Source organism: Microcebus murinus, chromosome 1 (assembly GCF_040939455.1).
Source record: "Microcebus murinus isolate Inina chromosome 1, M.murinus_Inina_mat1.0, whole genome shotgun sequence".
NCBI classification, from domain to species: Eukaryota; Metazoa; Chordata; class Mammalia; order Primates; family Cheirogaleidae; genus Microcebus; species Microcebus murinus.
In genome coordinates, this window is record NC_134104.1 from 121,612,429 (window position 1) to 121,756,607 (window position 144,179).

Below are 144,179 nucleotides of genomic sequence, written 5' to 3' on the forward strand. Positions count from 1 at the left end.
AGTGCCATAGTTCAGAAGTTCAAATGGGTCTCACTGAACTGAAAGCAAGGTGTTGGCAAGACTGCATTGCTTTTTGGAGGCACTCAGGGGGATCTGTTTTCTTGCCGTTTCCATCTTCCAGAGGCCACCTGCATTCCTTGGTTCATGGCCCCCTGCCATCTTCAGAGCCAGCAATTACATCATTCCAACCTCTGCTTTCATTGGCAATCTCCTTATCTGACTCAGGCTCTTCTTCTGCCTTCCTCTGTCACATGTAAGAGGCCTCCTGATTATACTGGCCTTGCCCAGATAATCCACGATACTCTCCCTATTTTAAAGTCAGTTGGTTAGAGACCTTAATGCCTTTTTGCCATGTAACATAACATATTCACAGTTTCTGGAGATTTGGATATGAACACTTTTATGGGGGGCATTATTCAGTTTACTACAGAGTTCAAAGGCCAATGTGGCTGGTGGTAGCTTGGGCTGGAATAGTCTCCTTTTTCTATAGCCAAAGGCCATGCTGGGCCCTAAGCCTGACTCAAACAGGGTGCTGAGGGGCTAAGGAAAACCTTCCTCCAAGTTTAGCATTGTATAACCCTTTTCTAATTTTAGCTCTGCTCTAGTCCTTGACTTTAACCTCCCTATTAGGTGATTAGAGTGATTTTCAGAAGAAACAGCAATGAGCAGAAACCTTCATCCCCAATGGAGAGACATTTGCTTTCCATGGCCTCTTCCATCCTCTCCTGGCAAACTCTTGGCTCACAAACACTGAGCCACTCAGATTTTGGTGGACATCTTGGCATTTGAGTGTCTCTCCCACCCCCAGGTTAATGCCAGAATAACCTTGACTCCTTCTCATTGACTCAGGGAGGAGAGGAAGCACCATTTCCATGGAGCTCTGATTTGTAGATGAGGAAATACAGGATGGTCACCTATTTTGATTTCAGAGCAACCATAACTGCAGATCCCCATACTTATGTGGTATGGTGAGATAGTCTCTAAAGATAGTTGTTACTAATTCCTTATCTCCCCGAATGTATCTGCCGCTCCTTAAATCAATATGTGGAATCTAATTCCTCTCCCTGGGCTGGCCTTAGTGACTTGCTTGATCAATAGAACATGGTGGAAGTGAGATTCTGGGTCTTTTAAGGCTAAGTCACAGGTTTTTGCACAGTCCTCTTGAGCATTTATTCTAGAATCCAGCCATACTCTGTGAGAAGCCCAAGCCACATGAGGAGGCCAACCATAGCCACTCTGGTTGTTAGGACCAGATAAACTCTCAGCCAATAGCAACATTCCCTGCTAGCCACATGAGCAAGCCATCTTGAACATCTGTCCAGTCAAGTCTTCAGTTGTAGTAATCTACTTGCAACAGCATGCAAGGCCCTAAGTGAAAACCACCCAGCTGAGCCCAGCCATCTCCCAGAACTGTAGCAATATAAATAATTTGTTGCTTTAAGCCATTACATTTTAGGGTAGATTTGTTACAAAGTAATAGATAACCCATACCCTTAGGAAACAAAGAACAAAGTCTAGGTAGTGTGCTAAATGCTGAGGAGGCTAACAAAATGTGCCAAATATTGGTAGAGAAGACATTAATGTGTTATCAATAAGTAATAAAGACTACGTGCTATAGGATTCTGGAGGATGGAGATATTTCTGGAGAGTTGGTCAAGGAAAGCTTCTCTGGAAAAAGTGAGATTTCATCTGAGCCTTGAAAGCTGGGTAGGCCATAATAGAAAATAGGGATGAGACAGCTTATATTTGAAAGAAGTAACATGGGTAAAAATGGTAAGCTGAAAGAATGATGGGTAGATAAGAAATGTGAGTAGAGTTAGTTGAAAACACTCATCTTTCAAGATTCAGCTTGATTGCCCTCTACCACACAACCTCCTATTCTTTCTTCCATCTTCCTACCTCCTTCCCTATCTGAACTGATTTTTCCACTTTTATTGTAGCACCAGGAATACTTTGGAATGCCATTTTTTTTTGAGACAGAGTCTCACTCTGTTGCCTGGATTAGAGTACCGTGGTGTCAGCCTAGCTCACAGCAACCTCAAACTCCTGAGCTTAAGCGATCCTTCTACCTCGGCCTCCCGAGTAGCTGGGACTACAGGCATGTGCCACCATATCTGGCTAATTTTTTTCTCTATATATTTTTAGTTGCCCAGCTAATTTATTTCTATTGTTTTTTAAGTAGAGACAAGGTCTCACTCTTGCTCAGGCTGGTCTCAAACTCCTGAGCTCAAACGATCCTCCCACCTCAGCCTCTCAGAGTGCTAGGATTATAGGCGTGAGCTACTACACCCCACCCAGAATACCATTTTTTAATTAATATTCTTGTTATGGTTAGGGTAAAGGTAAGTATCCACAGCTAAGAGTTCCCAAAATACAATTAGTCAGATTATGCAGGTGTTTGTTTTCCTTTCCCAGTTCTGAGGTGAGACCTGCTCTTGTGGTAATTCAGGGACCCAGGTCCTTCTAAGTTATTGCTCTGCTATGCCTGCAGGCAAACTCCTCAGCTGCTTGGTAGAAACTGGTCACCCCCAGACCTGGGTTCCAGCCAGTTTGGAAGTGGGAAAAGAGATGGAAGAGGCAGGCCTGATGCCCCAGACCCGGAAGTGGCCACATCACTTCCTTCACCTGTTTTTGTCAAGAACTTGGTCATGTGGCCGCACTAAGCCCAAGGGAGCCTGGGGAATAGTCCGGCGAGGCAGCCAAACAGAACAGTAATTCCATTACTAAGGAAGAAGGGGATTTGGACTGCAGTGACAGTCTGTGCCACAAGTTCTCATCTTTTCCTCAGTCTAGGAGCTCCTGCAGGGCATGAAGCACATTTCCTTCATCTCTGGCCGCCAGCACTGAGCCTGCTTTCTGACTCAGAGTAATGCTCAATCAGAACTGCTGTGTGAACGAGGCTGCAGCAGGGGTCTAGGCTGGATGTGATAAAGGTGAAAGTCAGTGTGGGGACCTGAGAAAGAAAAGAGAGAAGACAGATGTGGAAGGACTTAACAGGGAAATGCACAGGGCTTGATGAATCTTGCCAGAGCAGAAAGCTTTTAATGTTATGATCTTTTGTGATCTACGTTGACAGCTCTTTGGCACAAGTTTAAAGAACTTGAGCTGAATATCTAACTTAATAGAAATTTATTGAACACATTCCAAAGTTAAGAAATTCCTCAACTGTTTCAAAATCTCTTAGGAGAAAGCACATCTCAAGCTTGAAGGCTTTCAGGGTTCTGGTTCAGTACTTGCTCCTGCCACTGTCAACAGGTTCGAGCACCTACCTGTACATCGAGGCTTTCACCTGGCTGCCATTCTGCACCATCAGCCATACCTTCCTGGCTCCAGCAGCACCTTTCCGGAGTGCTAACAAACCCTCCAGAAGGTGCATGTGTGCACACATTCACTAATGTCCAGAAACTTGCTGCTTTCTAGAAAACCAGGTTTTATGGCTAAGCATGGTTTGGACATATCATTCTTCCAAGTCAGCACAGGTTTTGGAATCAATACAGACTGCATCAGCTATTTACCAGCAATTGGTCAAGTTACTTCACCTGTTAACTCCTATCTGACTTGTTAACATGTTTAAATTTCAGCTCCTTTGCCTATAAAATGGGGACAGTATGTGGGCCACATCACTGGGTGTACAAGAAATAAATGAGGTTGTGGGTATAAAGCACTTGGCCCTTAGTAAATAACAATTAACAATAAATAATAGCACTTAAACTATTATGACAACTGGGTTTTGTAGGCCTTTGTGGCCTCTCAAATCAAGGAATATTAACAAGTATAACATTAGTAATAGCCAGTTATGGCCATTTACAAAACTCAAGTGTGCAAAAATGAAGTCTTAGTAATTTCTTGAACTGGTCTTAATTTCTTACCCTGTGACTCTAACCCCTGGAAGATAACCTGAATCTGGTGCATGCAGTCCTACCCCTTAACTGCTCAGCCAAACTCAGGGTGACTATCAAATTGGAGCTCAGAGCTCCATCTGCATTTCTTCTGTGCTCCCTGCTCTGGTGTAATCTGAGAGCTTTGCTCTTTAGCAAAGTCACCTCCAGGAGGGAGAAGTGGGTCCCTTTTTCAGGCTCCTATGCTTCAGGAACCTATGTCATAGTCAGCTGCTGATGTCCTGTGGTCTATGGTGCTTTCTCAGATATGACAGCTGTGGCACTCTGGTCAGTGGCATATTCCTTTCCATCCTACAGAGCCCAATCTTGTCCTTCCCTCACTTTTAGCGGTAAGGCCTGTCCCTCCCCTACTTTTGGGAGTAGGTGTCTCTCCCCCAATCCAGGCCATCCTGGGTCTCACTACGAGCTAACTTGTGGCTCACCACGAGTTCACAGAAGTCCTCTGAAGCACACATAAGACCTGCTCGTGTCCCAGTGCACCATGCTGCTATTTCTCTTGCTTCATCTTATCAGAGGGTGCAGGACCCACATGAGCAACTGCAGCTTGGGAAACGGAGCCCAAAAGTCTTCCTCTCTCTTAGATACTCTTCCTCTCCCCTGGGGAAATTTTCCGTTTTTTCCTTCCCTTTCTCCTCACATCAGCACTCATGTTGAGAGAGAGAGGTGTTCCACCACTTATCACTCCATTCTTCCATAACTCTGTCTCCTCTGCTCCCTCCTCCCTGGCACAAAGCTCTTTTTATGTAGGAGGAAAGATGTGTGTGCGCTACACACACACACACACACACACACACACACACACACACACACACACGTGCACTTGAAAACCAGTTCTCCAAGTTTGTGCATACTTTCCAGGCTGTTTTGTCTCCCATCCCCCAGAGAACAGAACTTCTTTGAAATCATTAGCTAAGGAGTCTGCCATTCTTGTTATTAACAGATCATTTGTGGTAGCTGAACGGGGTGAACATACTCTTGGATGTCTCAGCTTTTAGACTGCCACAAATTAATACTTTGTGTCGTACCTGTCTTATAAGTGCTCACTGATTCAATGTAGTTGGAAAGGGGTCCTCAACCCGTTCCGTGCATGGAGTGGGAAGAGCCTCCTTTGTTATGCCCCACTATATCCCATTCCAATCTTTTCGTTTACTTTTTATTTTATCAAAGTTATACACACACATAGTTAGGAAGTCAAATGATTCTCTAAAATGTTAGGAAAGCAGCAGTCTTCTGGTCTCCTCTCCTGTCTGTCCCCTTCTCTCACTCTCACTTTATTCCTTTAGCTGGTTCTTTTGATCTTTTCCTGAAGAATGGGATTATATTACTACTTGATTTTTCAGTTTTAGGCATCATCTACTCGTTTTCAGTATAGACATTCCACATCTTTTTAGATTTGCTTTGTAAATACCCATGGCCTATAGCTCTAAGCGTCTCTTCTCACAACTTTGCTACCTAGTGATGAACATTACACCAAATGCTGCCAAATGTTCAAATGTTTATTAGCCAAGAGGCACAAAAAGAGTCATCGAGACTTCACCTGTTAACTCCTATCTGACTTGTTAACGTATTTAAATTTCAGCTCCTTTGCCTATAAAATGGGGACAGTATGTGGGCCACATCACTGGGTGTACAAGAAATAAATGAGGTTGTGGGTATAAAGCACTTGGCCCTTAGTAAATAACAATTAACAATTGTTAATTAACAATTAACAATTCTTGCAATCTGGGGGTTGTCCTCACATTCTGTCCATGGGCATGTCCTTCAGCCCAAGACCTCTGTTTTATCTTTTCCAGATCATAAACTTATTATTTTGTGCTCAGATTGAGAACGGGACCTGGGGATCTATATGCTTCTCAAGGAGACACCCAATCAGTTCTATTCTTAGCCCCTCCTGGATTTTACCTTTCAGAGATACCTGGTTCTTGTAACTTCAGACTTGGATTTTAGCTAAGCCAATTGCCAATGTGCACCTGCTTTCAGTTTCCAAAATATATTCATAGTTACTATTGTCTTTATTACTATTTTCCTTTGTCATTTGGGCTTATGCTCTCCATAAAAATCCCTTTCCTACCATTTTAGTAGAGTTTGGGGAGATTGCAGAGATAAAAACTGTGTTTAATCTGTCCCATTTAAACAAAAATGTCTCAATCTATTTTAGCTCCTTCTGGTTTCAATCAGGAATTATCCAGGTGAGATGCCATGATGTATCACTTTAAAAATCCTCTATAACCTTGTTTCTTTTTTCTTCTCCTGCTCTGGATCTGCCTGAAATATGAGTTATTTCACAGTCCATCTTCTTTCCTTTTGCAAACAGACTGCTCAACATACAGATTGGTGTTAACTTCAGAGACTTCAGTTATCAGTTTCAGCTTCACTCCCAAAAATGCCCAGAACTTTAGACTTCTGGTCTTTAAGATCATCTTCCATCCACCTCACCAGCAATTGTGTACATTGAACCCTGTTCTCACTTCCCCAACACTACCCTACCTGTCTGTGCTTTCATCCAGAAATGACCTTCCTTCATATTTCAGAGAAAATAGAAACAACCACATGTGGATCTCTTTAACTTCCTTCTCCATCTTCCTTGCCCCATGAAGGTGTCTACATCTGAGATTTGTTCTGTAAAAATTTGGATTCAGTGAAAAGGCCACATTCAAGGATCCGGAAGGCCACATGTGGTCCCCAGGCTGTAGATTGCCTGCCCATGCAGGCTCTGAACCCATCCTGACCTTCCTCTCATCAAACTTGGGGCCCAGCATGTAATAGGCTCTGTTTCTGAAGCTGCCAGAGGTGTCCCTCCCACATGCAGACCACACTATGGCTTTAGTCTCAGCCCTTCTTGCCTCTTTGGGACATTGCCCCATCAACTATCTCCTCTTATTCTTATATTCTTGTATTATATTCTCATATTCTATAAGAGAGCTCTTAGCTTTGCCCTCCCCACTTTGGCCCATTCCTTTCAGCTTAGAGACAACTTAGATTTTTCCATCTTAAAAGAATTCCTCTAGATTCCTATCAAGATACTGCTCTGTGTCTCCTTATTCTTATACTAGGCTTCTTGAAAATATCTTCCATGTTCACTGTCTCCACTTCTTTGCCTCCCCTTTCTGCTGTGGCCTTTGCAGTCAGCTTTCTGCCTGCCCTGGAGACTCCTCCATTGGTGGTACCTCTTTTGTCAAAAGATGCACTAAGCGTGCCTTGGTTCCTGGCTGACCTCCTCACTGCATTTAACACAACTGGCCACTGCCTCCCTGACACACTTTTTCAATCTATCATCAAGCCTATTGATCCCATTCCATAAATATCCCTCTGATCAGGCCTCCCATTTCTATCTTCACTGCCATGCGCTGTCCAGTCTCAATCTTCTGTCATCCAGTCTATTGGGAAAGTCACACTGCCTGATTTCCCATCCTCTGGTCTTACCATTTCCTCTCCAGAAACGGCCTCTAAATCGTCACCAAAATGATCCCTCTCACATGCTTGTCTGACTGGGTCACATCTCTCCTAGGCGTGTTTCGGGAGTAATGGTAATTGTAGCAGAGAGAGGGCAAGCCAATATTTAAAATCATAACAGACTACAGCTGCATCTTCCCCGAAGGCATGCATTCCTCCTGAGCACAAGCTCTTTGTTTGGCAAAACACCTGGGTGAACAGAAGGTGAACAGTTGGGAATTTAAAACAAAGACATAGCTAAACTACCCTGCAGAGGAAATAAACCAGGCATGTAGGGAGGGAAGAGAACTGAGGAAAGCCTTAGGAGGGATGGCACCTCAGCATCTCAAGGGGGGCTGGAGGGGATTAGGCCATGGGGGGATGTCATGTAAAGATCAGGGGTGTCTAATATGTCCTGTCAAGATTTGGACCATTCTGTGTGGTTCTATAAGCCTCTCCTCCTGCACTCAACCCCACTGCCTTTTACCCTATATCTCTAATAAGGTTTGCTCCATAAACACTGCCCTGCATGATCTCATAAGTGGAGGAAGGAGCTGTGTTCCGTGGGGTCTGCTAGGAACAGAGAGCTGAGGGCAGAGGTGGGAGGGCACACCTGAGACTCTGGGAATTCCAAGTAGGATGAAATTGGAGCATGCAGACCCTAGGAACACATGGGCTTGGGGGCTAGTGTTGGTGGTGAACCTGATATAACCAATAGTGGGAGTTCAAACTAAATATGTTTAAATTTCACAGTGTCATCAGCATCTTCTGTGTGGTGTCATCACAGTGGCAATAACATCTGGGCTATATTTCCTATGGGCCAGGCAACGGGTTGGGTATTTTGCAGGCACAATCTCTTATCATCCTCTCCTAAGATCAGCTGCAGAGTTGACATTATTAACTCCACTTGCCTGGGGTCGCAGAGTTGGAGGGAAGGAGGAAGCAGGGATCTGAGCCCAGATCTGTCTTACATCACTGCTATTCAGTGCTCTCTCCTTACTCTTGGATAAACTTTGAGCTCCTCCCACAGGCCCCAATTTTCTAACTGTGATCAACAAAAAGTCAGATTCAGACACAGGTCTGAATAAAAACATCAAGTCTACTCACTCATTTTGAAAATTGGAAAAAGTTGCTCCAAGGAAGCACAATGACCCCATCAAGGGGGCCAAGTGGACCAGGACAAAGTTCCTTTCATTGCAAATCTAGTGCTCCTTCCACCGCGCAAGTTTCCCAAACTGGGTCTCCAGGACTGGTGATGACAATAGGTGTGCCACGAGAAAGCTGTCCTGCAGTTAAATAAGCATGGACACTATTGAGTTAAATAAAGTTTAACAGGACTTCTCATAATCTTCAATATACTGATGTGCATTTGATTTTCCAAAAGCAGGCACTGATATGCTGTTTCCCAAACTTATTGGGCAAAGAGTTTGGTGGGATGATTAGCCTCTTACCAAGCTGGTGTATCATGGGACAAAGTTTGGGAACTCTAGTTGACTGTGCAGAAAAATGCTTATGATGAGGAGATACAGGCATTGCATTAAGCAAGGGCTTCAGGTAATACAAACTGACCACACATAAAGACAATAATCATTTTCTGCAGGAAGGATGAGGAACTCCTGGAGTTCTGCAGGGGCTCATGTGTTTCCTGATAGAATTGAGTGGAGACAGACTCTAGGCAGAAGGGATATTCTGAGTATAGGAAGGAACTCCACAGAGCAGGCTTTGGGGGAAAAGACAGGATCTAGCTGAAGGAACCTGAGAATGAGGCCAGATCTAAAAGAAAACATACTAAATAGGTAAAGACTGCTCCATGGTACTGAAAGCATGAGGATGATATATACCTTTATTTTTCTCAACTAAATAAAATCTGGCTCTGAGACCCACTCACTATGGTCGGCAAGAAGCCATACCAGTCATTTTCTGAGACTCTTTCCCCTTCCTTGAGGTCATACCAGAACCCAGAGCTTGTCTAGTCCAGAACAACCGGGGAAGATGTGACTTTGGTCATGGTAGACCCCCAGGAAGGTCACCAGTGGAACTTCTGCTGGGCAGATGTGAACTCCACTGCCGTTCCAGGCCCTCCCAGAGGTTTCATCACAGACAGGGCTTAGCTGCAGGAGCCCTGTGGCAACCAGGGCCACTACTCAGCATCCGCAGACATCAGCCTCCTTACAGTACCTGAGATACTCCTCTCCCTGGCCTCAATGAGGTTCTCTTGGCAGCTGCATACATCCCTCCTTCCCTGGAAGCACTAACTTTAGGCCTCACCCTCACTCCCTATTCGTCCAATACTCCTTATTCATCCAATTTAGCTCTTTTAACCAAGCTCCTGAGAGCACAAGTCTGTTAAAACTCTTCCGGGGGGAGGGGGTGGGTTCAGGGAGCCAGGTTGACTTTATACATTTAAGGATAGCATGACCTAAATATCCTCTCGAATATGGAGGAAAAAATACTTTTTTCTTGGGCTGATGAAGCCACACCAGGCACCCCTAACAGCATCATTTAAAAAAAAAAGATGTTTCTCAAGAATGCATCATGTCACAAGTATACAAGGGATGCTGTTATATTTGCTATGATTATATTGGCAATAAAAGATAGGAAAATGTGAGAGACAAATTTGGTAAAACAATTAAGTCAGGGAAGGGAAATCTGCTCCACTGAGATCCTAGTCCTCAGGGAGCTTCCCTCCAGGTGGGTTGGGAAAACCTTGGAGTGACTATGACACCTGAATGACACCCTTACGATCACTGTTATGGCACAGGTGTCTGAGAAGTGTTGTGTAGCGGAGCACTGGAGTCAACATGTTGTGAACTTGCTTGACATTGACAACAACAAATAACATGAATAACTATATAACAGTGAAAAGGGGAAGAATAGGAAGGCTAGCTGTGATGGTTAAGTTTGTGTGCCAATTTGGCTAGGCTAAGATACCCAGCTGTTTGGTCAAACACCAGTCTCCATGTTGCTGTGAAAGTATTTGTAAGATGTGATTAACATTAAATCTGTAAACTTAGAGTAAAGCAAATTACCTTCCATAATGTAGGTGGGCTCATCCAATCAGGTGAAGGCCTTAACAGCAAAGACAGGGGTTTCCAGAAAAAAAAATGCAATTCTGACTCAAAACTACAACATGAAAACCCTGCCTGAATTTCTAGACTACAGATTTTAGACTCAAGACTGCAACATGAACTTTTCCCAGAATTTTCAGCCCTCCATTCTGCCCTACAAATCTCAGACTTTCCAGTCACCACAATTGTATGAGCTAATTCCTTAAAATCAATACCTATCTCCTACTGAATCCGTTCTAAGGGAGAACCCTGACTAATACAAAGGCTTATGCTATTTTGAATGTGATAGTGTCTACCAGTGATTAAGAATTAGAGAGATGACAGGAGTTTGAGGCTGTAGTGAGCTATGATTGTACCACTGCACTCCACCATGGGTGACAGAACCTCAGCAACATAGCGAGACCCCCTGTCTTTACAAAAAATAGAAAAAAAAAGTAGTCAGGCATGGTGGCTCATGCCCGTAGTCCTAGCTACTCAGGAGGCTGAGGCAGGAGGATCACTTGAGCTCAGGATTTTGAGGTTGCTGTGAGCTAAGGTGATGACACTGCACTCTAGCTTGGGCAAAAGAAGGAGATCTTGTCTAAAAAAAAAAAAAAAAAAAGAAAGAGGCCAGGCACGGTGGCTCATGCCTGTAATCCTAGCTCTCTGGGAGGCCAAGGCAGGCGGATTACTCACAGTCAGGAGTTCGAAACCAGCCTGAGCAAGAGTGAGACCCTGTCTCTACTATAAATAGAAATAAATTAATTGACCAACTAATTTATATAGAAAAAAAAGTAGCCGGGGATGGTGGCGTATCCCTGTAGTCCCAGCTACTCAGGTGGCTGAGGCAGTAGGATTGCTTGAGCCCAGGAGATTGAGGTTGCTGTGAGCTAGGCTGACACCACGGCACTCACTCTAGCCTGGGCAACAAAGTGAGACTATGTCTCCAAAAAATAAAAGAATTAGAGAAATAATGGAACCAGGTAGAAAACTAGGTGCACAGATCTACTATCCCCCCCCAACCCCAAATCCCATAAAGTGGGCAATATTTGAAAAAAAGGGGAGAAAGGAGAAAAGGCAAAGGAGGAGGAGGTAAATTTCATCCTATAACACAGTTCTTTGACTATGATGAGAACTGTAAAGATTTTCCATTGGTCTTTTGCTTTTTGACTTTGTTTACGGTAGTTTGTCATACAAAAGTATTTTGTTTCTTATAAATGAATTAGAAAAATTGAGACCTCCCCTAAAAGACAGAAAGCAAATGGTGTCAAATTAACAGAGAAACAAGATCAGAGAAAAACCACAGCCTAAAATACTCCCAGGGAAGTCCTGCTTTGGAGCTGGAAGTGGTTCTGGAACAGCTCCAAATTCAGAGTCAATGGACCCAAAGAATGGGAGGGTAGCCTGGGGCAACCACCAGGATATTTAATTTGGAGCGACAGGGCTGGTGAAACCCTTTTCCCTGCTCCTCTTGTGCTGAGCAGGGGATAGCAGTGGTGTTGACCCCAGGATAAGGCACTGACTGGGCACTGTGGCCAGAGAGTGTTGTCCTGGCAGCAAGTAACCCCCAGGACAGACAGAAATGGCAAAAAATAGCCAGCAGAGGCTCCCACACTCACCAGAAGCACACTCTCATCACAGAACCTGCATCCTCCAAGATCGACATGGGTTCACAATAACAGCAGGAAATCAACAGCCAAGACATATAGGAGGAAAACCAATATCCTGAAGGACATTGGCAGCAGGATAACCATAGAAACTGATGTCTGAGGAAAGAGGTGAGCAAAGAGAAAAGTTTAAATACCTATGATCAATTGCTCCAGAATGGTTGAGAACATGGGCTCAGGAATCAAACTGCCTGGAATCCATTTCTAGCTGTATTATGTTCTACATGTATGGATGGCACTGGCAAATTACCTAATTTGTGCCTCAGTTTCCTAATCTGTAAAATGAGGATTTAAATCCTATCAACCTCATGGGATTACTTTGAGAATCAAGTGAGATAACCATGTAAAAACACTTAGCTCAGTAACAAGCCAATAATAAGTGTTTGATAAATGTTAGATACAGTATTATTATAATTTTTTAAAAGCCAGAACTGGCTGCAGTGAAGAAGTAAAAATTTGAGAATATACACATCAGAATAAAAGTTTTGGCAAATTTGTAAATGAAAAAGATGAACAGAACAATATAATAGACACACATTAAAAAATGACTTAGTGGCCAGGCACGGTAGCTCATGCCTGTAATCCTAGCACTCTGGGAGGCCGAAGCGGGTGGATTGCTCGAGGTCAGGAGTTCGAAACCAGCCTGAGCAAGAGTGAGACTCCTGTCTCTACTATAAATAGAAATAAATTAATTGGCCAACTAATATATATAGAAAAAATATTAGCCGGGCATGGTGGCGCATGCCTGTAGTCCCAGCTACTTGGGAGGCTGAGGCAGGAGGATTGCTTGAGCCCAGGAGTTTGAGGTTGCTGTGAGCTAGGCTGACGCCATGGCACTCACTCTAGCCTGGGCAACAAAGTGAGACTCTGTCTCAAACAAACAAAAAAACCCACAATGACTTAGTAACTGAGATTGTGACCAGTGTGCTTAGGAGGCGGGGGATGGTGTGTCAGGGCCCCGGCTTTCTAATGCCCCCCTTTTTCTTTCCTTTCTCCTTCAGGGAGGCAGAGCTTTTGACTGGCATGCTTGGGAGTGAAGGCGGGGGTACAGATTGGTGTGTCTGGGGCTGAGTTTCACTGGGCAGGGCCAGGAGTTTGCTCACCTATGGAAGGATTGAGCAAATAAGCAGATTCATCAAGGGTAATAGGGGCCAGGTTTCTTACTGTCAGAGAGGGAAGTTACAAACAGGAAGTAAGTAGGGAGTGGTGGGGGACTAGAATCAAAAGCAGTGACATAAACTCTTGGGTGTTATAGATTTATGTACATATGTGTAAATACATACACAGACATGTATATACGTAAGATACATTTGTTTGTTTGCTCTTTCTCCTGAAAGGGTATACAACCAATTATAGCCCAGTGACAATGAGCACACCTAGTTCCCAAATCTTGGTTTCTAAATACCATTCTCTATGAAACAGAACTGGGGTTCCTGGCTGGCCGAGGTGGCTCACGCCTGTAATCCTAGCACTCTGGGAGGCCGAGGTGGGCGGATTGCTTGGGGTCAGGAATTCAAAACCAGCCTGAGCAAGGGCGAGACCCCGTCCTAATATAAATAGAAAGAAATTAATTGGCCAACTAATATATATAGAAAAAATTAGCCAGGCATGGTGGTGCATGCCTGTAGTCCCAGCTACTCGGGAGGCTGAGGCAGGAGGATCACTTGAGCCCAGGATTTTGAGGTTGCTGTGAGCTAGGCTGACGCCATGGCACTCACTCTAGCCTGGGCAACAAAGGGAGACTTTGTCTCAAAAAAAAAAAAAAAAAAAAGAAAAGAAAAAAAAAAGAACTGAGGTTCCTAAGAAAAAATGATTCCAGGACTGAGGCAGAAAAGTACAAGAGAAGATGAGACTATTTTATTGCTTCAAAAAGTAAGAAAATGCTCAATGAGTGCTGGAGACATATCAAAAGGACACAGGGACCAGCTGGAGGGGCTCCCACTGGCCACGTCTGGGGCAGTTTGAGCATGAAAATATGTAATGATAGTAATGGATTATAATCCATTAAATAAAGTAAGAATTCATGAATCCAGACAGATAAGTAAATACATAAATAGGAGAAAGGTCTCCCTTATGGTTAAATGCCCACTAACTGTGGAAGGAACAACAAAGTTAGAAAATTATCAGTGTGTGAGCAAACTAGTGACTAAAGATTTCATGAGGAACAGGAGATTTACATAATCCTAAAGTAACCTCCGCCCAAAGTAACCTCCCTTTGTATTCTTTATCAATACAAAGGGAAAATAGTAACTTTACATTGAGGAAATGTATCAGAGACCTTAACCCTGAACAAGTGATTAAAGTTATTGTCACAGCGATGGGCCAAACTGACAACCTGTGACTCCTGATATGATGCACTGAGAATATATCATTTCCATAATATTTCTGCTAAAAATGCTTAACCCGAATCTAATCACCAGGAAACGCAGGCAACACCAACTGAGCAACATTCTACAAAATAACTGTTCAAGGTCAAGAAGTTTAGGCAAAAGATCCTGCCTTCTGACAGGCCAGACTAAATACATTGAATTAGTTAGGTTAAGACGAAGCCATTGTAACAAAGAAACCTCAAATGGCTTTAGTAAATTAGAACTTTCTCTCTCACATAATAGCCTGGCCCTTTTCGGCTGATGAGAGGAAGCAGAAGTTGCATACATCTCTTTTACTCATATTCCACTGGCAAGAACTTAGTGAACTACCAGGAAACTGGAAAATTTGCACAGCAAAAATTCTATGGGTATGGACAAAGGGAAGAATGGATTTTAGGATACAACTTGTATCCACCACATACACAATCCACTCTTTAGATTCTTAGGCTCCCTCAGCCCAAGAAAGTCTCTCCACTTAGGCCCTAGACTGTCACCCCATGTTGATCCCCATCCAGGGGCCTGGTGGCCACTCACCTCCATCTTTTGTGAGTTACTCACTTCCCTCCAACTTAGCAAAGATCCCTGGCTCCCCTTAGGATGATGAGCAGGCTTCTCCAGGCTTTCAGACCAAGACATGGAATAGGAATGTTTCTCATGCTTCAAATGCCAATATAAAATTTACTTTGATGATAGACTTATCATTTTTGCAGAATTTCTTTTTCCCCTTGGGCTGACTGAAATTTTGCATATTTGAACCAAACAAATCTACTTTGAGGTCTGTGGTTAAGAGAAAAAAATTGTTTGCAATAGATGAAGATCACCTACGATACTGTGGCTTCTCATAGGATCACCTACCTATTTTAGTTTCAGTTACTGTACCTTGTGTAATCTGTCAATTGTTTAAAGTACTATGAAAAATGTAATTTTCTTTCTTTCATTTTTTTTAGAGACAGAGTCTCATTGTGTTGCCCAGGCTGAAGAGCACCGGTGTGATCGCAGCTCACTACAACTTCAAACTCCTGGGCTCAAACAATCCTGCCTCAGCCTCCTGAGTAGCTAGAACTGCAGGTGTGTGCCACCATGCCTGGCTAATTTTTCTTTTCTTTTCTTTTTTTTTTTTGGTAGAGTTAGGGTCTTGCTATGTTGCCCAGGCTGGTCTCAAACTCCTGGCCTTGAGCAATTCTCCCACCTTGACCTCCCAAAGTTCTGGTATTATAGGCATGAGCCACCACATCTGGCTGAAAAAATGTAATTTTTAAAATGAAATACTGAACAATCTGGAACTAATATCTAGATGAGCACTGCCCAATAGAAATATAATGTAACCCACATATACAATTTTCTAGTAGCTAAGTCAAAAAAGGATCAAAAGAAATGGGTGAAATAAATTTTAATAATATATTTTAACACAGTATACCTAAAATATTGTCACTTTAACATTCAATGAATATAAAAAATATTAATGAGATATTTTACCTTCTTTTTTTTCATACCAAGTTTTCCATATGTGGTGTGTATTTTATACTTATAGAACATCATTTCTACCAGCCACATTTCGAGTATGATAGCCACATGTGGCCAGCGTCTGCTCTGCTGGCCAGTGTAGTTCTAGGTGATCTCCATGTGGAAGGTGTGTGAGGGAGGAGGGAAGCAGGTTGAGGTTCTTGCTTTGTTTAAACTTAGATACAACTACTGAGTGGAATTTTCAATAAATACAATAAATAGTATTTAGGACAAAATGGTTTACCATATGGAAAACATAAAACTGTGTCATGTGCCATACATAAACATAAATTCCAGATGGATTAAGGAGCTGTTTTTTTTTTTTTAAAAGAGAAAAGTACAAAATACAAAAATTACTAATTGTACAGTCCTTCTTAAGCCAAGACATAAAATGTAGAAACCATAAAGGATAAGATTGTCAGATTTATCCAAAATAGATGTCCAAAATTTAAATTAAAAAAAGAATATCATAAGCAAAGTTAAATGGCAAGAGACACAGTAAAAAGAAGACACCTACAAATCATTAGGAAGACAAACAATCCAACTAAAAATAGGCAGAAAATTTGGACAGATATTTCAAAAAGTAAATTGAGGCTGGATGTGTGGCTCATGTCTGAAGTCCCAGCACTTTGGGAGACTGAGGCAGGAGGATCACTTGAGGCTAGAAATTTGAGACCAGCCTGGACAACATATCAAGACCTTGTCTCTGCAAAAAAATAAGATAAATTAGCCAGGCATGGTGGTGTATACCTATAGTCCCAGCTACTTGGGAGGCTGAGGTGAGAGATCACTTGAGCCTGGGAGTGCCAGGCTACAGTGAGTTATGATTGTGCCACTGAACTCCAGCCAGATCTGTCGCTTAAAAAAAAGCAAAAAAGTTAATTGAATAGGTAAAAATATATAAGAGGGCAACACAGATTAAACATCAATGAGCAACTTTTCTATCCCTAGACTATCAGAAGCAAAATGGAAAGCACTGATACAGTATCGTGTCTGTCTCATTTGTACCACTGGTGGCAAAATATATTGGTAAAGTCTTTTGGAAGACAACTCAACAGAATCTATCAAAATTAAACCATGACTCCATTTGACTCAGAGATTCCATATCAGAGAATCTACCCTTTTAAATATCTACATATGTACACAAAGACGTATGTACAAGGTGTTAGGTCTGTTACCAGAACTGGTGAAATCCATGAGTCCATCCCAACAAAACGAATGCCATGGAGGTGCCTGTGTGGCCTTGTCCAAGATCTCGACTTATTTTGATCAGTCAAATAATAAATTGTATAGACCATTACTTTTTGCATGATTTCATTTCTGTAAGAATGAAAAAAACACATACACATAGTTTTGTGTGTGTTTAAATACATATATATATAAGTAAATGCCTAGAAAAAGGGCCACAAGAACATACACCAAACTGGGTGGTGCAGGAAGAGAGATGAGTGTGTGTGTGGAGGGAATTGTTTATATTTTACTTCATATACTTTCATGCCACATGACTCTTTTACAATGCAAATGCGTTAATATATTACTTGTGGAAAGAGAAGTTTATGGACAGCAGCATTTCCAACTGATCCTTGTAATTGGAAGGAGCCTATTTCAGAACTTAGAGCCACCCCTTGCAACCCTTCCCCCAGCTAAGTGGGTGTAGTCAGGTCCAGGCTGGGGAGTTGTCCCCTGGCACCTATCCTTGTGGGCACCAGCCAGTAGATACTTTCAGCAGGCGCCAGAGTCCACATATGAAACACCTGTTACCTCTGAGTGGCCTCGTCTCCACACCCATGGCATCTCAAGCCCGAGGCTGGCCTTTCTTAGGAACAGTGAGACAACAAGCCCTGCTCATGGTATTTTCCCGGCCTTCTGAAATATGTCTCCTGAAGGAGGAGAATAAGGTCAACCACCATGACAAACAAAACCAAGAGCGGGGCCAGTGTGTGGAGTGTGGTGATGCCTGTGGCCTTCATTTTCCTTGGGGCGAGGAAACCTCAGGAGGCTGAGGTCAGGGCTTCCCAATATTTCCAAGCTGAGGCTTATTGGGAAATTTCAAAAGTTGCCACCCACACCTTGGCAGCGGAGGGAAAGGAAACCTCCCCTTCAGGGCTGAGTTGGGAATTGTGTGGGACCAAGAGTCCCGCAGAGACAGGAGAGAGATACAGGGAATCTGTTCCTTCTCTGAGGGTTTAATGGGTAAAGTGTTGGGAAGTTTGTAATTTTAACCTTACTCAGAAGTAAACATTCAAGTATAGATTTGAAGGAGGTAAGAGATGAAGTCGTGTAGATGTCAGAGGGAAGAACATTCCAGGCACAGGGGGCAGCAGTGCAAAGGCCCTGATGTACAATTGTGTCTGGTGTGTCGGAAGAACAGCAAGGAAGCCACTGTGGCTGGCGCTATGGGGGAGAGTATTGGAGAGAGGAGAAGGAGATAAAGTCAGAAGGAAGGGGGAAGGTGAAGAGTGAGAACTGTCTTGACACCTCCTAAGAACTTTGCCTTTTATTCTAGATAAATTGGGGAGCCACTGGTGGTCTGAAAGCCAGAGTGTGGCCTGGTCAGGTTGATGTTTAACCAGATGGCTCTGGCTGCTGTGTTGGGAACAGTAGGAAGGAGTAAGGGAGAAAGGAGGCAACTATGACAGACCAAAGGAGAGACGGTAGAGCTGAGATCTCCTTAACTGAGCGGCCAGAGTCAGAATCACGTGGAGGGCTTGGGAAGGCACACATTGCCAGTCCTCACCCTGGATTTGCCATCTCTGTTGGCCTGGGGTGGAGCCTGGGAATTTGCATTTCTACTAGTTTCCAGGTGATGATGATACTGCTGGTCTGGGAACCACACTTTGAGAACCATTAACTTCTTCACAGCATTGATGAAAATGTGAATAAACACTTGTTTATCAAAGTCCTCAAGGAAGCACTCTGCTCACCCCTGTGTTCCCAGTGCCTAGTGTGATGCATGGCACCTATGTTTATTGGGCTCAGGCTCTAGGCCAGGCACGGTGCTAATGAATGAAGTTCTTGAGGATTCCTAGTTTGAACTGTTTGGAGGTAACTGATGATGAAACTTAGTCAGGAAGTGGTCATTAAAGGGAAGGGTTCCTTATAATAACAATAACAATAGGTGTGACATGCACCAAGTGTCAGCCTAGGTGTTTTACTTATATCTTCTCCAATTAAATCCTGTAAAAGCCCTGGGAGTCAGGCATTCTCACCCCAGTTTTATGAGCGAGGAAACCAAGGCTTGAAGAGTTTCAGTTTCCCAAGACCACAGGATTAATAAATACCAGAACCCAGCCAGGCCTGACTGACAGCCCTGTGGTGTTTACATCACAGACTGCCTCAAGAAGTCACTGAGAAGAGGGGACCTAGAAGAACTAAAGAAGCTCTAGAAGATAGGATCTTCCTTACTTGGGGACTGTGAACCTTTTTTAAAAGCAATGCAGGAAATATGGCATCTTTCTTTTAAAAGATAAAATGCCTCCTGTCTGAACTGAGATCCCTGCTCAGGCAGCATGTTTTCACCCCCAAGCCCATCCTGACAGAGTCTTCGACTCCTACAAGGTAGCAGTGGATACCCCCAAAGAGGTATTTTTGCTGACTTTTGTGGTTTTTATCTTGTCTGATGGAATACTTTTCCTTAGCTCTTACCCTCTTCCCAGCCTCTTCCCTAGGATAATGGGTGTAATATTCTGAGCTGAGGGGCTGAAGCTTGACAAATCTAGGGTACCTTATCTCTAAACCAAATTCATCACTCTTGCTAGAAAAGGAGAAAATCAAGTTCAGGACTTCCCTTCCTCATCAATCTCTTTTTCTCCCTTCCCTTCCCAGAGGATAAAAATAGCCACCTCCTGGGGCCTCACTGCAGCTGGAGCAACTGTGCCCCAAAGCTGGGCCTAGCCCAGAGCAGCTGCTCCCCCAGGTGTGGGGCCTGGTGGGAAGCTTGGGGTCAGGACCAGGACCTGTCCGCTGGGACAAAGTGACCTCAGGCTGAGGAGGGACCCTTGGGAGCCTCATCCAGAGATGGGGCGGGTTCCTGGAACAAGTTTGACGGTGATGGTGGGCGGCTCACGAGAATATACCATGGGCTCTTCTCCCCATAAAATAGACCAGGTATATCCGCGGTTCTTAACCTTTTGCCGGTGGGGGACAGGGACTCCTTACGACGAATGATAAAACGTAACGTACATAAGCACTTCACATACAACGATGTGCACAGACGCAAATGCACACCGAGGGACACACAACTTTTGCACACAATTTCATGTTACCGGGAGACTGTCAAAGCCTGGCATGGGTCACAGATTAACAACCCCAGACGCGGGCATATTATAGTGGTGTGGAATGATTATAAAAAATAAAAACAGTAATGGGTAAAAGTAAGGTTACTAAAGTTTGCTAAGCTCTTTCCAGCAAATGTATATAATACAAATCCATGAAAATAGACACGGAAACGTTAAAGTTGATCTCCGATGGTGGGATGAAGGGTGATTTCTGCTTATCTGCATTTTCTCACTAAACAAAAATCATGTTTCTCTTTTGCAACCAGAGCAGCGGCATGCAGGCATTTCCGTGGACCTGGAGCGCCCACTTGGCCGCAGGCGCGGCCGGGCCTGGCTGCCTGGACGCTCCGTCGGGGGAGGAGGGTCACAGACAACAGACGAGCAAACTTAAGACGCGGTGACAATGTGGGGCGGGGACAGGCTGTTTTAGAGAGGGTGACCGGAGCGCCCCCGGTCCCGACCCAGGTACTTCACAATCTAGGCACTAACCCGCCCGGAACGGGCGGTGCGTGCGAGCTCCCGGGGCGGCGGCGGCGCGCACGGGCGCGCGCCCGCGGGCAGCCTCCTTCAGTGGACGATGCCGCCGAGGAGGCGCTGGCGGCGGAGGCGCGCTCTGGCGGTCTGAAGCGGCGGCTGGCTGCCACGGGCTGGCGGCGCGATGACCTGGGCGGCCGCCCCCGGCTCGGGGCTGTGAGGGGCTCGGGGCCGGGGGTGGGCGGCGGCGCGGCGGGCAGCAGACGCTCCTCCTCGGCGGCGGCGGCGGTGGCCATGCGCGGCGCGGCGCGGCTGCGGCGGCCGGGCCGGGGCCGCCTCCCGGGGGCCCGCGGCCTGAGGGCGCCGCCGCCGCCGCCGCTGCTGCTTCTGCTCGCGCTGCTGCCGCTGCTGCCCGCGCCTGGCGCTGCCGCCGCCCCGGCCCCGCGGCCCGCAGAGCCGCCGCCTGCGGCCGCGGGGCCCAGCGTGAGCCTCTACCTGAGCGAGGACGAGGTGCGCCGGCTGATCGGTGAGCCGGGCCGCCTGGGCCGGGCGGGCGGGCGGGTCGCCGGCGGGGGCTGCTTCCGGCCGCGGACCTCGGCGAGTCCCCTCCCCGCCCCCAGCGCTCGCCATCCCTTTCCAGCACCCGGGTGCGCCTCGTGGCCCCGGCCTCTGCCTGCCGTGCTGGCCGGGAGGTGTGGTCCCTGCCCGGCCTCCGCCCCGGTCAGCCTCCGGGGCTCCCCCCTTCGCCCTGGCTGCCCCGCCGCACCGGGGACCCCTCCGCCGCCGCGGTAGACGCGGATCCACCCCTTCCATCTTCTTTACTGCTTCTTCAGACCTCCTCCCTGTTCCTTAGCGTCTAGCGCCCATGCAGTTTTTCTTCCCTGCCACACAAAGTTTCTTTGACCTTTCCTAAGCGTGTTACTCTAGGGTCCCGGATTTTGGATGCCTCCACATTCTCGTTTTAGACCAAACCTGCAACCCTTTGGCTGTGGTTTTGATGCTGCAGTGTAGAGGCCACGCTACTGTGCTCATAGTTCCTGGTTATACGTTTACAAAAAAGTGAGGGAGAAGTTATAAGGGTACCAAATGTTCGAGGCAGCCTCCAAATCTTGGGACCTTATAAGCATGTTTTAAAATAGTGAATGAATCGCTAGGTAGCAGACCTTTTTTTAGTTTTAGTACTTTTTTGGTTCTTGCTTTGGACGTTTTGGAGTATACAGTGATCCTGTACTTCTGGGCTACTCTCCTACTTTGAATACCTTGAAGGGAAAGGAGAACTTGGCTTTGGTTCAGCTGGTGGTTTTATTTACCTTTTTAGCTTTGTCGTTCGGGGAATTAATTTCAAAAATTGATGGAGTTCTTGTGTTGGGACTTTGTGGATTCCAGAAGTGTGACCCCATAGAGGAAAGTCTTACAGGAATGGCCCCCAAAGGGAAGACTTTGGTAGTTGTGGATACCTGGATATTTGCTTTTTTGCGGGTATTATGGCAGTCCCTTTATTTCGTCTGAGGGTATGATGCTTCTGAGTGTTTGAGGGGGAAAATTATTCTGTATTGCATGCATTATCTGCCAATTTTATCCTATTTTTTCAAGTTGTAGGTCTTTCTTGATATTTCTTAAGATGGATTTCAGTGTAGAAATGGATTTACTTTTAGCAGTCTCTTTAGATTGTTTCATGTATGGATTTGTAGTCTTTACCCAAAGAATGCTATGTTTTTGTAATGTGGTGCCATTTAATCCTTAGTCCAGCTGAATTAGCTGAACCTGCAGTTTAGCTGAATTCAAACTGTAAGTTGGGTTAGTACTTGGAACATAAGACTAAAGCTTAGAAAAAGTCATACTTATAAGACAATTGGTACCACATTAATTTAGAAAATATTAATGTATTATGCATGGTTTTGTAATGGTTTTTGACTAAAAGCACTTGTGTAACTTGTGACTTTGTTTACATTTGTTTCTTCTCCTTCGTTCCCACCCAGGGGTTGACAACCGGGGCTGTCATTAATTGTCTGCCATATACCTGCTTCTACATGCTTTATCTACATTATTTCTTCTGCTTTTCTTGTGATACAGTGAGATAGGTGTTATTCCCATTGTAGAGATGAGGAAAGTGAGGCTTTAAGTAACTTGCTCAGGGTAACACAGTTCATAATTTTATTTTTTTAGATGAAACATGATGTTGACACAGGCTGCAAATTTTTATTGAATGAAATGAAGATATTATATATGTAGAAGTTTGATTATGGCATGGTGGAAAAGAAATCATTACTAACTAATACTTGAAATGATGTATTTGTTGTTTTATTCAATGGTAGACTGGAAATTAATTTTCTAGCAATATTTGTGGCAGAGGAAGCTCCTGAGTGGTGAGCATCTAGTTTATGCCCCCAAATGAGCTATTTCAGGGAGGGTAGGAAGCATTTCCTCAGTGAACTCTGTTGTCCACTTGTGGGATGAGAGGGATCTCTAAGCGTATTTTCTCTAGTGCAAATAGGGTTGACCTGTTAGGGAGGATCTCTAGACACCCTGTCCTGCTAGATTCAGGTCCTTTCTTTTTTTTATTATTTCAGAGTATTACAGGGTCAGATCCTTTCTTTCCGTACATTCCCATCTCCTTCATACATTCTTCCTTTAAAGTTATTCCTTGGCTTCCCTTAGGGTAGGGAAGAGCAAGCGAGTAGGTCTGAGATATATACTAGGCATCCTAAGTTCTTATAATGCAGATTCCATAGAAACTGTTAGGGTGTTTAAGACTACTTGAAATAGTACTTTTGTATAATACCATATTTTGGAATTACAGTGGGCATGGGAAACTATCATTATATAGTATTTCTAAGAAATTATAAGTAAGAAATTTATAAATGAAATTGATAGTGACAACTTTATAAATTGAACTAATTGCCCTTGATATGAAAATAAGTTGTTTTTAATCCAGTTAATATATGTACATAGTTTTTTAAAAGCCCAGTAACACTAAAAGGCTTTTAACAAAAACAGCAGTCTCCTGCCTTTGGTGTTTTTTTGGCCCTACTTTCCATGGGTAGCTAGTATCTCTATTAATTTTTCCGTTTTGTTTTTGTTTTTGTTTTTTTGTTTTTTTCCTCTTTCAGAACTGGTACCAATTTTTTTTAATCCTTGTTTTTTACTTTCATAATTCTAAATCAGTGTAGAACAAATATTTGACTTCCTAGTATCATAACTCAGTTCTTACTCCCCTAAACCCTCCAATATAGTTATATGACATTTTTGTGGTAAAATTAGTGGTTACTATTTATATTGTTATGTACATATATATTGCTAAATGATTACCTACTATTATGTTTTTTCCTATATGTTTTTATTTCTCCTAGAGCAAATAATTGCATCTTAAACTTTTTGGTTTGCTTTCTATGGCTGTGTTCTCTTAAATACTCCAAGAAATGTTAAATGCTTTTTGATTTCCCCCCCCCAGGTAACACATCAGATCACCTATCAATTCCACGTGGTTTTCTCTTAGAGGATCCTCACTCTGCAACATCTCATCCTCTTGCTCCAATCTGGACAAGTGGATTGCTTTTTCTGGGACTTTACTTCCCTTCTCTCCTGTCTTGGAATCTCTGTTTCCAGGATCTCCTCTTCTTCCTTTTTCTTGGTTTGCTTCATTTTGCTAATGTGTATGCTCAGTAGCTTCCTAAGAAGGGGTTCGTGGGAGATAAATTGAGGCCTTGCATGTCTGAAAATGTCTATCCTATCCTCATACTTGATAGGTGGTTTAGCTGAATTTAAAATATTGTGTAGAAAATAAGTTTTTTTCATAATTTCAGTGGGATTTTCACAGTTTTCTGTCTGAAGGGTTTTTGATGGGAAGTCCAAAGCCATTCTGATTTCTTTTTTATTCTCTGTTGGTTTTTGAGGTCTTTTTCTCTGGCATTCTAAAGATTTTGAAAGCTTTTATGTGGTTGGTGGGTTAGTTTCTTCCTTTCTTTCATTTTTGTATTATCTTAAGGGTTCTTTTAATCTACTCATACCATTCAGTTTTCAGAAATATATGTTACTTCTTTAATAATTTCCTACCCTTTGTTGTTTTTTGTTTGTTTGTTTTTTCTTTCTGAGATTTCTATTGTTTTGGTTATTGGATTGCCTAGAATTGATCTTCAGATTTCCTTTTTTTTTTTTTTTTTTTTTTTTTTGAGACAGAGTCTCACTTTGTTGTCCAGGCTAGAGTGAGTGCCATGGCGTCAGCCTAGCTCACAGCAACCTCAAACTCCTGGGCTCAAGCGATCCTCCTGCCTCAGCCTCCTGAGTAGCTGGGACTACAGGCATGCACCACCATGCCCGGCTAATTTTTTATATATATATCAGTTGGCCAATTAATTTCTTTCTATTTATAGTAGAGACGGGGTCTCGCTCTTGCTCAGGCTGGTTTTGAACTCCTGACCTTGAGATCTTCAGATTTCCTTATCTCACCTCTCATTTCTTTGTATTGGAAAAGCTGGGCAGGGGGAGAATTTCTCAATTTTGTCTTCTAAAGCTTTCATCTTTAAAATTTTAATAATCATGTTTTAAAATTTTAGAATCTTTTTGTTCTCTGTTTCCCTTTCATTGCATTTATTTTATGGATGTATCATCTTCACTTACCTCTGAGGTGTGCATTTTAATTTTTTCTGCTTCCTCCAGTGTACCTGTTCATTTCAAGGTTCTTTTCTGTGTTTGTTTATGTCACAAATATCTTGTGATCCTTGGCTGTTTATAATGAAGAGCAAGATGCTGAGAGGTTGATTGGAGGGGAGAGAGAGCATGTGTGTGTGATAGTGGTCTAGTGACTTCCCTTGGAGTTTGGTGGATTTTTCATTGGGAGTCTGCTCCAAATATTAGCACTTTTGCATCTTCTTTTGGCGGCTAGTCAGTGTCTGTGAAGAAACCCTCATCTCCTGCCTCTAGTATATTTGGTGATGTACCAGCTGCCAGGGTTTGGGCAACCTGATGAGGGGAGGGATGGAGGCTGTAGACTTTGACTTTTCCTGGCTAGTTTTCCTGCCAGTGTGATTTAGTTTCTTTACAAAAAACTTTGGATTTCCTGCTGGACCTAGGGGTTCAATTGCTTTGAGCACTCCCTTCAGTAGCCCCCCTCTTGTCAGGCCTGAGCCTTAGGTCAGGCTTTGGTACCTCCTTTGGTACCTTTGGTACCTCCAGGGCTGAGCCTCTCAGGGGTCCTGCAGCACAGTGACCGCTCGCTCCTCCCATCTTGCAGAAGTTTGTTGAAATGTATCTTCTTTCACTTTCTGTTTGTCCTTGTGGGTTGATGTCTTTGTGATTTCTTTGCTGTCATTTTAGAGGAGTTTTGGAAGGAAATGGGGATAATGGCCTGTGGTGATTCCACAGCGTGTAAATGGCAGTTAGGGTTGGGCTTTAATTATTGAAGATGATGTGTGGCAGTTTTTTTGTATTAACAAAATTAAGAAGAATAGTAGTGGAGGTCATAATAAAAGTTGACACTTTTTAGAGTGCTATCATTTCCTGTGTCAGGCACAAAGGTATTAGGTAGATACTGTTATTTCCATTTTATAGATGAGTGTCTTAATCTGTTTGGGTTGATGTAACAAACTGCTGTAAATTGGGTACTTATAAATAAATTTATTTCTTACAGTTTGGAGGCTGGGAAGTCTAAGATCAAGGCACTGGTGGATTTGGTATATGGTGAGGGCCTGCTTTCTGGTTCACAAACTGCACCTTCTTGCTGTGTTTTCACATGGCGGAAGGGGTGAACAACTTCCCTTAGGCCTTTTTTAAGGGGTACTAATCATATTCATTAGGACTGCCCTTATGACCTTATCACCTCTCTGAGGGCCTCACCTGCTAATACCATCACCTTGGAAGATAGGATTTCAAGGTAGGAATTTGGGGAGGACCCAGAGCAGCCCTGATGGAAGTCCATTCTGAAGACTTCAGAAACTTCAGGAGCTTTTAATCTCTATGTGGCCTTCCTGTGACCCCATGCCCTGTTTCATTGCTCTCATTTACTGTTCTTAACAGGCTGCAGTGTAGGCATCCATTTCCACATCTTAGTGATGAGCACCTTGATTCAGGGCCCTTTGGACAGTGAGTAGAGAGAGGGCCTGGTCATGGCTTAGTCCTGCCTGAGTCTGGAATACATACTGCCTTTGCTGTATGTATACTCCAGGAGTAGAATCTGCATTCCTGCTGCCTCATGTGCTCGTTAGTGGTCATGATGATTATCTGCATCCTCCCATGTTTTTTATTTAATTGATAATTTTCATAGTACTGAACTCTGTGAAAGTCTGGAGCTTGTGAAAGTGGTATGTGGCTGGGGCAGTGCCAGAGGCTTGGGAATAAAATGCTGGTGGGTGGGTGGTATGCCATAAACCGGTCCTGGCAACAGTGGGGTGATGATAGAGAACTTGTGGTGATGGGGTCAGGGGGTAGACTCCATCTCCTACCAGTTAGAAATCCGCTTTGAATAACTTGCTTCTCCTTATCAGATAAATAACTTCTGGAAGAGTTAAGTGTGTTAACATTGTATTTAAAATCAGGTCAGTGCTATCATTGCTCCCCAAATTAGTTCAGAAAAAATTTATGAAACTAAACAAAGTATCATATATTGTACACAAATGGCCATTCAAAATTATTAGATTCCTTTCCCTGAGGTACTCAAATCATAGGGAAGACTAACAGTTATAACACGGACATAAGAGTTATATTGCTTATGGACACAGTAAGTTTTATTATAGAAGTGATGACTTTTGATTATGGGGAAGGAGAAAGGAAGAGAGGCTTAGAGTGTTTAGGGAAGGTGTTCCAGAAAAGAAGACATTTGAACCTTATCTTGAAGGATGAGTTTGATAGAAAAGAGGAGCAGGTCATGGCAGACAGAGAAAATAGTGTGCACAAAGTCACAGAACTATGGGAGCAGCTATGTGTGAAATCAAGGAGTGGGAAAAATCTAATGTGGCTGAGGTAAAAAAATTAGTCAAGCAAGGGAACGCCAGAATATAAAGCTGGGAGGTAGGTTGAGGTTAGAGTAGGAATTTGAACTTTACCTCATAGTTAAATTCTTCAATGTTGAAGAATTTAGAAAAAGAGAGTACACGGTCAGGTCTGGGTTATAGAAAAGATAACTTTGGCCCCAGTGAAAAGGATGGCTTGGAGACTGAAAAGTTGGACCTGGAAAATTGGATAGAGCTACTACCTTTGTGACGGTAAGAGGGATCAACTAGGGCAGTTGAAGGTGTGGGATGGATTTGTAAGGAATTTGCAAGAAGAGTTTGTATAAGGCTTAGTGGCGGAGACTTTAGGGTTAACATATTGACTGCCATGTGAGTTGTATTTAACTCAGGATAGTTTTGAGCCAGATGCCTTGTGAAGCAAAACCTTGCAGTTGGTTCGTGGAAATTTTACTCGTTGATGTTCTTATTGTTATAATTAATATTGACAACTTAATTCCAAAAACGTGGATTGCATTGCATATAACTCACACACAGAAAACAATAAAAATAGCCAGCTAGAAAGGATCGTTTTGTTATAAAACACTGTGGCCCCGGGGAAATTTTTTTTTCCTAGTGTGGCAGTCAATGTGTCAAAAAAAAGGTCGAGGGCAGGAATCACAGAGGAATCTAGGGTTTCAGATTTGGGCAGTTGAACCGAAGTACCCTTTCTTTTTGGGAAAAGTGGTTGGTTGAGAGAAAGAAAATGAAATGAACCATCTGTTCCTCTCCTCCCAGTACCTCTCTTTCCTTAAGTCTCAGGCCGAGTGTTTGGTGGGCAGGACAGTGAAGTTGTCCTCTGTGCTAATGTGTCTGGCATAGTCTGCCACAGAGCCCAGATCATGGGTGGGGTGCTGGCAGGTTAGCACCCTGCAGCAAATCCTTAACCCTGGGCATTTTGGGTGGGGTTGGTGGTATTGACACAGCATCAGTTTGAATCCATGTGTTCTTCATTGGGAGCGCAAAGCTGAGACATTGTGCAATTGTGGGTTTGAGGTTTTCTTTTTTCTTTTTTTTTCTTATGCTACACATGTGTGGGAGAACTCTAACCAATTATGGCTAAACCTGTCCCCTATGAGTCATATCCCGAGTTGACTAGTCATTTCCAAAGGTGCTGCCTAAAATGCTGTTTGGGTTTTAAAGCATCACTTTAGGAACAAATCAAGCACAGGGTATTTATACAAGCATCCTGAATTGAGAAGTTCCATAGCATTGCTTTTAGGGGTTTGATGCAATTATGCCAGGGCTCTGAAAAATTTTGCTAGCTATATATCCTAAAACAAAACATAAACTTGTACATGAAACAGAACCATTAGCTACTCTGAAATTATATCACACTTAAAAGTATGCTTTTTGGTGTTTCCCTGTTGATGGAAATTGAATACAGTATTTTCTAATCAAAATGTTATTAAACAGCTTTCACTTGTGTAGGACCTCTTAAAATGTGCCAAAATAAATGCCTAACCCTAACCCTGAGTTACATAACAAATACTTACTGAATGATTCTTTTTACTGTGCCCAGCAATGACAGTGCTGAGTTTCATAGGTCTCATTCTCATTCTTATATAAATTTTAAGATGAAATAAATGGCACACAAGTCTCTAGTTAGGAATCACTTGTAATTTAGGAAGGAGTAGGACTACATCTTGCTGTGTGCCAGGTACTTTACACATATTCTCCTTTATTTTATCAACCGTAGGGAGTAGGTGGCATTGACATTTTTTAACAGTTAAGCTGAGGCTCTGGGAAATTACAGAATTTGTTGGTGGTTACAGATAAGTGTAGAGCTGTGTAACTCCACAGTGCGTGCTTTCTCGACTGCCTCCGAAGGTTGGCAGTTTACTGAGGCTTTGTCTAACCAACATTGTCTGAGGAGCTTTAACAAAGTACAAATTCCTAGACCTACCTGAACAGTGTGTCTAATTGATCTGAGATAGGGTTCAGCTAAATTTACATTTTTCCATGCCATGTTTAATTGATTACAAGATGTACAGTTTTTCCACATTTGAACATCTCTGAAATTGGAACCATTTTATTCAGTGGTGAGTCATCAGTTAATTGATAACTTTTTCCTTTCTTAGTGGCACAAAAAATAATGATGCACTTTAGGTTAAATGAAATGTGGTATTATAAAAAGGTAATGTTGTAAAGGGAACTTAGACATAATTTGCTACCTTTCTATTTCGCATGTGTGGGTATGTGTGTGCCTGTCACAACTTTCTTTCAGAATTGTAAAATTCACTGGTGGTAATAGCTGTGTAATAATGTAATGTCCTTTTAGGGAAACCATGTGATGGATGAGATATTGTCCTTAGGTTAAGAGCAGTAGCAGGTCACTTTTCAGCTAAGAAGTTGCTGGTAAGGAGAAATGTCAGTGGTTCTCCACCTTTTTTGTGAAAGCCTTACTTTACCCTAATTATCTGTGAATCATGAGGTCTTCCAGTCTTCCTATTGGGAACAGATATATTCCAGATTCTATGTGGCTGCTAGGCACTATTACCTTTTGTCTTTTCTCTTTGCTTGTGTAGTTTCCTGTTATATACATGCTCTGATCAGGACTCAGCTAAATACAGGAGGGCACTTCTCTGCAGATATTGGAAATTTTCTCTGTTCACCTCTTTCTGGTACTTTTTCTTGCATACTCTAGCTGTCTTGGTCTTTCTGGACTTTCAGCTTTGTCTCTTCAACTCCGCTTACTTCAACTCCCCGAACGACTAAACTCACGTAGTTAGTGTCCCTTCTCTCAGGGATCACTGTCATTTGTTGCCTGGTGTTTATAGTGCCTTAAACTGGTGTTTCATATATATGTCTGTTTTTTTGGTTATTTCAGATGAGAGGGCTTATCTGGTCTCTGTTATTCTGTCTTGCTCAGAAGTGGAAATGACTGAAGTTTGTGTTTTTGATTGTTTGCGTCTTTCCTGAAGTTGTTTAACTCTTTAAATTATTTGTTAAAGAAGAGAACTAAGTCCAATTTAAAGAAAAGTGTTTAAGGTTTATATATATGTGCATGCATGCATACACATGTGGGTGTATCGTAGATAAATAACATGATGTTGGAGAGAGTATTGGTTTTGGAATCTGCATATTTGAGTTTTAATTCCCATCTCCTTCTGCTATATGTAGGTAGGCAAGTAATTTTTCTGAGTGTTGGTTTCTTTGTATATAAAATGGGATGTTTTTCAAGGATTATTATTAGCATAGAGGCTATAATGTATATAAAAATGCTACATATCCCCAAAACAATTTATTTTAGTCAGTGGTGGGGGATTTGCATGTTTTTGAATAAAAACCAAAATGAGAGGATACTAGGTTCTTTAGATATCATCTGGTTGATTGCTTTCGATAGCAACATGTATTTACCTACTCATTGAATAATTATTTATTGAGTGTATACAGGCCTTATTTTAGGGACTTGAGACATATTTTGGTGAATAAAACAGATAAAGGGCAGGGCTCCCTGCCCTCAGGGAGCTAACTTCTAGCAGATACCTAAGTGATTGGCCTGAGAAAACAATTCGATTAGCTTTGGAACTGACTTCAGGTTGGCAATTTGCAGTGTATTCTGTTGCTGGTGGGAAGAAGTTCTCTCTTGTGCTTTGAGACCCTGGACATAATAACCATCTCTATCTGGGTCACTAATGGCCTCCAAGACTGATTGAGATAGTGTACTCTATTAGGAGTTGGCTGTGAGAATTGAATGATGATGATGTCCAACTGTGAGGAAATACTCGGGCTTTATTATTACAACTGTATCTGTGATACATGTATGAGCTGGTCAAATCATTTTCTCTTTTTGATAGGGCAGGAAACAATGGCATATTATTTTCTGAAGTATCTTTTTACCAGATAGAATATTCTGGCTATACAGCAGGGTGTGGCTAATATTTTATGTTGTAGTGCTAGAGAGTATACGTTGTGTTTCTGTTGCTTACTATAGGATAGGATCTGGGAAGCACCTTTAACATCTCTGCAGATGTGATACAAATCACATCTTCAGGAAAATTCTTTTATGAATTTTCCTAGATGACATATATTCATTGGATGTGAAATCTTGTTCCCTGACCCTGTATAAGTATCTAGCTCTCTTTATAAATTCCTATCTATTACAGTACTAGTACAAAGCTAATGGGTGGGGAAAGGTGACAGTGCATCCGTTTGAGCCATCCATTTGAAATCAACCATACCTCTCCCCTTGGTTCCACACACCTTCTCCCAAAGGGGATATTACCACAGGTACTAGAGAGGCAAACCTGTTCATAGCTTTTGTGATAGATAGCTTTGGGTTTTCATTTTCAGGGATCACAGATTACAGTGAAAGTGAAATTCTGAATTTCTGGAGAATGGGGGAGGGGAGATGCTTAGTAAGTGGATCTTTGCACCTTGTATCCTGGTCTATTAAAGCAGTTCCAACTAACAGCCACACCAGTGGATTGCTTTTAAGTGAGCTATTGATTTTGACCACATTATCATGTTTTCTTCCTGAAGTGGCAAAATTAGGAAAAGTGCTGAGTGACTGCAGATGTCTGGCTTTTCCTTGGGAAGATCAGAAGATTCCTTGCCATGTTTTCTTGAAGCTGATTATTAAGGCACCTATTAGGACCATAAGGATGGGCGGGCCTGCCTGCCTTTCTTTAGTGGAAGCCAGTTTTCGGCAGAAAGGAGGCAGCCTGAAGGTTGTGGAAGGTGGGGCCATATTTATGTTGTCTGCTGTTGTTGATCATGCATATCTTCTTTCTCTTAAAAGCTCTTTTACACTCTCTGTGTATGAATATACACTCTCAGTTCTATCAAGACATTTAAGGTTGCAGGAGAAATATATGAGGAGAATGCTGAATATGGCAGAGGATTATGTGAAACACCTTATTTTTAATCCACAAGATTATTTGAACAGCTATGAGGATTGAAGATTTATGTGCTTTTTTTTAATTATGCAGAAAGGATGCTTCTGTTTTACAGTCTAACATTTGTAATGCCCGTTTTTACGCTGTTAAGTATTTGATCTCAGCTAATTTTCTAGATATAATCTAGCTGTAGCTAGATTTATTAGAATCTGATGAACAAACTGTTATTTTATCTATTTCAGCTTCAAACTAGGAACATTTGAAATAAGAGCTCCTTATTTCTTTTCCCTTTAACATCCACTGGAGTATATTCAGTGGTTTCATATATATTAAGTGATTTTGGTTTTTTTCTTTTATTAATGTCTCATATGCCACTTTCCTCAGAACCTAGAAGATTATCTTGACTAAATGAATTTTTACATAAGTTTTGACTGCCATACGCGGAAGTTGTGGATGATATCATGGAATAATAGTGTTTTAAGCTCATATTCCGAAACCATGGATGATATCATAGAATAATAGAATTTTGTGGCCGAGAAGGGACATTGACATCATCTGGTCTACCTTCTTTGTTTTATTATAGAGAAAATTGATGCCTGGAGATGGTGGTTAAATAATTGATTGCCAAAGGTCACTCAGCTACTTAGTAAAGCCAGAAGTAAGAACTTTAGTTCTGTTTCCATGAAATCATTTTTGTTTTCTTGCCTTAACTGATTCCTGACATTTTCTTTATAATGTTTCTTTTAAAACCCATTTTTGTTGTAGTTGATTTTTATCAACAGCCGGCCCTTAATGTATCTGAGCTGCTACAAACAAAGACCCAGGCCTGCTTGTAATGTGTGCAAGGTAGTGGGAAGACAGACATGTGAACAACTCCCTGAAATATATTTTAAGTGCTATAAGGGTGGCTCTTTTTGTAAAAAGGAGATGGTTTGCTGATTTGGGACTAATCAACGATATTTATGCCCTTGGGAAACCAATAGTTAACTTTTAAAATCATTTGGAAAACATTTTTGAATTACTAAATTGTTAGAACTTGAGCTAGGTAGGCCAGGTTATGTAGTACACAGGCCTTGAATTAATTTTGAACTTAAAATTGTCTAGGGAACAATGAATTTTTCTTGATGAATCTTGAGAGTTTTGCAGGAATAACTTTGGTTTTTCAGAAATTGGGTTGTTTAAAAACAAAATTATGAACAAATGCCATGGCTTCTAAGAAGAGAGCAACATTACTACTTTGCTGGAATTTGCAGTGAGAAATTTAAGTCTGGTTATTGAACAGCTGAAGTGTTTTTGTCCTAAGTCATAATAAAAAAATTCTATGCATTCCAATGACAAAATGCTGCCTCTTCAGTCCATGGCTGTCCATTCTTGTTCTTGTCCACCTTCTAGTAGAGCCTCTTTTTCTCTTGGCATCCTTGTCAAAAACACTAGCCAGCCTGATATGGTGACTTGTGCCAGTAGTCCCAGATACTCAGGAGGCTGAGGTGGGAGAAGTGCTTGAGCACAGGAGTTCAAAGATTATAGCCTGGGTGATGGATTAAGACCCTGTCTCTAAAAAAAAAAAAAAAAAGTAAAATTTACCCAGAAATATATAACTTTATTTCTGGACTCTCAATTCTTTTCCATTGGTTTACATGTCTATCATTATGTTATACTACACTATTTTGATTAAAGTAGCTTTATGGTGAGTTTTGAAACCAGGAAGTCTGAGTCCTCCAACTGTGTTCTTTTTAAAGATTATTTTAGCTATTTGAGGCTGCTTGCAATTGATATTAATTTGAAGATCTGCTTTTCCATTTTTGCAAAGTGGCTGTTAAAATTTTGATAGAGATTATAATGAATCTGTAAATCACTTTGGGTAGTATTACCATCTTAACAATATTAAGTTTTCCAGTCTATGAACATGGGATGTTTTTCCATTTATTTAGGCCTTCTTTAATTCTTTTAGGAATGTTTTGTAGTTTTCAGTGTACAAGTATTTCACCTCCCTGGTTAAATTCCTAGGTATTTTGGATGTTATTATAAATTGTTCTCTAATTTCCTTTTTGGATTGTTTATTGAGGGACCAGCTCTTACCATACATATTATTTTTCCTTTCCTACTTTGATTGATTTGCTCCAGGACAGTGTTTCAGCATCCTCTTCTCTTTTGGTTTCTGTGACATTTACCTACATGACCTTTGTCTCACTAGAGTTGTTAGAGTCATCAGACCTCTACGAAGTGATCATCCTCAGTGGCTTTATTCCCCTAATTTCATTTATTCCCTCCCTTTATCCCAAAGGGATATCAGAACCCACCCTGATTATCTCTCAGTTGTTACTCCTTTGACCATGCTGGTGTCCTGGTTCCCAGATCTCTTTTCCAAATAAGGCATTCATTGGAATATCCACCTTAGACTTGATTCTCAGGCCTTGGAATGTCCTTTTCTGACTATAGCACCCCAAGCTTCCTTCTCAGTCATCCCCTTCTACTAGAATGAGGCAGTGTTTCCTGGTCTCATAAAGAGTTACCCAATTCCTGGCTTATTGCAGAACTAGTTTAGTAAAGGATTACTGAATAAATTGTTATACTCACTGCCTCTCTGACCATTCCTCACAGTCTACCTCACCTCTGTGATGCCAACCACACCACTCCCTGACAGTGATGACCCCTGCTTTCAGACCGCATTTAATTGCTATTGTCATATTCGAAACACTAATAATTAGTAACAATTAAAAAATAGAGTATCTAGGTCCTATCTTTATACATCTTTTACTTTTCTCTTTAAAAAATTTTGAATATATGAAGGGCAAGGAAAGAAAAAGATTAAATTCAGAAATAAAGTATGATAGTCTCTACAGGTTTCCTATTTTTCTAAAAATTAATGTATTTAAAATTCTTTATATTTCATTTATTTCTTATCAAGATAAAGCATACTCATTATAGACTATTTAGAAAACATACAAGACCGTAAAGAAGAAAAATATCATACATGATTTAACCATGCATTGGCAGTTTTTAATAAATGTATTCCCAATCTTTCTTTCATTTTTTTTTAATGTGGTTGAAGCCTTTTGTAATGGTTAAGAGTATAGGTAACTCTTGAGGTAGATGGTACTTGAAAATCTATATATACTTTTTTTTTTTTGAGATAGGGTCTTGCTCTGTTGCCCAGGTTGTAATGCAGTGGCCTCATTGTAGCTCAATGCAACCTCGAACTCCTGGGCTCAAGCAATCCTCCAGCTTCAGCCTCCAAGTAGCTGGGACTATAGGTGTGCCACCATGCCCAGCTAACTTTTTCTATTTTTTTTTGTAGAGACAAGATCACTATTGCCTAGGCTTGTCTCGAACTCCTGGACTTAAGCAATCCTCCCTCCTCTGCCTCCCAGAGGGCTAGGATTACAGGTGTGAACCACTGTGCCTACCCCTCAAAATCTGTATGTTAAATTTTTCTACTCTCCCTGCCCTCTTCCTGTTGCTCTGCCGTCATATTGTGGCTTATATATTTTCTACTTTAAGAAATTGATTTCGCTTTTCCTTATGGCTGATCACTTTGTAAATATCTTATGGGTGATTTGAAATAAGTTGAATTTTCTGCAGAGTGCTATCTTGATATGTATATTAATGATAGCCATATATATCAATTATATCTTCTACATGCTTAGTATCAGTCATAGACTGATAGTTTTATGCCATGATTGTGCTTACGTTGGGTTCTATTTATATTTCTATTATATTTTTATTCTTTGTATTTTGATTAGAGCGACAAAGATTCATGATTATTATACCTTCATCATGAAGTATACCTCTCCTCAGTATAAATGATTCTCCATCTCCTGTTAAAAACAAAATTTTATTAATCTCTCAGTATGTTTTGGAATAACTTTATGGGGGAAGAATACATAATTGGTATGTTTTCTGAGGCCTTCTGAATTTGTTTTTGCATATAATGAGAATTTGTCTGGAAATAGAATTCCTTGCATGCTTCCTATTCTCCCAAAAATTATAGCTTGTTTCCCTTTCTTTATCATCTTTAGGGTTTTTCATGTTATTCTCATTCAGATAGTGAACATGGGTATTCCAAAAGTTTTCTTCTCATTTCATCACCATTGTCAAATGTTGCATGTAGAAATTTTTTCTAAGTTTTGATCTCCTCATTTGGTCTCTCTTTTCAGTTCATATTGCATTGCCAAATTTTGTCTTTTGGTATATCTGGGTATTTTAAAGGAAAGTTAGAGTAAGGTGTTTTAATCATTAATCATTTATTATTACTGTTGTTAATCTTAATATACCAAAGATAATGTCTTTACAGATGTGATTCTTTTTTTTTTTGAGACAGAGTCTCACTCTCTGCCTGGGCTAGAGTGCCATGGCATCAGCCCAACTCACAGCAACCTCAAACTCCTGGGCTCAAGTGATCCACCTGCCTCAGCCTCCCAGGTAGCTGGGACTACAGGCACGCGCCACCGTGTCCGGCTAATTTTTTCTATTTTTAGTTGTTTGGCTAATTTCTTTCTATTTATGGTAGAGACGGGGTCTCGCTCTTGCTCAGGCTAGTCTCATTCCTGTTCAGGCTGGTCTCAAACTCCTGACCTCAAGCGATCCTCTTGCCTCTGTCTCCCAGAGTGCTAGTATTATAGGCGTGAGCCACTTCACCTGGCCAGATGTGATTCTTTTAATTGAATTTTTATTGTTTGGGCGGCTTTTTCGCTACCTCTTACCAGCTTTCATGAATTATTTTAGGCAGTAATTGCATTTTTGTTTTAGTGGATTGCTGTAGATGTAGGCATATTTCTTTAAACATGTTTTTGAAAGCTAACTTAATTGTTTTTTCCAGTTTAACAACTTTCATAGAAAATTTAAGAGAAGAAAGAGAATAAAAGCATATATAGTAAAAATCACCCATAATTCACTATTTATAATCAACCACTGTTAACATATTTCCTTATTAAAAATGAGACATGCACAATGTACGTATACATATATATTTAACTTTAATTCACTGTGCATTTATTGAATACCTATTATATGCATGAACTATTCTAGGTGCCACACATTGTTGAAATATCTCTATATAGTTTTTACCTTGCCAGTTTTCATTTAATGTTACATTCTAAGCAAAACCCATTTTATTAAAATTTATTTGTGACAGTCCTGTTCATGGCTGCATAGTCTTTTTCAGTGTTTTTTAGTCACTCTTTTTTTACCCTTTCTCTGAAATTTTATTGGCCAGGCGTGGTGGCTCACACTTGTAATCCTAGCACTCTGGGAGGCTGAGGCAAGAGGCTTGCTTGAGGTCAGGAGTTCGAGACCAGCCTGAACAGGAATGAGACCAGCCTGAGCAAGAGTGAGACCCTGTCTCTACTAAAAATAGAAAAAATTAGCCACGCATGGTGGTAGGCACTTGTAGTCCCAGCTATTCAGGAGGCTGAGACAAGAGGATCACTGGAGCCCAGGACTTTGAGGTTGCTGTGAGCTAGGCTAATGACGCGGCATTCTAGCCTGGGTGACAGAACATGACGACGCTGTCTCAAAAAAAAAAAAAAATTGTTAGATTTAGAAGGTACAAGTTGAATTCCTTTTATTGTATAGTAGTGAAGTCTGAATTTTTAGTGTACTCATTACCTGAATAGTGAATATTATACCCCAAAGGTAAATTTTCATCTTTTACCCCCACCCACCCTCTCTGCTTTGGAGTCTCCAATGTCCATTTTACCACTCTGTGTGTCCTTAGAGCCATAGTTTAGCTCCCACTTATAAGTGAGAATATGCAGCATTTATTTTTCTGTTCTTAAATTACTTAGGATAATGACTTCCAGTTCCATCCAAATTGCTGCAAAAGATATTATTTCATTCTTTCTTACTGCTAAGTTGCATTCCATGTATATATATATGCCATATTTTCTTTACTCATTGGTTGATGGGCACTTAGGTTGGTTCCATATCTTTGTGATTGTGAATTGTGCTGTGATAAACATATGAGTGCAGGTATCTTTTTGGTATGATGATTTCTTTTCATTTGGTTAGATACCCAGTGGTGAGATTGCAGGATTGAAAGGCAGATCTACCTGTATTTCTTTGAGAAACTGTCATACTGACTTCTGTAGAAGTTATACTAATTTTCTTTTTTTTTTTTTTTTTGAGACAGAGTCTCGCTTTGTTGCCCAGGCTAGAGTGAGTGCCGTGGCGTCAGCCTAGCTCACAGCAACCTCAAACTCCTGGGCTCGAGTGATCCTTCTGCCTCAGCCTCCCGGGTAGCTGGGACTACAGGCATGCGCCACCATGCCCGGCTAATTTTTTATATATATATCAGTTGGCCAATTAATTTCTTTCTATTTATAGTAGAGACGGGGTCTCGCTCTTGCTCAGGCTGGTTTTGAACTCCTGACCTTGAGCAATCCGCCCGCCTCGGCCTCCCAAGAGCTAGGATTACAGGCGTGAGCCACAGCGCCCGGCCTATACTAATTTTCATTTCCACCATCAGTGTATGTGTTCTCTTTTCACTGCATCTGAGCCAACATCTATTGTTTTTTGACTTTTTAATAATGGCCATTCTAATTGGAGTAAGATGGCATCTCATTGTGGTTTTATAGTCACTCTTTTTGGTCATTAGAACCTGTCTTCAAAGAGGGAACTAAGTATATTACATAGATGAACTGGGAATAGTTTGGTTGAAAGGATATAATGGCTTGGGGTACCACCTCTTTCTTTCTCCAAAGAAAGAGAAACTGTTGAAAACGGTTGTTCTCTCTTATGGGTTTATTATATTAATAGTTCATTAATCATTGCTCTATTGCTGATAAATTTATATTCACTTTTAATTATCTTGATTAATATATTTGTATATAAAAATTTGTGTCTTTAGTTTTCTTCAGATGGATTTTTAGTAATGAAATTACTGGGTCAAAGAGTATAAATATTTATAAAACATTATATATAGTCACAAATTGCTTGTTATACACTGCCTAACATTAGTATTATATTTGAACAATATAAGCATTCCTGTTATAACATCAAATGCATTCTAAAAAGAAACACTTCAAGATTGCCTATTTACTAAAAATAACAGGATTTATAGGAAAAATAAGGTTAAAGGCAGATCGCTCAAGACCTCTGCAATTTTCAAACCAGAGTACTAACAAAAGCATAATTGGTACCTTATGAGATAACTTAAGCAGCTCAGTGAAACCACTTAGCCTGGCTTATAGTGCCTCAGAAGAGAGTTTAAAGCTATTAAAATATAAAGGGATGGAAATTGCAAGCCTGCATGGTCTTGAGACAGTGAAGATGAAAGTAACTTTCTAAGCCAGTTGGGGCTGCCATAAAGGTGGGCACAGGAGAAAAGTGCAACTTGCTGTGATTCAGGAACCCATATAAAGGTTGTTGTTATCCCTCTGAGCAGGGAGCCCTGGGTACAGGTGCTCATTTTCAATATTCTTAAAATAGAGTTGAGAGGGCTCCTGCTTGGCCAGAGCTGAGCTAAGTAAGAGTCTTATTCTTTCCTACTGAAAGTTATAATTCTATTGCTATTCCAGTTCTCCTTGCTTGGGAAAATTCATATGTGAACCTACTTCAATGTTATATTGGCAGTGCTATTTTATTTACTAACCACTTATAGCTGGTGTTACCGGAACATTTCTTATGATAGAACAGACTGTATTTTCTAATTTGATAGTTGAAAATTTGAATATGGTTTCTTTGAAGACATTTAAACCCTTTCAAACTGGGAATAACTGCCTTAGCTAAGGAATATCTATTTCAGAACAAATGTTTTCAAAACCTGTAGTTAGAAAACAACAACTCTAACCTTCTGAATTTGTTTCATTAAAAAGAAAGAAAAAAAAGAAAACAGCAACTCTGTTCAACAATTGTATTGCAATTTCAATACTTTAGGATAGTAAATTTCAAGTGTACAACCTATTTTGGTAGCCATTAGGTGTTCATAGAGATTTGAATCACAGGGCTCTAAATTGTCAGCAGCCTATACGTACTAATTTATTTGTTGAAGATAGAAACCTCATTTTATAGTAATTCGTTTGTGGGAATGGCTTCATCCAGGATTATGCATCATTCAGTTATAGCACCAGAGAAGACTGTGGAGGTAGGGGAGTGAGTTCAGTATTGGGTGTTTTCTTAAGTGGAGTATATATGTCAGTCATAGGCTGGTAGGAGAAAGTTGAGTATACCGGTAAGATAGTAATTGAGGTTGAGACCTGTAAGAGAAACTGAAGAAATGATTGGTATAATGCGTAGAGTGGGAGAAACATGAGGATTATAAATGCTGGAGATAGTTTGACCCCAGAGAACAGCTGTTGTAATAGTAAAAAGAAAGAGCTGAAGAGATAGTAGCTATTGTGATATTACAGTTCAAGATTTTGGAGGTAGAATAATTTGCATACTGCTATTGTCCATAGAAATGGGTTGTTTTCGTATGGATGAAGGTTGCTGGAGTTGAGGAATAAGAGGGACATTGAAGGGTGGGTTGAGAGTGGGTTAGTCTCAAGGACATTGGGAGTCTGCCGTAATAAGACATAGGAGAGTGATGTATAGGAATTTTATAAACTGGTCCCAGAATCCTCAGTGAATGAGGTAGCTGAGATAGGAGGATAGAGGGCAGCATAGTTTTATACCATGATTCTAAAGGAAATAGAACTTTTGATAAAGATGTTCAAGTAATCATCTGAAGTGGTCATGGGAGTTCAGGGCAATGCCCACTGAGGGTGGGAGAATGGGCCCTTGGGGCTCCGTAGCACCGGGGAAAAGTTGTACTTCAGGAGGGTGAGGAGGTTGGTGGAAGTCAGAGTGGTATTAGGGGATGACAGTACAGGAAAGGGTCATTGAAGGGGGATCAGGGATGGATGGCCAGGGTGACAAGCATGCCAGCACAAGGCCCAAGTAGTTTTTAGAAGCCTAAAAAGTTAGCTGACTGCAGTCTTAGCCCAACCTTCAGTTGGAATGTTGCAGAAAAGTTGCTGTGGTATTGTTCAAAGAAAATACTGTGTTTCCCTGAAATTAAGACAGTGTCTTATATTTATTTTTCCTCAAGAAGACACCCTAGGGCTTATTTTCAGGGGATGTGTTATTTTCCCCTCAAACCTCAGCTTGCAGCACGCACAAGATGCCTGGGACCTGATGGGGGAGCCGACCTTGTTGGTGGGGCTGCCTGCACCTTTCTGGTCACCTCTGGGATAGTGGCTGTCACTATGGGGTAGATGAGAAGGGCTGGTCATCTTCTCTACCGTTCCTCGATGAAATACATGGGTTGTGCAGATACGCTGCATAGCCCACCTGTCACTAGGTCTTATTTTCGGGGTAGGGCTTATATTGTGCAAATGCTTAGTAATCCTGCTGGGGCTTATTTTATGGGTAGGTCTTATTTTCGGGGGAAAAACAGTAGTCTGTACTTAGGAACCATGGTTTCTGTTGATGGGTTTGGGTTGGTGGAACTAGGGAGACCTTGCACAATTTGGGGAGTACAGATGTTCCCAGGACATTGGGAAGGCATTGGCTATGTCCTTCAGTTTCATGTTAGAATAATTTAGAGAATTTCTAGTAGGACAGAACGGCAAATTATTAAATGACTGTATGCATCACTTGAGGATGTGTTTGGCTTTTGTTCTTTATTTCTTGTCTAGCTGCTTACAGCTCTTTTTCGTCTAGCTTAAATAGGGAGTTGGATTTACAGAATCCCTGGATCATCTTGATACTTTGAACTGTGTCTGGAAAACTTAAATACTTACACATTGTTTTTTGTTGTTATTACCAGTAATACCCATAAAACTGTTACTTATTAGGAACAGAGTTCTTTATTTCCCTGTGAAAGGGTGTTTGAAGTTTAAATTTGGAAGTTGTTTTCACTTAAGATTAATTTTTTTTCCTAAAACTTTTTATGTTAGTGCTAGTAGTAGTCTATGATTTGCAAATTTTTGAGATTAGGAAAGAGTTAAAAACTATGTTATTCTTTTTTCCCCTCTTCAAAAAAAATTTTGGTAAACTTTACATATAGTGAAATGCACAGATTTTAAGTGTTTAGTTGGTTGAGTTTTGAAAAATGTGCATAGCTATGTAACCAACATTGTAGTCAAGATATCGAATATTTCCATCACCCCAGGAAGTTCCCTGGTGCCCCTTTGTAAGCAATTCATCAATCTCCACTTTCTAAGCAACCACTGATCTAATTACTATCATCATATTCAGCGTTGCCTGTTCTGGAACTTTATATAAATAGAATTATATAGTATAAACTCTCTTGTGTCTAGTTTTGTTCACTGATGTAGTCTATGAAATTAATCCCTGTTGTTACTAAGTCTCACAAGTTTATTTTCATTGCTGAGTAGTATTCTGTTGTATGAATATGCCACAATTGGTTATCCATTCATCTGTTTTTAGACATTTGTGTTGTTTCCAGTTTGGGTTATTATGAATAAAAGGGCCGTGAACATCCATGTACAAGTCTTTTTGTGGACAGATGTTTTCATTTCTTTTGGATAATTAACCTAAGAGTGGAATTCCTGGGTCATAGAATAGGTATATGTTTAAATTTATAAGAAACTGCCAGTTAAAGTAGTTGAACATTTTTACACTCCCAGGGTGTGTAATTTCTTCACATCCTTGCCAACATTCAATTTTAGTTATTTTCTTGGGTGCTAATTGTTCTCATTGTGGTTTTAATTTGTATTTCTCTGATGACTAATGATATTTAGCATCTTTTCATGAGCTATTGGCCATTTATATATTTTTTTATTATGAAATGTCTGTTCACGTCTTTTGTCCATTTTATTTAATTGGGTTATCTTTTTATTTTTGGTTTGTAGTTCTTTGAATTCTGAAAAGTCTTTTTTTTTTTTTTTTTAAATAACCAACATCTCAACATCTCTCCATTGCCCTCCAAACAAGTCTTTTTTAGACATATGTGGTTGTGAATATTTCCTCCCAGCTTGTGACTTGAATATCATTTTCCTAACAATGTCTTTCCAGGGGCAGAAATTTTTTATTTTGATGAAGACCAATTTTTTAATTTTTTTCTTTTGCTTTGTGTTTTGTGTGATCTTTCCAAGAAATCTTTGCTTACCCCAGGTTGTGAAGATTTTCTGTACCTATCCACGTTTTCTTATAGAAGCTTTATAGTTTTAGCTTTAAATTTATGTTTATATCTCAAATCAGATTTTGTATGAAATGTAAGAATAGGAGTCAAGGTTTGTTTATTTACTTATTTTTAATCCTAGGAGCAGAGTCTTTAAAATTTATTTTACTTTTTAAATTTTTATTTTTTAATTGCACATTATAGTTGTACATATTTTTGGGGTACAGTTTGATGTTTCCATACATGTCTGTGTTGTATAATGATCCAATCAGGATAGTTAGTGTGTCTATCACCTCATTTCTTTGTGGTAAGAACCTTCAAAAGCCTTTCTTCTAGCTATTTTGTAATGTACAATATTTTACTGTTAGCCATAGTTACCCTACTGTGCAATAGAACACCAGAATTTATTTTCCTATCTAATTATAAGTTTGTATCCATTGACCAGCCTCTTCCCCTGCTCCCATTCCTCCTCCCCCACTTAGTCTCTGGTAACTACTAGTCTACTCCCTGATTCTGTGATATCAACTTTTTTTGAGACAGGGTCTTGCTCTGTTGCCCAAGCTAGAGTGCAGTGGCATCAACATAGCTCATTGCAACCTCAAACTCCTCGGCTCAAGTGATCTTCCTGTCCCAGCCTCCCAAGTAGCTGGGACTACGGATACATGCCACCATGCCTGCCTCATTTTTCTATTTTATTGTAGAGATGGGTCTCACTGTTGCTCAGGCTGATCTTGAACTCCTGACCTCAAGCAGTCCTCCTGCCTCAGCCTCCAAAATGCTAGGATTACAGGTGTGATGAGCCACCACACCAGGCCTGTGGTATTAACTTTTTTTTTAAGATTCCATATATGAATGAGATCATGTGTTTGTGTGTCTAGCTTATTTCATTTAACATGATGTTTTCCAGGTTCATCTATGTTGTTGTCGATGACAGGATTTCCTTTGTTTTTTAAAGGCTGAATAGTATTCCATGATGTATTACATATATATACATTTTCTTTATCCATTCATCTGTTGTTGGGCACCTAGGTTGATTCCATATCTCAGCTATTGTAAATAGGGCTGCAATAAATATGGGAGTGCAGCTATCTCTTTGACATACTGATTTCATTTCCTTTGGATATATACCCAATGGTGGGATTGTTGGATCATATGGTATTTCTATTTTTAATATTTTGAGGAACCACCATACAGTTTTCCATAATGGCTGTACAGTCCCGCCAACAGTGTAATAGCCATTCTAACTGGAGTGAGGATTATCTTATTGTGGTTTTAATTTGCATTTCAAGGTTTATTTTGTCCCACGTGTTTATCCAGTTGCTTTAGCAGCACTTGTTGAAAATATTTTAATTGAATTGCCTTGGTACCTTTGTTGAAATTACATTAGCTCTGTATTTGCAGGTTTACTTTTTGGATTCTGTTTTATTCTATTGGTAGGTCTATCCTTATACCAGTACCGCATTGTCTTGATTATTATAGCTTTTCAATATACTACTAAGTCAGGTAATGTGAATTTTCCAACATTGTTTTTTCATTTTCAAGATTGTTTTGGCATTCGAATTTCATTTGAGAATTAATTTATTTCTTCAAAAAATCTGTTTAGGTTTTGATTAGAATTACATTGAATGTATAGATCAACTTGAGAAACTTGACACCTTTAACAGTGTTGAGGCTTATTTAAGATAATGATACAGTATATCTCTCCACTTATTTAGGCCTTCTCTAATTTTTCTTAGCCATGTTTTATAGTTTTTAGTGTAGAGGTCTTACATAGCTTTAGTTACTAGGTCCCTGGTGTTTTTTAAAGTGATGGTATTTTTAAAGTTTATTTTCCAGTTCCTAATCTGGAAATTCAGTTGATATATTTTTTTTAATATTGGCCTTGTGTTCTTTGACCTTACTAAATTCACTAATTGGTTCTAGTAGTATTTTAGTAGATTTCATAGTGTTACCTACACACACAACAATCATTTGTGAATAATGACAGTTTTACTTTGTCCTATGCTTTTTATGTCTTATCTTACCACGTTGGCTGGCGCCTCTAGTATGAGATTGAATAGAAGTGGTAAATGTGGACATCCTTGCCTTATTTCTGATCTTAGGAGAAAAGATTCAGTAATTCAGCATCGTGATGTTAGCTGTATGTAGTCTTTACCAGACTAAAAAAGTTTCTATTTCTAGTTTGCTGACAGTTTTTATCATTAATATGCTTTGATTTTTGTCACATGCTTTTTCTGTATCTATTGAGATGGTCTGAGTTTTTAGCCTTTTATTTCTCTACTCCAGTGAATTTTGTTAATTTTTAAAAGGTTAACCATTAATATATACTTGGTCATGATGTTTTATCCTTTTTTTATCCTTTTTATCCAAACTCTGTAAAATAATTTAAAGAAGTTTATTCTTAGCCAAATGTGTATGGCCCACAGCCTTGGAGCACATGGCCTCAAGAAGGCCTGAGAAAATGTCTCTGATGTGGCCCTGTTACAGTTTGGTTTTATACATTCCTGGAGACAGGAATTACATGTAAAATCATAAATCAGTACACGGAAGGCGTATATTGGTTTGGCCCAAAAAGGTGGCACATCTCAAAACCTAAGGGGTGGGGAAGGGCTTACAGGTTGTATGTGGGTTTAAAGATTCTTTGATTTGTAATTGGTTAAAGAAAGCTTTGTCTAAAGGCTTGGAATATTTTAAGTTAAAATAAGGAAGTCTGAACTGTGTGAATTTATCTGTTTATTCTTGCCTTTTTTCCTATAGGTTTTTGTTTTCTTTTTGAAGCTGTTTTTGTAGTTATAATATTGCATCTTCTTGTTTTTTAATACGAAATCATATTTATTTATTTATTTATTTTTGAGACACAGTCTCATTCTGTTTCCTGGGCTAGAGTGCTGTGGCATCAGCCTACCTCACAGCAAACTCAAACTCCTGGGCTCAAGCAATCCTTCTGTCTTAGCTTCCCGAGTAGCTGGGACTACAGGCATGCACCATCATGCCTGGCTAATTTTTTCTCTATATTTTTAGTTGTCCAATTACTTTCTTTCTATTTTTAGTAGAGACGGGGTCTCGCTCTTGCTCAGCTGGTTTCGAACTCCTGACTTTGATCTGCCAGCCTTGGCCTCCCAGAGTAGTACTAGGATTACAGGCGTGAGCCACCACACCCCGCTCTGAAATCATATTTATTAATACATTTATTAGTATGAAATCTTTTTACCTTGAGTTCTAGTTTGTCTCATGTTAATACTGCCTCTTCTACTTTTTTTTTTTTTTAATTTACCTGGCATGTATTTCTAAATTTTGTTGTAGGTGTGTCTCTTATAAACAGTATGTATCCAGACTACAGTAAGACTCAGGCTTTTTTAAAAATAAGCAAATTTAAGTTATTTATAATTACTCCTTTCCCTCTTTCTTCAACACCACCAATTCTCCCTCCCCAGTTGTTTGTTAGCCCTTCCTATCCTGCCATTGGGAGAACCTTTTGCAGAAGGCCACTGAATTTCCCTTGGCACTTGGTACCATAGGTTAAATAAAGCAGTGCTATCCACTAGCTTTTCCCCGCTGTAAGCCTCAAATCTGATTTCTGAATTAATGATTATATTAGATACAGTTCAGAAATGAGAAAACCAATTTTACAGTAGAAATATCTGTAGCAGAGTTGTTTTTATATCTATATTCTTGGAAGATAGGAGATCTCCTTCTTGACCTCTCTGCATACTGTGAGGTTTCAGACCCATAGTGCAGGCTTAATAAATGTTAAATTTACGTTTTCACATGGTTGGTCTCTTCTGTTACTTCTTCCTCTCCAACTTGTGGAATATCATGTATTACTAGAGGGACACCTGTTTGGAACTTTTAAATAACAGTAAATCAATTCTAGAAAAAGTTATTCCCTGCTTTTATTCTTTTAATTCTTTTGGATTATCATGGAGAAAGCCTGTGTGTGATTTTTTTTTTTTTATACCTTTCTCAAACACTTGTTAATATCCCTCTTGTTCCCATTGGTAAACAATGAGCTGGGCTTAAGCTCATTGACTCCTTGGTAGGCACCACTATTTAGCTAGAATTTAGTACTGTTGTTTTGTTTCTCTTTTAATTGTTTTTTGGTTACTTTGTATTTTTTCATAAAACTATTGATTTTCCACTCAAGGCAGTTATTAACCCTTTGCACTTGCTTGCTTTTTTCTTGATTCCTTTATTCTACTTGGGATTTAATTTTTTAAATACCCCAGATTTTACAAAGTGTGGTAGTAGAATAAAAAACTGGAGTTTCTTTTCATACAAACTTGTTTATTTGGATTTTTTTATATTTCAAATTATTGATACATGCAAAGAGTAATTTTAATCTCTATAATTTTTGCTAACTGTGTTGAGTCACACTCAACATCCGAGTGCAAAGAGTTAAACTTAGTCTTTAAAATTTTTGTTTTTAAAAATTGAATCAATTAAATACAAGTAGGATAAAGGAGTATGACAGAATTGGAGAATGTGATATTTATTGGAGGTTGGATATGCACTGGTTGAGAAGGTTGTATGGAAATGAGTGAAATTTGGGAGTCACTTCAGCATGCTTGGGTTTTTCATTTATCTGTTTTGTCTGTAGTACTAACCGGTTGTTTAACAAGTGTTTACTGAATGCTTTGTGCAGAGAGATGTGTCCTGAGGATATGATGAAAATGTTCACCTTGTAGTCTAGGTAGGGAAGAGGACATGCGGGGCACCTGCTGTGAGTGTACCATGGTCAGCGTTGTCAGAGTGGCAAGGACATTGTGCTTTCGGGAGAAGCAGAGATCATCTCTGGCTGGGAGTGTAAGGCCTTGGCTCAGGCTTATGTTTTAACCTAGGTGCCTTTCTCCCTTTCATTTTGAATCTCTCTTCCTAAATCCACATCAGGGTTTTGGGATAAGGGATGGTTCTTTGTAGACCTTCCTGTAAGAAGCACTATGTCCAGATGAAACAGTATCACACTTGGCCCTTAGAAGACAGAAGAGTGGCTACCAGAGTTCTGGTTCCAGCATACCTGTTTTTGGCCAGAGACTGCTTAATTATTTTGAGTCCCAATTTCTTCATCTTTGTTGGTATTGATAAAATCCAACATCCTTCCTGCTTCATGTGAGAGCCATTTGTGATGTGTACTTGTATGTCAATATTATCTTCACTCTTTTATTAGTATTTGAAATACTGATGGGTATGATTTTGAGGGTATTTTAGGTGTTTAATTATTTTTTCCCTATTTTTTTCTAGGTCTTGATGCAGAACTTTATTATGTGAGAAACGACCTTATTAGTCACTATGCTCTATCTTTTAACCTGTTAGTACCCAGTGAGACAAATTTCCTGCACTTCACTTGGCATGCAAAGTCCAAGGTAAGAGAGTGGTTAACATTAACCGTAGATGTCATGGACAGGGCCACCCAGAGGCAAGGGCTATATTCGAGGATTGGGCTGCCATATGTACAAAAGGGTCACTGGGCAGTGTGCTATTATATAACAGTACTGGATCTTTTCAGATTTATATTTTAAATCTCTAGCCTATTCCTATAAAATTTCTCACATCCTTTAGAATGAAGATGGCCGTCATTTAGATGATTAGCACATGGCAGAACACTTATATCCTTTCAGGCTTTTCAAATAGGCATCCAGATGTAGCTTGGAAAGAGGACAGTGGACCTGATAATGACCACGCTGTTAGCGTGAAACCATATGGGTAGGATTGGAGGAATTGGTAAGATTGGTCTTTTGGACAGTTTGGTAAAATGGGTATAATTCACCCATTTATGGAGACCAGTGAAAGAAAGGTACAGCAGATGCAGCCCACTTGTGTCCTGTGGTGAGGCTCCTTTAACCATAAGGGGCTAAACTCAAGTACCTAAGAACCCCTTGCTTGGTTTACTTGTTACTAAATTCTTTGCATTTCCTCTGATTGCCTAGATTCTTCGAACATAAGTTTCCTCCGAAGTCAAAGAGTGGGAGGCTGAGCATGGAGCTCCCCTCACCCCCACCCCTACCTACCCAACTATAATTTCTTTTATCAGCTTTTAGATAGGCTTCATAGTAGAATTTTATTTGGGAAATAAAAATAGTCTTCCTACTAAAAATAAGAATGCCTATTGTAGAGTTGTTTTTTTTTTTAAGTATTATAAAGTGGTGTCTGTCCTGATATTTGCTGCAAGTTATTTAAATTTGGCCACTTTAATATAGATTTTTTTCATCTTAATTGTTTTCTAAGTAGAAAACAATAACGATTATTGGGAAACTTAAAATATTACAGAAATGTTTTAAGAACCATGAGATGTTATAGTTCTACAGCCAGAAGTAATTGTTTATAGTTTGGTGGAACTTCTTCAAGGTCCCTTTTTTTTTCTTTTTAAACAAAAAAGAGATTTTTATGACACATATGTTGTACAGTACTTTTTCCCCTACTAAATTATGTATCTTGGCATCTTTCTATTTCTCTATTTCACTCATTCTCTTTAATTGTTTTATAATATGATATTGTGTGGATGTAATGATGTATCATCATTTAAGTGCCTCATTGATGGACATTTAGATTTTTAATAGCATATTATTATTTCAAACAATGCTTCCCTTCACTGTTATACAGTTTTCCTCACTTCATTTTCTAGACAAAATCCGTAGTAAAGGAATAGTGAAAAAAGTTGACAGTTCATCTTTTATTAATATTTCTACCTTTGTTATTTCTTTTATTTTTTAAATTTATTTAAAAATTTTTTTCATCCTTTGCCATTGATAAACATAGAAACAGAAAAAATGTGTGTGAACGTGTATCCATATGTGTGTATGTATGTATGTGTATATGCATATGCATGTATACGTTTATATGTATATAAATACATTAAGAACATTTTGTTCAGAAATTTTTGTGTACTTTGTGGCATTATTTCTGGATAGTGAATTATCACCGAGAAGTGAAATGGCTGGATCGTAGAGTATGCATGTTTAAAATTTTGATATTTCCAAATTGTTTCTCCCTTACCTCTCCCAAGATGGTACCCAGTAAATAAGAGTGCTTATTTTTTCTCTTCACTTCCTAACACTAATATTTTAAGTATACTTGTTTGCCAATCAGATAAGTAAAAGTGATTTTATAAATATATATTTTATATGTACTCACACACATATTACAGAAATATTATACACACACATTAAAGCATAGCTGCAGGAATGTTGTGATTAATGTTGAATTAGCTTGGATCTTGGCTATAGCCTATGTACCTTGCAGTCTGGAGCATCTCAACTGTCCAGCACTGTTGCCTTGGTGTATCCAAATATGGGATATGCTCTTTATGTTCATTAGTAGATCTCTTTAGGGTGAAAACTGCAAAAACAGAGGTCAAGAGAGAAATTCATGTGAAACAGTTAAGAACATTTAATGAATAGTAACCTGGATATGTGAAGTACTAAAATAAATGGTATGGGTAATTCAAAAAAGGTTCACTTGAGACATATTAAACTGAGATATGTCAGTTTCAATGAGTGGGCACCTGAACTCTTCAAGGAAACTGGGATAACACATTTTTCAGTATTCTTATATAACATTGTGTTATTCTTTTTGATAACTTTTAATTTTGATATAATTCAGACATAAAAGTTATGAGAATAATACAAAGAGCTAATATATTTTTAACACAGATTTACCCATTGTTCCTGGGTTGTTCTACTTGCTCCTTTCCTCCCTCTCTTACATCAGTGTGTATTTTCTAAGAACAAGGGCATTCTTTACACAACCAGAGTATACTTATCAAAATCAGGAATTTAATATTGTTATAATATTTGGTATTCACATTTCATCTGTTATCTCAATAATGTTCTTTATAGCTAATTTGTCACTAGTTGATGTCTCTTTAGTTCTCTATCAATCTGGAACAGTTTATACCTTTTCTTTGTGTTTTTTGACATTAACATTTTTGAAACATAAAGGCTAGTTATTTTGTAGAATGTCCTTAATTTGAGTTGTCTTAGGTTTCTTCTTGGTTAAATTTAGAAATGTCTCTTTGGCAGTGATACCACAAAAGTGCTGTCTTTCACTGTGCACATGATGTCAGTTTGTCCCATTACTGGTATTGCCAACTCTGAACACTCAGTGTACCAGGTTTCTCCACTGTAAAGCTTTTTCCCTTTATAATTAATAAGTAATTTGTGGGGAGATAATTTGAAATGCTGTGTTATTAAAAAAAATCTCATTCCTCAACACCCTTTCAACCACTAGTTTTTGCATCTGAGTTTAGAACTAGCTTTCACTTTTGTGGAGGGTAGTATGTTTCCTCTCACTAGAAGAGATCAGACCTGCACTGGATAACCATTTGATAAGAGTGTTATAGAAGGAATTCAAACATTTGTGGAGTGTCTTATTTTTGATTTTTAAGTTCCCTTGCAACTGTGAAACCCAGTGTTTCTATGAGCATCTTTTAGGCAGAGAAGTTTCTTATATTCTCCAAATAATTGATAGTTCTTTGTTACTATTCCTACCTTTGATGTTGAATATAAAAACAAATAATACACATATTTTAAAATAATAACAGATTCATTAGAGGGTTTTATTCTAGGTAGCTCTACTGACCTTGAGCAGAATGTGAATATTTCTGGACACACTTAGGAAAAAACAATGCTGATATGTCATGAAAATGTTTCCTGGGCAAGTGTGTGGGTAGTGATTTGTGAATAAAAAGACAATGTAGGAAGTGGCAATTAGAACAGAATAAAGGTTCTTTTACTCATTCCTTTCAAAAAAATGCACATTCACTGGATGTTTTTATTTGGAATGAGTTTCGGGGCTCTTACATTGCTGGTAGTGGTTGCCTGGGTCTTCGCAGCCTGTCACAGGAGGAAGAAAGAGTGGAAGAGAGTAGATAGAAGGGGGTTTATATGGATATATATGCTTGAAAAGGTAGCAGTATTGGCGAGTATGTTTTGGTAAGGGGAAGCCTTGGTATAGCCCTGATTGTACTTCTATGTTATTCACATTAACTTGTAGAGTATAATTTCTAAACTACTTATTTGGTGGGTATAAATAAATATCATCAGTGCACATTTAGGTTGCTACTGCTGGTATGCTATTCTGGTAAGGCAGGAGTTTCCTGACTTATTGAAGGGCATCACCATTTATTTACATGACCAAGCCAGAAGCCTAGAAGAGATCCTAGTCTCCTTCTACACTTTCTAAATCTAGTTGGTTTTCTCTAAAAATTATATCTTAGATTTATTTTCTATCTCTCTTGGGACCCAATGCCTCATCCTTAGTTTATGCCTTCATTGTTTCTTTTAGATATGAAAGTGGTCTTCTAATTGGTCTCTGTGCCCCTAGACTGACCTCTTGTTGTACCCTCCACAGAGCCACCCTAGGGCTCTCTGTTGCTACCGGTATAAAGCTCTGATTTCTTGGGGGGTCTTCACGATCTGGTCTCGGCCTTTCTTTTCTGCCTTCTCTCCAGCCAATCCTTTAATGCTGCTTTGTCTGTCTTGCAATTTCTTGAGTGCCCTGTGATCTGTCACATTGCTGCTATTTGTTCTGCTACAAATGTCCTTTCCCCATTTTTTACCTGATTAATTCCTATTTATTTCATAAAACTGTGACCTAGTGTCACCTCTTCAGCTGTGTCAAGTGCCCTTTTTTGTATCCTCTGTCAGAGCCCTAGTCATACTCTAAGAATGTTTTAATAGTTGATTTATTTTTCTGTCTCCCTCCTAGATGTTGAGCACCTCAATTGTATCCCCTGTGCTTAGTGTAGTACCTGGTACTGACTACAGAAAAGATTTATAGGTAGAAACCACAAGACACAACTCAAAAAAGGGGAAATTTCTGAGTAGTCAGTGCTTTTCAAAGTTGAACTGTGGCGACTTTCCTGTTTTTGGAAGTGTGACAACATGGGCTAGGTACACTCAGCAGTAGTTTCATACATAGGATTTTTTAGGTGTTTTACTCTGAATAGAATGAGGTCTAAGTTTGGAAAAATGAATGTGATTCATAGATTGAATATAAAGCTAAACTAATTTCACAAGTTCATCTATACCAGGTATAAAGATTTAGATGAAACCAAACATCTTATATCTTAAAATGTTTTATAATAAAAAACGAAGGAATATGCATGTGTTAATCTAGTTTCAGGCTTTGGCCACCATTGGAGCTCTTAATTCTAGCTATAGGTCATAATTAGGTGATTTTTAGCACAGTTGATTCATTAAAGTTTATTTAAAAAATTAATCTTATGAGTAGATAATAAATGCACATGGTACAAATTGGCAAGGCATACAGGGTATACAGTGAAAAATAATTCCCCTACATCTTCTAGTACAATTCCTGAGCACTCCAGCCACCCAGGTCCCCTTCCCTTAGTCAACCACTATTGCTTTATTCTTGTCTTTCCTTCTAGAGGTAGTTGGAGTATACATAAGCATCCGTGTGTTTGTGTGTGTGTGTGTACACACATAAACACATAAGTATACTTTTCTGTAGTCTGCAGAGTACTGAACAATATATCCTGGTAAAGGATCTCTGTCTCTTCATATAGAGTTGTACTTTTTTTCTCCTTCTAATGTCTGTGTTATTATATGGTTGAGAGGAAACTGAGATCCAGATTTGGGAAGAGATTTGCTTAAAATAGTAGTAGGAATAGGGGAAGCAAGAAGTAGAGATGACCTGAAATGGGAAAGTCACACAAGAGAGTGAGGAGACATGGTGAAGGGTTCTTCCCCTGATCATGTGACACTGAGATGCAATCATAAACTTTCCAAAGGAAGGCCGTGGCTATCAAGCTCTAACGCTTTATCAGAAACTTTCAGTTCTTGGTTTTTAAAATTTTCCCAGAAGGTAAAATATTTGCTTCCAAAGATCTCCAGACTCCCTGGTATGTCAGTTCACCATTGTAGATATTTTAATTTCTCATATCTGTAGCTTCTGCTAACAGTATTCTTCAGTTTTACAGGATTCTGTTTTGTCTTGCCAGACAGACTATGGTCCCCTCAGAGGCTTGGAGCTGTGTCTTACTCTTAACATATATGTCACACTTGCCTTAGTGAGTGGTCAGGAAAGACCATTGTATTAATTGCGTTTTGAGATGGGAGAACTCTGGAATTTCTTCTCTTTTACAAGACCACAAACTCAAAGCAGACTATTGGGAGGCTTTAACAGATAATTGGTTTCTTCTGTATTCCAAAACATTCCCCAGTATCCAGGAAAGCAACATGCAACTGCTTCTGTTAAGTGTCAGTAGATACTTTAGATAGCTGAAAGGCAAAAATATGCCAAAATGTAGCAGAATATTCCTACCACCTGCCCTCACCCCATAGCTCTTCTCTGGTTTCAGGAATTCTTCCTCATTGTCTAGAAGGATCTGCAGGGAACTGGTCCAAATTCCAACAGCAACCCCTGTGTCCCCAGCAGAGTGAGGTTTCTATGAGAAAGGCAGTACTTCCGGTATTTTCAGAGAAATTAAAAGGCTGTTTGGCTATAGACAAATGTATTCACTTAAATCTGTACAGTCTGTGTTCCAGAAGGAAATGGCTTTACTCATCAACTGCCTATTTGCAATTGCAATTTGTTTCCAAGGAAGGGAAGATTAGTAAAAATGTTTATTTTTTTACTTATTCAAATATTTATATTTTTCTCTAGTTTCTTTTCTGAAGTATTTTGGCTCATTCTTTTTTTCTGATATGCAACTGCTGTTCAGATGTCTTTGTTCTAGTAGATTATAAATTTAGCTTTTGACCAGATCTGTTTCTTCAAATGTTGACTGACAAGTGAGATTCCTTATAGATTGATGCATGCTAAAGTAGAGAAATATTGGACTTCAATAATTGGCTATATCTTCTCTGATCCCAGAAACTGCAATTTAAAAATTTATATCCTAAGGACTGCAGGGAGAGAATAGAACTGCCTTGTGAATGCCTCCCATGTTTAGATAGTCCCTCAAAAAGGGAGCTGGTGAAGGGCAGGCTTCTATGTTTTATATAATACTTCATATCCCTCCAAGCTGCTGGTATGGCCAAAGGGGTTGCCTTCTCAAACTTCCTGCTCAGCCCTTTGCCACCTGTCACCATGTCCGTCACTCTAGCCAGCTCCAGTCCCAACCTCATCTCCCTCCCTCCAACCTTCCTCTCCCCCTTGCTACATTGAGATACTCGGGTGCTGGAACTGCCCTCACCCTCAACACTGCCATTGGAACCCTTAACTCCTTTGCCACACTCTTTCTGCTTTATTAGGGTTCTAGTCCCTGGTCAGGTGCTCCTCTAACTTTCAATAACTGAGACCTAGAATAAAGGAGACAGAGCAAGTTTGGGGAAACAAAGGTTGACTTTGATTCTGTTAAGTTTGAGGACTGTAGGATTATTAGGTAGATATGTCTAGTAGGTAATTGGACATACAGGAGAGATTGAAGATAAAAGAGGACAAGAGATACAAGTTGATGATAATGAAATCCCATCAGTGGTGAAATAGGCTAGAACCTAGTGTACTAGGAGAGAAGGATTTATTATTTGAAGAGGAGAATGGACCTTTGCTTGGGACTGGAGTGCAAAGAATGGCTGCTCTAACAGATTTGCCTAGTGCTGAAAAGAAACGCAGAAAGGGGGCCCCTTCCAGGCTAGCCATAGAGGATAAGAACATTGCCTGAGAGTGAAGAAGCAAGGAGGACTTGTGAGGTTTGGAGTGAGAAGACTAGAGAGAAGAAGGGTCGGTGAGAAAGGGATTGATAAGCAGAGTAAGGGCCTCCCCTGAAACGGGAGTCATCATAGGGTAGAGCTCTTTCTGTCTGGGTTGTGACTTCCTTTAGTAGTGCTGAGCAGTGGCAGTAGCTTAAGGGGCAGTCAGGATGCTGGGGCTGCCCTCTAGGGGTGTGGAGGAGTAAGTGAACCTGCTGAAGGTGCCAATAGGACTGTGTCAATAATGTCATCTTTGGGGCACAGGCAGTGGAAAACTTGAAACCAGGGGTAATGGCTGGGCTGGAGAAGAGGGAAGTGGCTTAATTGGCCACTGCATTCCAGCTATGAGCATAGCCCTTGGTTGACTTGAAGTGTTGGTTTTGTAGGAGAATTGGTTTTGTAGGAGTCAGATAGAGGTAGTCAGAGGTAGTGATAGAATCTGTGATAGAATGGTATTTTTGCATTTGTTTTGGTTATGGAGCAATTCTTTAGTATGTAGGAATATTGAACACCGAATGTGGAAGCCAGCAGGGAGATGGCAGAAGACAAAGTGAGCCAAGGGCCCAAGGCCTCTGCAGAGTCCTGTGTGTGTCATTGGTGTTTGATGGCATGACAAGTAGCCACTATAAATAGAAGAGCTCAGCTTCAGAGTAAAGGGGATTTTGCATGAGGAAAGGATGTCTGGAAAGGACTTAATAATCCTTAAAGTATGCTGACCCTACTATGTAGGCCCTGAGGGTCAGATGATGTAGGATCTGAATGACAGGGGAAGAGATGACTTCTGATGAAAGCAAGGTTGGGGAAGAAGGTGGGGAAGGCATTTGTGAAGAGGTTGAAAATGTAAGAGGCTGTTCAGAATAGTGAGGTTCCCAAGTGGGGGACACAACAGAAAGGCTGCAACAGTGTTCTTGACAGAGTACCGGAAGGTTTGTGTCAGAATCCCTGGGGCCAACATTAGGCTGGTGATTATGAGGAAGTACAGCATGGCGATAAGGTAGCCAGCATCTCTGGAATGACAGCTGATGCCGCTGTGTCTGCATTTATCAGAGGGGACTTGTCCCAGGCTAATAGTTATGTGTATTGTCTTAATTATCCTATTTGATCCTCGTAACATATTATTCTCATTTTACAAAAACCGAAACTCCGAAATTACTAATTTACCTAAGGGTCACATGGTTTCATGGTTCCAAATCCAGTTCTTGCTGACTGTGCTAATAACTTCTCTTGTGCACCAGCCCTTCATGTATGGTTCTGTTCAAAGATAGCATGGACGTAGGAATATAATCAGTGCATTCTCTGACGTTTTATTGCTGGAAAGCCTGCTCATTCCCAGGCCAAACTTCTTTGGCTGTAAGCTCTCTAGCACCCTCAGGTGGCAGTAGTGGTATTGTGGTGTGCTAAGGTGAGCATGAACACTTTCTAGTCTCTCATGTGCTGCAGCAAGAACATTTTCTTTGTTGTGAATGTGGCACTTTCCAAATACAGCCTTTAACAGCTGTCTATGTACCTATTTAACTGCATAGTAAGAGATTAATATTTACATAGCCCTACAGTGGTTAACTCAGAGACTTTTTAAGTTGAGTGTGAAAGTAGAAACCCAAAGAGGAACCAAACTCTGGATTGAGCTTTCCTCCTTATCCAGTGCCTTAGCCAATGCCCAGGTGCCATTCCATCCCTTGTAATCAGGAATGATACTCTTTCCCTCTTTCCTTTCATCTTTATTATGTTACCATATCATTGGCTTTTTTGTTAGCATGTATACATTCCCCCACAATACTTGTCTCTTATTCCTCCTAGTTAAATTTCTTAAAAGAATGATTTCTTGAACCTCTTTTCTCAACCCACTGCCTCATGGCTGTGCCAATCCTAGCCCTCCACCAAAACCACCCTTGTGACCACTGAATGGGAGAGGGGTACCATACTTATCAAGACCCCATTGGCAGGACAAAGAGTGATGTGAACTCTGAGGCCTCACTGAAGGTCTTGAAGGTGGCAGCTATTCTGAATTTCAGTTATTGCTTTGCAGTTTGAGCTGCTTTTTCCATGAACTCTTTGTAGCAACGGGCTATAATTATTTGTTGATGCTGATTGGTTCTGTTAAGCTCCATTGGACAGGCCAGTAGATAATATTGGTATTCTAGGGATGTCTCACTGGTTACCTGTCTTCCCTTCTGGATTCTGAATCACTTGAAAAACAAGTCCAGAGGATAGCTGGGGATCCAAACAAGAATTTTCTTATTGGTGAAAGGCAGACTAGAGAATGTGACATAGATATTATAAGAGAAATTTGTGTCTTGGAATCTGCTTATTGGGTGAGTAGGTCTGCAAGGTAGATATTTATCCACCAGTCACGTGGAGGCCCTCGGATCTTTGCTTTTATCAATCAGAGAAGGTACTGTTGACTACTTATGGTCTGTCAATTATGTCTCAACTCCTTGATTTTTCATATCTGGCTCTCTAAGTCTTCTCTGTTGATGGCTTTATAGTCCTCAACAGGATTTCTGAATCCTCAATGGCAGGTTTTATAGAAGAGTGGTTGTACTATTCTGGACATACAATAGAGGGTGGCTTATTAGGTTGAATTTTTATCCAAATGAAAATTCCCAGGACTATTTATGACAGTTTGGATTATTTTTATAGCTAAATTGTTTGAACATATGAAAGACTCATGCATTGATTAGTTAATGAGCTAATTAATCAAGTCAAGCTATTAGTGCCCTTTCTGTTATCACAGATCCATTTTAGTTTATTTCTCTCCATTTTACAGGTTGAATATAAGCTAGGATTCCAAGTAGACAATTTTGTGGCTATGGACATGCCCCAGGTCAACATTTCTGTTCAGGGGGAGGTTCCACGCACTTTATCAGGTGAGTAAGAGTCCTCAAAGACAGAGCTAGCATCCTGCTTTCAGTTGTGTCCTCCACATCCCAAAAAGGGCAGTTTAATTACTGATATAGAGTGTCTCTTAATAGGCATAAGATGTATAAGTTCTTTGAAAAGTAGTTTTTGTAAATATTATTTGTACCGTATTCTTAAACCATTTCCTCTTTTCCATCCTTCTAAAACTGTGCTCAGCTCTCCCTTATCTCCTTTTCTGTGTTGTTGGCACTGACCTCCGCATGAGTCTCTGTGCCTGATCTTTATTTCTCTTTGATGAAGTCCCACATCTCGCACTGTGGCCCAGATGATCATTGCACACTCACATCTGACCACGTGCCATCAAGTCCATCAGTGCCCCCGATCCCATCAACTGCACATTCCATACTCCCCAGCTTGTGTACTGGTTCCTTTACCATCCAGCTTTGCCCGCCTGTGTAGCCTTGTTGCTACACCTGTCCCAGCTTCCAGCAGTTCAGACTACCTGCAGTTCTGATATCCAAGCCTTTGCACCTGCTGGTCTCTGTATTTGGAACTATCTTTTCCTCTTTTCTGTTTGAGAACTCCTATTCATCCTGCAAGACTCAAAATTGGCACTATCCTTTTTCTGCCTCCTTTCTCCCTCCAGTTACCTCCTTCTTCTGTTGTTCTTCCTGCCCCAGAGAACCTTGTGTTTAACTGTTTTTGCACTGATTATGTTATCTGGTAATTCCCTTGGTGCCTAGCATAATGTCTGGCACAGAATATGCACTTTAGTATATATCTGAGTAAATGGATTATGTAACTTATTTACACCAATTTAATTACTTTTGAGCAACTTTTTAGAAAAGCTCTTGAAGATGTGAGATTTTAAGAAAATGGAAATTTTTAAAAATTGAAAGTAAAAGCCACAGCAGTGTTGTGGAACTTTTACTGGCAATCTTATTCACTGTTATTAGTGACACACTTTAAGCTTTAAGCAAGCACAGGAAGGCTACTTAATTTTTACGAGTCAGTAAAGAAATTCAGAAATGCCCATGTCTTTTATGCACTTATACAGATAGGAGAATGAGGTATTCTTAATTTGTAGAAAAAGAATCTTAAACTGAAAGATTGAGGAAAAAAATGGTATGTACTAAAGTCTGTAATCTCATTGCTACAGTTATTGATCGAACAACCAGTTTCTATTTAGATAGATGCTTTTAATTCATAGTTCAGAATTTATCAAATTCATTTATAGGTTTATGTATAATTTTTTCATTAAGAGCAATAGATAATTACATTTTGATAGTGAATTATCTTTCTTTTTTATCATATAATTTCTGTTGCAATTGCTGATGTGACTGGTAAGGCCAGCAAGGTTTGCCTTATGATCCTGTAGCTTTATTGTTTTGGAATAGCAGGACTTATGAGACAAACTAGTATATTAAAAACCATGAGCAAAAGTTAAAAATAATTATCTCTTCATTTACATCTTAGTATGTTCTTTAATGCTAACTTTTATATCCATAATGAATGAAATGCTTAATGTCTTGAGTTATGGTAGTCTGAAGATAAGATCTCTAGAAGCTTTTGTTTAGTTAATTTATTTAAATGTATTATTTTTAGTTTTGAAGCAAAAACAATTCTAAAATGTTTAATAGAACCACTTTCTAGACATTAAAGTTGATTTTTAGAAAATTAAAATACTTTTTTCTTATTTTTTCTAAACAGTGTTTCGGGTCGAGCTTTCCTGTACTGGCAAAGTAGATTCTGAAGTTATGATACTTATGCAGCTCAATTTGACAGTAAATTCTTCAAAAAATTTTACAGTCCTAAATTTTAAGCGAAGGAAAATGTGCTACAAAAGTAAGGAATTTACTTTTACCAAGATGTGTTTTATGTAGACATGAGAAGGTCAAAAGTAGATTTTGTTGTCTTTTCGCAGATCTAATTCTGACCAAGTCTTAATTATAGTTACAAATGAGAAAAAAGCACTAACAGATGAAATTTTAAAATAATCACCAGGTAGTTTGTAGCCAGGAATTTTACTCAGGCCTCATTCAATATTGCTAGTATATTTTCCATTAGGAATGTGAAATAGTACTAAAATGGCTGAAGAGGTAAAGAAATAAGGTAAATCTAACAGGGGCCCTGAGTGACTGAGTGTTAACTGTGTTTTCCTTAGAAAGTTACTTTTATGCAGAAGCATTGTTCTGGGGTCAAATAGACCTGGATTGGAATGACAGCTCTGCTCTTTTCATGATAGTGAGGCAAGTTACTAATCTCTCTTAAGGCTCAGTTTTTTTTCATCTGTAAAATGGGCATGATACCTGTTTCAGAGGTTTTTTTATTGTTGATATTGTTATTTTTTAAGATTAATTAAATCTAGCCTAAAACTTAGAGTACCATACATAGGAACTTCATGTTAGTAGTATTTGGCTTTCGATTATATTTTATTATCTATTACTTAAGAAATTACAATGGTTATGAAAGAGTTTCAGTATGCTAGGTTATAAATCAAAGAATTTTAGAGTTCTTTTTAAAGGTTATTTCATCTAACCCACTTGCTTTAAGTTCCACACAGGTAAAGTGACCTGAATTTACAAAGTCTTGTAGGAAGAATTGGTTAGTATCTAAGATAGGGAAAAAAAAAACCCAAAACCTTAAAAAAAAAACCCTAAACTTATGAGTGCTTACTGTATTCTAAGTTCTTTTTTTTTTTTTTTTTTTTTTTGAGACAGAGTCTCGCTTTTTTTTTTTTTTTGCCTAGGCTAGAGTGAGTGCCGTGGCGTCAGCCTAGCTCACAGCAACCTCAAACTCCTGGGCTCAAGCAATCCTACTGCCTCAGCCTCCCGAGTAGCTGGGACTACAGGCATGCGCCACCATGCCCGCCTAATTTTTTCTATATATATTAGTTGGTCAATTAATTTCTTTCTATTTATAGTAGAGACGGGGGTCTCACTCTTGCTCAGGCTGGTTTTGAACTCCTGACCTTGAGCAATCCGCCCGCCTCGGCCTCCCAGAGTGCTAGGATTACAGGCGTGAGCCACCTCGCCCGGCCTTTATTCTAAGTTCTTTACATGTGTAAAACCCATTTAATCATTACAGCAACCCTAGGTAGTAGATTGTCTTATTACCTTCATTTTCAGCAGAGAAAGCTGAGCTTCAGAGAATCTAACCAACTTGCCAAGGTCAGACAGCTAAGTGGTGCAGCTGGGATGCAGACCTGTGCTCTTAGCCTCTTTGTTAAATTGTCTTTTAATAAATTTCCTAATTGAGATTAGTGTTGGGTGTTATGAAAATGCTTAAGGCTAGTAAGTGAGTTATAATGGCTAATGTCCAGGTACATGCCAATGAAAAAGCTATATTGCATTAGAATAGATATTTTAAGAATGAAAAGTTAGCACCTTTGAGCTTTATTATTTTGATACATTTTTCATTTCTAATGTATTCAGTGATACACCTACTTTCATGTAATTTTAAAGCCAAAGGGGACTTTAGAGACACTCTAGTCCAACCTAGTTATTATGTAGTTGATATAAACAGACTGGGCCTTAGAAAGGCCACCTAGGCTTACACAGCCAGTCTGTGAGGAGTGTAGAACATCCATTTCCTGATCCTCAGGGAAGTGGGCAGTGACTGACTACACCATGGTGCTTCATCTTTTACGCTTAAAGGCAGGATGACCAGACTTGGTGTGATCTGTGGATCCCATCAGTGCTAATACCTGCTAAGGTTAATAATGATCAACTGATGTTCAGAATGATCCCATACCTTCTCCATTTTCTTTAATAGGCACATGAAAATTGACATTAAAATTCTGTGTTGGTGTAATTTTCTGTTCTGTTTTAGACTTAAGGTTAATATTGTACCACTCTCTTTTATTTGGTGGTCATTCAATTTATGTTCATGACTCTTCGTTTAATATTTGATCCTTATGTATTTATTTATCTGGTTTTCCAGCTTACTACATTTCAAAAATGGTCTGCAACAGAAAACATATTTGTAGTATAAGGAATGTTAATAGATGTTATTGGCAAGAAGAGTTTCCTTTATCATATGAGAGTGGGAATTATGGATTGGATACGTTCTGTTACTCTAGAGCCCTTTGAGCCTTTATAATCTGATAATGTGCACTGTGAACCTTCAAAGAGACAATGTAGTATGTGGCTTTCTCAAAGTTGTTGACCGCAGAAACCTTTTTTCGTTGAGCATCTATAAGTAATACCCTTTGGCTAATGCTAGCACAGACATTGATTGATGACTGCAGTGATGATTATCAGAATAGTAATGCAGCTTTCATTATTTTGCAAACAAATACCTGTATGGAGTTCAGGCAATGTTCTGATAGAATGCAAAACTATGTTAGAGAAAATTCAGAAAATGTAATTATATGTAGTAGTTAAGGATTTTCATGGAAATGAAAGAATTTTGAAAGCATATTTTCTTTTTAATTCAGAACTTGAAGAAGTAAAAACTTCAGCTTTGGACAAAAACACTAGCAGAACTATTTGTAAGTGTTACTCTATTATCTTTCTTCATTATTGGGGGTGGAAAAAATGGGTGATTATGTATCAACATGATTGTCTGCAACTTGGAGGCCTGTGGTTTCCAGGTGGTCAAATGGTAATGATAATGACACTATGCTATTTATTTTCCTGATGTTTTATAGATTGGTAGTTAGGTCAAAGGAAACTATGGAATATTGAGTATTTTGAGAAGTAAAATTAATAAATAACAAGTTAGCTCAAAATCTTTTATAAGAGTTTATATCATGTCTTTTTGGGCAGTCATAAAGTATGAATATGAAATATGTGTAAGATCTTTTTCTTTTTCTGTATTTTTTTTTTTTTTTGAGACAGTCTCATTCTGTTGCCCTGGCTAGAGTACACTGGTATCAGCCTAGCTCATTGCAACCTCAAATTCCTGGGCTGAAGTGATCTATCTGTCTTAGCTCTCCCAAGTAACTGGGACCACAGGTGTGCACCACCATGCCCGGCTAATTTTTTCTGTTTTTTTGTAGAGATGGGGTCTTTCTCTTGCTCAAGCTGGTCTCTAACTCCTGACCTTAAGCAATCCTCCCGCCTTGACCTCCTAGAGTGCTAGGATCATAGGCCTGAGCCACCTCAACTGGCCAAGATCTTTATCTATTAGCAGAGGGTTAGAAAATCTAACTTGTGGCCTGGATTTAACTCTTGGCTAATTTCATCCAGGTGAAAGTGTAAGCTTAAAGATATTATGTTATTTAAACCTACAGAGCAGATATGCAAAATGGATTTTATTTTTGTGTATGGGTTGTGATTAAATACTGTTACAGGTTTCTTTTTTTTCTTTTCTGACATGGAAACATCATTGAGTCTTACTCTTCCTGAGGTAGTTGTGATAGCAGTATCTTAAAAGGATACTAGATTCTCTTCATGGAAGTAGACTTAAAAAACATTTCCTTGAAAATTTCAAGTATACAAAAGGTCAGAGTATACTTTGATGAACCCCCACGTGCCTATCATACAACTTTAATAGTGATTAACATTTTGCCAGTGTTCTTCCATTGATTCCCTCTTCCTTTTGTGGTTGGTTAGGAGTGTTAAGGTAGAGTATTTTCAAGCACATCTTAGACATCTTATCATTTCACTCTTAAGTATTTCAGTGTGGATCTCTTTTTAAAAGGCCTTAAAAAATTCGCAATCACCCAATACCTGTTCCCTTTGATTTATCACATATAATAAAATAAACAGTAATTCCTTAATGTCTTATAATAGCTAGTCCATGTTTGAATTAATCTGATTCTTTAAAAAATGTCTTTTTCCTCCCCCTGAATCAGGATCCAAATGAAGCCTACACAGCTGTGTTTGGTTGATATGTATTTTGTATTAATCAGAAACAACCACCCCTTTTATTCACATTATTTATTTATTGTAGAAATTGTATCATTTGTCCCATAGAATCCCCCACGTGCTATATCTTCCTGGTGTCATTTAACATGATTTTCTTTCTCCTGTAAACTAGTAGTTAGATTTTGTACTTGATTAGATTCAGGACCATCTCTTCTGGCAAGAATAGTTTGTAGGTGATACTGTGTGCTTCCTATTTCATCTTTTCCTCATCTTGGGAGGCATAGAGTATCTGAATATTCCAAAATAGGCCTTTTTTGATGGTTAAATAATATGAGATATTTTCTGTTTACTAAAATAGTACATTTGGATTTATCTCTGAGAAAGAAGAAAAAATGTTTTAAAACCATCACTGTTCCCAAAGTATACTTTTAAAATTCTTATGATTTTACCCAGTTCTTTTATGCTAGTAGGATATTATTTCTCACGAAGAGCAGTATTACATGTTCTTGGCCTCTGTCTCTTCCTTGCTTCCTCTCACCTTTCCTCCCTTCCTATTTATCCATCCATACAACACTTTTTGAGAGTCTGTGATGTGCCAGGTGGTATGACAGAGTCCCAGAGGATTGAACTGTGAGCAAACAGCCCTTGCACCTCAGACTGGATGGTGGCAGGTGAAGTGTCAAAGTGAAGGCATGGAAATAGTGCATACACAAGCCTGGAATTTGGAGTTAATTGAGCAAGGTGCATTTGAGGGGATCTACTCAGCAGAGCCGTGTCTTCTGCTCTTTTCTGGAAAGTGCTTGGATAGCACTGCCAACACATGCCTTAGGGACTTTTTCCCACCACCCCTTCCAAAATTGAACAGCCCTCACCCGGCATACAGTTATTCTTGAGGAAAATCATGCTTTCATTCAGGCTACAGCCAAGTCTAACTGCCTTAGAAGCCATTTGGTCTCTTTGCGGTACTCTGTTCTGATTTGTCATTTGTTGATGCAAAGTTTAAGTTTTAGAAAGCAATTTTATTTCTGTTATTTCCATGTTTTCAAAAAGTGTAACTTTTATCTTTTGTCCTGACCTTTTCCTAGAACTCCTAACTTGAATATCTGTTGATTTAACATCTCTACATGGATGGGTACTAGGTGTTCCAAAACTCATGATACTCCCTTCCCCCAACCTGCTTATTTATTTATTTTTTTTATCATTGTAAAGGTACCATTATCCAAGTAATTCCTTAAGCCAAAACTTCAATTCCTCTTTTTCTTTCCACCTTATAACAATTTATTAGCAAGGTCTGTTGACTCTGCTTCTAAATCCACTTACTTCTCATCTTTACTGTGACCCTCTTGTCCAAACCACTGCTGTCTCCTTGGACTACTTTGGTAACGTCCTAACTTTCTAACTCATTGTCTGCTCCTACTTTTGCCCCTCTACACAGCATTCTTCACACAGCATGCAGTCATTGGTGGTTTTTAAATAATTTTGTGTGTCATTCCTTTGCTTGAAACCTTGCAATGATTTCCCATCTCATTTAGGATAGACCCCCCAATTCCTCAGGTGTTATTCAGTAGGAATATGATGTTAGTACTCACCATCAAATATTACGTGAATCTCCAGTCACACCAGTTCTGTTCTGTTTGTGTCTTCCCCTCTGCTCGCTCACGTCGTATGCATCTTTGTGTGTCTCGTCTCAGTTTGCCTCTGTGTGTGTCTCTGTCATTGGGTTATTTTCTCTATCGCTGAGCCTATCTTTCTATTACTCTTTGTTTTTTAGATAATATAAAGCTAAGTATCATTTTGTTTAATGACGAGTCTTTAAAACAGATAAAGTAATTTCTATTACTCTCAAAAGAAAGAAGGGTTAAACATTTGTTGTTATTTTTCTAAATGTGTGAGTCCCTCTGTTTATTCCGTCTCCTGTGAGTTAGTGATCCTTGGCAACAAAAAGATGTCTGATCTCTCTAATCCAGGCATCACTGTTAAGGAAATATGAAGAATCTGTAGGTCTGTACTGTCCGATATGGTAACTGTTAGCCTCATGTGGCTTTTTAACTGTAATTAAAATGACATAAAGTTCAAACTTCAGATCCTTGGTTGTACTAAGTACATTTGAGGGGCCAGTAGTTGTGCTAGCTACATTTCAGTACCTAACAGTGACATGTGGCCATTGGCTACTGTATTAGACAGTACACTAGAGAACATTCCCATCAATGCATAAACTTCTGTTGGACAGCACTGCCACGGTATATTTTATGCACTGGTATATTTTATGTATACCATTTGTGAGGGACTATTATACTTGTGAACCAAAAATTTTATTAAAATTTTTAATTTTTGTTAAAAACAACAACAAAAACATCAAAAAAATTATGTGAACTTACACCACATTCTTCTGGTAACTGATTTTATCAAAAAAGGAACACATGAAATCAAAACTTCTTTTTTTACAAAGAACAAGATGCTCATTATATATATTGGGTCACAAAGCAAGCAGTCACATTTGTTTAAAAAGCTAAATGTGCTTTTCGTTTTTTATTTCAGATGATCCTGTACATGCAGCTCCAACCACTTCTACGCGTGTGTTTTATATCAGTGTAGGGGTTTGTTGTGCAGTTATATTTCTTGTAGCAATAATATTAGCTGTTTTGCACCTTCATAGTATGAAAAGGATTGAACTGGATGACAGGTATTGTACATGTTTTGGGAAAGGAAAAAAATAAAAGGAGTTATTTGCATATGTGTGAGAGCCCACACACCCACATACATACTGGTTCAGGGGAAGGAGGGAGGATGATCAAGCCCTAGCCAAAGGGAAAGTAAGATGACCTAATCACTGTCTTTGTGTTTCTCTGATTTTATTTTTAATTTTTAAAATTTGTGATGTCAGGAATTACACTTTTTTAGTTATAGGGAAGAAGTGGAGATCAGATATATTTTTCCATCCCCTTTGATAGGACTTTACTTCAGATTGTTATTACCTTTTAAAAATAGCCTTGTTTCTTCTAGTTCCTCCCTCTGTCATTCTTCCCTCATTCATCCATTCATCTATCCACCCATCCCCTGTCCATCCATTCATCCACCCATCCCTCCCTCCCTCCCTCTCTCCATTCATCCACCTGTCCATTCATCTAGTAAATATTTACTGAGCACCTGCTATGCTTTAACTCATTGGTTCTCACCTTGGTTATACATTAGAGTCATGGGGAAGCTTTTAAAATATACCATTACTTGTATCCATGTTCCAGAGATTCTGATGTAATTGGTTTGGGGTAGTGTTTGGGCCTCAATATTTTTCTTAAAGCTTCCTGGATGATTCTGATATAGGGCCAGTTTGAGATACACTGGGTTAGATATTATGCTAAGTGCTGGGAACATGAAAATTAATGGTATACTTCATGATGTCAAAGATTTAATCTTTGACATTAACCCATAATTATAAAAGTGTATAAATTTGATGACTGTGATGTGTGTAGGATAGTGTAGGAATACAAGAGTTCGCTTATCTCAGCCTGGGTGAGTCAGAGATGACAAGTAGGAGGACATTATACTCAGGATGGGGTGAGAGGTAAAGATGGAATGATATATTTATTTTCACAACTCACAATTCTTGCTTCCCTCCTCACTAATTCCCAGTTGCTGACCTGAAGACATTCCCAGCTTTATGACTTGACTTTCGAAGCCCTCTTTTATGTGGAGGTGTATCCCCATTCTCTTTGAACCTTTTCTCCTCTTCTTGCTCCCTTGTGCTCCCATCAAATGATCCCTTCTTCCTTACTATTGTCTTACATGTTGCCCTTCAAGGACTTTTATTCATGCATTCCTTTTGCCCACAGGGCTCCCTGCATTTTCCATCAGTCCTAACCTTGTCCATTCTTCAAATTCCACCTCTGTCTTTCTTAAAGTCTTTTCTAAGCTTCCCAGCCATCCTTTTCTCTCTCTTCTGTCTCTGTCTTTGTTTTTGGTATCAGCTATCATACTTTTTATTTCTATAATTTTGGGGGGAGTTGTATTAGTCTTACTTCTAGAATGTAAGCTCTTTTGCATTTGGGGAGCTGTGTGTCTTACTCCTTGCTGAATCCCCACTCCTAATACAGTGTGATACATACTGCAGTTTAAGCATATTTGTGGTATCAACAAGAACATGAGTGGGTAGGGAGCTGTTTGGATTCAGTACCTGCTCCTAAGTACTCTCTGTCCCCACTTTTTTACTTTCCTAAGTAGAGAAAGAAGAGATAAGAGATAAGAATGAGAGGGGAAGTTTGTGAGTGCTATGTTTTACAATGTATTTTGTGTACATGGTGGTGTTGAAGTTAGATTTAGATTTTACAGAGGAAGAAACGGCATTTGAAAGCAATTGAGGGGAAAAAGAGGTAACAGGAACATTTTGATAGGACTTTGAGAGAGAATGTAAGTAGAGGGGTTGCTGAAGAGCATGGCATTTAGAAATCCGTCTAGACGCACAGAGAAAGTTGTATTTTCCTTGAGTGCCTGCATGTGTGCTGGAGCCGTGGACTCACGTGGGCCAGAGTTGTGCAAGAACCTTCTGATTCCATGGGACATATACGTCTGCGTGCTGAAATAATTATCACCCATGAATTGTTATTCCAGTTCTCTGTACTTTTCAGGCAAAAGTTTCCAGACTTTGCCTGAGTAAAAGCAGCGTATATTATCACTTGTTTTCAGAGTACAGCCTAGTGGTTGAGAGCATGAACTCTGGAGCCAGATCATCTCTGTTTGAAGGGTGGCTGTTTTACTTTCTAATTTTATGGCCTAGGTAGGATAAGTTAGATAGCCTGTCTGTCTCAATTTTTCTCATCTATAAAGCAGAGATACACATGTAGTAGGTATATTGTGAAATAATACTGTAAGCTCTTAAAACATAGCCCTACACATAGTAAGTGCCATTTTTATGATTTTTGTTTTCAAAAAGTTGCAGTATGAAGAAATTTCTTCAGCTCTTTTTTATCCTACTAGCAGTTATTTATTACCTTACCTTCCAGTCAAGTTAACAATGGTGGCCAGAGAAGTTTCCATCCAGTAATCACATAGCATTTAAGAGACATCTGTTTCTTCTCTCTCTGCATAGGGGCCATTGAGACAATGACTACCATTCTATTGAGTGTTTTCTGTTTACCAGTACTGTACCAGGCACGTTACGTGTATTATTTTAATGTTCACAGCCACCTATGGGTGTGATACTTACTGTACTTATTTTAAAGATGAAGAAACTGGCTTGAAGAGATTAAATGACTTCCAGGATTGTACTTTAGGACCAGAGCAGGAGGAACTCATTATTGTAATAGCTATATTATAATAACTCACTATTGTAATAGTATAAAGTGTTTGCTATGTGCCAAGTACTGTTAATACATGGCTTTACATTCATTACATTTATTAACTCCATTAATCCTCACAACAGCCTCGTGAGGTTTGATGGAACCCATGGCTCCGTGGAATTCCTTAGAAGGGGTTGGTAGAGAGTTCTTCCATTCCAGGCACTCAGGAGCCAGAGTCCTGTTATACACAGATCTTCTTTAGAAATAGAGAATAAAATTGCCTGATACAGGCTCATGCTGGGGCAGTTGGAGCCCATGTGTGTGGCTTTCTCTCTCCCAACACTGCAAATTGATCCTTTAATTCTCTATATTATGCCAAGTGAGTCTATGCTGGAGAGGCAGAGCTTCTCTTTACATTCACCCTGAAGTCTTTCTGCAGAGATACTGGTCTGCAGCATGTTCACGCTGTAGTCTTTCCCTATTAGTTTGTGACTATGGGAAAGTTTATTCCTCTTTTGTGGAAGGCCTGAATTTGTATTCTGGCAGTATCTTTATTTTCATCTTCTGGTTTCCATTATCTCTACCACCCTACTACTCCTGCCATTACTGATGACAAGGTCCCCCTTTATTTCTCTTTATTTTGTTCTATGTCCACTGCCTAAGGGAGTATCTGATACATAGTAATGTACTTAGTAACTTTGTTGAATGAAGAATGAATAGAGGGAGGCAAAAAACCATTTTGTTATACTGGTAATTCTTTGCCTTTTTCAATATGTATCAGCAGCTCATGTCAGAAGCAGCCATTCTGTCTGGTTTATGTCTTTCTGTTCCAGGGAAGTGTGGTTTTCTCTGCTCATTGACTGTGTTTATTGAGCTCTTGCTGGGGCTAAATTGGGCCCACCTAAGGCTTACTGTGCCAGGCACTGGCTTAGGTGGCTGGGGAGGGGGAGTGAACCAACAGGTACTCTTCCTGCCCTCATAGAATTAATAGTCTGCTTAGATGAGACAGACATTAAGTAAGAAATCTCTGCTAGAATGTAGGCTTCACAAAGGTGGGACTCTTTGTCCATTGTGTTCATTGCTGTATTATCTCTAGCACCCAGCACAGTACCTGGCATGTAGTAGACACTTAATAAATAGCTGTTGAATGAATGAATGAATAAAGAGTGGCACAGAAAAATAGAAAAGTACAAATTGTAATAATTATTTTGAAGGAAAATTAAGATCTTTGCCCAAAGTCCTAACTGCATTCTAAAGCAGGGTTAATATCTCCATAACTAATCTTACTTGCTCATGAAGATCAAATGAGAATGTTTATTTATACTGGTTTTAAACTATTAAGTGCTAGCAAATATACATTTTAATCTCATTTTCCATCACCCGAGATTGAGCTATGTAGGTATCGACTTTAATAAATGTCAGGGTAGGTCCCTGACTACTCCTTCCTTCTCTCATGTCTTGGCTTCCAAATTCTGTTCTGGCCACTTAGCATAGTGCTTTGCTTATTGTAGGGACCATGTAATATCTGTTGAAGGAATTAAAAATTAACATAGACATTCCCAAAAAACCTTTAACTGTGTGCCCATGATATTTTCAGAAATTCTGAGGTGGCACAGGAGTGCCACCTACTGTTCAGTTAATGGAGAGAAATAGAGTCTGTGCATTATTCAGCCATCAGCAATGTTGGTTGCAGATGATATTAAACAGTGCTTTTAGGTAGGGTGTGTTGGCCTACTCCTGTAATCCCAGCACTTTGGGAGGCCAAGGCGGGAGAATTGCTTGAGGCCAGGAATTTTCAGACAAGCCTGGGCAACATAGCAAGACCCTGTCTCTATTCCCGACCCCCAGTAGTGCTTTCACATGTATCATACAATTTGAGCCTTACAAAAGTCCTGCAAGGTAGGTTTTCTTAATCTCATTTTATGGGTGAGTAAACCAAAGTCCTTTATTTCCTCCCTTTTTGAGAATGGTAATGCTTCTCTTCCTTCTCCATTATTGAATTCTGGACTTTTAACAACTTTGATTTTTGATCTAATCCTTGTGTAGTACGTAGAATTGCAAAAACAGAAGCCCTGTAGTTTCTTATTCTAAGGATTGGTGAAGCATAATATTAATAATAATAAAAATAATCAGTAATAATTTTTTTTTTTTGAGACAGGATCTCTCACTGTTACCCAGGCTAGAGTGCAGCAGTGCAGTCATAGCTTACTATAACCTCAAATTCCTGGGCTCAAGCAATCCTCCTGCCTCAGCATACCCGAGTAACTGGGACTACAGGTGCTTACCACCATGCCCAGCTCATTTTTTTATTTTTTGTAGAAATGGGGTGTTGCTATTGCCTAGGCTGGTCTCAAACTCCTGGCCTCAAGCAATCCTCCTGTCTCTGCCTCTCAAAGTGCTAGGATTACAGGCATTATTAACCAGTAATAATAATTTATAAATATAGGTTTAAGGGCCAGATGCTATCCTAAGTTCTTTACTTATGTATTTTTCATGAAGTCTTATTAGCCATCTTCTCAGGGGTAGAATTATGCTTATTCTATCAGAAATTTGAGGCTCCAGAAGGATCACTTGGTTTGTCCTAGGTCATACAGCTAGTAACTGGTGGTGCTGGCAGTTCTCATTTCAAGGTTTATGCTCTCCATTTCTTTATAGACCCATACCTACTACACATGTAAGCTCATACAGGTGCGTTCTTGAATAATTCCAGCCTAAAAACTCCTTCTGAACTCTGACCAGATGATAGCCTGATGAATCTTATTATATTCTCTTTAAGTTGCAGAGTATCTTCAGCAAAGTTGCTGAGGAAACAGGGCTGACTGTAGCATCACAGGAAGAAGTAGATAACCTAAAATGATGAGCATCTTAAGGGAAGGCATGCTCAGGAGTGTTTTATTAGGCAAACGTGTATCTTCAGATACGTGGTTGTGCAGAGCAGAATGGCTTGCATATAAGTGCTCTCTCCAAATGTTTATTGCAGAACATTCTTATCTTAATTTTTGCTGTGACTTTTTCAGAAGTGTTTTAGTTATAAAAGCAGATAATAGTATACTGTATTATTATTTTTTTTCTTTCTTTTGTTTCTTTCATCTTGTATTTTTAAAGGGGAAGGTAGATTGTATTATTGGTTATTAAAAAGGCTGCTTGGGGACTTAACAGTGCTTATTGCCTGGATATTATATATTTACATTTTTAAAATATTTGTATGGGCTCTTAATATTGATAAAATACAAATTCATGTGTAAGTGTTGGAGATTACATAGCAGCCTTTTGTCATTATGGTTTTTTTTTTTTTTTTTTTTTTAACATAATAAAAAATGCTGTGTTGCTCAGGCTGGCCTGGAACTCTGGGGCTCAGACAACTGTCCTGCTTCAGCCTCCTGAGTAGCTGGGACCACAGGCGCACACCACCATGCATGGCTTCATTATGTATTTTTTGAATCACCAGTTTTTGAAAATACAGAACTATCATGTGAAGAATAGGCAGTTAAAAGATTTTGCATATTAAGGAAAGTAGGAGCCTCTAATTGGGCACTACTGATTCTGTAGCTAAGAGAGGCATGGAGGGCCTGTAATGCCAATTGTTTTCACCTTCATGATGTTTCACTTCTCCACTGCTGCAGAGTTACAAGGTCTGAGGCAATGAGACAGAATGTGCCCAAGAGTGACCTGGGCCAAGGTTGCTACCAACTAAAAAGACAAAAGTACATGTTTAAAAAGTAATAATTTTAATAATCTTGAGCATAGGGCTACTAGCAACTATTTGACACTACTATCTTCTGAGTCTCCTATATTAGAGAATATGATGTAATATAGTGATTAAGATACTAGTGATTTCTGAGAAGTTCCATAAATTCTAGAAAGAGGGGGTTGGGGAAGTAGAAGAAGCAAAATGTATATGATTAAACAAACTTAAACCAAATATGATACTCCTTCCCAAGATTTGAGTGTGTTGGCACATTTGATTTGGTTTGATATTCTCCTATCTGTAAGGGCATTTGATTTGGGGCCATCTTGAAAGAGAACTGTCTCTCTACTTCTTTTCTAAAAACCAATCTAATTGAATGACGTGGGCTCTTTTTTTGGGAGATGATACATAGGTCCCTCACATATTCTTGTGTGAAGCTTACGACTATTATCTGAAATGTCTGAAGACTAGGACCTACATTTCTGAATAATTTTGATAAGATGAACCTGGTTTTGAAGATAGAAACGGAACACATTGTAATGGAGATATATGCATTATTGTGATCTCCATCAAAACTTTAGGCCAGTTATAATGGCTACATGCATTTTGTATGTATAGAAAAAGGAAATTTCTCATTGAAGCTGACCTGTCAAATATTTCTCTCTTAAAAATTGTTTGCAGCATCAGTGCCAGCAGTAGTTCCCAAGGGCTGTCTCAGCCTTCCACCCAGACAACTCAGTATCTGAGAGCTGACACACCCAACAATGCAACTCCTATCACCAGTAAGAGTTAATTTAATTCTAAAGCCAATGTATTAAAGTGTTCTATGCCTTTTTGACAGTGTTCCTGCATGGTGAGTACATTTATAGGACATGTATAAATAGTATCTAAAACATGCAAAATTTGGCATGATCTTCAACTTTTGCTTTCTAGAGCATTGAATGAAACATTCTAAAATTGGGATATCACAAGTTAAGTTTAATTGCTAGAATTAGTTTTGCTTTGGGGAGATTTCCATAGATTAATTATCTTAAAAGGGCTACTAAATCCACTTCTATAGAAATGTAGAAGGAAGATTTTTCAGGTAGTTATATAAATTAAGCCATTAAGCCAGGCATCCTCAAACTACGGCCCATGGGCCACATTCGGGCCACCTAGCACATTTATCCTGCCCTCTGGGTGTTTTTGCTGCTACTGCCTGTCCTGCTTAGCAGCCAACTCGTCCCGGGCCCACAGTGCGTACTCTCCAACGGTCTGAGGGACACTGAACTGACTCCCTGTTTAAAAAGTTTGAGGACCCCTGCATTAAGCTGTATAAAGATAGAGACTTTGGATATTAGTGAATTGTTTGATGGTCTTGATGGGCCATGGTAAAGACTTTACATTGTTTTCTAATCATAATAGGAAGTTAGCTACCATTGGAGAGTTGAGAGCATCAGATCTGATTTCCTTCCTTGGGCTGATACTTACTTTTTAGCAAAATAAGATTTAAAATATCTCTCTTCTACCCAATCTCTTGTTGTGTTGTGCTCTTTCATTACTGTTTCCCATTAAAAAGAACCAGGATTTTTTGAAGAAATAACTGATTCCAGGTCTGAGTCATGAAATGAACATAAGCCTGGAGCATGTCAGGTATCAAGGAAATTGCCAGACTTGAAGAGCTCCCACTGGCAAAAGATGGGACCATTTGAGCATCAAAAAGAATAATGACTATTATATAATTGATTGAAATATAAAGAATAAAAATCTACAAATAGTGATACTTTTTAAAAACAATATTCATTATGAGAAGTAACTAAGGCTCCAGTAATGCTTTATTTACTCTAACAACTGCCTACCGGATAGTGCTGGTTGATGAGGGAAAATGTATGGAAGTAATCATAGAATTAGAAGATCACATTTGCAAGTCCTAATAAAATATTTGATTCAGGAAAAGGTCATCACTAATTAAAACCATAAGAACAAAGGGAAATAGGGAACTTTACCATTGAGAGTTCAGGCTGTCACCACCTGAATCCACTAATGAAACTTAGCATTACTAAAAATTGGGCATCTAGATATTTTGTACCCCAAGATAAGATGTACCAGCTGTGGAGTATTCTTGACTCCCCCTACAGGATCCCTGAAGAGTTAACCTGGATTTAATCAAGGCTATAGACCTGACTTGTAGTTTACAGGAAATACAGGGATAGAGGAACAAGTTAAATGCTACTTGAAGAAGTATATGCCAGACATTATTCAGGATAACTGACCCAGTTTCTTCAATAAGACGGTGGCAAGAAAAAAGGAGAGGGGAGGAGGCATTCTAGATTAAAAGAAATTTAAGAGAAATTGCAGTAGCAGCTACAGTCACCACCAATGAAAGAAAGAAATATATGCTTTTCAGGAATTACAGTAATACCATGTTTCCCCGAAAATAAAACAGGATTTTATATTTATTTTTCCTCAAGAAGACACTCTAGGGCTTATTTTCAGGGGATGTGTTATTTTTTTTAAGTATAGTACAACAGCCTACATTTATTCAAATATAGTTAAATCGTCTTCTGGAGTATCATCATAACTCTCCAAACCCCGAATTCCATCCTGAATTTCTTGTGACTCTATTTCCTGTAGAACAATTGGCCAGGACCTGACAGGGGGAGCCGACCTTGTTGGTGGGGCTGCCTGCACCTTTCCAGTCACCTCTGGGATAGTAGGTAGTTGTCACAATGGGGCAGATGAAAAGGGCTGCTCCTCTTCTTAACAGCTCCACAAGGAAATGCATGGGTTGTGCGCTGTGTAGCCACGCCCATCACTAGGTCTTATTTTCGGGGTAGGGCTTATATTGCGCAAATGCTTAGAAATCCTGCTAGGGCTTGTTTTATGGGTAGATCTTATTTTCTGGGAAACACGGTAGGTGTGAAAGTGAAGAGGCTCATCATTGCTCTTAGTGTTTAGATATAAGCTTTGCTTATTAGAATTGATTATTGTTCTATGACCTTAAAGAGGAAGATAATTCAATTATATACGCTAAAAATACTTTCCAAGAAAAGTCAATGGAAAAAATTTTAGTTGCTAACAATAAGAAATTTACTTGTTTTTAATTGTGACATTACCTCCAGGAGATAGGTAATTCATTTATTATGTGCTAAAAACAAAATACTTCTTAAAAAGGTCAATAGAAATAAATTTGTTTATAAATTAACAAATGAAAAAGGAACAGAATAATATTTGAAGACACAATAGCCAAGAATTTTTTAAGGTAACAGAACACAACAGACCACAGATCCAAGAAACTTAAGAGAACTCCAGGAAGGATTAAACACTCACATATAATTACACACCTAAGCATATCACAGTGAAACTGCTGATCAGTGGTTTCAGATGTTGTCAGCCTACATCTTTTATAAAGTTGCCCAAAGCCTTTCATGTAGTTCTTCTGGCAACTATTAATGATCATTGCACAGGCCCACTAATGTTTTAGGCACACGCCCCCCCCCCCAATCTACCAAAGGTAATAAGTGATTAGATATAACATTCTAACTTCTGCTTGCTAACACTGGATTTTCCTTTTATTCTAACATTTTTTTTTCCTTGGAGTGAAAACTTAAAATTTGTGGCTATACATTTTATTTTTGCTGTCATTGTATTAAGAATGAATGGGAATTTAGCAATCAGAATCTCATAAGGATATCGCTAGGCTATGGGAATAACATAATAATTAAGTTGATCATGTATTATTAATATGTTAGAAAAGATTTTTTTTGAATATTTCTTTATTTGAAAAGTTCTTTTGTTAGGAGACTGTATTAGTAAATCTTTTGAAAGGAAAGCTGTCCATAGGAGGGATTAAATTAGATTCTATGAGTCAAAGCTTATTTCATTTGGCTGAAAGACAGTTGAAGTGGTGGTGATTGTAATATTGTTTTTAGAGTTTCTTGTTGTAATTCTGCATTTTAACATTTTGGGGTATTATTGTGGTGAGTGGGAAAACATTTCTTTACTAAATTAGTGTGGCCTTCATATGTAATTCTCCCAGTTCATGTATATGCCTATTTTCTTTTATGATTCTTACATTTTTTATTCATTCCTTTTATTATTCTTACATTTATTCCTGTGGCTGTCCTGAAGTTTTAACTGAATTGGTTGACCCCAATACCATAATAAGGGTATTTATATTGCTTGGTTTGGCTTTGTTGGCTCCTCAGGTTATCCTACCTTGCGGATAGAGAAGAACGACCTGAGAAGTGTCACTCTTTTGGAGGCCAAAGCCAAGGTGAAGGATATAGCAATATCCAGGGAGAGGATAACTCTAAAAGATGTGCTCCAAGAAGGTATTTATTATCTCAGAATCAGTTTTGTGACTAAGAATTAATGTTACCACTACAAACATTTTTTTTCAAATAATTTAAAAAATTCCATCTCATTTTATGTCTCAGATAAGGATAGAAGGCAGTGTATAATTTATTTCTTGTATACAAATGATTTTCATTTTTCCTTTCTTTAGACTTTAAAATGCCTTATACAGCTTGGGTGCACTTCTTGATTTTCAAGTATGTCAAAGCGCATATATTAGTGTTTGTTACTTTTTTTTAAGGTATATTTTTTGTTCTTATTTAAAGTGATCACTCCCTAGCAGATCTCCTCGAAATAGAAGTGTTTTATTCTTGACAGATAATGTGAGGGTTCTAGCAGAAGGAACATGCATGGGCTTTGGAGTTAGACTCTAGTTACAGTCCCACAATGTATTACTTGTGTGACCTTAGAGAAATTGCTTAATGTCTTTGATCTCCAGTTTCCTCTTCTTTAAATTTAGACTGCACTGTTAACTCTTATTAGACTAGATTAGATGAAATGATGTACAGTAAATGAACTCACATATAGTAGCATTTGATAGATATTGGTATCCTTCCCATTTCTTCTTGCTGGCCTTTACTTTCTATTTTGAGTTTTAGGGAAATGCTAAAAGAAGAGGACAGAAATTAATAAAAAATACTACATATAGCTCTTCAAATTGTTAAATAGTTACTTTTTTACCCCTGCTGTAATTCAGTTTGGAATATTTTATTTTATTTTATTTTATTTTATTTTATTTTATTTTATTTTATTTTATAGACAGAGTCTTGCTTTGTTGCCCAGGCTAGAGTGAGTGCCATGCAGCCTAGCTCACAGCAACCTCAAACTCTTGGGCTCAAGCAATCCTGTTGCCTCAGCCTCCCAAGTAGCTGGGACTATAGGCATGCACCACCAACTAATATTTTCTATATATATTAGTTGGCCAATTAATTTCTTTCTATTTATAGTAGAGACAGGGTCTCGCTCTTGCTCAGGCTGGTCTCGAACTCCTGACGTCGAGCAATCCACCCGCCTCAGCCTCCCAGAGTGCTAGGATTACAGGCATGAGCCACCACGCCCGGCCAGTTTGGAATATTTTAGATGCATATGAGTCCTTTTGCATTCATGTTGGGTGGGATACCTATAAGTTATTCGTAGCTAAGTCAGGTAGTAGTCAGGTACTACCTCCAATGACAAATGGTAATTAATGGAAGTAGATTTTTTGGTCTGCTTTTCAGTGTAGGAATGCCAGTTGTTATGGTTGTATATTTTCTTTTCTTTTTCTTTTTTTCCCCCTACGCCGAGGTTGTATATTTTCTAAGCATAACTAGTTTTTATATCTGTTTACAGTCTAAAGAGAGTAAGTAGATCAGGAAGCATTTCCTAGAGAATCAAATGAGAGACCAATGAATAATGTTTGCAGTTTCTTTTGGTCTCTAAATGGGATAGAATAAGTAATCTATTGTGGTGGTATAATTTGAGGAAAATAGGAAATTCTGAACCAAGTAGAGTTTTTTTTGTTGTTGTTGCTTATATTTTCAGGCCCATAGTAGTAGTTTATTTTAAATTCTATTGATTTCTGAAAAGAAAACATTGTAGCAAATTACAATTTTAAAAAGTGATCAGGTACACTGGAAATCTGATAAATGCAAATCAAACAATAGTTACATGCCATTTTTCTTCAGTCAGATTGGGAAAAATTAAAAAGATAGATAACATCCAGGCTGACAGGGATATTGAGGGACAAGGTCTCTTACACATTTTTTACACATTGCTGGTAGGAATTGCTATAACCTTGTGGTAAAGTAATGTATGCATAGCTATACTTGAGTGTATGGTCACCATACCCATAATAGTTTTGTTTTTGAAGATATGTAAATCCATGTTTGGGAATATTTTAAAATGGCACTAGGCAGTGGGAAGAGAAGACAGAGGAGCTTTTGCAGTCCTGCTTTGGGAGAGAGTGAAGAAGCTCAGTCAAGCAAGGTGACTTTGAGTGGGGACAGAAGGGAAGACCTTTGTAAGGAAGGGGCTGACAGGTCAGGATGTGGAGCTCTGGAGTGTTTGAAGGTATTTACTCTGCTCTAACCAAGATGTCTTAAATAAAGATTATCCAAAGCTTTTCCTGCCTCAAGCATGCAAGTTTCTCTCTGTCTCTGGGCCACAGTGAGACTTGATAGATGGACAGTAACAACTTCAGCTCACAGAGTTAAAGACGTTACAGCAAGCCTCTTGTGTGCATGGTATCTGCAGCAAAGTGAAACTATTTGCAAGTTTGTCTTTTAGATTGTGATAGAAGGAAAGTAGAAAATTTTATAGTAACAAACTAAAATGAGATTAATTTTTGATGATCACCTCCTCATTAGGGAGCTTTTTATTAGCAATTCCAAAATTGCTAATAAAATCTGGATGGATTTTCATAGTTCATTTTTAACTACTCCTTCCCCACCCCCCACAAAAAGGTCATAGCTAACTTCTCTTCTTACTGTAAAGATTTTAGAATTGATTTTTAAATATTTTAGCAGTGACCCTAGAGGCTAAGTGGCTTTTCTGAGACCCTCTAAGTAGTAAGCAGTTGAAGGATTAGAACCCCGGAGTGTCTGTCTCAATCCAAGATTAACACCTTTTGGGCTTTCATTGAGGCTACTTTTTAAAGCTCTGCAACAACAGGGAGGACAGACCACTTTTCTTGTCACTGCTCTGAGGCTAGGCATAGACTCTTAAATGCCACTGTGGATACCCCATTACTGAGCTCCTGGCTATATCATTAGTTTTTTTAGGATAATTCAGACAAATTCTCATAGCTTAGTTTAGATACGATGTTTCTGACAGCAAGTAAGAGGTTTAATAGTTATAAAGAACTTTTAACAGTTGTTAAAAACCAGAGATTTGAGTTCATTTGCCTTGGGACTAGACAATAATAATGTTGATCACATAATGCCCTTCTTATGTTTGTTTAAGTTATATTGTACCAGGAAGTTTTTTACTATAATTTTATTAAGGTTATTGTATGATCTTATTAATTATTACTTTTCTTTTAGGTACTTTTGGGCGTATTTTCCATGGGATTTTAGTAGATGAAAAAGATCCAAATAAAGAAAAACAAGCATTTGTAAAAACAGTTAAAGGTAAGATTTTTTTTCCATACTATTTCCATAATACTTTTCCTGTCTTACGTGGTTCATACCAGCAAAATTCTGTGTCAGTTTTTCAGTGTGTGCTGGACTTTTTAAATCAGCCCATGTTAAATAAGTTCATATGAGACTAACTTTTAGGATATTTGGGTTGTTTTCATTAGGTATAGGAAGACGGAAGTCTGATAAATTAAGACATTAAACATTTATTAGATATTACTCAGGCTTCTAGTCAAACTGTATCCACTTGCCTTCATTGTTGCTGTATCTTATGTTGTGGTTTTCCTAGGTTAAAATCCTTTGGTACTGTCTCTTTTCCCCTCTTACAAAACATTGTCATTAGTTTTTCCCTCCCAATACTGAAGACTATGAAGAAAAAAATTAAATTGACTCTCAGACGCATAGTACCTTATGTAGGTAGCCATTGTTTACCTTTTACCCCACTCCTCCTTTTTTCTCTTAAATAATGCTCCAGGAAATATCTTTGTGTGTATGTGCATGTGTGTATGTGTTTTATGTCTGTGCTTCGTGGTATACTTTTGCAGGTACAGCAATATTTGGAATTACTGGCCTAAGGGGTATGTACACTTAAAATTTTGACAGATATTGTTAGACAGTGCTGTATTGTTCTCTAAAATACAGCACTGATTTATATTTTCATGAACAGAATACGTATTTTCTTCTTTGGGGCCATTTTTTGAAATGCGATGCCTAATTTTTCATTTATTTATGTTAATTATTTAGTTATAGATTCTCTATCAAAATACTGCAATATATTTATATAGGTATATGACTTATTCCCTAACACTGATGAATTAGTGAGACTTTTTAAAATTTCAGAATTTTCATTACTTGCAACTAATCCTTGTAAAAGCTTGAGTAATTGTGAGTTAAGTCTTTTATTTGCTCATTTTGAGAAAATGAAAAATGTGGTAAATTACAGGGTGCTTAATGTCTGTCAGTGTATGATATAGGTTGAGATGACAAGTTAATAATTTCTGGAAAAAATTAGCACTTTGCAGAAATTGAGGGGAAAATTAAATTTTAAATAGAAGGTGATAAAATGTTATAAAGTTTACAAAATTAATTTGTAAGAACTGTTTCTAAATTTACTTAAAGGAATATCTGAAAAGTATGAAGGATTTATGTTTATTTTTTCCTAAAAAGTTGGGTTGTACCAATCTAACAAAAATTTCTAGAAATTATTAATAATTCCTTTTAATTTAGCAAAATGCTTGTTTAAGGCTGCTACAAATATACGTGCCCATATATACACCCTTTTTATCTTTTCTAAACAAGTGGTTTAACGTACTATATCATTCAGTATTTATTTTATCCATCCAGCCCTCAGAACACTTTTAAAGTTTAATATTTGTTAGGTCCTAGTAGAGGTTTTCTGACTAGTTTTGAAGGATAGTTTACATATTATTTTTTGTAAATGTAAAATTTTGAACTGTAAGTTGATTAAAACAACTGCCTTTTTTTACTCTTTGCTCATTTTTAAAAGGAAACATTTCTCCTTAATTCTAGTATTTTTCTGGGGTTTTGAAATGTTCTAAAGACTGTTTAGAACTAGGATATTATTCATTTGTTCTGAATAAATCTTGAATTAACAAAAAAATTCACGTAGATTTGGGTTGATTTAGGGTTGGAAGAGAGCAGAAAGGAAATAATAGTAATAAAACACAATGTGGGTACCGGGCCTGTTTTATAAGATAAGATTTCGCTTTTGATATATACTTGAATTGTAGTCACTTGGTTGTTCCTGTGCTTTACCACTGTAATTATCATGTTCTCTCTAAGCTAGATGGAAATAAGAGAAAGCACAGTGAGTCCTAAGCCAAGATATGGTCATGGTTTGTATGGGGGACAGAGAGGAAGTGCATTGACTGGGTGCCTCAGAATTGTTAGATAGCTCCACATGATTGAGTATTGCTGAGATACTCTTTTGAAATGTTATTTTTATTTTTTTAGTTGTAGCTATATAAAGCTGGCAAAGTTCTTCCACAAATCTGAATGCTTTGTTACATGTTGCACAGGTAGAAGTGTACCATAAAATACGAAAAATAAGGTTTATAGAGAACACTGACCTTTGCCTTTAGACATAAGCAGGAAATTGGAGTTTGGCTTTTTAAAAAATTCATAATTTTGTTCGGAGACTTAATGGCTTTCCAATGTAAATTTCCAGAGATCGAAGTTAGATACCTGAATCTTATGCAATAAATATTGTGAAATTGAATTCTATGAAACAAATGGATCAGTTTGGGATTTGGGGTATTAAGTTCTTATTTTCTTTTATAGCTGCTAAATTTCTGTAATTTTGGAAATAAGCAAATTTAAAAAATCATTTTGTGCTTCCTTGTAACTTTTAGAATGCATTTAATGTGGTACCATTTTCGAAGGTATGCATCTTGAAGATAGACCTTTCATTATTTAAAAGACTAGAACTAGACTAGGAAAGGAATTCAGGAGAATGAGGTTTTTTACTAAATGGATAATGTTTTTCTCCTCCAATTGAAAGTTTTTTTAGATCATTATCTAGTTCTAGTGTCCCTTGCTTAATAGAACATGCTAATCAAAATTAAGGATTTAAAAAAAAAGTATGTATAAAATGATATATCCTAAAATTACCTTTTGAACTCTGGTCTCCTTACCAATTGAGGGGAAGGTAAACTCTGAGTAAGAACTCCAGCCATTACTGGCTTTTAATCTAAAAAGATTCTACCAGTCCCCAATAGTCTTGGCTATAATTTCATTAGAGATTATTTAGGTTCTAGAAAGAGTAGTGAAGGCACATTCTGCCATTTACTAAATGATCACAAATTTTAAGCAATTTTTAGACACTTATAGTTTATTCCAGCAGACATTGGTATGAAGCACCTCTTCCAAAGAAATACCAAGTGTTTCAAGACCTTGGCTTTTTGCCCACCCATTTTATATTCCTGTAAAAGTCTTAACTAAGAGAAGTTATCTGGAAAGGGAGCACTACTAGCAAGTAATGGGAGAGGGAGTGAGGCATGAAGTGATATTCCAATGGGTAGACTTGGAAGTAAATGAAATTTGAGATCTCTCAGTTTTGACAGCTCCACTTTTAAGGACCAAATGTGGCAATCATAGTGCCTAAGTTCAGTGGACTGGTTTTATTGTTGGTTCAACATTTAACTAGGTGGGCTGGAATGTGGATCTTGGCTTTGCCAATCTTTTATATCTTTTTTTCCCTCTTATTGCATTGGTCAAAGCTTTATAAATTACTATTACTATTTTTATTGTTGACATAAAAATTAGTTATTAGTTTCCTTAAAAGGGTTTTAAATGATTCACTATACTCTTATGTTTGTTTTTGATATTTAAAAACTATTTTTTAAAAATTCAAACTCATTTTCAATTTTATAATGGAAATATAGTATTCATTTAATGGAAATGTGAGAATAATTATTATTAGTTAAAATAGCTGTATGAATCAAAGATATCAGTCTAATTTTCATCAGAAGTGCTTCATACCAAAGTTTTTGAGCCATTTCAAACAGTGGAGCAATTCTTCTGTATTATTAAGATAGAGGTCTCTATAAGATGAGGAATCCTGTGGATCTGTGCAAATATTTGATGGCTTAAAAATTATTTTAGAGGTACAGAGTAAAGATAAATTGCATTATCATGTTTTGTTTCAAAAACATTGACCTTAAAGTCCACCTTAGTTTTGCTACTTTGGACCAAAACCCAGGTGTTCAGAAGCTAAAAATAAAATGGAATAATAATATTCTAATTTGGGCTGTCCATGAAAGTTAACGTAATTTTCCGCTAATTTAATATTAGTTCTTTTTTTTTGTTTTTAACCACAAAGAGGTAAAAAGAAGAAAGCAATAAAACGGGCTGTAATCTCCAATCAGAACTTTTGTAGTTATTTTTTAATAGTTGTATGTATGTATGGTTAGGAAGTGTAAATAGAACAGAAAATACAAAATGTAAATTCACCTATCTCTAAAAGTAACTGCCATATGTAAACAATTTATTATGATGCTGTCTAAGAGTAAGAAAAAAAATGCTCCCAAATATATCTAATTTTTTAAATAATTTTGTTTTTAAAATATAACTGATTGTATAAACAGGTTATACTTTGTTTTTAAAATTTACTATATCTTAGAGATCTTCCTCTGTCAGTACATGTAGACCAATCTCATCTTTTAAAAGCAGCCACATGGTATTCCAGTGTGCCAATTTAATTAGTCCTCTGTTGACTAATACTTTTGGTTCTGAGTTTTTTGCTGTTACAGTTGAACAGTGTTCTTGTTACATTATATATAGATGAGCTTTTGTAAATATATCTGTAGCATAGACTCTTAGCAGTAGACTGATGATGCAGAGTGTATCTGCATTTTAAAATTTTGTTGCATGTTGCTTCCCCCACCTATCCATAGTGGTAACTGAGGAGCCTGCATTTTTTTGTCTCTCAAGCTGACAGCCGGTAGGATGGCTTAGAGGGAGTGGGGAGATGGTATCTCCTAGTTTAATTTGCCTTTTCTTTTCTTCCCTTTCCCTTTCCCCTGCCCTTTCTTTCTTTTTGTTTTTTGAGACAGTCTCACTCTGTCACCTGGGCTAGAGTGCAGTGTCACTACAGCATCAAACTCCTGGGCTCATGCACTTCTCTTGTGCTGCATGCCACTATACCAGGATAATTTTTCTATTTATTTTTGTAGAGACAGGGCCTTGCTCTTGCTCAGGGTGGTCTCCAACTCTTGGCCTCAAGCAGTTCTCCTGCCTTGGCACCCCAGAGTGCTAGGATTATAGGCATGAGGCACCCCACCTGGCCTGAATTTCTTTACTTAGGAGTGAGGCTAAGAATCATTTTGTGATTTTTGTTGGTCATTTGTTTTGACTTTTCTCAGTAAACAATATATATGTATCATCTGCCTCATTTTTTCCTTATTGACTTGTTGCAGATATTTTTTTTTTTTCTATTCTGAACTTTTTTTTTTTTCCGGCATATTATGGGGGTACGGATTTTAAGGTTTCAATAAATGCCCTTTCCCCCGTCCCCCCACAAGTCTGAGTTTCCAGCATGACCATGACCCAGATGGTGCACATCTCACTCATTATGTATATATATGCCCACCGTCCTCCCCCCTCCCCCCTGCCCAATACCCTATTACTGTAGTACCTATGTGTCCACTTAGGTGCTACTCAGTTAATACCAGTTTGCTGGTGAATATATCTGGTGCTTGTTTTTCCATTCTTGGGATACTTCACTTAGTAGTATGGGTTCCAGCTCTAACCAGGAAAATATAAGATGTGCTATATCACCATTGTTTCTTAGAGCTGAATAGTACTCCATGGTATACATATACCACATTTTATGAATCCATTATTGGATTGATGGGCACTTGGGCTGTTTCCACAGCCTTGCAATTATGAATTGAGCTGCTATGAACATTCGAGTGCAGGTGTCTTTTTTGTAGAGTGTCATTGGATCTTTTGGGTAGATGCCCAGCAATGGGATTGCTGGATCAAATGGTAGATTCACTTATATGGCTTTAAGGTATCTCCATATTGCTTTCCACAGAGGTTGAACTAGTTTGCAGTCCCACCAGCAGTGTAGGAGTGTTCCTTGTTGCAGATATTTTTCCAGTCTGTTATTGCTTTTTCTACTTTGTTTACAGAACTTTACTGAATTTCTAATTTTTATGTAAAAATTTCTCAGAAAGTTAACATATTTGATGAGACTTTTACTGCAGTAGAACTTTAGGCTAGATATATTTAGATTTTCCTGTATCTTATGATAAAAATGTAGTCCAAGGTAATTATTTACTAATAGCAGAAAATGTTCATGTCATATATATGGTATTATTATTCAAGACAATTTCTTTTCTTTATATAGATCAAGCTTCTGAAATTCAGGTGACGATGATGCTCACTGAAAGTTGTAAGCTGCGAGGTCTTCATCACAGGTGAGAAGAGAAACCTCCAGCATCTCAGTGTCAAGCATGTGACACTTAATGCTGAATTTTTATTTAAAGAACGTTGTAGTGTGTTCTGAATTGAAAGCTTTATGGAATAGCTTAATCTTTTTTTCTGAATATAAAAGTGAAACACATGCTCATTACACAAAATTTATAGTCACAATGAAGTATAAAAAACACTGTATAAGCCCACATCTGGATAATCATAGCTAATCTTTCCAGAAATGGTTTATACATATTTATGTGCATATTTCCCTTAAAAAATAGGATGATGAAATACATATGTTAGAAAGTGTTTGCTATGAAATTTTTGAACATGCAGAACACTAAAGACAAGAATAACAAACACCAATAGGCCTACCTTCTAAATGCAGTGATAGTTAACATTTTGCCATGTTTGCAGTCTGTGTGTGTATATATGTGTATCTGTCATCTGTATCTAGAGATCTCTATCTTTAGATATATCCATATATTTGTATGTGGAAATATTTACAGTAAGCTAGACATCTCAACACTTTTAGTGCATGTCCAGTATGTATTTTTTTTTTAAATGAAGACATTTTCCTATCACACTACCATCATTATCTTTGACAAGCTTAACATGCTTCCAAATTAACAAAATGACGTGTCCAACTTTTTGTGTCAGTAAATCCATATTACCATTTTAAAAGGCTACACAGGCCGGGTGCGGTGGTTTACACCTATAATCCTAGCACTCTGGGAGGCCGAGGTGAGGCGGGAGGATCGCTCAAGGTCAGGAGTTCGAAACCAGTCTGAGCAAGAGCAAGACCCCATCTCTACTAAAAATAGAAAGAAATTAATTGGCCAACTAAACATATATAGAAAAAATTAGCCGGGCATGGTGGCGCATGCCTGTAGTCCCAGCTACTTAGGAGGCTGAGGCAGAAGAATTGCTTATGCCAAGGAATTTGAGGTTGCTGTGAGCTAGGCTAATGCCATGGCACTCTAGTCCAGGCAACAGAGTAAGACTGTGTCTCAAAAAAAACAAAACAAAAAAAGGGCTACACAGTATTTCATTGAAAGGATGTACCACATTTTATTTAACCAATTCCTCGTACATGATCAGTAAATCATAGTATGATTTAAAAAAATACTTGTGCTATATGAAGAGATTTTTTTTTAAAGCTTTATATCTTATTCACAGAGCTATAACAAAAAATTCTACTTTTTGAGAAGGGGCTTAAATATAACATAATATATGGCAATATCAATATTGGGCCAAAGCTTTTTTTTTAAAGCACTACATAGACTCAATATAATTTGTCTGCCTACTGAAAATTTGATAACATATGTTTATTTTTAAACTTTTTAAAATTTTAATTAAAAAAATTTTTTTTAATTGAGATAGGGTGGTGTTCTGTTGCCCGGGCTGGAGTACAGTGGCGTGATCATTGCTCACTGCAACCTCAAATGCCTGGGCTCAGGAGATCCTCCCAGGTAGCTGGGATTATGGGCATGCACTGCTATGCCTGGCTAATTTTTTTTTAAGTTTTTTTATAGATATGGGGTTGCTATGTTGCCTAGGCTGGTCTTGACCTTCTGGCCTCAAGTGATCCTCATGCCTCAGCTTCCCAAAGTCCTGAGATTATAAATATGAGCCGCTGAGCTTGGTTTGAACACATATGTTTAAAAATGAAACGGTAACCATCCCTATTGGAAGATGTTTATGGACTTCCGAAAAAATATATTTTAATTTCTGTGTACTTCAGGTAATTCCTTGAGCTCTGCTAAAAAATAAGTTGACTACATAGAGCTTTAGTATTGAATTTTTTTATTATTTTGGTTCATATTCAAAAGAATTTGAGGGCCTAAAAATAGGCAGCTACAATAAGATCAATAAAATGTTAATGAAAATGAAACTGAGTTTTTTGGCATTGTGGTGGTAGAGAAGAAAACAAATAAGCAAACAGTAAGGAGAGAAATATTTTTGCTGTGATTGAACATAAAACAGCTCTTAGCTTCTGGGTGAAAGAAACACTAAAAGTTGATGAATCTCAGCAGAAGGGAAAGAAACAAAGATGGAATATTGGAAATGTCCTTTTTGGCAGTGTGTCAGGAGTATTTGATGTTCATTTATGCTAGCCCTAGGAGAAAGAGCCAAAGTGTTTGATCCTAGTGTATAATATTAACTTAGTATTTAGTACCTAGCCAATATTCTTACCCTGATGAAGTTCTGTACCACTTGAGCACAGAAGTGAGTGGCAGGGATAAATGTAGACAAAGCCAGGATTTTCCCAAGAAGCAATTTTATATTCACTGTAGTCCTAAAGATGTCTTGGCTGAAAATATTCAGAACAATCATTGGCACCATTCTCATGCAGCATGAAGCTGTAAGGCTTTCCAGTGTCATACCAGGATGAATTAGCAGTAAGGATAGTCCCAGGATATCATTACAGAATGGAATGACATGACATACTGAATTGGGGTTTATTGGACACTGGACATTCAGTGATTGAGGAAAGTCTTACCAAAGCTAGATGTTAGCTTGTCACAGTTAATTGTTCTTCTTGGCTAAGAAGTGATAACCAGAATTCCTAGTTATGATGAACAAAAACACATCATCCGTGTGTGGAAAGTATATTATTCATCCCATTTTTAAGGGGACCAGGGCCTACCATACATTTATTTTTGACTTCTGTTGTCTATAGTCTATTCGTGGGCTTTCTGTATGTACTTGTTTCTTCATTCTTTCATTCTGATTTATTAAGTGCCTGTTTTACACTTGGAACTCTGTTAGACACAAAGAATAAAAATGAAATTATCTTCAGAGATCATATAATAGAATTTATCAAGCAAATACAATACACTCAGCAAGATATGATACCTAGTTTCAGATTTTACTTTTTTAACTGGTTGTGACATGCAGTTCATCATGTTTGCTTCATGTTTCAACATTCCATGAATAAAGATTATAAGGATATTGAAATACTTTAAAACATTTTAAAATCCTTTCATTTCACTCCTTTTTCTACTAGAATTTGTGAGAATAGTTAATTTTTATTATAAGTTAAAATAGCTGTACAAATAAACTATCAGTCTATTTTAATTTCATCAGAAGTGCTTCATATCAAAGTCATTGAGCTATTTCAGCTTATAGTTTGGCTCCTCCCTTGGCCCACAGATGCCTGATGGTGGCCTCATTAGGCTGAATGCCTCACAGCTCTTCCCCTGCAAGTGTACTCAGCAAGACTGAGGAGGAGAGGCAGTGCTCATGGCAAGCCTCTAGAACCTAGTCTTCCTCTGCCATTTTTCCTCTACAGCACCTACTTTGGCTCTTATCTACTCTTCTTAGAGATCCCAGACCTTCTTCTTTATCCTCCTTTTCTTTATGAAATGAGCAGAATGAAAAGTAGCCATTTATACTTTGAAACATTTTCAAGAAATTTGTTACCTTTACTAGTAAGTAATCATCTGGTGGTACAGTAGAAGATTTGACTCATCTGGTAATCTTATTGTTCCTGGATAAAATACCTTTAACTCTGCTAAACGAATTTCAGTCTTGAAGAAAAGAGCATAGAAATCATCTTTTGGGGGTTAAAGAGATTGGGAAGTTTTTGATATTCACTCTAAAATCATGTATGCCCAGGTTAATCCTAACTGTAAACCTGCAATCATTTTAGTGTTCATGGGAATTGGTGGAAAGAGTGCTCTATAGTCTACCCTGTACTTGGCCTCATTCCCTGGGGAAGGAATGTCCTGTCCAGTAGTCCAGGAGAAAACACAAGGATTTTGGAATCAGATGAAGATCTGAATTTTTTCTCCATTTACTTGCTTTTTGTCTTTGGCAGGTTACCTAATCTTTCTTCCCTGGTATGAGTTTCCTTGCCTGTAAAATGGGACTGATTATCACTGTCACTCACAGATAGGCTGGCTCTTACAGGTTTACTGATCCCTGAGTCCTCATTTTCCCAGTTTCTCAGGGTCAGTGCTTTCCCTGTTAGTAACTCCTGCAAACACGAGGGGGAGCCCACGGCTTTGCCACTCTGTGCAGTGGTGGTCATGACACAATTTTATAACTGTGGTTAAAAGTGTTACATGTTCAATTGAGACAATTTTTAGGAAATACAGAAAAGCAAGGTAGAAATTGTCATACTCTCACAACGCAAAGACAATTCTTAACTCTTTCTATATTTCTGTGCAGAATTTTATTTTTTCTCCATATTTGTGATTATGCTGCAAACATGAATTTTATATCTTGCTTTCCTGTAAGATAAGCTCTTATATTCTGATTACATCTTTGTGACCATTTAATTGTTACATATTATCCTATTATTCTTTATTATTTTGGGACATGCAAGTTGCTTGCAACTTTTTACTATTAATATTATATTAATTATCCTTGTTTATGTAGCTTTTTATGTTTAATATATCATTTTCTTATTAAACACCCTTAGAAGCAGAATTTGCTAAGTTAAGGAGTAGGGATGTTCATAAGGATATTGTATCACAAGTTGTTTAAATGTTTGTTTTATAAGTCACAGAATACAAAGTGGTGGGTATAAAAATTAAGAGTCTACAGTGGGCTGGGCAGGGGGAGTCTAAGGTAGTTTTTGCCTTCTAGCAATTTTCAGCTTAGTGGGGAAGATGAGATAATTATGCAAAAAGTTACATAACGTTGGGAAAAATTAGCATTTACTGCCAGAAGCAGTGTAATTAGAGAATAGGATGAAATGTATATATATGCCATGGAAATTAAAATAGGAGCAAGATTGTCTACTACATGCTTGGTTTTATTTTGCACATCAAAGCAACATTTTATCGTTGGTGGGGTCCCCACATTATAAGGATGGAAAGTAAGGCCAAGAAAGAGATAACAGAGGTAGTAAAAAGTAAATCTAGGATTCAGAAATCTGATTCTAAATCCCATATGACTAGCTAAAGACTTATTGCTTTAGTGGCAGCGTCAGCCTTCTAGAGACCTTTTTATTATCATAGTCATGACCACAGTCTGGATCTGGCCTTTGTTTTTTAAGTACGTTTGATGATGGAATAAGTGGGATATTGTCGTAATATACTTACGGTCAAGTTATTTTTTTAGGTGTCTCTGATTACTCTTTGGAAGAAAGATTTAGTGTGGCTAGAGTGTATCTTCAGAGAATCTAGTCCACAGGAAGCAACTTCGAGTTTATAATTTTTCTCTGTCAAGAATGTACATATATGAAGAACATTTAAGTCTGGTTTAAAATCTAGATCATTTATAATTTTACACTTTTAGTGGTAATCATGTTTTTAAGTATGTTTGGGATTTTGTTTTGTTTTAAGTTATCTTTATTACTTTTTATTAAAAATAAGCCCCTGAGGTTTTAGATTTCATTTGTCTTTCTCCTAATTTCTTATTATTTTATAGAAATCTTCTTCCTATTACTCATGTGTGTATAGAAGAAGGAGAAAAGCCCATGGTGATATTGCCTTACATGAATTGGGGGAATCTTAAATTGTTTTTACGGCAGTGCAAATTAGTAGAGGCCAATAATCCACAGGTGAGAAAAATTTGCCCAAATACCAATTATTTACCAGTAGTTTCTGTAATGTCTTTGAAAGTAGATATTAACATTCTTACATATAAACTGTTTAAAGGCCTGCAAAAAAGAAACTCAGAATGAACCACAAGATATTTATAACCTGTTGATTTAAAAGGAAATGAAGATGTTTGTGATTCCTGTCTTGAGACTTACACTTTGCTGATGCTAAAGTTTTTCTATATATGTATTTTCATTGTGTGTTTATTTATAATGAATTCAAACCCTTTGTAATACTATCTCAGTAATTTTCTTGATAAATCTCTGAAGGCACTTGTCCTAGATTTCCCTTCTAGGAATGGAAACAGACTTTACAGAGCCATTTGGTTCATATCACACAAAAAGCTGATGATGCCTGGAGGTCTAGATTGTGGGAGATATGTGGATATATCGTTAATATGCTTGACTGTAAGATGTCAGTCATCTAAGAGTTTCTTTCTCTTAATTGATTATGTCCATAACTGTGAAGCATTTGGTCAGACTCCAAATATGTAGTAGTATTTAGGTTGGTGCAAAAGTAATTGTGGTTTTGGACCATGAATTTTAAATCATTATAACTAGGCTCAAACACATCTTTATTAATCAAAATAGGAACCATTATAATCAACACATTTTTGCCAACAAGAAATAAGTTTGTTTATTCCTGTAGTGTAAAAATTCATGCCTCCGGATTCAATGAACTCTTGGAAAGCATGTTCTGCATCCTGCTGGTTGTGGAAGTGTTTTCCCTGCAAAAAGTTTTTGAGATACTTAAACAAGTGGTAGTCAATTATTGAGAGGTCAGGTGAATCTGGTGGATGAGGCAAAACTTCATAGCTCAATTCGTTCAACTTTTAGAGTGTTGGTTGTGTGACATGCAGTCAGGCATTGTCGTGGAGAAGAATTGGGCCCTTTCTGTTGACCAGCGATAGCTGAAGGCATTGCAGTTTTCAGTGCACCCCATCAATTTCCTGAGCATACTTCTCAGATGTAGTCGTTTTGATAGGATTCAGAAAGTTGTAGTGGATCAGAATGACAAACAGTGACCAAACAGTGACCACGACCTTTTTTTGGTGCAAGTTTTGCTTTGGAGTGTCTTCTTGGTCCAACCACTGAGCTGGTCGTGGCTGGTTGTTGTATAAAATCCACTTTTTGTCACACATCACAATCTGATGGAGAAATGGTTTGTTGTTGTTATATACAAGAAGAGAACTTCAAAACGACGATTTTTTTGATTTTCGGTCAGCTCAGGAGGCACCCACTCATCGAGCTTTTTCACCTTTCCAATTTGCTTCAAATGCCAAACTGCTGTAGAGTGGTTGACATTGAGTTCTTTGGCAATTTCTTGTGAAGTTGTAAGAGGATCAGCTTCGATATTGCTCTCAATTGGTTGTCAACTTGCAATGGCTGGCCACTGTGTTCCTCATCTTCAAGGCTCTTGTCTCCTTTGCAAAGCTTTTTGAACCACTGCACTGCACGTTCGTTAGCAGTTCCTGGGCCAAACATGTTGTTGCTGTTGCGAGTTGTCTCCGCTGCTTTACAACCCATTTTGAACTTGAATAAGAAAAATGCTCGAATTTGCTTTTTGTCTAACATCATTTCCATAGTCTAAAATAAATATAAGATAAACAGCAAATAATAAGTCATTAGCAAAAAAATAAAGTGAGAAATGAACATTAAAATAATGTATAACATAACCACATTCATTTAAGAATGTATTCCAATATAAACCAGCAAATTTCAACAATGCTGAAACCACAATTACTTTTGCACCAACCTGTAGTAAAGCCTGGTGGGTATTTTACTGTTTGTTGTATCTTGTAGCCCCATCAAGTTGGTTTTAGGATTTTTAATAATGTACTTGTTACAGTTGCCAGAAGAAAATGGATTCAAAGGCTGCATTGAGTATTTGGCTTAATACATATAGTATGCTTTGCAAATTGACAGGATTAAAGCTGGGGTTCCCAACAAGTGGTTGGACGGTGTGGTCCATCTGCATCACTTGGGGAAGAGTTTTATTCCTCAGCTCACAGTGTTGGCATACATTTAGAGGAGCATATCAGTAGAGAGAGCTGTAGACTGGTATTAGTTTGAAAATGATCCCCAAAAGATAATCTCCTAACAAAAACTACTGTTTTAAAAGAAAAGAACAAGTTATTGAACATTAAGCATTGGAAATACTGCCTTTAGAATTCAGCATTCATAAAACAGGTATTTATTGATGTGTTAGATGTTAGGTAGATACATCTAAAGATAAGCAGAGACAGTCAAGTAAATGTTCAATTATGTTACAGAATAATAAGGATCATAGTGTAAGTATAGGCAGCTATGGGAACATATTCTTGGTCAAGAAATAGCTTTTTAAAACTCAGTGTGTAGGTGTAAAGAAGTATTTTTGGATGGAGTAGGATTGTGAAATAAAATAAGCAGCCACCATCATAATTTTGGTGCTATTTGCAAACCATGTCATTTTCTGTTACCACAGGCAATTTCTCAGCAAGACCTGGTACACATGGCTATTCAGATTGCCTGTGGAATGAGCTACTTGGCCAGAAGGGAAGTCATCCACAAAGACCTGGCTGCTAGGAACTGTGTGTAGGTGCCATCAACTCATTACTGTCACTTGATGTGTAGTGCTCCCTGGACTTGGGGTTCTCTCCAGGAGTCATAGGGGGACTTGTGTTGTATTTAAGGTTAATAGTGATCTATACTTTTTAATACTCTGATTACATTTGATGTTCATGTCTTTACTTTTCAGCATTGATGACACACTTCAAGTTAAGATCACAGATAATGCTCTATCCAGAGACTTATTCCCCATGGACTATCACTGTTTGGGGGATAATGAAAATAGGCCCGTTCGGTGGATGGCTCTTGAAAGTCTGGTTAATAATGAGTTCTCCAGCGCTAGTGATGTGGTAAGTGCTGGGACCCCCAGGTATTAACAGAATGGAGAGGAAGCTTTCTGTTTTAAGATGTTTTACTTTGTGGGGGGATTGGTAGGGGTTAATCCAGTAACTGTTCCCTGAATTTTTTCATCTAGAAAGCAAGTATAGTTAGTTCCCAGTCAGCCAGGTTATGGAGAGGGGCTATGACCCAAACCATGGGCCAGCATTGTGTGTAACCTCATTTTATCCTCACAGTACTACTGAGGGGGACGCTATTGCACTATGAGGTAGGCACTGGCATCCCAATTTTAAAGGTGAGAATACTGGGGCTTAGAGAGGTTACGGTATTTGATTATTTTTCTTTTCTCAGAATGACCAGGTGATTGCAGATCATAAAGATATATTGTTGTCTTTTTTTCACATGGCCTCTTCTGAGTGTTATGGCCTATATGACTTATAATTCCCATGTCATTCTCTTCTTTTTGTCAGTTTCTGGGTGGTTCTGCCCACTCAACCAGATTATATAGTTGGTTCCATTATGCTTAATGATGTGTAGTTTTGGAAGCCACATCTACTTGTGGGTATTTTGCAGCTGTTTTAATTCGGTCACTTGGCTTTTTAGTATTATTTGGAAGATTAAGCTCAATTTAATATGTTTTCTATCTCTTGCCTATTATAGTTTACTATTGTGGCTGAATATATAGAGATTAGGTAAAATTTCTGTTTTTAAGGTCCTCTGTTGTGTTCACACAGTGATAATCTGTGTCATGTGTAAAATCTTATAATTTGTTTCAAAGTTTCAACTGTAAGGCTTACTGTATGTATTATTGTATCTTGGGTCTTGATATATTTTTTTTTATAATTTTAGGGCTACTTTTTCATTTCAAAGTTTGTGTGCTTTAAGGGTTACTCTTTTAATAGTGTATTACTATACACTAATAATATTAATTAGTGTATTAGTTTTCTGTGGCTGCTATAACAAATTATTATAACTTTGGTGGCTTAAAATAACATAGATTTATTCTCTCTCAGGTCAGTTCTAGAGGCCAAATGCCTGAAATCAAGTTGCAAGCAGGGCCATGTTCCTCTAGAGGCTGTAGGAGGAGAAACTGTCCTTGCTTCTGTCAGCTTCTGGTGGCTGTTGGCAATCCTTGGCTTATGGTTACATCTCTCTGTTCCATGTTCATACCATCTTCCCCTTCATGTGTGTCTGTCTCAAAACTCCTTCTATGTCCCCTTTACAAGGATACATACGATTGGATTTAGTACCCACCTACATAATCCAGAATAAGTTTCTCTCAAGGTCCTTAACTTAGTCACAACTTTTGCCTTATTAGGTATTATTAATGTTTACAGGTTTTAGGGACTAGGACTTGGGCATATCTTTGGGGCAACCATTTAGCTCATGACACTCATTAATTGAAATTATCTATGGTTTCCTTATTGAAAAATTGATATTCCAATTTAAAATCTTTGCAGTGAGAATAATTTGATAAGGGGGAAAACCTTTTCATTAATTATAATCTTAATATTTTTTCTTTTTTAGAAACTAGGCACTATTTGATATATTGCTCCTTTTACATACCAAGTATCTGGATAAAATGTGTTCACTTGATATGAATAAACAATTTACTTATATAGGGTTTTTTTCCTACTTTCTTTAAGGTCTTTTATTGTATATACCTTCAACATACTTAGTTTTAACTTAAAATCAACTACTCTCTGAAAATATCTGACACTTGTGAGATGGGCATAGTAAATATGATTACGAGAAAGGATGTTATCTGCTTCACAGAGCAGCTGCAGAAGTTAACAGTGGGCGAAACGTGCTTCTCATTGCCCACAGCATCTCTTGGCCACAGAGGCATGGGGCATGGCAGGGGGTGGGTGGCAGGTGAGGGAGATATATCCAGACTCTTAGGTAGTGAACCCTAGAGTTCAGGTTGTATAGCAGTGGGGAACTAAGCCTAATCTGTTTTTTCTAGAGCTTTGATGATAAAATAAAACTCTGTAACATTAATATCTAGAAGCTAAAATTCCAAGTAAAGCAATAGAAATATGCAAAGCAACTTACATAGTTTTAACGGTTATCTAAAGAGAACCTGGGCTTTTTTTGGGAGGAAGGGGTTGCATTTTTGGTTTTGATTTTTTTTTTTTCAAATAATATATAGAGGGAAAACAATTTGACTTTAGGTGAGTATACAGCCGCTGTATTGAATGACAGTAAGGACCAATTCTATTCTTTGATGAGGAATATGGTTTTAGAGTTGCCAAATCTTTATTCAGAAGTTCTGAATTATAGCTGGAATCATTTACCAGCTTCTACATTAAACAAAGCTGTTTTCAAAGGGGGAAAAATGGATTTAACTTAGGTTTTAGAATATAGTTTTAAAACATAATATCAGTTGAATTAGAACTTATATGGTTTTCAAATTCCTTTAGTAAAAAAGCCTACATTTAAACATTTTTTAATGCAGAAATGTGAAAGAAACTTTCCTAGTATTACTTTGAAAATCTCCTTCCATAGTCAATTTAAAAGATGAATTCAGTCATCTCTTTGAGATGTTAGTATTTTTTTCCAGTGGTTGATTTTAAAATCTTATTTTGTTACTCATTGAAATGTAATGTAGTTGCCTTTGCTGAAATGAGATGGCATTGTGGTGAACCCAAAACTAGTTTTATGGGTAAAAAAATAGAAGATATTTCTTAGAGGACAGTCCATAAGTATTTCATGTCACTTCATGAGATTAGAGATTTTTTTTCTCTTAGAAAAAGGAGTAATGATAGCTGGTATTTCACAGTAGTGGACAAGATGACCAGTAGTATTGTCTGCTTACATGATGGAGGCCCGAGAATATCCATTACTTAATTTAATTTATTTATTTCTGTGTAGGTATTCCATTGTATAATTAATCAATGACAGGAATTCTTTTTTATCATAGTTATGATCAAATATTTCCCAGGAATTCCAGAGTGAAAATTAGACTTTCAACAAATGAGACTGTATTTAATAATGTATCTTCAAGCAGTGTGATTGACATCTCTTCAGCTAGATTCATTACTCTGTGTTAGCTGGTAAAGTTCATGTTAGTTAAGCAGAACCTTTCAAAATCCTATTAGAATTAGTTATTTTTATGGTTATGTTATCTGTTAACCTAAAAGGAAGAAGCTGAGGCAAAATTAATACAAGTAGAGAGTTTACTTGAGCCAAACTTGATTACAACTTGGGAGCATAGATTTTGGTTGCCCTGAACATACGCTCTGATTAGCAGCAGTACAAGTGGATTTTTAAGGGCAAAAAAGGGGAACAAGGAGTGGGCTAATACAAAGTTTTTTGTCAGGAATTTTCATTGGTTTACAGAAATAACATTGATTAGTGATTGGCTATACATTGTTAAGCTATAGCATGTGGGTAATAGTGTTCATTGCGGTATTTTTAGGTTAATTTATAGCTACTTGTGACAATAGTAAGCAGTTTCAGAAGATAAATACATAGCTCAAGGGAAAAATAAAATGTAGTGTAATTGCTGTCTCATTTTAATATCTCTCTAGGCCTAATAATTTAAACAGACTCACATTCCTCAGATGAAAGTTCTTTCTTTTCTCACATTTTATTTAAGAATCTGCCTTCATCATAATGCAGTTAAACCAAATACTTTGTTGCTTCTTGTTCACTTGACAGCTTTATTTTTAAAAACCCCTATTAACGTAATGGTGAGCAACTTAACAGAATTACTTTAAGATCATAATTACTTTCAGTGTTTCTTGGCATAAACATATTTAAATGTCTGTATGACCCAGATTCTTCTGAGTTGTACTTAGTAAGCATGTGGTGGTAAGAATACTCTTTGATTTACATTTAACATTATTTATATTTAACTCCTAAAATGCTCAGATCTTTCTTTAGATTCTTATAAATTTGTTCCCTTTAAGTATACACACACGGATATACACACACACACACCTTTTAAATATCTTTTGCCTTGGATAATTGAGATTGAAAGGACTAGGAGCACCCTGCTATTTTCCACGACTATGATGTGATGATTAGTGTAAAAATCCTACCTTTTAGTTTTGGGGGATTGAGTATTTTTTGAATTCTTAAAGTATTTTTAAAGCACAAGTGTTACATATAGCTTTTTAACATTTGGATTGAAAATGTGTACACATAGTCATTATGTTCTATTCCTACATTTCCTTTATGGGTGGAGTTGGGGGTTTAAACACCACATTTAATATTCTATTTTGGGGCTGAAAAGTGTTTGCAGAGTCATATGCAAAAATAAGTAATGTAACCCCACTCCCACCAGAGTCTATATACATGTAAAATACATATTTTTAGGTGGAAATGTAGCACCCAACAAATGATAGGGCTGCCTTCGAAGGAACATTTTCTCTGTCCTTTAAAAGACCCTTAACATTTTTACATTTTTTATAGTTAAAAAATCTATATGATTTGTTTAGAAACACATTAATGTTTTCTATCATAAAAATAATACATTGCCTGTCTGGGTTGTGTTTTCACCATTTTTACTGGAAGGATTCAGTATTTCAGTGTGTCAAGATTCTTATAATGTTAATGTCAACTTTTAACTGTTGAGCTTAGGAAATATGCACAACTAGATTTGACTAGTTATAAATGTCTTGCTAATTTTATTCCAAGATACGACGTCATCATAGACATTCTTATGAATTTCTGGATATTGTTTTTATTCTGTTTTCATCAAATGTGGATACTGCCATAGTTTTTTTTATGTGACTTTCTTTTCCTTTATTTGAAAACATTTTTTGATTTATATCTTCTTTGAATTATTTAGCTAATTATAGTAGCTAACGTAATTCTGTTAGGAGACTACCTTCTATTAAGAGACTAAATGCACTCAGAAATGCATGGTTAAGAGTTTCTTTCTTACTGGTTTTCTTGGTTTTATGTAATACATTGTATTTAAAAAGCGTTTTCTTGGGAAAAACAAGTCAAGGAAATGACTTCCATGCCAGTCTTTTTTTTTTTTCTTCTTTTTTTTTGAGACAGAGTCTTGCTTTGTTGCCTAGGCAAGAGAAGAGTGAGTGCCTAGCTAGTCAGCCCTAGCTCACAGCAACCTCAAACTCCTGGGCTCAAGCAATCCTACTGCCTCAGCCTCCCTAGTAGCTGGGACTACAGGCATGTGCCACCATGCCCGGCTAATTTTTTCTAATTTTTTACTAATTATGTATTAGTTGGCCAATTAATTTCTTTCTATTTATAGTAGAGACAGAGTCTCACTCTTGCTCAGGCTGGTTTTAAACTCATGACCTCGAGCGATCCGTCCGCCTTGGCCTCCCAGAGTGCTAGGATTACAGGCGTGAGCCACCGCGCCCGGCCCATGCCAGTCTTATTAGAGTGATTTATGTCAATGAAGAGATCCTTTTTTAAGGCATTTGAATCGTTTTTAGGGGTAGGGCAAATAAAAATGTGTTCCTCGTGCCTTTGCATTATTTATTTTGTGAACATTAACAATTACCTAGAAAAGGGAAAAAAATCTGTAAAGTTATCCAGAGGCTACACATTATTTCATATTACTTTCTATTTGCCCAGTGCTGTGGAAGGTCATTGCCATACCCCGAGCAGACTTGAGCAGGATAGCCTGACATTTATTACGTATCTATGAAGAGTGCTCTGTTGAACTACTGTGGTATTGAAGAGAAAGCTAGGGTTATCACAGGATGCTTATTAGTTTTAAAAGTATAGAAAACTTTCTGTTTATTATTTAATTACTAACTTTAGAGTAATGCTTAGATTCCTGATAGTTACCTGTTTCCTTTATGGTTGCAGATTTTACATATCAATAATCTTAGACCTATTATTTAGGTATGAAGTTCATGTTAAGAGGAATTAATATTAAAGACATTAAGAAGAATCTACAGGTACAAGGATCATTTCAGACATTAGGAAATAAAGATTTTAAATGTAATATTATTAATATAAAGATATTTAGTTTTATTTAATAGTATTATTTTAATCATCCTAATATTTCCCTTGGAATGTGAAATAAATGGATTCACTAAATACTTTAAAAATAGTTCATATATTTTCAGAAGTGAGCACTTGCTGTCCTTTGATTAAATAGTTGCTCTGGGTGTATTTTCTGTAGTTGGTTCTCAGGATATTTTACTCATAAAATCTTGTGAACGTCTCTCTTTTTTCCATTCCTTTAGAGCCTTGCACTTATCATTCTGTTCAATATTCCCTTCAGATAGCCCCAGTGTTCTGATGGAGTAATGTCTAAGCATCGGTACAGTGGAGAAAAATGCCATAAATAACAGATGCATGTAATGGCCTGGTAGGCATCCAGTGATGGCTCCTCTGTCTTTCCTAATCACAGAACCTAGGACAGATTCACAGCACAAGTATTCTCTTTTCAGTTGTATATGACTCTATGCTTAAAGATTGCCAATTTTTTAAGTTGAGTTAGTGTTTTAGTGTATCTGGTCTACTATAACAAACTACCATAAACTGGGTAGCTTAAACAACAGACATTTGTTTCTCACAGTTCTGGAGTGTGGGAAGTCTATCTGTGATCAAGGTGTCGGCAGATTCAGTCTGTTGGGGAGCCCTTCCCTGGTTCATAAATGTCTGTCTTCTCTATATGTCCTCATGTGGCATGAGAAGCAAGGGAGCTCTCTGAGGGTCTTTTTTATAAGGGCACCACTTCCGTTACTGAAGGCTCCACCCTCATGGCCTAATGACCTCCCTAATGCTCCAACTTCTAATACCATCCCTTGGGAGTTTTGACTTCAACATATGAATTTGGAGGGGACACATTTAGTCTGTCATATTCTGCCACTGACACCCCAGAATTCATGTCCTTACATGCAAAATACATTTATCCCATCCCAACAGCCTTAAAAGTCTTAACTTGTTTCAGCATCAGTTCTGAATTCTTAACTTCAAAGTCTTATCTAAATATCATCTACATTAGGTATGCATGAGCCTCAAGGTACAATTTATCCTGTGGCAGATTCCTCTCCGATTCTGAATCTATGAAACCAAAAAAGTTATGTGCTTCTAAAATACAATGGTGGGGAGGTATTGGATGGACATATCTATCCCAAAAGGGAGAAATAGGAAGGAAGAAAGGAGTAATGGGCCCAAGTAAGTCCAGAACCTAACAGGGCAAACCATATTAAATGATACGACTCAAGAATAATTATTTGGCTTAATACTTGCCTTCCAGGTCTACTGGGATGGCAATAGCACCCCCATGGCTGGGTAGGAAACCACCTCAGTGGCTCTCTGCCTGGCCCCCCCTCAGAAGCACAGGGCAGGGGCATCTTGGCCCACCAGACCTGGGGAGGCAGCCCCACCCTTTGAAACCTAAGTGGAGATAGCCATGTCCCCCTGACCATCCAGTCTGGGCCTGATAAAGGGCATCTACAAAAAACTCCCCAGAGTAACATTGTATTTAATGGTGAAAGACTGAATTCTCTTTATCTAATACTAGGAACAAGACAAGGTTACCCACTCTCATTACTTATGTTCAGCACTGTACTTGTGGTTGTGCAAGTACACTAACTAAGGTTGTAGTATACACTTAGTTGTAGGTTGTAGCCAGTACACTAAGACAAGAAAAGATTGGATAGGGTGAAGTAAACTCTTTATTTGTGGAACAATATGATCATCTATGTAGAGAAAATCCAAAAAACCTACTAGAACTAATAAGTGAGTTTAGAAAGCTTACACTATACAAAAATCAATGTACAAAAATCAGTTGTACTTCTGTACACTAATAAGTAATAGGAAATTAAAATTTTAAACAAAACATTTAATATCAAAAACAAAATTCTTAGGAATAAATCTGACAAAAAATGTAAAAGAACTATGCATTGAGAACTGCAATATGTTGCTGAGAGAAATTAAAGAAGACATACATAAATGGAGAGGTATATACCTTTTTTTATTGGTCAGAAAACTTAAGATGTTCTCTCCAAGTTTGAAAAATATTATCAACAGCATTAGTCATTAGGGAAATGCAAAATAAAACCACAGTAAGCTATCATTACAAAACCATTAATCTGGCTAAAATTGAAAAGACTGACCATGCCAAGTATTGGAAAGGACATGGAGGAGCTGGAGCTCTCTTAAACTGCTGGTGGGAACATGTGTACATTCCCTTTGGAACATAGTTTGGTACTTTCTTAAAATGTTAAATAGATATATATACCATGTCCAGTCATTTTGTTCCTTGATAAATAAAAACATACATTGTATACAGATATTCATAGCAGCTTTATTTTTAGTAGCTAAATCTGAAAATAATCTAAATGTCCATCAACAAAGGGGTAAACTGTTATATCCATATGATGGTCTACTCTTCGACAATAAAAAGGAATGAACTGTTGATACATTCTACCTCGTGTGAATCTCAGTGTGGTTATTCTGAGTGAAAGAAGCTAGGGAAAAAGTATATGGTTTGAATAATTCTATTTATATCAAATTTTAGAAAATGCAAACTACTGTGTAGTGACAGAAAGATTAATGGGTACTCGGAAACAATTGAGGTGGTGGTGGCTAGAGGGAGAAAGGGATCAAAGGAAGAAGAATCTTTTGGAGGTGACGGATATGTTCATTATCTTGATTTTGGCAATGGTTTTAGAAGTGTATTCATATGTCAGAACTTAACCAAATGGACTACTTTACGTGCAGTTTATTGTATGTCAGCTATACTACAGTAAAAAAATAAATAAAAGCTGTCTTTGTGGCTGGCACGGTGGCTCACACCTGTAATCCTAGCACTCTAGGAGGCCAAGGTAGGGGATCACTTGAGCCCAAGAGTTTGAGACCAGCCTGAGCAAGAGTGACACCCTATCTCTATAAAAAATAGAAGAAATTAGCTTGGCATGATGGTATGCCCCTGTAGTCCTAGCTACTTGGAAGGCTGAAGCAGGAGGATTGCTTGAGCCCAGGAGTTTGAGGTTGCAGTGAGCTATGATAATGCCCTACTGCACATTAATCCAGGAGACAGAGCAAGACTGTCTCAAAAACAAACAAACAAACAAAACCCCCAAAACAATCTTTGCTACCTGATTACTACGCTAATATATCTACGACTAGCTGCTAAATTTGCTGGATCTTAAGACCTTCTTAGGACTCTTGTTTAAAAATGTTCCAGGCTTCAGAATTATTAGGATAGGATTGGGGAATCTATACTTTTAACAAGCACCCAGATGATTATTCTCATTGGTCAAGCTTGGAAAGCACATGACCTCGGTTCATTTCATTGCAGTTTGGTTATCTGAACCCATGTCCATATGTGACAAAGAGAGGTTAGGTTTCTAGTATTAACAGAAAGGCCTAGCCATAAAATACCTGATTATACATTTACTATTGCCAGATAAGATAATTTAAATTTGGGTGGAATTTTTTTCTTGGCAGTGTGTAGTATACTGAAGTGAGCCTTGCATTATAAGCTCCTGAAGTAACGAATAGAAATCTCTTAATTCAGTAGCCCCAACTTTATGTAGCGCTACATTAAAAGAAAAAAAGAATTTATGCATTTTTGACAAGCCACATCTTTGTATGTTTTAGTGGAAAAAATGTTTTATGTCCTCTATCTTAAAAAGCTATAAAATAACACAGGTTGGAAAAGGAATAAGATGAATAGAAGAACACTGTTACTCTCTAAATGTTCTTTAAATGGACATAGCTTCAGTCTTTCATAAAACCCTGGAAAGAACAGCTTGACCTTCTTATTGCTCCCTTTCCAACGACGTCAAACAGAAGGAAATTATAGAATAAGTCTGTCTGAATTTTTAATCATTCAGTTATCAGAAGACTTTAGAGAAAAAGTTTTCCACAAATCATCCTTGTGCAATTTTGTCTTGTTTATTTTTTTAAGGGTTGGTTAGACGACATGTAATTAATAACTTTTGTTGGTTTTTAAGGAAATGAAACTACAGTGTACCTTTTGGCTTCGTTGTTCTTTTTTATGATGTCTTTTAGTGTTACAATATGTATGTAATGTGAGAACATTAGGTGAGTGTTTAGTGATAATGTGGACAAAACAATGTGAAAGACATAAATTTTAAATGTCAACTTATACACATTGTGCTGTTATTGTATCTGTGTACAACTGCTGATCTTAAATACTGCCAACGTTACTGTCAAAGTCCTTTAGAGTCAGAAGTTATAATGTACTTCTCTTGTCAGTGAATGGAGTTATTCCCTGTGTACAAAATGGCAGTATCTACTTTTCACCAATTCCCATTGTCTCTTCCTCCAAAATCTAGTTTGATTATTTATTCCCCACAGCTCTGCCACAATCAGTGAAAAAGAACAGGCCTGTTTCATCTCAGGAAGAAGGGATGGGAATACCCTTCCAATCAGTTTCACTTCTTTGGGCTCTGTTCCATCTGTGTAGTAAATTACCTTCTCTTTGGAAATTGGACACTATTTTTAAAATTAAGCAATATTGTCAACATATAGAAGTAAGTTTTTAAGATAGGCAAATAACTAGATATGAGCAAACACTGTCATTTAACTTTTATTAATTTGAAATCATTTTTCCCTTTTTAACCAGAAAAGAACATCCCAGTAGGCTTAAGAGAAGTTTAGGCTCCGAGTCTCTATGGAGATTTTAAAACTATACATCCTTCTCCACCTGTCCCCTGTGCATCCCCTACTTGCAAAGCATAGACCTTAACGTTGGCCATTGCTCCATCTAAATGATCCCTGTTAATGAAAACAATATTAGGTTCCAAAGGCTGAATACTTTGGTTTTTGTATTAATATTTAGGATAATGCTCTCTCAAAGTGATTGGGAAGTGTTCCTTCCTTCTCTCTGTTCTGAAAGTGTTTGTGTAGGATTCTATAATAGGCTGAATTGTGTTCCCCCCCCCCCCCAAAATAGGTTGAAGCCCTAACCCCGGTACTTCAGAATGTGACCTTATTTGGAAACAGGGTCATTACAGATTTAACATTAAGACGAGGTAATATCAATTAGCATGGGCTCTAATCCAACATAATTGGCATCCTTCTAAGAAGAGAAGGGAGACAGACACATGAGGGGAGAATGTCAAGTAAAGACAGATTGGAGTGCTGCAGCCACAAACCAAGGAATACCAAGGGTTGCTGGAAACCACCAAAAACTGAGAATAGGCAAGGATGAATTCTCCCCTACAGGTTTTGTAAGGGAGCATGGCCCTGCTGACACCTTAATTTTGGACTTCTAGCCACCAGAACTGTGAGACCATAAATTTCTATTATTTAAGCCATTAGGTTGTGGTATTTTGTTATGGTAGCCCTAAGAAACTAGTAGATTTATTTTATTATTTTTTCTTTCAAGTTCGATAGAATTCACCAGGCAAATTGAATGTGAAGTTTTCATTGTAGAAAGGTTTTAAATGATGAATTCAATTTCATTAACAGATTTAGGGCTGTATACATTTTCTGTTTGCTATTGTGTCTGTTTTAGTAATTTGTATTTTAAGAAATGTGTTCATTTCATCTGTTATTGAATGTATTGGCATAAAATTGAGTTCATAATAGTTTTTGATGTCTATAAGATCTGAAATGATGTTTTCTCTTTCATTCCTGATATTAATTTTGTTGTTTTGGTTCAGTCTAGCTCAGTGGTTCTTAAATGGGGACAGTTTTGCCCCCTCTCCCCGCTCAGTGCAGGTCTGTTGGCGACATAGTTTCTCAGCTTTTGTTTGTCTGAAAAACTCTGTATTTTGTCTTGATATAGAATTTTCCTTGACAGTTTTTAAAATATTTTAAGAGACAACAATCCATTGTTTTCTTATTTATATAGATTCTAATAAGAAATGCTATTGTCATTAATGCAAGTCTTTTAAACAGACTTGCATTTGACTTGTGTTTGATATTTTTCTTTTTTCCTTCTTTTCTATTTTTTCTCTTTCACTCATTAAAAAATGTATTTTTGGGCAAGTTACTTCTCTGAGCCTCAGTTTCCTCGCCTTATAAATTGGGATAATATCAATGATTCTCACAGTTCTTTTGAGAATATTAAATGCATTAAAGGATGCAAAATGCCTGGAACTTGTAGCCACTCATAATCTGATACTGTGGTACACAGGTATCCTCCTCCTTATCTAGCTTCAGTTGTTCTGATCTCGGGGTTCACATATGGCAGGATATAAGTGGGAGTCCCCAGTCTCAGTCTTTCCCAGTACATGGCAGCAGCTCTGTGTGGACATATTGTCTGCCCTCCACATGCTCTCCAGGGCCACAGCGCAGCCAGGGCTGGGCCGAACTTGGGAACCCTGAGCAGACCATGAATGGGCACTGTTGCCCCTGCTTACCATTCCTACTCCTACCAGTACTTCACATGCTGAATTTAACGAAATCTGATCTTTTATTTATGCAAAGTTGGAAGATCTTTTCATCTGTTAATTTAAATGTTTAAATATGGTTAAAATCCATGAGTTATATTTTGCCTAATTTGCATATTTCACTTAGGATGCTCTTCCCTTTAATTAGACTAAAATTATATTCGTTTTCCACTCAATAATACAGGCTGTAAGATTTAAAGTTACAAATTTTCATATTAGAAAAATCTTAGATGTAATTTATGGTTGTGGGTGGTGCAGCTTGTAATCAACAATAAAAACTGTTCCTTCCAGCTGGGCGCGGTGGCTCACGCCTGTAAACCTAGCACTCTGGGAGGCCGAGGCAGGCGGATTGCTCGAGGTCAGGAGTTCGAAACCAGCCTGACCAAGAGTGAGACCCCGTCTCTACTATAAATAGGAAGAAATTAATTGGCCAAGTGGTGGCGCATGCCTGTAGTCCCAGCTACTCAGGAGGCTGAGGCAGGAGGATTGCTTGAGCCCAGGAGTTTGAGGTTGCTGTGAGCTAGGCTGACGCCATGGCACTCACTCTAGCCAGGGCAACAGAGTGAGACTCTGTCTCAAAAAAAAAAACAAAAAAAAAAACTGTTCCTTCCAACAGATCTAATTACTTGGAATATGTAATACTTAATATTCACATTAAAGGATGCTCTCCTTTGTCACTACAAGAGAAACTAACTGGGTATGATAGACTTCTTTTTGTAAGTAATATTTAGCTTTCCTTAGGAGTTAATAGAACTGCTATTTTTGGCATATAGTTGGCTATAGGCAGCAGCACCCTGACAGCTGTTTCCCCTCATTGTGTTGCTGCTCCTTTCCCAGTGGGCCTTTGGAGTGACGCTGTGGGAGCTTATGACTCTGGGCCAGACACCCTATGTGGACATCGACCCCTTTGAAATGGCCGCGTACTTGAAAGACGGTTACCGAATAGCCCAGCCAATCAACTGTCCTGATGAACTGTGAGTTTTTCTGAGCTTGAAACATGAGTTTTATTCCGTTTACTGTGCCGGGATAAGAGAAGAAGAGCAGATTTTCATATTCAGACAGAGCCTTCCCTTTTGAGAAAATGATTCTTTGGATTTAATTAGACTCTGGTAGAGAACCACCAAGGCAGATTCATTCACTGTTTCATGCATTTGACATTAGTACTTCTTGCATCTTATATTGGTAGTACACAATCTAAGTACTGCAAATTAGTCTGAGAGACTAATAGATATAGCGAGAAAACAGTTATGAGTTTTTTGAATACTGTGAGTTTTGAATTCATAGTTGTGAATACTATCTTAGTTATTCTATATAGAGTGAGGACCTGACTTTTGTTTATACAGCCCTAAGGACGTAGTATAATAGTTGCGAAAAACCTTTCTCATTGTCATTGTGTCTTGCCAGTTAGTATCAACTGATATATAGGGAAGATATTCTAGGCTAGTGAGCGGGATGGTTGCTCTGTTTCTTGCTTTCATCACATAGCTAATCTTCCCATATAATGGGAATGTGGGGTGGGCAGGAGGCTTTTCAGGGATGATTGGGTGCACAGATGAGTGTGTTCTCAGCTCCACCTCCCTGAAGGTTTCTACACCATGACAAGGTGGTAGCTTTTGCACTGATTTTACTATAGATCCAAGGTTCTTAGAACTTAGATAAAATGTCCTCTTCTTCCAAGTTCTCTCTCTCAGAACATAAATATAAGATAACATAGGTTATTAATATGGTTTAGGTATTTACATGGAATCTCTGGATCTGCTGAAATCTTTTGATACGCCTTCACGAATAATTGAAATTCACACATGTAATCCAAATAATTTGTTTTAGCTTCTTTTGATTCTAGAACTGTCAACAGACAGTAAAATTGATCTATTTTTAATATATCGTCATTTCCATACCCACATTTAGATAGAAAACATATCTGGCTTGAAATTAGCCAAAAGGTTAGGAGTACTGTGTCATCACTAGCCAAATTTTCCATTTTTGTCTCTCTGCAGATTTGCCGTGATGGCCTGTTGCTGGGCCTTAGATCCAGAGGAGAGGCCCAAGTTTCAGCAGTTGGTACAGTGTCTTACAGAGTTCCATGCAGCCCTGGGAGCCTATGTCTGACTCTTCTCTCACAGTCCTGTAGCATCAGGAGGAAGGTGCCTGTCGGGGCTCACCTGGAACCTGTCATGGACACTTCATATACATCACAATGCCAACAGAAGCACATTTGTCTTACAGAACATCGTGCCTTAGGACTGCTTTAGAATCTGAACTTTTAAAGACAGACTTAATAATGTGGAATATTTTCTAGATATCACTTTTATTAGGTTGAACTGAAAGAGTTTTTGTAAATTTTTTGGCCAAAATTATTTTAAAACATAGTTACTTTGGACTAGGGGTGCATTCTTACAAAATAAATAAACAGTTTTTTTTAATTGTTTAGACACAGATATTTGGAATAGCTATCTTAGTGCCAACTGCTTTTTTATTTTTTTACTTCAAGGTAATGTAGGTGATTCACCTTTAAAGTTGTTTTAATATTATTTTTTATCACTACTCTTGGAAATGGTTTGTCTTCAAGATGCAATACTTTTCTTAAGAAAGGAAAACATCATAAAAAGGTGTCTGGTTTGCCTTGTACAAGAAAAGGCAATATCAGAGGAAGAAAACTTAAAAGCTAGAAGAAAAAATTGAAAGAATTTTTTAAAATACTTATTAGAAGCAAACTGCCCTTGCATGGGAAATTGTTTACTTTTTTAGTGAAAAAGACTTCTGCTTTTTTGTTTTGGGGAAAACAGAGCTGAGTTCATTATATCTTAAATTTGGCAGAAGTCAGCCTTTCTGTGAGCCAGAAGGGGATTGGGGAAGATCCATAGTAAGCAATGGTGATTTTATTTATTTTTACTCTCTGGAAAAGGAGATAACACAATTCCAGAAAGTGAAATCATGTCTCTAAGGTTAAGATTCCCTTTTATTGCACCTAAAATAGTGCTATGCACAGAGTGGGTGCTTGTGTTGTGGTTTAAGAAAAAATGTAAGCTGATAAATTTTGTGCTTATCTTCAAGGCTGGCTTAAGTATAAAATTGTTTTTTAAAACACTTGAACAATTAAAGGATTTGTTTTATATTATGACAGGAGTGAAAATATTGTTCATAATGGATAGTTCTTGCATCTATTAAGTCTTTGAACATGCAACAGCTAGATATTCATGTTTTATTTCATGAGTATTTCACTCGGGCTCCAAAGTCCTAACACATTACAGCTGACTCAGCCTCCAGGTTCTAATGAAAAGTTGGAATTATTGTTACAGGAACTATTATGACACTGAAGCATTTCTCCAGAGCCAATAAATTAGGGGTATTTGTGTATTTATGCTCAGGTTTAGTTGGCCTATGGCAGAGTTGAATAGTCGCCCTAAATAATTGGGCTTGCAGGTGTCTGCTACTACTCCATCATCATAGGCAGGGGTCCTCAAAATTTTTAAACAGGGTACCAGTTCACTGTCCCTCAGACCATTGGAGGGCCAGACTGTAGTTTAAAAAAAACTATGAACAAATTCCTGTGCACACTGCACACATCTTATTTTGAAGTAAAAAAAACAAATGGACAAAAATACCCGCATGTGGCCCGCGGGCCGTAGTTTGAGGATGGCTGCTCATAGGTATGTAAGGGAGAATGGCAGTGGCTTTTACTGTTTTTAAAGAAGCTTTATTTCAGCAGCTCATCTGGAAAAATATCAACAGCTCACATAGTACGTAAGTAAAATTAGCTCACACAGTACATAAGTAAGTCTCGTCTAAGTAAGCTGAGTGCATGATTTTGTCTGTACCATTTATTAACAATGGTTCTTTGGTTTTATGAAATATTCAGCCCCCTGAATGTGACTGGGTTTTTGTCTGTTTTGTTTTTTTAAGAGACGAGATCTCACTGTCACCCAGGCTGGAGTGACGTGGTGCAATCATAGCTTACTACAACCTCAAATTCCTGGGTTCAGGCAATCTCCCACCTCAGGCTCCTGAGTAGCTGGGACTATAAGCATGCAAACACCACTCCTGGCTAATTTTTTTTAATTAATTAAAAAATGGGATCTCACTGTGTTGCCAAGGTTGGTCTTGAATTCCTAGCCTCAGTCAATCCTCCCACCTCAGCCTCCCCAAAGTTGCTGGGATTACAAGTGTAAACCACCACGCCCAGCTCAAATGACTAAAAAAAAGTTCCTTTGAACCAATCATAAAATCACAGATGTTTTTGTTCATAACCTGCATTCTTAGAAGGCATTCAATCAACAGATACAGCACTTACTATGTATTACGCTCATGAGTGGTTCAACTCTAGTGTCCCTTCCAACATTCAGTGCATTCTTTTTTGTGTTCAAATGAGTGCATTGTTTAGAAATCACAATTCTATGTACAAGGTCTGTTTAAAAAAGTAAGTGTTGACATCTGACTTCAAGCTCCAGTTAGCAAGTAGTAAGAGGTGCTCTGTGTTTGCTGGAATGGTGTGAGTGTGGTGTGGTGCCTTTCATCTTATCTTTTTGTGTTTGTAAGTGCTTTTATTTATGCATGTATTTTTGGTTTGGTAGGTTTTTCTTGCTAAGCTAGTTGGAGTCATTGACATGGGAAGGAAAGAGCCATTATAAGATTTCCATGGCTAATCCTCTTAAGTGGTTTTGTCATAGATTGTGAATATTACTGAACTTTTACATTTTACTGATTTTGCAGAAAATGCAATTTTTATAGGAAAGCAAATTGACAAAGCACAGACATGGTATTATAAGCTAGAACTAGTGACCTAGAGGTCCATTATATTCTGTTCTTTCTTGTAACACTCCTGTTGTAAGAAAATTTTATTTGTAGATGCAAGGAGGATTAGGTTATTCATTTAATATATCTTTATTGTCCACTGTATACCCAGCTCTCAGGATATGCAGAGAACAAGACAGATGACATTCCTCCTTTTCTAGATCTTACATTGTAGTTAGGAGAAACAGATAATGAACATAAATATGATTTTGGTAAGTGCTAGTGATAAAAATAACAGAGTGGCATTAGAGTAACTTTAGATGTCATGGTTAGCCAGATTTCTCTTTGCAGATGGCTTTGAATTGAGATCTGAATGACAAGAAAAAGCCAGCCACGAGAAGATCGAAGTAGAAGAGATAATTGCAGAAGCCTTAAAGTATAAACAAACAGTCTCAGCTTTGTCTATCTATCCATTTTCCAGCTGCCACTGTTCAAAGAAAAAGGAAGCCATGAAACAGGTCCTTGTGAGCCATGGGACACATTTATATTTTATTCTGATAAAAAGGGAATTCCATTGAAGAGTTTTTCAAATAAGGAGCGACACGATCTGATTTGTCATTTTGAAAAGATGATGCCAACTCTTTTGATCAAGATTGGATTGTGGGAAGGCAAAGGTAGAAGTAATGAGACCCTTTAAGAAGCTGTTGCTTAGTCCAGGAAAGAAAAGGTAGTAATTTTGACTAATATGGGTAGTGGGGGATATAGAGAGAAGAGGCAGATTAGAGTTAACGTTTTGAAGATGTACCAGAATCTGGATCCATTGGATGGATGTTGGCACTGGGGTGAAAAAAGGAAAGGGGCCCTGACTATTAATAGTTGGTTTGGGGCTTGAATATCTGGTTTTATGGCCAAATTGTATACTGAAATGGGAAAAACTTTAGGAGAAAACAGAATTTTACACTGGCAGGAGGAGTCAGCAATTGGCTGGAAGCTGTGTTTGGGATGCCAATCGATCGTCTAAGTGGAGATGTTGACTTAATATATGAGAGTCTGCTGCCCAAAGAAAAGATTTCATTGCACATACAAATGTGAGAGCGTTAACATAGAATGTTTTTAAAGCCCTGGTAGTGAATGATCTTGCCTTAGGAGAGAGTGTATAGATAGAGAGGAGGTCCTAGGGCTGTGTTCTGAATACTTCAACATTTAGTTTCATCCAGTGAAGGAAGAAGAGAAAACAAAAGACCCGGAAAAAGCCCCTTTAGTTGGCAAAAGCAAAAACAGTAAAATGAGGTGTTGTGGGAGCCCAGGGAAGAAAGTGTTTCAAAATGGGGAGAGAAGCCCGATGGGATTTGGCAATATGGAGATGACTGACCAAAGCATGGGGATTGGAGCAAGTGGAAGTATGGATATAGGTGGGAAGTGGAGGCCCTGCTGTCTTTAGCACTATTGAAAAGTTTTGCTGTGAAGGGAAATGGAGCAATAACTAGAGATAGAGGGGTTTTGGGGAGGCAGGAAGGACAGTGTGTTTGTTTTCCAGATGAAGATATGGGCTGAAAATGTTTCAAAGGCTAATGGAAATGATCCAATAGAGGGAGAAAAATCCCTTTGGGGTATGGGGACACTCCTTTTCTTATCATTTGGTCCACAAGCATGAAATCCTTTCCAGTCTGGTCCCCAGTGTCTTTGGTTGTGGCGAAGGTTGGTTATCATTAGGGTAAAAATGTAAGGATGGGGGAGGGAGATGATGCACAAAACTTTCACCGTCCCTTTATATGGGAGTCTGCCTCTGTTGAGTTGGCTTCCCTAAAACTCCAGGCAGTCACTGCTATAGTGCGTGCCCAGATTGCCTCCATAGCTGCTTCCCTGGTCTTGGCCCTGAACTCCTCCAGCCAGCTGCTCCTGTCAGGGTAACACTTCCTAAAACTGAGCTGCTGTCCCTGCTTAAACCCTTCAGTGGTTTCCCAAAGCCTTCAGGGTAGATTTCAGAACTCCTAGATGCAGAATCTCCACTCATCTCTCCCATTTCACTGACTTGCTACTTCCTGTCTGAACACATTGTACTTGTTCATGTGTGCTTTCCTTTGCATGTGCTGTTCCTTCTCTTTGAATGCGGTGCTCCCCTCCAGTGTGCCTGGGTGCCCATAGGGCTCTTCTCACACCTTACCTTTCTCTTTTCAGCCTTGTTCCCCGGGTTTGCACTCTGACAAAGGTAAGATGGGGGGTTATTTTTACCACTTAGCTGTGAGTTCTTGAGGAAAGGAACTTGTATTTACTCAGATATGCCTTTCCATTGCTTAAGTGGTGCTTTTAATGAATGGATGAGTGAAGATATCTAAATTTGCACAAGAGAGCAATTAGAGGGGCTTACAAAAAAGAAGTCTTATTCCTCAAAAGCATTGTCTCATGGTTGAAGAGTTTAAGTTTTATGTAATATAAACCAATAAAGCATAAATTAAAAAATGACAGGTTGTTAGGGAAGATGATATCCCATCCTCAAATTGGCAGATGTCCTCTTCCACTGTCCCTCCCCTAACTTTTTACTTCGTTTTCTCTCCTTTTTCTTTGGTCACAGAAATAATTAGCCTGATTGCAAATTATGTCTCATACTTCTACAAGGTCAACTTTTTTGGAGTTATACATGAAAATAATTATCCCAAATCAAGTAATTTATTGACTTTAGTGGAAGATTGTTTTCTAGGTATTATTCTTCCATTCTTCTTCATTTTTGCCCTTAGTATTTCAGGATAACATTGAACTTAATTCTTTGGGACACACAGATGTCCTGCATAAGTATATTGACTACCTGCATTGTATATCTAACTAAACTACATCAGTGGGCCTCTGTTTTCTCCCTGATAGTGTTCTTTAGGAAATTAAGGCTAACCAAGTCTAGAGGGTTTAATGGGACATGTCTCCTAACCCTTCAAAGACCAGATATTCTTGTTATACTATTAAAAAGTTTTTTAAAAAACAAGAATAGGAATTGATGATATTTGAAATTATTCCTCTTTGAACAAATAATGTCATTTGTTCATACTTGGTTTATCAATATTTCAAAACTAAAACATATTTTAATGATTGATTTTTTTTTTATTTCAGCATAGTATGGGGGTACGAATGTTAAGGTTACATATATTGCCCATGCCCCCCCTCCCCAAGTCAGAGCTTCAAGCGTGACCATCCCCCAAACGTTGCACTTCTCACTCATTAAGTTTGTATATACCCATCCCCCCTCCCCCTCCCACCTGCCCGACACTTGATAAATATTATTCCTATATGTCCACTTAAGTATTGATCCGTTAATACCAATTTGCTGGTGAGTACATGTGGTGCTTGTTTTTCCATTCTTGAGATACTTCACTTGGTAGAATGGGTTCCAGCTCTATCCAGGAAAATACAAGAGGTGCTATTTTAGAGGAGTGAGCACTCCCCTATGGAGATATCAAAATTGGGAAAAGATGTATAGTTTGAAAATAAAATAACTACTCTTAAAAAAAAGAAATTAAGATCAACTCCATCGTATCTGAAGGTTACATTTGCAATCAACTTTTTTACATATTTCTGCATCTACTTTTTTGCCTTTTGCATCTTGGCTCCAAGAATAAACATAGGCTGACATTAGATAGGCTTGTGTCATTAGGGATAGTATTTACCTGCAATGATGGAAATCCAACTGTAATCAGTGAACCAAATGCAGGCCTGTTTTTCTCCAGTAACAGATCCAGAGAGAGAGAAACCAGGGCTGGTGCAGGGATCCCAGGATATCATCCATTACCAGTCTCATCCCTTTTTTCTGTTCTGCCATCTTTAGCATGCTGTGGTTGTTAGGGTACCCAGGGCCTAGAGCTTGCTCTAGATAGGAAAATGGGAAAGGGCAGAAGGCAAGAGTCACAAGTTAGCTGAGGCCATTTTGTGAGGAGACTACTTGCTGTAGTCTCCTGTAGGATTTGTCCATAAACATCTTACTAGCCACAACTGCAGCACATGGGTACTCCTTGCTATTAGGCATGCCAAGAAATTAGATTTTGTTGTTGGGTGCTTTTGGTTTAGTTTGTTGTTTGGCTTTTTTTTTTTTTTTGAGATGGGATCTTGCTATATTGCCCAGGCTGTTCTCAAACTCCTGAGCTCAAGCTATCCTCCCACCTCAGCCTCCTAAGTAGCTGGGACTATAGGTACAGGCCACCATGCCTGGCTTTGTTGAGGTTTTTTGAACAGCTTTATTGAGATATAATTCACATATTGCCCATTTAAAGTGTATAAATTCAGTGAGTTTTAGTATATACACACAGTTGTAGAATCATCACCACAATCTAATTTTATTACCTCCAAAAGAAACCCCGTACCCATTAGCAGTCACTCCTAATTCCACCCTCAGCCCCAGCTCTAGGCAGCCACTAATCTACTTTCTTTCTGTATAGATTTGTCTATTGTGGACCTCTCATATTAAATGGAATCATACAATATGTGGCCTTTTGTGTCAGGCTTCCTTCATTTAGTATAAATTTTCAAGGCTCCTTCATGTTATAGCATGTATGAGTACTTCATTCTTTTTTATTTCTGAAAAATATTCCATTGAATGGATACATACTATTCATTCATTGGTTGATGCACATTTAAAGAAGTTGAGTTTTTAGTTGATTGCATTCATGCCCTAAACAAAATTGAGCTTCCATTGGTAAGGAAGGGGGATCACTGTTGCCAGGCAACTAACAATATCTGCCCCTGTGCAGAAATGGACTGGTATCTGGCCTCCTTCTACTGAATTACTTTATGTAATGTTTCAAAAGTTTTACTATATGTTTCAAAATATCTGGCCCCTTATTGAATTACTATATGTAATGTTTCAAAAGAATTACTGTATGTAATGTTTCAGAAGTTCTACCAGATATGAGAGGAAGTGCAGTGATTGTGAAGAATCTTAGTAGATGTAGGAAGTGCCCAGTTAGCTTGGTTTTTAAGTTGGTGAGTACTGCCATTGTTTGAGGAGAAAGCCAGGTAGGAATTACTACCTAACCTTTTAGTCTCCAAGTCTTTGTTCAGTAAAGCCTACTACTGTAGTCTATTGTGATTACTGTTCCTCTGGCCCTACTGTTTTCCACGAGTTCATAATTCTGCCACCACTTTATACATTTGGGCTTGCAAAGGTATTTATGTTCTCAATATTGGCATGTAGTATCTACCATCACGTGCCTTTTTTCTGTGATCTGATTATCTAGGACCTTTGGAGGTAAGTCAGAGATTCGCAGTATGTCTCCATTGAGAGTCTTACTAAAAGAGCTTAAACATTAATGATCTATCACATGAATTTATTACATTATATGTTATGTGCCTTTATTTAGACAATATTTGCATTCACATAATATTTTTTTAATTTTTGAATTGATGCTGTTTGGTCACAGTATTACTTAATATACATCTAACGACCACTTTAGAAGTTGTGTGCATAACTTAGAGAACAGGATACTGTGCTGGAGACTCTGGTGGACTTGAGGAGGAATTCTTCTTGGTCCTGGCTCTAGAAAAGCACCACAGTTAATACTCTGAATAAAGTTCTTTTAGCCTTGACTTGGCTTAAGCCAGAGTGGGTTTGACTTGACCATAATCTCTTCTTCAGGAAGTGCAGCACTTAATAAGTCTGTGTTTAAGTTTTGAGTTGGAATCTCTAGGCAGTGTCCCTCTGGCCTTTGCTTCCCTCCACTTCCCCAGGAAGACCCACAGACGACTTAGCTGAAAGGAGGAGGGCAGCTTTATTTGACCTGACAGGAATTCTTGACCAGCTAAGCAGACTCTTGTCTTGTGGTAAGTACTCCCTTAGGGCCCTTCTCACCTCTTCTGGGAAGGCAGGAAAAGGAAGACAGGAGCCTGGCACTGCTGGGCTTTGTGGAAACCTGGACTGGCTCCACGCTTGCGGGGCTTCCCTCCTCCACCTCCTCTTTGGCTCTCTGGTCCCCGCTCATTCTTCAGTCAGTCTCTCCTTGTTGCCAGCCTCACCGTCTGGCTCATGTAGCATGTGCCCCTCTTAAAGGAACTGCATTCTCTTTCCACAGGATGTGAGACACTCCTGGTGCATCTAAACAATATAATAATATTTAAAAGTAGATATAAAGACTGTTTTTTCCATAGCTATGTTAGCATAGCATCACATTTTAAAAATGAAAAGAGGGTAACCTAACTCTTTTATTTTACAAATAGGGAAACTGAATTCAGTATCACTTCCCAGACACAAGATAGAAAATAGGCTTTTTTTTTCCCATGTTATGTTTAGCATGTTTTATAGGGTAAGTGTTCTCCAGGAAGGGGGATTAATTTATTGGAGTACTCACTAACACTCCAGTAGTGGGCATTTTAATATATATCTGTCAAACGAGCAAAAGTTAATTTTATTTATTTATTTTAGATCTGTGGGCAGTTTGGTATTATCAGAACATAGTGTTCAAGGCAGAGTGGCAAGAGGGAAGATTCAAGGGGTAAATGGCAGATAAGCCATGAAGGCATAACGTATTTGGAAGCGTAGACTTTGTTCTGGAGGTTATGGACATTCAGTAAAAGGCTTTCATCGGTGGTGACGTGATCACATTTGTTTTAGCAATGTTATTGGCAGATGGCTGTTGCTTACTGTGCACCAGGCATTGTCCTAATTATGTACATTATCTCGCTTAATCTTTACCACAGTCAAGTGAAGCGGTATTGTTAATCATTTCCATTTTACAGCTGAGGAAGTGGAGCTTGAGATAGGTTGCGCAGGTAGTACCTAGTGGATGGAGTCTGACCAGAGCACAGAGAGGAGGCCACGGTACCACTGGGATGAGAGGAAAGGATTGCAGGGGTGGGCAGGATGTGTTATGAGACCCTACTTAGTGGTCTCAGCATTTATAATGACATGAGAGCTGGTATGTTGGTTCAGAGTGGGAGGCTGGGTAGGGACCTGTAAGCATCATAAGAGTTTGAAGCCATAACTGAGGGAATTTGAAAGCAAGCTGACCAAAAACGAGTAAAAGTAGGATCAGCTGAGGTTGGAGACAAGGACTTTGTAGTGGTACTGCCCTGATTTGGTTATGGCATTTTCCTCCATGAATTTGGCTATAGTCGAATCTGCTGTAACCAACACTGGATTAAGTAAGGTAAATGTTTATTTCTCTTGTCACAATACAAAGGGAGGAGGGTGGCCCAGATGGGTGGGGCGGCTCATTTTGCAGAGCCATTCAGGGTCCCGGTTCCCTTCCATCTTGTTCTGCCACCCAGTCAGCTGTGTTAACGTGGCTGCGAGTCCAGTGCTGGGTCTCCAGCACAACAGCGTTGTAGCTGCTAGAAGAAGGCAAAAGCGGGAGTGAAAAGCAAAGCATTTCCTTTTAGATAAATGTGATAGAGAAGTTGTATACATCACTTTTGCTTACATTCCATTGGCAAGAATTTAGGCACCTAGCTGCAAGGATATCTGAGAAAGGGGTCTAGTTAGGCAGCCATGCTCCTGTCTAGAACTTTGTTACTATGGAAGGAGAGAGGAGATATGAGGGGCAAGCTAGCAGTCCCCCACAGAAGAGAAGGCTGATCGTGGGGTTTGTGGAGCATTGGAGTGTTTCTGGACAGGTGTAAGGACAGCAGTGTGAGAGAGTTCAGGGTGTTGGGGAGATGTTCAGGTGGCTGGTCTTGGGCTCCAGCTGGGCAGGGTAGTTAGACCAGGATGTTCGTGATCTAGAAGCTTGGAGCCTAGGAGATTGCAGAGTAGTTGTGGGACTAAGAGAAAGTGGTTGGAATGGGATTAATGGGTTTTGGCTGGAGTAGAATCTAGGTTGAAGTCTAGAGGTGGCTTTTCTGGGAGATGACAAGACAGTAAGGGAGGTTGATATGACGAGGTAAAGGCTTCTGGAATTGAGGCAGTCACAGAGCATGTTTGGTGTTCCTGCACAGTGTCAGGCTTCCACCTTCTTTGCACACAGTGCCCTTCACCATCTGCCACATGGCTCTCTTCTGTGTACCTTCCTTGCTAGTCAACGTGATAAACCAGTTTTCCTTACACATACATCCCATGTGCCTTCACATGTATTCTCTCCTCTTCATGTAATGTTGCACTCCTGTCAGTCTAGGTAACTCTCCCTCGCCTATAACTGTCCCCCACCTCCCATGAAGCTGTTCTGATTCCTAGCATCCTCTTTGTTTCTTTGTTTCCAGCTACCAGCCAGCTTCTTTCCCTGCTTATTTTATAATTGTAACTTAAGCTGATGGATGACCAGTTTGGGCCTTTCTAACCCTCCACATACACACTAACATAGCTACTGCTGCGACCTGGTAGCTTCTTTGCCTGTTTTTGTGTCAGATTCGCAAGCCCGGCAACTTGATTGACCCCATTCATCACATCTTTTCACACCAGATCATAGCTGGCCTGCGGCTTAGCATCATTAGCTGATGAGGTCCTGCACAGAGCAGAATGGGCAGACACGGCTCTAACCCAGCTGCTCCCTGCTGGGTTCAGTGCCAGGACTGACCCAGTGGGCACAAGGGAATACAGCTCCTTCATTGATTTATCTTCTTGCGAGGCCTTGGGTGTGTGTGTGGGGGGGGGTTAGAGAGATGCAGTGCAAGTTGGCTGTTTCTCCTTACTGCTCATGAACAGTAAGTTTATACTGGTCCAAAGGGATTTGATCAGCTGGTTGAGGATTTAGCCATTGGTCTGTCTATTAAATTAGAATGACTGGGAAGCTTTGCCAGGCCCTGTCCTCAGGCAGGTGGGGTGGTGGGAGGAATGAGAGGGTGGCTTGGGGCACATAACCAGCCAGTATGGCACAATGCATGTGAGGGGAGGAGAGGCTCTGGCACTGTGGCCACCCCCAAGCTTCCAGCCCCAGAGAGAGAGCCTTCCTAAAGGGACTGGTGAAACCTAGAAAGCTTCGTATACAGAGGGATGGCATCTCCAGAGACATGGTGATTGCCAGAGGGGAGGAGGCTCCCTGCCTTAAGGGGAAACTGCTTGAGCCACTGCCTGTGTGATGGGAGTGCTGCTGGGGTTTGCCTGCGTGGTGATTGGACATGCATGGCCATCTGTTCATATGATGGCCATCCCTTCTGTCCTTGAGTTTGGTTTTATAATTGGCCCCAGGGATGTGGTGAGAGACTCCATCTCTGAACCTCATACCACTCTGGTCCCAGGGTGTGACTGCTGCTTTGCACACACCTTGGAGCTGAGCCTCATCCTGAGAGTAAGGAAACTACTTGTAGCATCCACTGGAGTCAGTCAGCCTTCCACCCTTCATCCCCCTCCCTCTTTTTATTAAAACTTACTTGTAAACCCCATCCATTTTATTCAAGAATATTTCTTGGGAAGCCAATGTTTTGTTTCCCAGAGGCAAAAATCAAAATGCCTGTATTGTGGAAAACTGCATCCCATTAGGTCAAGGAGGAATTTTCCTTCTCAGCTTGGTGAGAGGGGTCTGGCCAGGCAGCTGAGGTTGCTTCCAGGGCAGGAGTTGGGAGGCTGGGCCTGAGGTGGTCCCTCCCACAGCCTCCCAGGTCTGGGCACAGACTTTGGCCCTGAATCTCTCAGGGAAGTCCTCATAAGAAGTGGTCCTTGTTATGTTCCCATTCTGTTGTCCAGAGGTCCTGTTCACCTTTCATCCCCTTTCGGGAAAACAGACATCTGCTCTGAGGTTTCCCAGGCATGGAGAAAACACTCTTAGATGTCACATGTTCACCTAGTACATGTCTTAGTTGGAAGTCTCCATTCAGATGACAATCCAGTGCCACTTGGCGTGAGAGACCATCCTTGGTTTCTCTCCTTCTTTCACCCATACTCAATCCACTGCTTGTCAGTCTGTCTCTGCATCTCCCTCTTCTCTTCACTCCGCCACCCCTGTGGTCCAGGCTCCATCATTCCTGCATGGACGACTACAGCCCTTCCTAACAGGGCTGCCCTCCAGCCTCCCGCTCCAGACTGTGCTCACCGCTGCCCGAGTCATCCAGCCACAGGGGATCCTCCTGACCCGGGGCTTGTCTGAGCCGTCGCAGGGAGCAGGGATGGACAAATGGAGACCCCCACATGCTCTGGGCAGGAATTCCAGAGGGAGTGGCACAAGAAGCATCACCTCCCTGCTCTGGAAGGTGGTGAGAGGAGGAAGCCTCAGGAAACAAACCAAGGCCAGGGTAGTTACACCAGGCAGGAGCACTCGCTGGGCTCTGGGTGGAGGGGTTGGGAGCAGTTCCCAGAAGAGAAGCTACCACTAGCTGGGTGGTCAATCACCTGTAGGCCTTGAGGTCCCAAGGGCTCAGGAAAAATGGAGCACTCACCTTGACATATAACCTCATGCTCATTTTCTAAGCAGCAGGCTAGACCAGGCCCTCTAGACTTTATGCAATGATTGTCCAGTTGCTGTCTTCACTGTCCTCAACACCCACACTCTCTGCCCCTGCCCCTGCCCTTTTCCTTTAACCCTGTCCTATCTTAGCTCTAGTCAGCAGCTCCCCTCTCTCTCGAGAGCTGGGTCACCCTCTCTTCCTTCAGAAGAGCATTCTCATCTCACTCTCCCTCCTATGAATACTACTTCCTCCTCCCGCCCTCAGTCCCCCAGAGCTTGTTCTATGTGTGGTCCTCTCTACCCGTGATTTTTCCCATCTGTGGTTTTGCTTGCCTGGATCTGCATGTGAGCAGGGCCACGAGGTGCCTCCATCCCCCCACTCAGTGTCTCCCCTGAGCTGCGCCCAGCGTCCTCACTCCAGGGCTGTGCCCTCTGCCTGTTCCAGGCTCCACAGCCGCCAGGTTCAGTGGCCTTTGCTCATCCTCTTGACCCTGCTGGACAAGTCACCCTGCTTAAAGCTCTTTGTTCCTTCAACACTTCTCTCTTGGGTTTTTTCTTCTCACTTTCTGCACAGGCTCCTATCTCTATCCCACTCTTCAAAATGTAGGGGGTTCCAAAGGTTCCTATCCCTGTCTTCTCCCTCCACATCTGTCACTCAGGAATCCCATCTGTGCTGAGACACCTGCTCTCCTCCACGCCCGGGTCTGTGGTCCTGGACCTTCTGGACAGGGGATCCTCCTGACCAGGGGCTTGTCTGAGCCCCTTCTTCCCTTCTTGGGAAGCCCCTTCTTGGACATCACCCCCCTGGATGTCATATAGCCACCTCAGCCCCAGCAGCTAGCACTAGACTCATCTGCTCCCCCTTCTCAGCCCTCTACCAGGGCCACCCAGGGAGCCGCCCTCACCCCTGTGGTTCTTCCTGAGTCATCCAGGGGCAGGAGGTGGGGTCTCTCTGACAGGCTCTCTCCAGCCGCACACACCCCTGGGAGTGTCTGCAGGGTTGATGGGGCCAGCCTCTCCTCACCATACATTCCCTCCCTCAGACTTTGGCAATAACGTCCTGTTTGGGCCTCCTGCTGCCATTTTCTTCCCAGTGCTACGCTGGCTGCCATAGTTACCTTCATTTTCCTGTTTTGAATACCAGTCAAGCATTTATTTCAAACATTCTTAAAAATTGTCATGAGAAATGTTTTCCTTCAACACCATGTGAACAAGACGCATGTTTTTTTGTCTATTCCATTGTAAGCTCCCCATGCAAAGGACTACTCCACCCTCTCCTCTGCAATTTCCTCTAGCACTTAGGTTTATTAAATATGATGAGTTCTTGGAGTAAGAGTAATTTTACTAACCAAAAAAGGTAATCCTACCTCAGCCTGCTGAGAAACAAGGCACCTATGGAATTCATTATTCCAAGAGTTCCTACTGACAAGAAGAAAAAAACCTAAATGTATTCAAAAGGCTTAGAGAAAGGTATGCCAGAGACAGGTCTGATTTCTAAGACACACACTCCCAAAAGAAACAGTGAGAGGTGGACTTATCCTTGATGTTGACCTACAAGGTAAGACGGCCATGTGTTGGAGTTTTTATGTCAACCCTACCGATGGAGTGCCTTTCCCCAAGGTGTGTTTCCATGGCATTGCATAGGGTCTGGCTCATAATGTCTGTCTGTTTATTTATTCAACCTACACTTGTGCATGTACACGATCCAGCCGGAGTCCCCAGAGTTGCTTTTCTAGTAGTGGTGACAACTTTACTCCATGGCCCTGACCTCTGAACCCAGACTTGGGACCACAGGGTGCCTGGTGGGGTTGGGCTGCAGCCTGTGGCCATAAGCCACTAAGGAAATGACCCATGACCTTAGACATCACCACCTCCCTGTTCTAATTCACCAGCATGAACATCACTTAGAATGTCATTCTGAAGAGTTGACACTGTTGGCTGATCTACCATGAAAGGGAGGCACCAGCAACTACCAAGGTGTTTTCATAACAAATGGCTTTTCCTTAACTTTTTCCCACCCCAGGAATTAGGTTCCTTGATTTAATTTTTTTTAAGTTTAAAAAATTTTTTTGCGGTGAAGCTAGAAAGTACGCAGTACCTCTGTTACAAATGTACTTTCTCATCTAGGCTACCAGAAAGTTTCCTTCAAATTGTTTTTGAAGATCTAAGCAAAATATATTTTTATAAGTAGTGTATTGCTACAATTAATATTTGATTCACTTCCTGTTGTCTGGGAGAAAATGCTAAGCTATAGATATAGGATTGAGGCTTAGTGTTAAATCCTAACAATAAGAGAGAGAGAGAAAATATTTTTTAAGGCTAATATTGCTCCTTTCCTTATCTTCCATGTCTCTTAACCTCTAATATTTTTTATCTTTTTTACTTTCTATACTGCATGCTGGGTAGCTTTTTCTAACCTACCTTCTGATGCATCAATTATTTTTTTCAGCTGTGGTTCTTCTGCTATTTAATCCACAGCTAGATTTAAAGTTCATTGTCTACATTTTTTATTCCTAAAAGTTTTTATTGCTAAAAGTCTTTTTAAAATTATCTTTTTATATAAGTATATGTGTATGTTTTTTATATCCCCTATTTCTTTAATCATTGTAAACATGCTTTTTAAGTAATCTAGATCTGTTAATTATATTTCTTGAAGTTCTTGGAATCCTAAAGCTGCATGTGCTTTTGCTGACTCATTCATGGTGGTTTCTTTGCTCATGTGGTCCATGAATTTGGATGTAACCTCATGTTCTCTTTGGCCGTGTTTGTAGAAACCCTGTGAGGCTGGGTTAAGCATATGTGCTTCTGAGTAGGTGGTGTATTTATTCCCAAGGAGAGTGACCAACCCAATATCATTTTTAATACTAATTTATTAGCTGGTAGCTTCCCCAGACCATGACCACATAATTGGTATAAATTCAAACTCTAGCCCACATGACTACTAGCCTATGACCATTAATTCTTAGGGAAGACTTTTTCTTGACCACCAGAGCCCAAACCAAAAGAGACATGTTTCCTTGCCTCCCTTTTGCCAGGATGCATGATTTTTCTTAGTCCATCCTTCCACTGAGGGTGTAACTCCTGTTGCAGTGACTTTAACTTCTGCTTGCTACTCTGGCCTTTTCCATCCTTGTCCTTATCAAACCCCTAGTTGATTTTACCATTTTTCATATCTATTTAGTCTTCTCTTTTCTTTCCACCTTGATCAGCTTTAGTCTCTTAAAATAGTCATTCCATTGCTGATATTCTCAACTCTCTCCTGTCTCCATCTCTTTTAAACATTCGCCTGGCCACATCCCATCCATGGGATGCCTACTCTGTACTTGTCAGTACGAGCAGATTAACATCTCTAGAGAAAATTACACATCTAGGCAGCTGATTTCATTTTTTTTCAATGTTTTATACAATTAATGTTTATTCAGGCACGCCCACACATTTACCATTTTAATTAGCCAGATTCAACACATGTTATCTCCATGCTTCTGTCTAGAGTGATTTTCTTTCTCTGCCTGATGAACTCCTTCCTGTGCTTTCTTTAGTGCAGGTCTGTTGCTGTTGAATTCTCTCAAATTATTCATTGTAAAATGCATTGATTTCTTCCCAATTTTTGAAGATATTTTCACAAAGTATAGATTTCTAATTTGCTATCTATTTTCTTTCATCATTTTGAAGACATCATTCTCACTTTACAATAAACAACCTAAGTCTTCTTTCTGTTAAGAAGGCAACAGTTTGTCGTCTTTTTGGTCCTTTGAAGGTGATGTATCTTTTTTGTCTTTCTGCATTTCAGGATTTTTTGCTTTATCTTTGGTTTTCACTAGTTTTACTGTGTGCTTAGTTGTGTTTCATAGCACTTCTTAAATCTGGGCTGATGTTCATAGTGCTTGCGTTCAATGGTTTTTTTTATTATTACATATAAATGACACATAATTGTACATATTTATGGGGTATAGTGTGATATTTCCATACATGTGTATAATGTGTAATGATCAAGTCAGAGTAATTAAAAAATACACCACTTCAACATTTGTCAATTCTTTGTGTTGGGCACATTCAAAATCCTTTCTTCTAGCTATTTGAAAACATACAATAAATTGTTAACTCTAGCCAACCTACAGTGCTATAGAACATTAGAGTGTATTCCTCCTCTCTAGCTGTACTTTTGTATCCATTAACCAACCTCTCCCTATCACTCTTCCCCCTGCCCTTCCCAGTAACCACTGTTCTACTCCCTACTTCTATGAGATCAACCTTTTTAGCTTCCACATGTGAATGAGAACATGAAGTATTTGTCTTTCTGTGCCTGGCTTGTTTCACTTAACATAATGTCCTCCAGGTTCATCCATGTTGCTGCGAATGACAGGATTTTATTTTATTTTTTTATGGCTGGATAGTATTTTATTGTGTGTATATACCACATTTTCTTTATCCATTCATCTGTGGATGGACACCTAGGTTGATTCCGTATGTTGGCTGTTGTGAATAGTGCTGCAGTAAATAGTGAGAGTGCAGGTATCTCTTCGACATACTGATTGCCTGTCCTTTGAACAAATAAATACTCAGTAGTAGGGTTGCTGGATCATATGGTAGTTCTATTTTTTGTTTTTCGAGGAACCTCTATACTGTTTTCCGTAATGGCTAAACTATTTACATTCCTACCGACAGTGTATGAGGGTTCTCCTTTCTCCACATACCCACCAGCAATTTGTTGTTTTTTTATCTTTGGTAATAGCCATTCTAACTGGAGTGAAATGATATCTCATTGTGGTTTTTATTTGCATTTCCCTGATGATTAGTGATGTTGAGCATTTTTCATATACTTGTTGGCCATTTGTATGTCTATGTCTTCTTTTGAGAGATGTCTATTCAGACTGTTTACCTATTTTTTAAATCAAATTATTTGGTTTTTTGCTATTGAGTTCCTTGTATATTCTGGATATTAATCCCATGTTGGATGAATAATTTACAAATCTTTTCTCCCATTCTGCAGGTTATTTCTTTCCTCTTTGCAGAAGCTTTTGTTGTTTTTTTTTAAGATAGACCTTGCTCTGTTGCCCCAGCTAGAGTGCCATGGCATCAACTTAGCTCATAGCAACCCCAGACTCCTGGCCTCAAGCAATTCTCCTGCCTGGGACTACAGGCATGTACCACCATGCCCAGCTAATTTTTTTCTATTTTTAGCCACCCAGCTAAATTTTTTTTTTCTATTTTTAGTAGAGACAGGGTCTCACTCTTGATTGGGCTGATCTTGAATTCCTAATCTCAAGTGATCTTCCCCCCTTGGCCTCCCAGAGTGCTAGGATTACAGGTGTGAACCACTGTGCCTGGACTACAGAAGCTTTTTAATTTGATGTAATCCCATTTCTCTATTTTTACTTTTGTTGCATGTATTTTTTAGGTCTGCTCCATAAAATCTTTGCCCAGACCAAAGTCCTAAAGCATTTCCTCTATGTTTTTTTCTAGTAGTTTTGTAGTTTAGGGTCTTACATTTAAATTTTCAACCCATTTTATGTTGACTTTTATATATAGTGGAAAATAGGGGTCTAGTTTCATTCTTCTGTATATAAATACCCAGTTTTCCCAACACCATTTATTATTTATTTACGACAGGGTCTTGCTCTATCACCCAGGCTGAAGTGTAGTGGCATCATCATAGCTCACTGCAGCCTCAAATTCCTGGGCTTAAGCAATCCTCCAGCCTCAGCCTCCCCAAGTAGCCGGGACTACAGGTGTGTGCCACAACACATGGCTAATTTTTTTTTTTTTTTTTTTTTGAGACAGGGTCTTGCTATGTTGCTCAGGCTGGTCTCGAACTCCTGGCCTCAAGTGATCCTCCTGCCTCAGCCTCCCAGAGTGCTACGATTATAGGCGTGAGCCACTGCACCTGGCCTCCTTTACCTGCTTTTATTCCTTGCATCTTTCCTTTCTTATTTATTACAAATAATAACCTCACAGTGGTAAGTTCTCATCATCATTTATACAGAACTATTATATTCTTCCCTTCTTTCTTTCCTGCCTTCCTTCTTTTCTGTCTTCCTTCCTACTTGTCTGCCTTTCTGCTTTCCCTCCCTTCCTTTTATTCAACAAACACCACTTCTGGGAGTGATGTTGGGTCTCAGAAAATAAGAACAGATAAGCACAAACAGTGGTCAAGCAGCATGGCAGGGGTTGGCGGAGGGACTCCAGACTCAGCATGGGATTGTCAGGAAAGCTTCCCAAGAGCTCAGTTTCAAGGAAGAGTAGAGTTGGCCAGAAGAAGGGGGTTTGGAGGAGTCTTCCAGCCAGAGAGTGCATGGTGTGGTGTACACAGTTCTGTAGAGACACCACAGGGCTACACATTCAGGAAGTGGCTCTGTGCCACCTTATCCCCCTTATTTTACATCTCAACCCTTTGAGGTACACACACAGTGCAAGTGGTAATGCCGTCATTTTACAGATTAGGAAACAGGCTCAGAGAATCCATTCCACAAAACACTTCTTAGACCCCCACTATTTGTCAGGCGATATAGAAGCTGACAGTAAAGAGACCGGGGCCCCCTGCAGGCTCCTCAAGCAGGCCTGAGCAGGGCAGGGGAGAGGCTTTAACCTTCAACGGAATTTGTAGTGTTCATTATTGCCCTGGACTATTCATCTTCCTTGTGAGATTTTTGAGTCTAGAAGTGACCAAAGACTTTTTATTCGAGAGTGATTGGAAAGCTGTGGGACCTAGTGGAGATTTCATCTAGTGGCAGGAATCAAGGTGCTTTTTGCTTATACCCTCTATTGTCCCACTTGTTCAAAGTAAGAGGGAAATTAATTACAACAAGTAATAAATACCACTGAAAAGTATGCAGCGCTCCGAGGACAAAAAGTGGAAGGATCACGGCCACCCGTGCCAGCACAGAACGTCTGGGGCAGCATTCTGAGGGGAGGGCCTGGGGGACTTGTCACGAAGCTGGGTTCACATAGCAGCACTCTATTGTTTGGTTGATCCCATGAGTCCACAAAAATAGCCAAGTGTTCTAAATGTGTTTGATTCATGCTTTACATAACACTAAGAAAACATCCGTTGTCCCCTATGATTCTTTTTATTTGGGATGGATTGGGAGCAGTTATGGAGATGGGGAGCTTGAGGCCTTCTGACTGCCCTTAGGTCCTGAGCCTTAGCCCAGCCTTATCCTGAAGACAGAGGTGTGACAGCTCCTGAGCTGGCTGTGGAACTGGCGGGGAGGCATGCAGACTGATCATGACTCCGCTGGCCCTGCGGCCTTGGGCAAATCCTGTGACCACCCACCTGTCCTCACTGGGAGAATGGATCTAGTGGTGCAGATCATCTGGATTTCTGATAGGATTCAGTGTGACAGTGTCAAACAACACTCTCATACTTTTCCTTGAGCAACCCAAGAACCCAATGGGGTGAGCCCTGGGGGTGAGAAGATATGATCCTAAGGATCCCTGGCAAGCTTGAGAATTCTCAAAGTCTTCTGCATTATCTAAATTCAAGGAAGTGTGCTTTTTCTTTACATTATATCTGTAGTTAACATAAAAATGTGACATTACTCAATTTTTCCCCCTCCCAAATCTTCAAGCAAAAACTGATGTCAAAATTAAAAAGTGCCCTGAGCACAGAGCTGGGGCAGGCCCCTGGGGTGTATGCAGCCCAGTCCAGGAAGCTGAGTGATGAGAGGGCCTTGGAGAGCCACAAGGCACCAGTCAGTGTTGCTGACTGGTTTATTACTACAACCCGGAAGAGAGAAGGTGTGAGAGTGAGGGGCTGGCCAGGTCTTACCTGAGAGGTGGAACAGGTGCCCAGACGGGGAGATCAGTGGGACTCCCCGGGCGGCATGGCCAGGCCTTGAAGGATGGTGCAGAGCTCCTCCTTCTGCCCACACAGGATGCCCAGCCCTCCCTGGAGCTGACACAGCCTGGCCATGCCAGGCCTGCAGGAAAGCCTGGCAGTCTCAGCTCCTGGTGATGAGAACATCACATCTGCCAGCACCAAGCTGCAGCAGTGTGCTCCTGTGGGATGAGCAGGCTAGCTCCATGTGGCCCAGGAGGGCCGAGCTAGGTTCATAGTGTGCCAGGCCTTGCAGTTCAGCATGAAAGTATACCTGCCCAGAGAAGTAATGGCTTTATAGGTGAGGTCCTAGAGTTTAAGACTACCTTCCTCCCAGGCCCTTTGGATTGTGAAGTCTGTGACTCATGGTGGGACACCGAAGAGGTGCTGGGTGTTCTTGTTTCTTCCCCAGGCAAGTGTCTGAGGACCCCAGTGGAGGGGACCCCTTTCCCTCTCCAGATCTTCCTGCAAGCTTCCTGGCTAGATTCCCAGCTGTGGCAAACTGCAGATTGGAGGGCTGTGGACCACACAAGCAAAGGGAGACCACAGGGGTGTGGATGCCAACGTGAACAACAATGGGGCCTGAACTAAGTGTCTTGCTCGGCTCCTTGGCATGGTGGCGTAGGTCTGTGTTTCTTTGTTCTAGCTGTCGTGGCCTTGATGGACCCAGCCACATTCTTCCCACCAAGGGTAAAGACTTTTCCGTCACCATCACTGCAGCTACCAGCACCAGCCACCTGCCCTGACTGGCCTCCACTCCTATAACCTGCCCCAGCCCACTGTCATTGTCATCAACATTGCCTTCGGCACCGTCACCATTGACCGTCACAGTGAGCGTGGAAAGCTCGCTAGGTGCTCGCGCCGTGGATGGAGAAAGAGTTCTCATGTAGAGATTAGGATATATAAAAGCAAAAAGTTTATTTTTCTGAGAAAGAAAGCGAGAAACAGAAGAGGGAGTGGGCATAGCACATGAAGGAAGTGCTGGGCAGTTGAGAAAAACCTGTTTGGGGTTTTTAAAGGGTAAAAATAGCTTTATTCTCTGCTTCAGGAGACTGATAATAAGTGGCTACAAAGCTGTTGCAGGTATCTTTATTTTTTCTCTTTTCTCTGTGAGGCCAGCTTACCTGAGTCCTTGAAATGTGTTTCTGGCAGGGATGGGGCAGAGAGCTGGAGTGGGGTGTTCACACCCCTGCTGTCTGCTTAGGACCCTTCAAGGCTGAGAAAAGGAAACTCTTAGCAATAAAGAGTTAGGTCACAGGTGTTTTAATTAAACAAAACAAAGGAGGTAGTTGTGTTGTGAGTTTTCTCTTTAAAGGGGCAATTATGTGCTGTGAGTTTCTATTACTTTCTGTTTATTCTCCTCTGTTAGATAGGTTATTAGTAAAGCCACCTTTCAGTCACCACTGTCATTTCTACCAAACCGTCTTCCCTCCCTACACCTGCTACCACCCACTGGCACCCTCATCACCCTCACCACAGTCACCAGTGCCGTTCAGTGCTCATTAGGCCCTGTGCTGTGGGAAGTGCTCTCCACTTATTGCCTAGGTTAGTTTTGCTCTGCTCTCTTGCCTATCCTAGAACTCCCTGCCTGCTATTGGTCTGGACCCTACCAGGCCCACATTTGTCCCCTGTCTCCGAAAGTAAGAAATCTCTTCCAGAGTGTTTAGATACCTCCCACCCTCCTAAACACACACTTTTAGGAAGAGATAAGAATGTTCCAAATGCATGACAAGATGCCTATTTGATTGGATTAAAATACAAAATAACTGGTCCCACTGGTTTCTTTATAGTATAAGTAGATTATCTCGGCATACCCTAAAGGAACCATAACTAGCCCTTCTCTTGTAGTTCCATTAGTAACAATCATCAGTGCATAGCACATTTTGAGCAGAAGTTTGACACAAAGAATGAATTGATTTTAAGCAGTTAATAAATGGCTGCCGTGTTCTACTTGCCTGTCCCTGTGAAGGGCTTATCACAGTGCCCGGGACAAAGAAGGAGGGGACCCTCCCCTAGTGCCCAGGTCAGGGGAATTTCTATACTCTACATAGAGGCTGAATTAAGGGCTGTGGAGAGAATAAGTGGGAGGGAATTTCAGGGCTCTCCACCCCAGCCTTCGGGATATGGTTTCCAGGAACTAGGCCAGTTTCTTGAATTGTTGTTTACATCTGAAGGTGTGTTCACGTGGGATAACAGGGCTGTCTACCGTTGAGCAGACTGGCTGTAAGCCAAAGAGTGATTACAGCGTGGCCGTTCCCCATCACAGCTTATCAGTGTGGTTTGTTTAGTACCTCTTCTGTTCTGCAGCTTTACCTTTTCACATTCTGTGCGTTGGTGATCTTTCCATCTTGATGATCTTGTGAAACTTTTACGTTTTAACAGGTGGGGATATAGTGTCTCATTGTAATCACTACCGAGGTCAAACACCTTTTTGTCTCTTTGTCATTTAGATATTCTCTTCTAAATGTCTGTTTGCCTCTTTTGCTCATTTTTTCTTTGCCTTTTTCTTTATGAATTGTAGGAATTCTTTATAAATCAGATATGCAAACCCTTTGCCAGTTACATGTATTATAAATATTTTCTGCTACTCTGTATTTGCCTTTTCATTGCCTTAAGACATCTTTCGATAAACAAATTTCTTTCCTTAATGTAGTCAGATGTGTCAACTTTAATCTTTATGGTAGTGTTGTATGTGCCATATTTTAAAATAAAATCTTTATCTACAGTTACATTCTTCTATATTATCTTCTAAATTCTTTATTGCTTTGCACTTTACATTTGGGTCCGTAGTCCACATTTAGGTCCATTGGTTTTTTTATTTATGGTTTGACATATGAGTTTTGGTTTTGGGTTTTGTTTGTTTGTTTGAAGAGACAGGGTCTTGCTGTGTACCCAGGCTGGAGGGCAATGGCCCAGTCATAGCTCCCTGCAGCCTGAAACTCCTGGGCTCACGTGATCCTGCTGCCTCAACCTCCCAAAGTGCTGGGGTTACAGGCATGTACCACCGTGCCTGGTCCAGAGGTGACTGGGCATTTTAAAGGGAGAATGAGAAAGTGGGGGCAGGGGGAGGGGAGTAGAGTCAGGGAAGTGAAAAGTTATAAAAAGCTTGAAGGAACAGTTGTTCTGTGTGAAACCCATCTGGGTTTGTTAACTGGCACTTATTGAAGTTAAACTCCTATCCTCCCACAGAGACTGGGAGATGGGCCCTGTCTTCAGGTGTTGTTGGAACAATAGTAAATTCTTTTGGCAGCCTTGAATTTTCTCAGGTAGACACTTTGAGGGGTCTAGGGTCATCCTAGGGATGTGGCCTTAAACCGTTGGAAACTGTCAGTGTTTAGTTCAAGTCTGTATGGGCCAAAGTTGAGGCCTAGTTGAGGAGAGAGTTCAGAGCAGCCTAATTGGAGTTTAGTTGAGGAAAGAGTCTTTGTCCCCCGTGAGCATTCATTCCCCATTCTCCTCTCTTTTCCCACAGACAACCACTAACCTACTCTTTGTCTCTATAGATTTGCCTATTCTGGACATTTCATACAAATGGGATCATACAATATATAACTTCTTTCACTTAGCATAATGCTTTTAAGGTTCATCCATTTTGCAACACGTACCAGTACTTCATTCCTTTTTATACCTGAATAATATTCCTTTGTATGGTTCTACCACATTTTGTTTATCTGTTCATCATTCACAGGCCCACTAAAAGAAACTTCATTTTCAGATTGTTTATTGCTAGTATATCAAAATACCATCAATTTTTTTTTTTTCTTTTTTTGAGACAAGGTCTTACTCTGTTGCCCGGGCTAGAGTGCAGTGGTGTCATCATAACTCACTGCAACCTCAAACTCCTGGGCTCAAGCGATCCTTCTGCCTCAGCCTCCTGAGTAGCTGGGATTACAGGTGTGCCCCACCACGCTAGGCTGATTTTTCCATTTTTTGTAGAGACAGAGGTCTTGCTCTTGCTCAGGCTGGTCTCAAACTCCTGGCCTCAAGCAATCCTCACACCCTAGCCTTCCAAAGTGCTGAGATTACAGGAGTGAGCCACCGCACCTGGCCTACTGTTGATTTTTATATATTGATCTTGTATCTGGCAACCTTGCTAAAGAAATGTAATTAATTTTTTTATATTGTTTGTACCCAGAAAATTTGCTAACTATCTTATTAATTCTTTTTCTACATATTCTTTTGGATTTTCTATGTAAATAATAGTATTATCTGCAAACAATGACAATCTTGTTTCATCTTTTCTATCAATACTTTTTCTTTCATTCTTATTGTGGTAAAACATATATAACATAAAATTTACCATCTTAACCAGTTTTAAGTGTACAGTTAAGTGGTTCTTTCACATTGTTATGCAAGCAGCACCATCATTCACCTCCAGAGCGACTTTCATCTTGCAAAACTGAAAATCTGTTCTCATTAAATAATAACCCTCCATTCAGTCCTCTGCCCAGCCCCTGGAAACCACCACTCTACTTTTTATCTCTATAATTTTGACCACTCTAGGTACCCTTGGAATCATGTGGCATTTATCTTTTTGTGACTAGTTTATTCCACTTACCATAAATCCTCAAGGTTCATTCATATTGTGCCTTGTGACAGATTTTTCTTCCTTTTTAAAGCTGAAAAATATGCTATTGTGTATATATTTACCACCTTTCCTTATCCATGTATCTATAGGTACTTGGGTTGCTTCCATGCTTTAGCTGTTGTGAATAAAACTGCTGTGAGCATGGGTGTACACGTGTCTTTTCAAGATTCTGCTTTCAGTTCTTTTGGTTATACACCTAGAACTGGAACTGCTGCGTCATATGGCAATTCTATTTTTAGTATTTTGTGGAGCTGCCACATGTTTTCCATAGCAGCTATACCATTTTTCATCCCCACAACAATGCACAAAGGCTCCAGTTTCTCCACCTTTGCCAATACATGTTTTCTGTTTTCATTGTTGTTGTTTGGGTTTGTTTTGTTTTTTTTTTAACAATAGCCATTCTAATGGGTATGAGGTCCATTCAATACATTTTTGTTCTTTGTTGTCTGGGTTTTCTTAGAGATTCCTTTTTAAGTAGAGCCTGACTGTTTCTTTTCAGCTGTAATTATCTGTTACAGGGTAGAGGAGCCCTGCTAATGTGGTGTAAGGTGTGGGGAGAGGAAAGCATTCTGTATCCCTGTGTTTTGGTCTCAGTCTTTTAGTGGGCCTGCGCTCCTAGGCTGTGACCCTCACAAGTGCTTCTCTGCCTCTCTCCCCTTGAGATGACACAGGAAAGCTAAGGGGGGCTGGATTTGGGGGTTTCTCTTACTCTACATCAGTTAAGCTCTGCTAAAACCCATGTTATTGGTCAGGCTCTTGTAAAACAGTTTCCTTTGAGGCCAGGCCTTTATTGATGAGAACAGAATGCTCTAGGTGTATTTCAAAAAGGTTATTTTACCATTCTCTTTTCACGAAACATGAGGGGATTTTCCTCTGATCTTCACCCTGAGAACCTGAAGATAAACTCATATAAGTGTGGGGGCCCCCCTAAGGCTGGGCCCATGGGAGCTTTTCTCTCCCAAGCCAGTCAGTGGTCTGTCTCCAGCCATTAGTCAGTTACCCTTTAAGGATTCCTTAAAGGCTCCGGCTGCAGCTTCTCCTTCTGGTAAATTCTTATTTGGTACTTGCCCGTCTCTCCAGTTTTGGGGGTGTCAGATTGCTCTGTGACCACAATTCTCTGATGTATCTAAGAAGAGTTGTTGATTTTCAGTTTGTTCAGCATTTTTTTTTTCTTGTGAGATTAGGAGTGATGACTTCCAAACTTTTTACATGTCAGTCCAGAAATCGGAAGGCTACATTTTTTATATATTTTTCTTGCCTTGCTGTGCTGGCTAGAGTCTCCCATCCAGTGCTGAACAGAAGTGGTGGGAGCAGGCATTCTTGTTTTCTTTCTGATCTCAAAGAGAAATCTAAACATTTCATCATTAAGATGATGTCTACTATATAGGTTTTGCAAAGATAGCCACTGTCAGGTAAAGGAAGCTTCCTTCAATTTTTAGTTTGCTAAGAGTTTTCTTTTTTTAAAGAAATAGATATTGAATTGTACTACATGTACACCTGTTGAAACAATCATGATTTTTCTTTGTAATCTGTTATATAACAAATTAAGAGATCGATTAATTTTCTAAAACTATACCAATATTGTGTTCTGTGAATGAATGCATCTTGGTCATGATATATTATTCTTTTTATATATTACTAAATTTGATATGGTAGAGTCTTTAAAAGATTTTTGTATCTATGTTCATGAGTGATAGGAGTCTCCAATTTTTTGTTCTTATATGGTCATGTGTCACTTAATTAAGGAGATACATTCTGAGAAGTGTGTCCTCAGGTGATTTCGTCACCGTGTGAACATCATAGAGTGTACTTCCACAAACCTAGATGGTATAGCCTAATATTGCTGCAAGGCCGCAAACCTACACAAAAGGTTACTCTGCTGGATACTGTCAGCAATTGTAACACAATGGTGTTTGTGTATCTAAATATAGAAAAGGTAACACATTGCTCTATGATGTTATGAAAGCTACCTTGTCACGAGGCAGTAGGAATTTCTCAGCTGTTACAATCTTATGGGACAACTATTGTATATGTGGTCTGTCATTGACCTCAGCATGGTTAGGTGGCATATGACTGTACTTCCTTTGTCAGATTATGGTAGGAGGGTTATGATACCAACCCCCAAGAAGGAAAAATGAGTTGGAGGTATTTCTTCTTTTTCTTTTCTCTGGCAGAGTTCATGAAGGATTGAAATGATTTATTTCTTGATTAACTGTGGACACTGTTGAAGCAATTTAGGTCTAGAGTTTTCTTTGTGGCAAGATCTTTGATTACTGATTCAGTTTCTTAGAGGCTATAGGACTACTCTAGTTTTCTGTTTCTCCTTGAGTTATATCTTTTTTCTAGGAACTTCTCTGTAACATATAAAGTTTCAAATTTACATAACATTTTTAACAAATTTATTACATTTTAATGACTATTGCATTAATAGTTACTTTATCTTTTTTATTCATAATATTGAGTACTTGTGCCTTCTCCTATTTTTTTCTGATGGGTCTTAGCAAAGTTCATCAGTTTTAAAAATCTTTCAAATATTAAACTTCTAGCTGTGCTGATCCTCTCTATTGTATCCTTTTTTCTATTTCATAAATTCTTTTATTAATTTGCATTTTCTACATTCAAAATGTTTATTTTCATATTTTCAGTCTTTTTCTTTTTTACTGTATTTATTGCAGTCACATTTTTTTTTTTTTTTTTTTTTTTTAGAGAGAAAGGAACTTCCTCTGTCACCCAGGCTGGAGCATATGTGTGCAGTGGCATGATCATAACTCACTGCAGCCTTTGAATTTCTGGGCTCAAGCAATCATCGCACCTCAGCCTTGAAAGTAGCTGGGGCTACAGGCATGCACCACCATGCCCAGCAAATTTTAAAAATATTTTTTGTAGCGATTGGGGGTAGGGGGGCTCTCACTATGTTGCTCAGGCTGGTCTCAAACTCTAGGTCTAAAGCCATCCTCCTGCCTCACTCAGCCTCCAAAAGTGCTGGGATTACAGGTGTGAGCCACCACACCTGGCCTGCCTTGTCCTCTAAATATTGCTTCACCTGAATCCCATGAGTTTTGCTATTTACCATTTTAATTACTATTTAGTTCAAAATAGTTTCTAATTTCCATTATGATTCATTAACTTATTCATATTTAGAAGTGCATTCATTAATATCCAAACACAAAAAATTTCTAGTTATATTTTGTTAACAATTTCTAGAATAATTGCATAGTGGTCAGTGAACATGCTCTGTATGTTGTCATTCTTTTGAAATGAGTTTAAAAGTTGTTCTATGGCTTAATGGTAAATTTTTGTAAATGTTCTATATGTGCTTAAAAAGAATATGTCTGCAATTGTTGGTTACAACAAAATATGTCCCTACGTCAAATTTGTTGATCATATTGGTCAAATCAGCTCAAAAATTTTGCTGATTTTAGTATGCTTTGTTCTGTTAGTTACAGATAGATGTATGTGAAAAACTGGCTAAGCCAGTTTTCTTTTAGTTAATATTTACTTGATATATTTTCCTTCTTTTTACTTTCAGTCTTTCTACATCTTTATAAAACATCACTTATAAATACCATCAGTTGTGTTGTTTTGTTTTCAGTTTACAGTATGATAATTACTAGTATATTTCAATTTAATTCATAATCTATATGCTTACTATTTGTCTCATGTGTCTCATATTTCTTTCTCTTTTTTTCCCTTATTTTTGACTAGGTATATGTTTTAATAATTTCATTTCCCCTCAACTAGCTTCTAAGTTTCATATACTTTTTGCCCAGGAATTTGCAATACTCATCTTTGATTTGCCAAATATTAATGTTAATCAATACCTTCCCCTACTTCCTGGACAATGAAATGACCTTAGAACCCTTTAATCCCATGTATTCTTTTCCCACTGTTATCAAATACAGTCTGTTCCATTATATAATATGTTTCTTTTATGAGAGTTAGTTCATACATTATCGATAAACAATGATGTCAGTATAACTCATAAATTCTGCTAGTTTGTGTGTGTTTTTCCTCTGCACATTAGTGTTTTGAACCCATGAGAGGTAAGCTTTCTTATAATTAAAGACAAAGCCTTAGTGATTTATGAAGACCTTTAGAAAAAAAAGATAAAATTCCTGTAGAAGTGCCTAACTTTAGTGCAAGATGACATTAGTTTAGTGGCTTCAAGGATCTCTATCATTTTTGGTAACTTTAAGGTACCAGAGTAAGCTGGGAGTACAGATGAAGAAGCCACAAAGACATTTTCTTCTGTGTTAAAATAACGTTTTGATTGACAGAGACATCTACTCCTGAATTGTATTGTTTTAAATTTGTTTTTATTTTTTAAGTTAACATATTGAAAATTGACTTTTTTTTGGTGAATAGTTCTATGAATTTTGGCACATGTATAGATGTTTGTAACCACTGTCACAATCAGGACATGGAACAGTTATTTTCTTTCAGCTCTTTTGAAGTGTTGTTCTACTTCCTTCTGGCCCCTTTGGTTTATGATGAGAAACCCAGTCATTCGATTCTTTTATTTACCTATAAAAATGATGCATGTTTTTTTTTCCTGCCTGCTTTCAAGATTTTTTCTTTATCTTTAGTTGGCCACAGTTTGATGATGAGGTTTCTGACACGGATTTCTTTGGATTTGTTTTCTGTGGGATTCACGGAGCTTCTTGAATCTTTCCCCAAGTTTGGGAAGATTTCGGCCTTTTTTCTTCACGTGTTTTTTTCTACACTACACTTGTTCTCTTCTGCAACTATGATGATACAAATGTTTGGCCATTTGGTATTATTTCAGAAATCTCTTAGGCTCTGTTCTTTTCTTTTTCCCCGTTTTTTTTCAATTTTTTCTCTCTGTTCTTCAAATTGAATAATTTCTACTGATCTATCTTCAATTCACTGCTTTTCCCTCTATCATCTCCATTCTGTTACTAAGCCCATTCAGTGAGGTCTTTATATTGCTTCTTGTATTATTTGGTTCTAAAATTTCCATGGGGTTCTTCTTTATATCTTTTATTTCTTTGTTGAGAAATAAATTTCTTTCCATTCCTTTCAAGTGTTCATCCTTACTTTTATAGAATTTTATAATAGCTATTTTAAGGTATTTGTCAGATAATCTCAATATTTATGTTATATTGGTATTAGTATCTGTTGGCTACCTTTTCCCATGAAAGTTGAGATTTTCCTAGTTTTTTGTATTCCAAATAATTTTGAATTGTGTCCTGGCCGTTTTGAATATTATGAGATTCTGAGACTTGTTTCAATTCTCTGGCAAATGTTGATATTTTGATTTGTAGAGGCAATCAATTCAATTGGGTTCAGGCTACAAGTTCTGACCATCCTTCTGTGGTTGGTGGTTTTCAGTGAGTTGCATTTGCAAAACCTTTGCAGTGCTCTTCAGATCTGTCTTGCATGTATGCCACCCAGTGGGCAGTCTGGGTCCTGGGAAGTCTTAACTTAGTTCTCGGATTCTTTGGTATGCTTTTTAGGATCACATCCATGCATGCAGAGTTAGAGGAGAGCACAGAATTTCATAACATTATGGGGTTGATTTCTCAGTGCCTACCTCTCTGCAATCTCCTTCATACTTTCTGTTTCCCTGGGACTTCCCATTTTGGTTGTCTGGCTAGGAAACGAACACTAGACTTTAGTTACCCTACTTCCCACAACTACACCCAAATCTTAGGCCAAGTGGCAGGAAGACAGAAAGATAACAACAGCAACAGAAGTTTGCCTCACTCTCCTGGGGCACTTTTGGGACCATACATACTCTGATCAAAGAATAAGATTCTCCTCCTTCAAAGTTTTAAGCCCACCTGTATATCCTTTTCTAGAAATTGCCTGTTCATAGCCTTTTGACTATTTTTCTTGGGTGACTTATCTCTTTTGTCTCTTTTTTTACAGTAGTTCATTACATATTCTGGATAGGTATTTGTTCTTATTATACAAATATTCTTACTCTGTCATTAGTATTTTTTTTTGAGACATAGTCTTACTTTGTTGCCCAGGCTAGAGTGAGTGCCATGGCGTCAGCCTAGCTCACAGCAACCTCAAACTCCTGTGTTCAACCAATCCTGCTGCCTCAGCCTCCTGAGTAGCTGGGACTACAGGCATGCGCCACCATGCCCGGCTAATTTTTTTCTTTATATATTAGTTGGCCAATTAATTTCTTTCTATTTATAGTAGAGACGGGGTCTCACTCTTGCTCAGGCTGGTTTTGAACTCCTGACCTTGAGTGATTCGCCCGCCTCAGCCTCCCAGAGAGCTAGGATTACAGGCGTGAGCCACCGCGCCCGGCTTGTCATTAGTGTTTTTTCCTTTAGTTTTGGTATGGTGGGATTAACTATGTGACTATAGTTTATGGTCAAATTTATCAGTTTTTTCCTTTTGTAATTTTTGCATTATGTCTTAAAAACTCCTTCTTCTTTGCTAATTATAAAAACAGCCTACGTTTTTTCCCAGTACTTAAAAAAATTTTTTTTAGAGACAGGATCTCACTCTGCCATCCAGGCTGAAGTGCAGTGGTGTCGTCATAGCTCACTGTAACCTCCAACTCCTGGGCTCAAGCAGTTCTCCCATCTCAGCCTTCTAAGCAGCTGGAACTATAGGTGTGCACCACCACACCAGACTAATTTTTAAAATATTTTGTAGAGATGAGTCTCGCTGTATTGTCCAGTCTGGTCTTGAACTCCTAGCCTCAAGTCTCTCAGTACTTTTATAGATTTGTTTGTTTTATATTTAGCTTTTTAATCCACCTACAATTTATATTTGTGAAGGGAAAAAGTAAGTTTATTCTGTTTCTCACTTCTACGATAGATAGCCGTTTGTCCCTAAATCACTGATTGAATAGACCATCCTTTAAAAAATTCACTTGCAATACCACTTTTAACATACTCAATTCCTGTAAATGTGTGGGTTTTATTCTGTATTTGGTTTAATTATCTACTTATTTATACCTGAATCAATACTATGTAGTTATAGCTTGGTAGCATGGTATTTTTACATGATAGCATATATTCCTCCCTTATTGCTCTTTTCTTTTCTTTTCAAATCTTCTGGGCTGTTCTTGCATATTTTCTCTTTCAGATTAATTTTGAAATTTCATAATATTTCTTTAAACATTTCTACTGTAATTATAGTAAATAATTATGTTTTGAGATTGATATGTTAACAGAGTCATCCTATTCAGTATCATAGTATGTTTTCCCATTATAATGAATTTTTTTTTTTTTTTTTTTTTTTTTGAGACAGAGTCTCGCTTTCTTGCCCAGGCTAGAGTGAGTGCCGTGGCGTCAGCCTAGCTCACAGCAACCTCAAACTCCTGGGCTCAAGCGATCCTCCTGCCTCAGCCTCCCAAGTAGCTGGGACTACAGGCACAAGCCACCATGCCCGGCTGATTTATATATATATATATATTAGTTGGCCAATTAATTTCTTTCTATTTTTTTTTTTATGGTAGAGACGGGGTCTCGCTCAGGCTGGTTTTGAACTCCTGACCTTGAGCAATCCGCCCGCCTCGGCCTCCCAGAGTGCTAGGATTACAGGCGTGAGCCACCGCGCCCGGCCTATAATGAATTTTTATGTACAAAATTTTATGGCTTACTTCAGTTAGGTCTTTAACAATTCTATATTTTATTATTATTATTATATTAATACATTATGAACCTAGAAATAGAAGTTTTATAGCTTTTTAAAAAACTGAGTGAGGATTTTTCTATTATAGTTCTAAAATTGTTTTTGCTGGTATAAAAGAAAATCACTGACTTCTTTTTTATTCAGTATTAGGCTTCCTTGCTATACTCTTACTTGTTCTGACAATTTAGCAGTTGGTTTTATGGAATTTTTTATGTATGTGATTATATTGCCAACGAATAACAGACAATGTTGTCTGTTCATATTTTGTATGAGTTTATGTGTTACTTCTTTTTTTATCTCTTGGCAAAAGCCTCCAGGACAATCAATATTAGCAATGATAACTTTCATTCTTGCCTTGTTCCTTACATTAATAGGAACACTTCCAGTGTTTCACCACTTACTATAATGTCTTCTGTAGCTTTCTGTGAAATGTGGGGGTTTTTTGTCAATTTAATCATTATTAATATATAATAAAGTTTCCATCAAAAACATATTTGAATTTTTAAAATGAGTTTGCATCATATCTGTGGAGAAGATCACTTCCTTTTTCTTCCTTAATCTCTTAATATAATGAGTTTATTTTTAAATTATTTAATTTGGAACCACCTGTACATTTCTGCAGTAACTCTACTTGATCATAAAGTATTTTTATTTTAATATAATCCAGGATTTTATTTTCTAATCCTTAAAAAAATTAAACCTAAGTTCATGAATACACTAATCCTCTATGCTCATTCTGTTGTACTATTCTTGCTATATTTGGTTTCAGGGTTATATAGATTGAACATCCCAAATCAGAAATTTTGATGAGTTTTGGTAATTATATATACTTGTGTAATCATCACTCAAAATATTTTTCAAGAAACTCATCCATATATTCAGGTTTTCACATTGATTTGGATATATGATTATACTTAGAATACTTTTATAATTTAAAAAATTCCTCTTTACAAATTATGTCTCATTTCTTGTCCTTAATCTTGTTTTTTAAATTCTTTTCTCATTTTTTTCCTTGATCAGATTTGCCAAAGATTTGTCTTTTTTATTGGTCTTTTCAAATAGCTGGTTTTTAGTTTTATTGATCATTTTTGTTTTTTAAACTTTTTCTTTTTAATTAGTTTCCGCTTTTATTAACTTTTAATGTGCCTCTCTTATTATC

At 38.9% G+C, this 144,179-nt stretch overlaps 1 protein-coding gene across 2 annotated transcripts; it reads left to right on the plus strand.

Annotated features, from left to right (window-relative positions):
* Positions 1 to 20,756: 20,756 nt before the first annotated feature.
* On the plus strand, positions 20,757 to 110,414 carry RYK (receptor like tyrosine kinase). Of its 2 annotated transcripts, none has more exons than XM_076005350.1 (15): positions 20,757 to 21,194; positions 48,793 to 48,914; positions 58,972 to 59,071; positions 60,774 to 60,908; positions 63,502 to 63,555; positions 67,415 to 67,559; positions 74,519 to 74,619; positions 78,016 to 78,150; positions 81,193 to 81,279; positions 87,158 to 87,227; positions 92,608 to 92,740; positions 95,244 to 95,353; positions 95,517 to 95,676; positions 108,814 to 108,950; positions 109,974 to 110,414. In XM_076005350.1, exons 1-15 carry the CDS (start codon positions 20,963 to 20,965, stop codon positions 110,083 to 110,085), a joined length of 1,833 nt encoding a protein of 610 aa, XP_075861465.1. In that variant the 5' UTR covers positions 20,757 to 20,962; the 3' UTR covers positions 110,086 to 110,414. The 2 variants fall into 2 exon arrangements, with proteins under 2 accessions (XP_075861465.1, XP_020143598.2); XM_020288009.2 differs by having other exon boundaries at positions 78,025 to 78,150.
* Positions 110,415 to 144,179: the final 33,765 nt, after the last annotated feature.

Bases quoted from the DNA above. Each gene is read 5' to 3' on its own strand.
- RYK (XM_076005350.1), top strand. From the start codon at position 20,963: ATGCGCGGCGCGGCGCGGCTGCGGCGGCCGGGCCGGGGCCGCCTCCCG. The intron at 48,915-58,971 runs GTAAGAGAGTGG...TCCATTTTACAG, and splicing joins CTTGGCATGCAAAGTCCAAG to GTTGAATATAAGCTAGGATT. The intron at 60,909-63,501 runs GTAAGGAATTTA...TTTTTAATTCAG, and splicing joins AAGGAAAATGTGCTACAAAA to AACTTGAAGAAGTAAAAACT.